A 144,179-nucleotide genomic window follows, 5' to 3' on the forward strand; every position below is an offset into this window, starting at 1 on the left:
TCTCTGACCTATTTATCTTTTCTCTGCCTTTCCTCCTTATTATGTTAGCAGAATTACCCTTCAGGACCTAGGAGTGGTATGTCTATGTGCTTCACCACAGTATGACTGGAAAACTTCACTCAGCAACTGAAACCAGAAGTTTTTTCTCGGAAACATGGAAGTTTAAGCCTGTGGTTTCCGAAACACTTGGGCTTTTAGTCTGAAAAGTTTCCTGCTCCTTTCCCTTATAGAGACAAAGCCCAACATATACAGGCCACTTTTTAAAAAAGGAAGAGGTTGTGCAGGGTGTATCTCCCACCGAGATACCACTTGGGAAGAACGAAACGGTGTGTCCCCGGCGCACAACCCGGTGCAGCTCACGAGGCGAGGGAGAGGTGTGACACAGCAGGCGGCGAGACCCGGCCCAACACGACGCGGCACAGGCAGTCAGACCTCTCCACCAGAAGCGGGGGGCCCAGGAACACCTGCCTGCTTTCCAGCTGTAGGAAAGAGCAAACGCGCCCCATTGCAGCACGAGAGGCAGAAAGCAAGAAAATGCTGGGCACTGGAAAAAGAATGCAGAGCCCAAGGGGGCATTTCAGCGCCTGGGGCACTGCCCGCCATCTCCCCTGCCCGTTCCCTTCCCGCGGCTCCCTCCCGAGCTTGGCGGCCCCTCGCCCTGGCGGGGCTCAGGGGAGAACCGCAGGGGCCCGCCCGGGGGGCGCGGAGGAGCTTGCCCTGAGGGGCAGCACCGAGGGGAGCCCCTCAGCCCTTCCCAGCCAGCCTCGCGGCTTCTCTGTGGAAAGACTGAGCCGTCTCTTGTCGGCAAGTAACACGGTCTTCTCGGTACGGGATTAGATCCCCATATAAAATCATATATACGTATATGTGCGTGTGTGTGTGTCTAAATATGTACTCTAGATAGGTATATACAATTAAACGTGTACAGCCACTCATACACACGACTAATAAGGTATACCACAGCCCCACACGGCTGCCGGGGTGCCGCAGCACCGGCTCCAACGGCCGCCGGCTGGGGCCGTGCGCGAGCCCCGCCCACCGCGCGGCTCTCGGCGGCGGGGGCGGGGCGCGCTCGGGGTGAGTTGTCCCTCGGAGGCCGCCGTCGCGGTCAGGTGAGCGGCGTCACATGACGGCGGTGGCTGTGGGGCCGCTGCGGAGGGCGGCGGAGCGCGGCGGCGGGGGCCTTCGGGTGCGCGGGCTCCCCGGGCCTGCCGAGGGGCGGCCGCAGCCTTCTCCCGCCCACGGCCCTCACCCGCCGGCGTGCCCGTGGGGTGAGTGAGAGCTGCCCTGGGCCCTGCCTGCCACGGGGCGGGCGGGCGGGGGGTCCCGGGGTGGGGGCGTGCCGCCGCACGGCCTCTCGGAGGGGCTCTGGCGGGCCCGGGGGCGGTGCGAAGGGCTCCGCCTGGCGCCGCGGCTCCCCCGGGGGTTTGGGCTCCCCCGGGCCCCTCAGGAGGCGGCCGTGTCTGCGAGCCTGTGCAGGGAGTGGCAGGATAGGGGCCAAGTGCCTCCCTCTGCCCCAGGCGCCTCTCGGCTTCTTCGGCTTGTCTCTGTAGCTTGCATACTCCTGAAGCCGCCGTTACCGACCCTGCCCTCCTCTGCGGCTCGAGGAATATTTAAATGGCTCTGGGTGGGTCATGTAAGAGCTAGGAAGCGTTCAGTGGTCGTTGAAGGACATAGTAAATGGTGCCGTCTTTGTGGGTGTCTGCTCACAGAAGTAGTTTCAAAGGGAGGACAGTTCCGCTGCTCCGTTTGTTCAGGGTAGTTCCTTTTTTTGCTTTTGTCAGAATCATATTTTCATTCAGTCGTACAAATGAGGTATGTTTGTTAGGGATGGGGCAGAGTGTGCCAATTTGCTCTTGCTTGCTTCTGTAAAGAGAGCCAGAAAAGTCCAGAAATAGGCTGCGTGGAGAGGCTTGATGCAGTTTAGGTTGTAAGGAATTCCTGCTCCGGCTGGGTCTCGAGCCTCTGCAAACACACTTCTTGTTTTGGCATCAAAGTCAGGTGGAGATTAAACCATAAAGGAAGGAGAAAGAATTGGTGAAGGTCACTGTCTGTGGTAATACAGTATGTCCTGATGAAGAGCTTCTGTTCATATTTATCTTTCAGTTTACTTTCTGTACAGTGTTGATATTCATTTTCTTAGTTTATGTAACATGGGTTTTAATCTATATAACTTGTGGGGGTTTTTTTGGAAGTCATAGTTCACGTGCTTCTAATGTCTAAATACTCTTAGACAAATGCCTGAACGAAATCAGTCCTAATGTGTGGGGGTGGCACTGAATTTTAACCCTGATTTGGAAGGAAGATGGCTTCTGTTATCTGTAGGGCTACTTGGGCATTGCAGAAGAGTAGTCTTTATTGAAATAACTTCATTTGATTGTTTAAGAATTTACAAGACTGGGAGTTACTCAGTAATGGTATGTATCTTTTATTTTAGCAAACTTGTGATTGGTTACAGTTTAGTGTGTAGGTATGCCTTTTTTTTTTGTTTTGGGGAAGTCACATTTTAGATGCTTTATAAAACTTTGATTTCTCAGGAAGTGCTGAGTATGGTTTTAGGGAATGGGACACCTGAAAACAGATTTTCCTTTTTATTTCTTTAAAACATTGGACGGATACTCTGCTCTTTAATACTTTAATAAGAGGTCTCAATTCTGACTTGCATTTCTAGGTACGTTTTAATTATCAATTAAGATGGATATCCGAGGTGCTGTAGATGCTGCTGTCCCAACAAACATCATTGCTGCCAAAGCTGCTGAAGTTCGAGCAAACAAAGTAAACTGGCAGTCATATCTCCAGTAAGTAAAAACTTTCCACAATTTTCTTTTTTTTTTTACCCTTCCTTCTTAAGTGTTAGACTTTTTGAGATTTTGGGTTACACTGGAACATTAGGTTACAGTGAGGAACATTCTGTCTTGGTCCCATGGAAGTAGTTGGAAAAAGTCTACATTAAATGGGAATGGTTGCGGAAAATTTTCTTATGACTTATTACCAGAAAGGGAACTCTACTTTTGTGAACTGAACGCTGTAAGAACAAATAATATAAGTTTGCACAAGTGTGTGGTGAAACTATCCTTTTTTTTTTTTCCTCATCATTCAAACACCATTCTCAATTTTAGCCTTATTGGATGAGTACTGAAGTAAGAAAAGTTTACAGTAAGAGTTGTCTTATACGTAGGTATGTTATCTCTATTGCTGAAGTGCCTTTTGTGTGAATGCAAATTGTACTAGCAAAACTGGACTGGTAGTCCAGGAAAATAAGCTGTACCTCAACTAAAGGAAGAATAGTGCTGGAGAGCAATTGAAACAAGTAAATCAGGGAGTAGGCTGAAACAAATACTTCAGTGCGGGGAGAGCTGTGCTGCCATTTCAGAAAAGCTGAGAGTTTACTTTGGAAGGTATATAATGGCACTGGGAGTAGCGAGAGAGATATTGTCTGGAGAGCATATAGGGACAAGCTGAGGAAAATAGATTTGTGCATGAGGTGGGGAACAGGGAGAAGGAACAGACTTTTACTAGTCCTCTGTACTCTGAAGTGACATGCAGGATTCTTGCATCCCTGCATTCCTTATGACAGGTACGTATGAATAACATTGGCAAAGTGTAAATTAGTATTATCTCTTGGGGGTCCACATATAATAGCAAATTACTTCAGTGTTCATTGCTTTGTAACTGAAGTGGGAGAAATCTTGATGATTCTAGAGGTACAAGCCGTGCTGATGATGCTTTGTGACTATCAATGTTAAACAACTTTGAAAGATAGGTTTTTTTCAGATAGCTGTGATACATAAAAATATGCTATATATTAAAATAAGGTTGCAAAACTGTACACGTGCAAGCTGAGAAATGTTAACGTGGTAGAATCTCATTAATGACTACCTGCTTTGCCCTGTGCTATGTAGCTCAGTCTTGCCTATTCCATTCATTCAGTTGTGTTATTTTTTTTCTCTTTGTGATTGTATATCTGCATGGTAAACTGGATTAAGGAACTGATCTGCTGAGGAAACTTCCTTTTTCTAGGTTATTTTTCAGATGTATCAGTTCCGTGTCGAGTTTGGAGTGTGATATTACAGTGGCTTTGCAGGCGAAAGAGCGAGGTTGGTGTGGTAACTTGACAGTGGCAGCTACCAAGTATTTGTCAAACAATCTAAATGGCTTTTGCTGTTACTGTGTGCCCTGTTATCTGTCTGATAGGAAGTGTGTCCTGGGGAAGCCTGGGCAGCTGTTTCTGTGCTGTCCTAGCGGCAAGTGAACAGCTAGTTTGCAGTTATTTGGGATGAAACTGGGGAGTACACTGTCAATCTAAGTGAATGTGGGATGATAGTCTTTTTCCTGCATCTCTAGTGGTTCAGACTATAAGGCTGGTGAGATTAATCTGTTGCTTTTGTTAGTATAGGGGATGGTTCTGTTTGGCAAGGAGTTGTATTTTTGAATACATACGTAGTATTAATTGCTTGACTGTGCTTTATGTGGTCTACCATTTATAATTTGCCTTCATTCTTGGGGTTCTCTCTCCCTGGTGCTGAATAAGGATGGGGGAGTATTGCTTATTTATCCGTCAGCAAATTTCTAAGTAACTTCTTCTGACCAGGAGGCAGGGTTGATGGTTCTTTTTCAGATTCTAGATGTAGAATTTGACTTTGTTTTGTTCTGGAATCCATGAAAGAAGAATGTACCAGTTATTTCTTCTCTTTGATGGGTTAGCCAGGTTTTAGAGGCTACTGTAGTGCATCTGGCAGGTGTTTGTGATCCTGTTGTGAGACTGTTCAATGCTTGGTGCCCTCAGTATGTCAATGACAGTGTGTCCTGTTTATTATTGCTCTGAAATAAATGTAATCTTTGTGTCTTGTATTTACTGATAACAGCCTGGCTGCCTGGCTAAGGTAGCTTCAAGGATGAACTTAAGTGGTGCCAGAGGGGTTGTGGAGCATCGTGAAGATAACTATAGTTCCTTGGCTGAGGAGTTTGCTTATCATTAGTTATTGGAAAAAATCAGCAGAACTTCTGGTGCTTCTAAAGAGGAAATAAAATTATATCCGGTTTTGGACATGTCCCTTTTACACCAGGCAGGTTTGGACGTGACAGTATCTTTGAGGCTGGTGCTTTAAGGGATTTATTGAAGAGTCAGTTAGTGCAGCTATATTGACTCATTTCTGGAATGAAGCACGTTATTAATGAGTGGAAACTGCTTGCTTCTGATGCACCTGTGAGAGGCAGGTCAGAGTGGTTTGTTCTGGTCCGTAGAGTAGAAAGGAGATGGAGTGCTGATGACTTTGAAGGACACTTCTCTTGCTTTCTTTTGAGCAGTTCTGGCAGCCTGTGCATTTAGTGCGGTAAGCTTGCATATAAATATATGGAGGCGTACTTCAGGTCTTCAGATGTTTTTACATTAGAGGAAAGATTTTTATGTTTGTTTTTCCCTAAGTTAACACATCAACTCAGGCGTGACATAATTTGTGTTCCTTAAACTATAGATAGTATTTATGTAGTTGGAGTCAAAGAACTTCACAAGAGATTCTGATGAAGTTTGTTGGGTTGTTTGTTTTTTTTTTTTTAAATCTGGCTGTGATCGTTGTATGTGTATAAAGATGCTTTAAAGATTGCATCAGTCGCAACAGCATTGGAGTCTGGGTCACATAGGAAGGCATTCGGAAGTTCTTTTCTGCTCTCTCTGTTCTTCAGTGCAAAAGTAAAATGGCTTGCTAATAGTTGGTCAGACTCTAGTAGCCTGACTTCTCTTGTAGAGTCAGTTCAAGCTAAAGATTAACTGGCATATTGTTTATTCCATCTCTGAAGGTTGTAACTGTAGACTAAATGTCAAACTATGCTTACACACAACTGCTGGCTTTTGATGTTTTCTGTGTGTATACTGTTGGCACAAAAGTGAAATATTTAGGTATGACAACTGTACAGATTTCTGGTTTGCCACTGTGTTCACTACTCACTTCAAAATTAGGCTGCGGAAAAAGATGTTTTGTTTTGTTTTTTAATGCTAAAATTTACACTTTCTTTGTGTTGAATTCCAGCTAGGGTCTGTGTATGAGGGAGAAGAAAGTAGCAAAACTTGGAACAGTGGAAGGTGATGTGTAGGTCTACCTACCTTCTGCAAACTAAATGTAGTTGAGGCCCTTAGTTCTGTACAGACTTTCCTGCCTTTGGATCTTGAGACTTGTAGCAGTTTAGAAGTGTCAGTGCCCTCTGCTAGTTGAAAAGATGGTGCGTCGCTGTTGTGTACTGTGTGGTTGCTTTCAGCATTTGTCTCAGGGTGTCAGAATGCCTTTGGAGGGTGTGCTAGCTTACTTGAAGCAAGTTTGGTTTTGCCTTCTAAGGGTAGTAAATGAGTTTTGTGGAAAAGTGAACTTGTTTCAGAGTTTAACTTGCATCTTACTGCACTGTAGGTTTTCTATGTATACAGCATTTGACAATACTTCATATTTAATCAGGTGAGATACCTGATGACTAATTTGTACTTGGCTTCCCATATGTCTTCAAGTACTTTACATATATGTTTGTGAATTCTGATGTTAAAATATCTATTTTAGTTTCCTGGGGGTGGGGGAACCTTCCAAAGCAGGTTAAATATCTTGGACTTTAAAAGAAAATCTTGTCTTAGAAGAAAGATAGAAGTTTCCTAAGTTGTAGTGTGTGTGTTTTGGGTTTTGTGTGTTTTTTGTGTGTGTTTTGGGTTTTAAATTTGGTCCAGTCTTGTAGGCATCCAGCCAGTTTTACTGTTTTAATTTTCTAATGTTAAAACTGTTGAGCAGTTGGATCCAATGAATGTCCTTTAGGTACATGCAAAGTACTGTAGACAACTGGATAAAAGAAATTATGCCTAGACATAATGGCTTTATATTTGCTGCAGACATAGTCAAAAGTTTTGTTTTTAAAAACAAAACAAAAACAGAAAAACAAACCCCCCAAAATTAAAAAACAAACACCACCCCGCCACCCCCAACCTCCAGAATGACTTTTGTTAAATCGTTCAAACAAAAAAAGGAACAAGAGCTGCTGGAGGAAGTGCATAATAAAAAGAACAAATCACAAGTTTCTGAATCATCTTGAGAAACCAAGATGTTTTAAACATGGTGGTCTTACAAATTCATGCTGTCTGAATCTTACACAGCTTCAGTTTACTATCCTGTAGCTAGTGCTCTCAAAGGCAGGCCTTAGTATCTCAAGCACAGAGCTTTGAAATGTGGTTACAGGACTCTTGGTCTAAGCGTGATATACCCAGACAGCTGAAGCTCAAAGTGGCTTTTATCTGTTGACAAAAGACTGTGTGGACACATCCTGGGAAAATAAGAAATTAAATGGCTGTTAGGAAGAGGGATGGAGGGAAGCTTTGGTTACTTGCATTGTTTGCTTAAAGGTGCTGGGAAATTCCTGTCTCTTTGAAGAGGGGATGAGGAAAGTGTGGTAATAGCATCATGGTAGCTGGTACCAACTGTCTGAGGCTGCTCTGCATTTTTCATGTTTTTTTTCTGCACTGGTTGCTAAGGTTTACTAAATAATCAGTTATTTCAATTTTGAAATGAGATTAATAGTTTTAGTAATCTCAAATGCATTCATTTCCATTAATCAGATGTATGAGATCCCTGATAAAATATTAGCAGCTTGTTTACAAAGCTGTCAAATCCCTTGAACTGTTTTGTATGGGTTGGAAAGTGTCTTTTTGAATGGCACTTACAAAGCAATAAAGAGTAAACCCTAACTTCTTTTCCTCTCAAGGCAACATCAATTCCCACACTTTTTTTTTCTACTTTTTTTTTTTCTTTTTTTCCTGTGGTCTAATGTAGGATGAAAGCAAAAGCTTGAAAGCTTTTTTCCTTGACAGTTGGCAGACTTCTTCTAATAGCCTGGCTATAAAGAAGCATCTCTTCCTGGGCTGAGGCTTTTTCAAGCATTAAAGCTAAAAATGAAGGCTTCACCTTATGTCATCTTTGAAGTGCTTCTGAAATGGCAATACAATATATTGAAATAAGCAAGCAGCTCATCTGGTTACTTTATATCAATATCATCCAGGAGTCCCTGTCTTGGCCAGCATTGATTTGGAACATAAGAGGCTTCTAGTTATGGGTCATTAAGTCCAGTATTTGTGGCAAATGAATTGTACTCGTCTTTCAACAACTACTCAAATCCATCCTTAATGGGCAAGAAAGAACACAAGTCAATCTAAAAGGCATGTGGTAGCAGCATGGTCATCATTGGCTAATTACTTTTTCGTCTATAATTAGTTAAGTTTTAGTAGAAACTAGTTGAGGACTACCACTGGCTTTATGAATCTTCCATCTACTAAGTCTTCATCGCCTTTCATCAGTGCATGTAAGGATATTTCTTCCAAAGCAGCTAGAATACAGGAATGGTGCGCATGGTACTGGACTACTTATGTTCTTTGCTTGAAAAGTAAATAGGTAAAAGATGGCTCTGTGATGAGGCCATCCTCAAGACATAACCATTTAAGTAAGAGGAAAGACAAGAACACATTGTAGGTCTTATTTATGTTTTTGTGTTTGAAGAATCTAGGTATCTAGGTGAGCCAATTAGAAAAAAAAAAAAAAAAAAAGCAAACATTTCCTGTAAGTTTACAAGGATTTTAATGGAACCTCTAGTCATGGAACATCTGGAAACTGACCCGGAACATGGAAAAGATTGATTAAAAGAATCCGTGCTACATAGCTTTGCAAAGTGGAAGAGCTGTTTGACTCAGTGGAATTGTAAGAGGAGATGAGTCTCGGAAAGAACTGAAACAGAGCAATGTCTAATACTTTCATCCCCTGTGATGTAAGTATCCCCATGTTATATCGATGATGTGAACAATTTTCTTCTTTCTTGAAGCACTCCTGGTATTAACTAGTAAAGGTAGTCACCTATTAAAGTCATGGATATTTTCAGGACTACTTGATTTAAAATTAGTTTTCTTACACGAAGAGTACCTGACTGTACTATTTTGACAAGTTTGTTATTTGTTGTGATGGTAAATTTTGTATTATAACAAAAACCCAACAGTGTTCTTCCAGCTATTCAGCTGAGTCAACAGCTTTCTGAAATAGCACTGATGATGGCAGTAACCCCTTGAAGTTAAAGAGAAGATCAGATAGACATCTGTTAGCTTATAGGTGTGCACAGCAGTTTACTATATCAAGCCCCCTTGCTATGTGTTTGGATGAGCTTCCATGTATATCAGTTTTTAAACTACCAGGAAAAGCTGAAATATCGTAATTAGTGAAAGCTAAAAATACATTAGGAACCAAGTTCTCTGTACTTCTTAAAATTCTCTTCAGTGCTTATGGCAAACTTAAAATAACAATTCATTTTATTTTTCAGCACTTATTTCAGGTTGGATTAGACTATTTTTCATGTTAGGTATTATAATTTTGGCATAATGTGCTAGCTGTGCATATTTCAGTTCTTACAACTATTTCCAATGATTTTTGCATTCAGCCTCTGGAAGTTTAAGAATTATTTAGAGAATGCTGTTGAGCAGAGGTGATGCATAGGGAAGGCTTTAGAGTGACTATTCTGTCATTAGTTTTAAATTCCTTGTACATGAGACCTTTTGCAGAAGGGAGCTCTTTACGTTCTACTGTGGGATATAGGACTGGTAAAGCAATACTGTTGAGATATCAAGTTGAAGAAAATAAGGTTTATTTGGTGGGTTGACCTTGGCTGGCTGCCAGGTGCCCACCAGGCTGCTCTATTACTCTTCCTCCATCAAAAGGACAGGGGAAGAAATATGACAAAAAGTTCTTGGGTCGAGATAAGGACAGGGAAATCACTCACCAATTACTATCGTGGGCAAAACAGACTCTGCTTGAGGAAATTAATTTAATTTATTGCCAATTAAACAGAGCAGGATAATGAGAAATATGAACAAATCTAAAAAACACTTTCCCCCCACCCCTGCCTTCTTCCCAGGCTCAACTTGACTACCAACTTCTCTACCTCCTCGCCCTGAGTGGTGCAGGGGGACAGGGAATGGGGGTTGGGGTCAGTTCACAATGCTTCGTTTCTGTTACTCCTTCCTTCTCATGCTCTTCCCCTGCTCCAGCACGGGGTCCCACCCACAGGTCACAGTCCTTCACAAACTGCAGCAGCATGGGTCCTTTCCCATGGGGTCACAGGTCCTGCAAGAAAACCTGCTTCAGCATGGGGTCACAGCTCCTGACAGGAGCCTGCTGTAGTGTGCGCTTTCCATGGGCTGCAGCTTCCTTTAGGGCATACCTACCTGCTCTGGCATGGGGTCTTCCATGGGCTGCAGGGTGGATGTCTGCTCCACTGTGGCCCTCCATGGGCTGCAGGGGGACAACCTGCGTCACCGTGGTCTTCACCACGGGCTGCAGGGGAATCTCTGCTCCGGTGCCTGGAGCACCTCCTCCCCTTCATTCATCACTGACCTTGGTGTCTGCGTAGTTGTTTCTCTCACATACTCTTACTCCTCTCTCCTGGCTGCTGTTGCGCAGCAGTTTTTACCCCTTCTTAAATATGTTATCACAGAGGTGCTACCACTGTTGTTGAGTGGCTCAGCCTTGGCCAGTGGCAGGTCTGTCCTGGAGCCTGCTGGAACTGGCTCTGTCCAACATGGGGGCCGCTTCTGCTGTCTTCTCATAGAAGCTGCCCCTGCAGCCCCCCTGCCACCCAAGTCTTGCCACATAAATGGTTTCTGTTGCTTATGGTTTCATATTTTGCTTTTCAGAGGGCAGATGATTTCAGGTGAAGACTGTGAATTTATTCAAAGATTTGAACAGAAAAGAAATCCAGAAGAAAAACAGGAGTTGTTGCAAACAGAAGGCAATCAAGTAACTTTCCTTTCTTTTAATAATCTAACTTTTGGGGAGGAGGGTGGAAGGAAATTTTCGTACCAACTGTTATTTTATTGTTGGCTGTATGCAGTTAAGATGTTATGGAAGAAGTATAAAACTTGCTATTATGATTCTTTTTTTTCTAGATGTAGGTTGGACATTCTTTTAAAAACCTATTAAATAATTACTAAATGTCATCTGACTTTGACTCTGTTGTGGGACAAGCTAGCTCAAGTCTTTCTTTGTCCCAGTTTACTTAATCATGCACACTTGTACTTGAGTCACTTTTTTTTTTTTGAGCTTTTTTCCTTATAGTTTATTGATGAGAGCTACTGCCAGTGAGATTTCTGCTTAGCTAGCTGAACAATTATAATGTAGTTCCAGCAATGGAGCCCACTGACTACTAAGGTGGATTCAGTTATTTAAACACAGGTGTCATTTTAGGCACTGTAAGATATGAGACATCTGCACTGGACAGAGCTGATAGAAGATTGATAGGTCACCCATGCCATTTGGTGTATGGAGTCTGGCAAGATGCCCAAAGACAATTTAATGATATTTCAAGCAGTAGCATCTCAGCCTTGAAGCCTGAGGTTCTAGCAGACGATGTCAGCCATCAAGAGGATTGGGTGAGGCAGGAGGGAAGAGTAGGAGATGCACTCAAGACACACAACTTTCCAGCCCTTTTTTTCTACTTTAATTTTAGGCTGTTCTGTTGCCCCTCCCCCCCCCCCCCCCGTTGTATTGTGTGACTGCTATGTAATGGACCATAATTTGCATAGTGACAAAAGCATATATTGTGAACATTATGTGCCACTGTATAATTACAGTGTAGCAGTTCAGAGTTCCATTTTTCTTTCAGTTTTAGTTGAATGTGGTGAAGTGGAAGGAGGAAGCGTAAAAAGTAGTGTTGTGACTGTTCCAGCCTATTATATCTGTTCCTGAAATTGTAGAGTAGAGTTGTTCAGGAGGCAGAAAACAGCTCAAATATGAACAAAGATTTGTCTACAATGTATAGGAAGTGAACAGGTAAGAGTGACCTGTCTTCCGTCCCTCCATTCAAGTTGCTGAAACTTCTGTATACCGTGTCTAAGTTTGTTGCTGTTTTGGCAATTTACTTGGTTCTTCTCCTCACTGCCATAAAAAAAGATGCTGATGGAGGTTTTTCTAATCAGTCTTTCAACAAAGCACCTTGCTGACTTTCACTAGTGAGTACTTGTTATTTCATTTAAAAGCCATAGAACAATTTGTAAAAGGTAACAATCAATGTGACAGAAAATTTTCTTTGTAATATAATGTCAAATGTATTCATCTCATTGCAATTGAATAAGATGTTGGGATACTCAGTGCTTATGTAAGACTTAACTGTGAATTAATGAGGTCCTGTTTTATATTATCAAAAGGAATGAAGATAATTGCTAATATTAATTTTAATGTCTCTCTTATTTTTCTAGTGTGCTAAAACATTTATAAACTTGATGACTCATATCTCCAAGGAACAGACGGTTCAGTACATTCTGACTATGGTTGATGACATGCTGCAAGTAGGTCAATAACCTGTCTTATTTTTAAGTCTTTAAATGCATGCTTGAATGTTTCCTTAGCCTAATTCAGGTCTCTTCAGGTGTTTGTCATACTGTATTAAAAATATTCTTTTAAATTTTCAGATCTTCAGAAGTTAAATGTTAGGACTAAAGTTGTATGGGTAACTTAGTCTTGTGTATATATATGTTCATATTCTGGAAATAAAACATACCTGTATGCTTGTCTGTTGGCTCTCAACCATGTTTGATGCAAAACTTGGATGTTAAGGGATGATTTGTGACCTCAGCCCTTTCCTGTTGTGTAGGTAGGATATGACTTCTAACTTGAAGTTGTTGAAGCTTTTCCTATGAAGGTGTTAATTTGGCCGCTCTCAGCAAGAAGGTGTCGTTTCTGCAGCTTCAGGTTTCCAACATAAGTTAGACTGTTTAGGACAACGTTCTGAAATTCTCCATGGTTTAATTATAAAACAGGAACTTCTGATTCAATGAAATATGTAGCTATGGGATGCAGTGACTTATAAGAGTAGGCTATTAAATTTGGTGTCAGGACTGCTCTGCTGACCTGGGCAAGTCAAGAGAAGACTTTACTCAATCAGATAATCCTGCTTTTGCATTTCTTCGCTCTCTAGTAGACTAAGAGAAAGTGGTTGGAGTGATGATGTAACAAGATGGGTTGAGTTATGCAAGGTTTTCTTCTGGTATTCACGTAGAATATCTGGCTGTTTGACAGTTTCTCTTCTGCTGTTTTATGTTATATTTAATACAAGGTTGCAGTGAAATGTGTCTAGTGATAACTTCACGGTTTAGGGCATTGCCCTAGGAGGTGAACCATGTGAGTTCTAATTCCAGCTCTGAGTATTCAGTATTGCCAACAGGCAAGTTGAAAAGTGTGAAGTTCTCCACAGTACGTATAACATGAGGATTATGGTGTTCTTTCAGATGCTTGTCTGCATGTTACAGCCCTGAGTGAGTGCCCTGAGTGCTAGAATAATAGCTGGTGGTGGTGGTGGCAGTTTATTCATGCCCATCTGCAGCTTTGTCACTCTCACCTTCTTCCTCTTTTCTTTAGATTTACTTTTTCTCAAGTGTGACGCAAACATCAAGAAGCAGAGAAGACAAAAGGGAGCCTCAGTGTCATTCCTTGATTAGGACACTGAGTTGGGAGTATCTTGTTTTGGTTTATGCATTTGATGACAAACTTTGTCTTAGTGTGTGAGGACTCTGTTTATTATGGCTAGTTTTGTGAGGAATGGGTCTCATTTTCTGTGTGAGACATGTTGGTGGCCACAGAAGTAATCATTTCATTTGCCCTTCTTTGGAACTTTTTGTGAGTGTCAGTCGGTCTTGTATTGCTTACGTGCTTTGACGTTAGCACATAGGCTATAGCTACAATATGCGATAGCCGATATCATCTGCTGTACTGTGGAATTAATACCCCACAGGTAAAGGCTTTCACTGGCTCACTCTCAAACAATTGCATTAGTTCTAGGCGGTCACAGAAAGTCGTTCTGAGTAATATCTTATTTGCCATCTTGGTTCTGTCATATGTGTCTAGATGAGCATGTTTTCTTGACTTTATGGTCATGTACTGACACTTCTGTATTCAGGGCCTTACCCTGCCACAGAAGTGGCATATGTGGAATTCTTAATGTTAAACATAATGACTTAAATTGTCCAGGCTTTATAGTGATACCGGAGAATAGAGATGTTGGTGCCCAGTATAGATTTGCTTTTGTTTGAAATTGGATGCCTTTTTCACTTTAGAAATTCTGCTTCAGTATCTGAAAGCCTGCACTGGCTTTTGCAATGCTCTGTGTGACTTCGTTATTCAGTGATATCTTGCTGCTGGCAAAGAGGGCTTGTGTGCAGGCGTCTGCATGGTATCATCCCATGGCCTCCTAACCCTCCATGCCTCCACTAGGCAAGGCTGAAACAGGACTTCTGTTTTCTTTTGATCATGTTCAGATGGTAGAACATGCTGTCAGTGGTGCCTTACGGACCCTTGGTTGCACGTTTTCAAGGTGTAAGATTCTTGTCAGAAAGCAGCATATTGGCCATTGATTCTGTGACTATGAGTTTAGTGCAGGGTCTCTGCAGACTGCATCGACAGAAGACTCCACAATAGTGGATATGAAGTCTCCTGTCTTTGCCCGAGTAGTCTTAATACAGTACATGCAAAGATTTTAAGCGAGAAATTGTTCAAGGACATGGCCTGTCATGGTGCCACCGACTCTTTCAGTAAAATTGTTTTGAGCAAGGATGTTCACTGTGGTTTCATGAGACGAACAAATAGTATTTGAAAGCTACCTTTCGATAGCTGAAATTTCTAGAAACTATCATAGGTAACAGTATCCAGCTTTTGTCTGTATTTATAATGACCGTCTGTGGTTCTTCTATTATCTTTCTATGCTTTTCTTGTGAGGTTGTAAAAATCAATCAACTCTGTTTTGAGCACACCAAAAGCCTACCTGGGTGTCTAGGATTGTTCCAGCAGTTCTGCTTATGGGTTTGATCGTCGTTCTAAGAAAGATTTCTTTTGGAGGCTGTCAGAAGTGAAATTAATGTGGTGATTGCCTTAAGAGTATCACCATTCTGCTTATTTCTGAAGGTGGAGAGTGTTAGCATACTGGAATCCCTGAGGAAACACTTCTTATTCTAATCATATGATAAATACTTGGAACAATTTCTCTGGATTAGTGACCCCATCACACTGCACAGTCTGTTACTTGTGAAATCTTTAAGAACCTGCACTGTAGTTAGTGCAGGTAGCAGTATTACCCAAGTGAGCTTCATTATGCTTCTTCAGAAATGACAGATGCTAAATTATTCAACTGTTGATGTGAGAGCTTCAGGATTTCCATTTTTATTTGTCTAGTCAGTAGCTGCCTAGGAAGGTGCAGCAGTACATATTTCAGGGCCGTAGGCAGTTCTCCACTCCTTCCCTCCTGTCTGTACTCCGCGCCTTAACAGCAAACCAGACTAGTCTTCTGATTGACAGCATGTTGAAGTTATTTCAGCTTTTCTGCTTCCAGACCTGTCTGTCTCCTCCTTAGTTATGTTGTAAACTGAACTTGCTGATCTAGTTATTTTTGATCTTTTTAGCTATACTCTGTGTAGCACAAGTGTAGGTGCTAACAGTGATTTATTTGATTGAACTGCCATTTTTCATCAAACTAGCCCTCACAGAGCAGAGGCTCTCACCAAGGCACTGTGTTCCTGAGATCTTACTTTTTTAAAATTTTTATATCATAGTTTGAACAACAAATTTTGAGAGGGTTTTTGAGTGCTTTTTGACACATGCCATATAGAACATTAATCATTGTAAGGGTTATGACTATCAGATAACTAGTGACACCTGACCTTCCCCAGTGACCTGACCAGTCAGTGATCAGGATAGCAATTCGCAGCACATGTGGTGCAGTAACTTTGATACTTTCAATGAAGGGTTGGTTGCAACTCTAATGCTTAGTGAGATGCCAGTGTTTGGATCATGGATACGCTCAGGTCATCTTGTGCTTAACGGATCGTATTCCAACAAGCAGGCTTGCCTGCTGATTCTTGGTCCACAGAGTTAATAATAAGGTGCTGAATTGATGAAGGAAGGCCCTTCAGCTAGGGGAGTTTGAAATTTAAATTTATTGGGTAGTGGAGACTGAGATACTGTTCTCATGAGAGTTCCCAATTACAGTGTTTCAATTACAGTGTTTCAAACAGTTTTGCTTTGCTTGATAGGAGTTGTATACTTTGTTGTAGTAGCTTGACTTCGGTGGGGAGACATCTCTTTAGAATGAAAGCTTACTATCCACCAGGCTAGAAAGTATATGAAAATGCTGGGGAAAAGCAAGAATCCAGGTATTTGATTTTCTGGAAGACTGTCTATATTCTAGGCTATTAGGAAATAGCAGAGCTCCTCTTTCTCCTTCAGGTTTGCATGGCCTCTTCTGTGGTCTGCTTTAAGGAGAACCATAATAGCTGCTTTTCGTGGTGGTTACTAGGTGAAATGCTTGAAGAAACTGTGCACGGTGCCCAGGTTCAGGTACTTGTGGTCTCTTGTGGTTCAGCCTAGAAGCCCTGGAGAACAGACTTCTGGTGACTATGTCCTCTCCTCGGTATGCAGGTTGCCTGAGATAACAGCTGAACCAGTTGCAGCCCCATCTGGGAGAGAAGAGCTTGCTTCCCATTGAGAGGAATGGAGAGGCAGGACTAGCTTACGACTCCGAAGTTTCACTTGTAGCACACGCAGCCAAGTTGAACAACAGGCTTTTGTGTGGAAGTAGCAATACGTGGAAAACTTTGTGTGGACTTCATTCTGGCATAATTGATTGGATGAAGAGTAGCGTTCCTCTGGAAAATGACAGTATTTAGCTAGTCTCTCATTTCTCTCATTCTGCTTGCTTGATCAAAAGGATGCATCCATTTTTACTCAAGTAGGTGTTGGAGTACTGAGATATAACTAGGGTTTCAAAGTTTGCTTCCCTCCGCCCCAAAGCTCTAACCTTAATGTTGGAATGCTGAAATGAACTGTATCCACAAGTAACTGTCAAACTGAAAAATTTCCATGGGCTCTTACAAGCCAGGATACACTCTGATAATGTATGCCAACATAATGAGGAGCAAATAACTGCTTTATATTGAAGGCTTTTCCAAGTCTCTCATCTTTTCCTCTCTCCCAATTTTTACAGGAAAATCATCAGCGTGTTTGTATCTTCTTTGATTATGCAAAACGTGGTAAAAACACTGCATGGTCCTATTTTCTGCCAATGTTGAATCGACAAGATCTTTTCACTGTGCATATGGTAAGTTTTAAATGAACCCATCTCTGAAGATGGTAGAGAAAAATGCTGGTTTTATTTTTCTTTAGGAGATTTATGGAGTTTGAAGCTAAACTACTGCCTGGACTGGAAAGTTTTCCTCTTGCAATCTAGATGAGTCATTCTTAATACAAGCTTTACTTGACCACATTTTAGAAAGAAAAGTTACATTGTTTATTGACATGGGTTTTTTTTCTGGGAGATTAGAGCAGGTTTTAAAGGCTCAGAAAAGCAAGGATTTTAGAATTAATTAAGCACGGTAAGACATAACTAGAAAAATAATTTTTGTCACAACTGCTAGTCAATGCTCCTCATGCTGTAAAAATATTAAAATTTAAGTTCTCATCCTGTGAAAGGGAAATATTTTTACTTTGAACCTTATCCTCTCATATGCTCAAATTACTATAATGCCGCTTGAAATCTGCTTAAAACGGTTTGTAAGCATAGTGGGGAAGAAATAACGTCTGCTGTTGTGGTGGGTTGATCCTGGCTGACAGGAAAGCTCCCACCCAGTTGCTTGCACAGTTCCCCCCAGAGGGACTGGGGAGAGAATCAGGAGGGCAGAAGTGAGAAAACTCATGGGTCAACATAAAGACAGTTTAATAAGTGAAGGGGAAAAAAGGGAGGGGGGGTGGAACCCAAAACAAATCCAACAAAAAGAAGCGATGCAAAAGCAATGACACAACACCAGCAGACTGATGCTCAGCCAGTATCTCTTTGGTCAGCTGTCCCGGCTGTGTCCCCTCCCAGACTCTTGGGCCCCCCCCTCCCCAGTCTACTCATTGGAAGTGTAGAGTGAGAAACAGAGAAGTCCTTGATGTTGTGCAAGCACTGCTCAGCAACAGCTAAAACACTGGTATGTTATCAACACTGTTTTGGTCACCAGTCTAAACCACAGCATCATATGGGCTGCTGTGAAGAAAATTAAGTCCATCCCAGCCAAGCCCAGTACAACCACGTGCATTGTACAGTATCTGCTGTGCATTGAGCCACTGGGTGCTGCTGGTGTATATGGAGTAACTTTTCTAGAATTTTTAATATTCTTCTGTTGTCTGTGGTGAGAACTGGCCATTTCATCTCAGCAGGTTTTTTCCCTGTGGGGGAAAATATGCTTGTATTACTGTAAATTCCTAATGGAGACCATAGTTTCCACAATAAAACTTGTATTATGGCTTAAAGAGGGAGTAAACTGCATGGGTATGAATTGTTCTTCACTGCATATGTTTACGCTGGCCTGGTATGGTAGAATCAAATCAGTGGCTCAGGCTACAAAACCACATACCTGGCCTGTGTTATGCTGTGGTGGCAGTACTGGTGCAAGGAATTCCAGGCAAGTCATGCTGTTTGCCCATAGATATGGCCAGTGCAACTGTGTTTGGGGCTGTGCTGCGACTTGAACAGTGAGCTGGCCTGTTTTCAATGAAAATGTCAGGCTTGATTTTTTTTTTTAATTAAAATTTTAATCTGACTGATTCAGTGCATGGCTGTGGAATCAGGTTACTTGGTGCAGCTGAAGGAGGAGGCTGTTGGAGTTTTATGGTTGTGTGGTGGGGTTGTTTTTTTTTTTTTGGGAGGGGGGGGCGGTATTGCTGCTGAAGATCCACCTTGTAAAACTGCAGTCTGGGCAAACTCAGATAATACTGACTTCTCAAGTGTGCAGGTAAAGTGTAATTTTTAGAGCCTTGCAGTGCAAACTAATTAGTCTCCCTAGAATGGTGGCTTTCAAATGTATAGTATAGAAATTTCTACGCCCAGTATTTCTCTGCTCACAGATGTTATTCAGATATTGTTTTCTTTAGGTACTGCAAAAATATACAAGTAACTTTACAAGTGTCATGGTTTAACCCCAGCTGGCAACTAAGCACCACACAGCTGCTGGCTCACTTCCCCCCGTGGTGGGAAGGGGGAGAGACTCGGAAGGGTAAAAGTGAGAAAACTCGTGGGTGGAGATAAAGACAGTTTAACAGGTAAAGCAAAAGCCGCGCACGCAAGCAAAGCAAAACAAGGAATTCATTCACTGCTTCCCATCGGCAGGCAGGTGTTCAGCCATCCCCAGAAAAGCAGGGCTCCATCACACGTAACGGTTACTTGGGAAGACAAACACCATCACTCCAAACGTCCCCCCCTTCCTCCTTCTTCCCCCAGCTTTATGTACTGAGCATGACGTCATATGGTGTGGAATATCCCTTTGGCCAGTTTGGGTCAGCTGTCCTGGCTGTGCCCCCTCCCAGCTTCTCGCTGGCAGGGCATGAGAAGCTGAAAAGTCCTTGACTAGTGTAAGCACTGCTTAGCAACAACTAAAACATTGGTGTGTTATCAACATTATTCTCATCCTAAATCCAAAACACAGCACTGTACCAGCTACCAGGAAGGAAATTAACTCTATCTCAGCCGAAACCAGGACAACAAGTCACAGACAACTTCACGTAATGTGAATCTACTTTAAAACACTAAGTTTGCGCCCTTATTGTGCCTTTTAGGACTCTCTGTGTATTTTCACATGAATGTTTTCAAAACAAAGTTTTAGGTTTGTGTTGTTTTTGTAGTTTGTTTTTTTTCCCCCTTCCTTACTATGCACACTGGAAGACTTTTGCTGCCACATCATTGTATTTGTGTAGACAGATAAAAATATTTGTTCTCTGTGTTCAGGCTCAAATTCTGCTAGGCATAAATGGGCTCTTATTCAGGGGTCAGGTAGCGGTTTTAACTCAGGAGCATGATAAGCTAGTGATCTAATATCTCATGTTTTAAAGCTGAAGGGATTTTATAGGGTTACGTGGCTGCGTTCAGAAGTGGATTTGATGCATTTCAGTGTAGAAATCGTTGTTCCAGACTCTCAGTCATAATCCCTCTAGAAGTCAGTGGTGGTGGTGCTGCACATCTGAATGCAGTATAGTGGAAAGGTGCCTGGAATAGTCTCCTCACTGCATCACAGAGCTGTAGGCAGGTAAACAAACCCCTACCTCAGTAGTTTCTTGGTTAGACTGCCTCTATATATAAGCCGGCTCAAATGTTTCTGTAAATAAACTGCAGGCTGCAATGTAGAGTTACTTCAAACATAATTTGGAAAGGCTGGCATAGAAATATACTTTTGTTATATGTATTCTTGTGCCATAGGCATCATGAAAATTCTTAGCCTGACTACATTTTTACTCCTCAACTTCATTCTTAAATTCTGTCTTCCCTTTTGGTTTTCTGCTCCTCTCTTTCTGGGCTTAAAACTTCTTCCTTCTTGAAGATGACTTGCTTCAGTTTAAGTACAGAAAACTTTAATACTTTGCAGTCGTTTGTATTGGCATATGCCGTAGTTGCTTAAAGTAAGCCCGCTCATGTATGTGTTAGACCGTTAAGTGTCTTACTGTTGATGGATTTCTGACTGTAATAGTGTCCTACAGCAGTAGCCCATTGATAGCTCCCCCCCTTCCGAGTTCTTTGTTGGTGCCTTGTGAACATCATCAGAGACAGGTATCCGATAACACTGTGAAAATATACCGGTTACTAGGAAGTAGAAGCAGAAGAAAGCTGAAGAAACAAAATTACTAGGCATGAAGGGTCCCCTACAAAGAAAACAGGTCGATTTCTGTAAGGGGTTGTCTTTTACCTAACCTTGGTTTCCAGAGCTTATATGACTTTTCACTGAATCCTGAAATTGCAGCGTTTGAAAAATCTGTTTATTGCATTCTCTTTCAGGCAGCAAGAATTATTGCCAAACTGGCTGCGTGGGGGAGGGAACTTATGGAAGGCAGTGACTTGAATTACTATTTCAACTGGATTAAAACTCAGCTCAGTTCACAGGTAAAAAGCTACTTCTGTTTAAATGTTACAGTGACTTTGGAAACTTTTTTTCAAGAATGTGAATATATAGATGAGCAATCAGGAGGGGTTTTTTCGTTTTCTTTTTTTAAAAATGAAATTTTACTTTGTTATTTTTAAAGCTAAATATCCCTTATTCAAGCACATACTTTTTAATTTAATATTGTATATTTTCTACTCCAATCCTTGAAATTTAAATTAAAAATAAAAAATAAGGCTTTTTGCCTTTTCTGTTGGTAAATGTTTATTTTCTTCTGGACACTGAGAAAACATATGATGAGGGGTTTTTGTCTCCCTGTATTGTTTTGTTTCTCAGAGCTTTATGCTAGGAAGAAGAATCACATGGCAGCAGGAAGTGAATATCAAAACTTTTTTACAGTTTACTGTAGTACAAAGTTTTTATTTTTAATCCTGTCACTTTAAAATAAATAAATCCTGACTTATTTGGACAGTATTTGTATGCCATTAGCTCAATATGAACTTCTTACTGCTGGCTTCTCCTTCAAAGATTAATTGTTCTCCTTTGTATTCATTTTTGGAGACTTCCCCTTATCAAAACCCAGTGACTTGTCATTCTGTTGTAGCAGAGGTAGATTCTGGAGAGCAGACAAACATTCAGTAGGTTTAGTAGGGGTATTTTTTTTTCATAGTTTTCCAGACTGGGCTTATTAAAAATGAGTTTTAATTTTACTCTGGAAGAAGAATCTTAAAGTTGGAATTTCCTTCAGAAAGATTCAAGAGAACAGTTTTCAAATTCTAAGATAAAGACGGATAAAAAAAAGTCTTGAGTAAATCCACACTTTAAAAAAAAAAAAAAAAAAAAAAAAGAAACAAGAAAAAAATTAAATCTTCATATACCAGGATCAGCTCCAAGCATATTCTTGAATGCATAGACATGATGGTGTGTGTGGGAAACGAATACAATATATTATCATAATATATTGAGCAGAAAAAGTATCTGATAGATTCTTACTCAAAGTGATGGGAGAATTGAAAGAAACTTGGTAACAACTGTTCCGTAAGGGTGAAGGACAGCTCTGATTTTAAACTTTTTATTTTTTTGCTAGAAACTACGTGGTACAGGGGGTTCTGTGGAAACAGGAGCAGTCTCCACAAGTGATGTGAGTATATCTTTGAATCTGTCAATTTGCTATTTTGGGCAGGTGATATCCACTCCTCAGATTAAGGTGCAGAGCTGTTCTGGTGTCAGTAATAGAAAGTACTTGGAATCAGAACTGTATGACAACAGAGTGCCAGGTGATGGCGCCAAGAAACAAAAGTATTCTTAAAACACTGGTTTAGCAGAAAATGCTGGCAGTCGAAGTATGTATTTTACAAGTTGGTTTCAGTTGTTAAAAATGTAGATGTATCTAGCATCCTCTTCGTTAAAACTTGAAAAAAAAATATGCAATTAATTTAATATTTGAGCAATACTGTCTGTTTAGTACTGAACTATCTGACTTCTAGAAGTAATGTGAGAGTAAGAAGCTTTTGGCTCTTGTAATGTGCAGAACTTAGAAAAGGCACATCAGATACTGACGCTAACATTGTCCCTCAAACCTCTGTAGCATGAAATTACAAGAGTGCTTTCAAAGTTGTAAGCTTTTCATATTTGGATAGCTTGAATTCAGGGAAAAATGGGTTGTCCTTTTCACATCAGTATTTATTTATACTGAATTTCATGCAGCTTTAATGGCTGTTGAGCTTGGAGATGCACTGCAGCAGTATAGCAAACACAAGTGATCATCATAACTGGATTTTCTATTCTGTTGTGGCACAACAAGGCAGTTTATCATAGCTTTTGAATGTGGAGTAGGATTCAGTTTGGTCTTTTCCTTTTGTAACCTGAAAGTGTTCACAGTTTTTCAGAAGACTTAAATATGAACCTGGAATTTGTTTCTCTTCTAAATGTAGTCATTGCTTTAAAGCGTTAGCTTCCTGTAGAGAAAAGCCTCTTAAATTACCACCTGATCAGGGTTTAAAATAGAAAAGATGAAAGACTGTTATGCATGACTGTGGATAGGGAGTAAAATTATGGCCTGAGCGTAGAAGTTGAAGTATTTCAGTATTTCATGTGCAGTTCTGTGTGCCATACTGTTAGATTTTGTTAGGCTGACAGCCCTCTGTCGTAGAGCCTTAAAACAGTAAGTAGTTCTACAGCACACACCACCACTTGTTATGGAGCTGTGAGCTCCTCTAACTTGCTTAGAAATCTGTATTCATTGTATTGTAGCACTGCATTGATGTACCATACTACTGCAGGGTCCCAAGGCAGCAGAACTGATAGTGCAAATATGTTGTAGGATAATTAAGTTGGATAAGTATTGCCTTGACTCCGTTAGTGTTCTGATTTCAGATCTAGCTTGTGCAGGATTTTCAAGCAGGTCCTGACTAATTTATTTCAGAGTGAATTAGAGATGCAGTTGTAACATTTTACACAGGAAATGAGGGCTGGGATCTCTTAACGAAATTTCAATTATAATAGTGTTGGAAGAAAATGCTTTTATGATAGACTCTTTAAACAGAAAACTCCAAGTTCAGTAGTACACAGGTTGGTGATGTAGATAAATTAATACATTGTTTGGGGCAGGAGGGCTGTATGTGTGTTTATAGCTGTTTTATTTGCATGGTGTGTGAGAGTGAATACCTACCCAGGGAAATGAATGTTCTGTGTGATGATTTGGGCCTAGATGTTCAGACTCAGTTTTTTACATAAAAGTCTTAATCTCTGGTGGGAGAGACAGAATGAATTCATCTTTATTTTAAATTCTGTTTATTGTCTCTTCTCTTCATATGGGATTGCCTAACTCCTTTACTCCATTAAATGTTTGAAAGGTTTGACCTTGTATTATGTGAGTGATCTACCATAAGACTTTCAAGACACTTAGTAAAGAAAAAGGCTTATAGGAAAAAAACACCAGCATTTTATCAGCAGCATATGTGAGTATTAGTGAAAATAATGCCAGAAGTTGAGCAAGAAGAGAAAAAAATGCCACTTCTGTTGTACCTTGGGATCTTTCTGTTGCTGTAGTGGGAGGGACAATGGGTTGACCAAAACCCATTTTTGAACTGCAGACCATCTTATCTGTTACTGCACAGAAAATACATGCTTTTAAAGATGAAAAGCTGTTTAATGATTCTGTCTTTGACTGTTCATATAGGAGTCTGAATGAAAATAGAATTCAGTGTGCATCTCTCACCGATTTCCTAATGGGAAAGTTTTAGTCTTATTCTTTTCTTAGCACAGTATACTGTGCTAAGCTTTTAATGAAAGGAAGAGAAAATTAAAATGCAAAGCTAAACTTTGAGGATGATTTTGCATACTCGTTTTTCTAATGGTATTTTTTTGTATAAATATACATCTCATTATGATAAGCGTGGTGCTTACTGTGTGGCACATGTGTAGGAAAATATACAATTGTAATGACACCACTGCTGTTTTGAGTTGGAGAATGAGAGTGGAAAGAACCTGGGCTCAAGAACCCTTTTTCTACAATGACCTCTAGCAAACTTCTTCAAGCTTGGTAACTAGTTTGCTCATTCATTTCCCAAAGTTTGCTCAATGGAATAATAATTGACTCTGTGGATGAAAGGGCTCTGGCAGTATAATCAAACAGAAGACAGCCTTCATTCATAGGTGCTGAAGGAAGGCATGTTCAAATGGGCTATAAAAATCTGTTGTGGTAGTGTAAAATGGTATCACTTGCATAACGCTTCTTTCCTATTCAAAACTCTACTCCGTTTATATTTTGCTTCCCACCTTTTCTTGTGAGATTTTTTTTTTTTTAAATAGGAGGATGTAAAGCATTATAAGGGTGAGCCTGTTTAACTCAGAAGTGTCACTGAAGAAATGTGTGTTGAAGTATGCCAGTAAAGCCTAGTTTGGAAAACTGAACTTCAGCACTTACTACCTAACTCTTCTTGTAAGAAGTGATATGTTCTTCTTTTCACCCAGAGTTCCCAGTATGTACAATGTGTTGCTGGATGTCTGCAGCTGATGCTCAGGGTCAATGAGTATCGCTTTGCGTGGGTAGAAGCAGATGGAGTAAATTGGTGAGCATTTATTTCAATTTATATGGATATACTTGCACTTACAATAGCGTGTTCCCCAGTGACCTCTTTATTCGAATAGAACTCTCTTGCAAAAGACAGCTGCTCTGTTTGAGTACAAAACCTATTTGTTTTCAAACATTAATACAGTCAAATAGACAAATGAAACTTGCAGATATAGGTACCAATGTTGAGGCTTTAATGCTACTTTACTCTTCATGAAGAACTGCTTAAATATCTGAAGGGGAATACAGCCATTTGTCTTCAGCTGAAGATGCTGTGTTTTTCTGTTTAATAGAACAAGGACTAACGGAATGAGTTTCTGCTAATCTTCCTTGTCTTTCAGTTTGGAGTTGTTCAGTCTGAAAATATTAGTGAAAGGAGAAAGATGTTCTAGAGCTAAGCTCAATTTTTTTTGCCACATACAGCTTCAAGTAGGTCATTCTTTTATCCAGATTCTCTTCATAAATAGCTCTGCATGAGGCTAGGATGTTGTCACTCATCTTATGTGAAAAAATGCTTGTCTATAAATAATTTTTCTGTCATGCGTGCCTCTATTGGGGATGGTGGCTATACGATTTGCACTTTAAGAAAAAAATACCCCTGTACTCTGAAATGGAGAAAAGTCAAAGTTGCCAGTGAAGTGAAAGTTCAAAAGATGTTCACGTGTGTCAAGATGACACTATTGAAACAAACTTTTTCACCAAGGAAGCTTTTTAATAAACTATTAAAGCATTACAATAAGCCCGCGTTTCAACAAGCTTGAATTTGTCTTAATTTTGATAGTAATGATCTTGAAAGTAAATAATTTTTTCTTTTTAAATTGGGTAAGCTTTTTTTGGAATGGATCTGTAAATGGCTTATTAAATCTTCAAAACTTCAGCTGAACAAAGCTTCTGCATGATTTCTTCTTGGAGATCTTGTGATATTATTTCTTCTATAGCAGTGCTTTGTATCTCTGTGATGTATTATATCTATAAGCTGTTTTCTGAGAACTCACTTGTTAAATAATGACTACTTCAGCTCATTTCAGACACTCCTGTGGAGAGATACAATTAAGGAAACAAGTTCAATTTGTGTAGACTTTGTTCTGTCTGTTTACTCCTTCTCTTTTTTAACTCTGAAGGAGTAGCTATGTGTTTCTCTGTTTCTCCTAGAATGACAAATAATGCTCTAAACATGCCAGTAGAAAAAAGGTCTCAGTGAACCTCAAGATGGATACAGTACCACACCAGTTCACATGGGAAAATGCAGCTTTATGGCTGTAAGGCTAAGGAGGAAATAACTATCTTTAAAAGATGGCTTTCTGAACAAGCTGCTTGTACAATGATAAATACTGGTGCAGGATACTGTGAAGCCTGGGTTGTATACTCATCCTCCGCAGCTTTTTCCAATAAGTTCCTGTTAACCACTTCTTTTAATGTTTCAGGGTGGAGCAATGCAATCTATGCAATCATTATTTAAAAATTAAATGTATACTATGTTAATTTTTCAGTATCATGGGGGTCTTGAGCAACAAATGCGGCTTCCAGCTCCAGTATCAGATGATTTTCTGTGTGTGGCTGCTGGCATTTAGCCCTCAAATGTGTGAATATCTCCGTCGGTATAATATTGTTCCAGTGCTGTCAGATATTCTTCAGGAATCTGTCAAAGAGAAAGTAACTAGAATCATCCTTGCAGCATTTCGGGTAAGCGTCTGTCAATCGCACTGCGCTTCTCTCTCAAATGAGTAGGTGTCAAATGTTGCTGATGCACAGCTGTTTCTGCTAGACTGTATCAGTAAACTGAATTGAAAGCTTAATTCTCCCTTTTTTTTTTGTGAACTGAGTTTTGCTACAGGTAATAGACATGCTATTACAAGTAATAGATGTCTGCTATTCAATGTCTTCTTCAGATAAGGTTGACTAAAAAAAATATGTTAACACAGGCACTAGTGACTTCCCTTCTTTAGTTCAAGATTCTTTTTTCTACTGGTACTAGTGTAAAACACTGTAGTTACTAATACCTGATAAAGTTTGCTTTATGAAGCTTTAATTTAAAAAAAATTATTTTAAACATGCATATGTTTGTCCAGCTGACTGACTTGGAAATTATTTTTATCTGCTAGTCCAAAAATCTTTTCCTGGTGGCTCTGTCAATACGAATGAGAATATACATGTAAGAGTGATTAGTTGACTTACTTGTCCATGTTACCTGAAAATCATTGGTCCTATTTAAGATAATCTGGAATAACTGAGCACCGAGGCTTGATGTTTTCATTGTGAGAGTACCAGTTTGTGTTCATGCATGCTAATTGTGCATGTGCACATAGCTTTATATGCATGCTTGTCAAGCGTCTTGTATGTAATACAGGAATGCTATAACAACTTGTAATCCTGCTTTAAAACAGGACTTGTATCCTGAGTAGGAGATGTAGATCTTGGAAACTCTTTTGCTGGGTGTTGGTTGTGTTCCAGTAGTAGGTGTTGCAAGCAAATTAGGATAGGGAGAGGGGAATTGTTACTTACTGACTTGCGGATCAGCAATAATGAGCTGTGTGAAGGTGCTTACTCTGTGACTTAATCTCTCTAGCCAAAAACATCTGCCACTTTGAAAAATTTCTGGATAAGGTAGGTCCTAAGAATATGCTATTTGTCCTGTTGAAGGAGGTCAGTGGTGTGAGGTATTCAGTAGGGGCTATTCTTACTGTGTAGACCTCTGTAGATGTTCTAGTGTTCTTTAGGATCTTAATGTTAGGATTAAGCAGGGTTGTATAGCAAGACAGCTTGGGAGAAAAAAAAAAAGGAAAAAGTTGAGGGGCTCAGCAGTTTATATTCAACTTCTTCCAATTCTGAGGTCATAAAAAGTAGGAGAAATAATTGCTAGTTCTTAGATTTACTGTGTTTTGCAAGAGGAGACAAAAATGAAGCCAAGTTCTTCTAATAAATACAGGCTGAGAAAGAATAAGATGGTTCTGTTACAGGCTTTGGGGAAATTAGCTTAGCTGTTTTCTTTCTCCAACTTTAAGACATGAACATGAGGTTATAAACTGGCAGCCAGGAAATAGTAGATTAGAAATTAAACATCAGAGCTGTGAGTTCTGAAGCAAAATTAAAATAGGTAGCAGGGGCAAAACGGCCCTTTTCCTGTGTGAGAGGCCACAGTATCAGTTTACGGGTGGGGGGGGGAAAATAGGTGACTTGCATAAAGGACTAGGCTTGATGATTCCCCAAATCATCCCTATGGCCTGTGCATTATTGAAGGTATGCCATGAGTCTTGACAACTTGCATATGTCTTCTCTACTACTCAAGTTTCTCCGAATTTGACCTGTTTCACCTGTTTGGGAAGTTAATTGCCTGATGTAATTGTAGTGTCATTTTCTTCTATAAAGCAACAGGTATTGGATACTTCTGTCTACTTTGAATCAATTACTTTTTCTCTTTACCTATTAAAGTGTTTTTTCCTCATTTTTCATACTTTTATTGTCTTTTATGTCTGTTTCCTACCTGTAACTCATTTTGTACCTTAAGATTTTTTTTATCACTGAGTAGTTTACTGATCCATTCTATTTAGTCATGTGTTCCTGTTTGTACTGTCCTAACATATCCTTTCTATTTCACTATAAAAAGCTTGAATATCTCACTATGGTATGAGATAGGTAATAATATTTGGAGTAGCTTCCACATCTGCCTATAATTCTCTTAACTAGGAGTTCTTTGGAAAGTTTATCTACCTGCTCCTTGAACTTGTTGAATTTTGTCTTTTAAGATTCATTATTTGTTCTCTTTCTTTCATTAGCACTTTTAACTCTAATTTAGCATTACTTAATGTAAATTACCTTTTATTTCTCAGTTCTCTTACTGAAATAGAAATGGGTTTTTTTTGCACATTAAAGCTAATTGTATGTGGCCATTAAAAGCAGTAATATGACTTATTTTCAGTATGCAAGTTTTAACACTTATTTGCAGTGTTCTGCCTTACTAACTAATATGATGTCTGATATATTAGAAACCTTAAGTGTAATGATTCTGTGGCATGAATGAGTGGTGCAGTCAAATTCCTTCTATATGGTCTCATTGCTTATTTCTGGCAGATGTTAAGGCTTATTTATATGAACACGTTCTGTTTCTTAAGGACTTTGTCTTTTATATGGAATTCATGTTTTCAGCTTTATCAAAAAGTGCAGGTGGCTAGCTCTGATTGAGCAACATAATTTGAAACTGATTAAATTGAGTAGAAATGTAACGAATAAATGACATTGGAACTCGACTATTACATTCTGTGCTTGTAATTCCAGTCTTACCAACAAGCTTCTGTTTGAATAAAAATGTCTAGTTGGAATATTCCCAAATTCGAAAGAAGCTGATCTAATCCAGATGGTAACTCTTGAGTTGGAAAGATGACTTCAGTTTTGGTTTTTTTTAAGGATTTCCTGCTTTATGCTCTTGCTGCACAGAAAGCTAAAACGATAAACCCAGATAAAAGTAGTTGTTTATGGCAGAGAGACTGGGATTTGGGATATAAGCCTGCCCTTTGAATAGTCTTTGTAGCCAGCCCGATTTGATGTGGAAAATGATCAAAGCAGGTGAATTAATACTTTTTAGTATTGAAGTTAGTATACCATCTAGGATGAAAAAGGTCTAAGTGACCTAAACTTGAATGCAGTGGTGGTTGTGCTTTTCAGCACATATGGTTGCATTACTTCTACCTTGCAAGACAGCCTTTTTTTTATTTTAAGTTCCTCTTCATCTGCTGTAGTGACAGGTATGAATACTCCTCCTGTATAGTAAGGTCAGTCCTAGGCAATTTATGCTACTAAATGTGGGTGTAAAGCAGCCGCTGTGTGGTAGACTCATACTTTGCTTCTTTGGAGAGATTATTTTGGGAAGTGGTCAATTCTGTCACTTACTGAATTAAAAAGCACCAATAAGAGTTTCTTAAAAGTACCACTTTGAAAAAAAGTAGTCTGTTACTAAAACAAACAAAATAAATAAATTTTTACTTCCCTAGAATTTGTTAGAGAAATCTACTGAGAGAGAAACTCGCCAAGAATATGCTCTTGCCATGATTCAGTGTAAAGTTTTAAAGCAGCTAGAGAATTTGGATCAGCAGAAATATGATGATGAAGACATAAGTGAAGATATCAAATTTCTACTGGACAAGCTTGGTGAGAGCGTGCAGGACCTTAGGTATGCTTTGCAATGTGAACTTTAAAAAAACCCGACCAATTATATGAACGCTGGTAAAACTTTCTTCACTTTTGGGTATGTCATCCTTGTAACTGATAAACTGTTGAAGGGCTTCAGAGGGATCTTACAGGAGTTCCAGTCTAAGCTGAAGACTACCTGATTAGAATATGTTTTGCTGTCCAGATTAACTCAAGCTTTTCCTGGTGTTTACCTAGTTCTTGCTCTTGTGCATAAATTGAACTGCATGTTGTAGTTCATGTCAAAGGTTTAACTGGATGAAAGGCAAGGACTGGGATCCTTGATGGGGGAAGTTAAAACCTAGAAAACAGGCAAAACAGCCAATTAAATTCCCAAATGCTGTAGTTGTGTGGCTTGAATTTTTCCTCTATATTTTTTTTTTCCCCTTCAGGAATTCTGTTTCGGGGTGGATGGAGGGGTATGTTTGAAAACAACTTTTTTTTTCCTTGCTTTTCATGCCTTTCCTTATTTTTAAAGTGTTGAACTCTGAGACAGGGAGCAGTTCTCATGCTCTGCAGAGAGCTGACTTCCAAGTGTGTCATAGCAAGTTGTGCTCCAGCTTTGTCTTGCTAGGGACAGGCTTGGGCACGCAGTTCAAACTCTGTTCCTAGAAGCTTAGCCAATATTTCATTTAGATCTTTTGTGTTGCAGCTCCTTCGATGAGTACAGTTCTGAGCTCAAGTCAGGAAGACTGGAGTGGAGTCCTGTACACAAGTCTGAGAAGTTTTGGCGGGAGAACGCTGTAAGACTGAATGAGAAGAATTATGAACTACTCAAGTAAGTTTTCAAGTTTTGAATCACATAATTCTTTAATATTTTCTGTGTTTAACTGAACCTGTATCCAATATAGGTTTTACATTTCAACACGAAGTAATGTCTGGAATGAAAGCAAGTCAGAACATATTGCTATTTTTAGAATGTATGGTTCTTACTCATGTATGGTTCATTTTGTTCAAAAGCAGAATTGTTTATTTGCTTTTACTGGTCAAAATGTATTGATCATGATGATAGAGGGAATACCTCTGGCTTAACTTGTGTGCAAATTTGTGCCGTTGACTCTTTTCATGCTTTCACTTGAAAAACAGCTATACTAACTGATGTAATTAAAAATGTTTTTACCATTCCTTAGTCTTAGTTTTGTGTTGTGTGTTATTGTTGATCTGAGTAATGAACTCCTGTCTTGAATACTTGGGGGCTGAAAGTAGTAGTACTGTTCCATGGAAAATCTGACTTGTTGCATTACGTTGCAGTCTGTCTGTTTTGTCTCGGGACTGTGTTTGGTGTATGTAGATTGTTAATGAAGCGAAGCTGAAGCTCACCTTTCCTTTTGGAGTCAAGGACTTATTTGCTGGCTTCTGAAAGTGTGTACTCAAAAGATGTTTAGGTCTTAAATAGCTTGTAGGAGCTCTTAGTTGTTTAACTGCGTTGTCATTAACTGATAATGCATGGTGTTCTTCCTGTTCAGTATTTGCTAATAAGTGCCAGACCTAACGGAAATCAGGAGGTCGAGTGGACCATGTGAGATGTTAGAAGGCATGGCAAGAGCAAGCTGATCTTGAGCTTTACGTGCATTTCAGTCTGCCCTGAAACCTCACAAAAACAAGTCTGATAAATTCCTCCCTGAGGACATATTGCTAAATATGTAGGATTATAGACTTCAAAAATTTTAGATGCTGCCAACTGCAACATGAAGTTGATGTTGAGGCTTAGCAAAACATTGCAATTGCTACAGGAAATACTGTATTCATCTCTCCTGGTTCTGGGACTGTTAGGTAAATTTATTGTGCTTGTGCTGCCACAAAGACAGTGGTCTACAACAGTTCCTTTAAACTCCCCCCCCCCCCCCCCCCCCCCCCCAAAAAAAAACCCCAAAATGAACAAACAAAAACCCAGAAAAAACCAAGCTCCCCCCTGCAATGTGGTGGGGAGATTCTTGCATCTCAGAACTTCTCTTTTGCGTTGTAAGGCATTTGACAGACAATCCTTTCTTTGCTTCAAGCCACATCATTTTATTTTCCCTTATCTGCCAGATTACTTGTTTTCCAACTGTAATATACGTAAGCTTACTGTTAAACTTACTTTTTTTCCTGCCTTCCACTATTATTGACTTCTTAAGTAAGTGATGCTGGACTTGTATTTTGTTCAACAATATTGTATGGATCTTCACCCTTCCTCGAGGGTAGGAAGGCTCTGCAGAGGGACCTGGACAGGCTGGGTCGATGTGCTGAGGCCAATTGTATGAGGTTCAACAAGGCCAAGTGCCGGGTCCTGCACTTCGTCCACAACAACCCCATGCAGCGCTACAGGCTTGGGGAAGAGTGGCTGGAAAGCTGCCTGTCGGAAAAGGACCTGGGGGTGCCGGTTGACAACCAGCTGAACATGAGCCGGCAGTGTGCCCAGGCGGCCAAGAAGGCCAATGGCATCCTGGCCTGTATCAGAAATCGTGTGGCCAGCAGGAGTAGGGAAGTGATCGTGCCCCTGTACTCGGCCCTGGTGAGGCCGCACCTCAAATACTGTGTTCAGTTTTGGGCCCCTCACTACAAGAAGGACGTCAAGGTGCTGGAGCGTGTCCAGAGAAGGGCAACGAGGCTGGTGAGGGGTCTGGAGAACAAGTCTTATGAGGAGCGGCTGAGGGAACTGGGACTGTTTAGCCTGGAGAAAAGGAGGCTGAGGGGAGACCTCATCGCTCTCTACAACTCCCTGAAAGGAGGTTGTAGGGAGGTGGGTGTCGGTCTCTTCTCCCAAGTAACAAGCGATAGCATGAGAGGAAATGGCCTCAAGTTGTGCCAGGGGAGGTTTAGATTGGACATGAGGAAAAATTTCTTTACTGAAAGAGTGGTTAAACATTGGACCAGGCTGCCCAGGGAAGTGGTTGAGTCAGCATCCCTGGAAGTATTTAGAAGACGTGTAGACGAGGCGCTTAGGGACATGGTTTAGTGGGCATGGTGGTGTTGGGTTGACGGTTGGACTTGGTGATCTTAGAGGTCTTTTCCAACCTTAATGATTCTATGATTCTATTCTATGATAATACCTGAACTGAGATCTATCCTGATCTGAGATTCTGTGATTCAGTGTCTTCTGATTAGCATTATGGTTCAAGTTTCTGCTCCTACTTCTGTCTGAATTAGGAGTTCTTTTAAAATAAAAAGTGCTTCATCTGTCACTTTCTGGCCTCTAGGGAGGCAGTGGCTGTGGTAATTTAATTTTACCAGGATGTTCTTTTTTTAATTCCAATTGAATTTTTAACCTACCTAACTATTTCAACTTATTAGTAACTTTCTGTGACTAGAACACGTTTGTCATCTCACTAAGTGTAGATGAATCTAATTTTCCAGTGATGTGTATGTTTAACCTTTTAAACTTATTATTAGTGCCTAACCTTCATATGTGTCATTTTTTTTTTTCCTCCCTCCTCATTACTGGCTAGAGAACAGTGTTACTGGTAGCTGTTTTCCACTAAAACTGATTAGACTACTTAACTAAAAAATCCAGACCATATGAAGAGTTGAGAAACTGTTTTCTGATTCTTACAGCTCTGTATTTCTGCTCATGCTAACAAAATAACTAATATATGAAATTGGAGTCAATTACAAGGTATAGCTTTCATTATCTCAGTCTGAGTTAGGACAGAACTGCTTTTTAGACCACAACAGTTGACTGAACGACTGATGTTTCTGAGGTAAAGGTGATGGTCTTGAACCAAGAGAAGTTCCCAGTTGCACAGACCAAAGACCTTGGTGTGCTGCTTTGTTCTCAACTGCTAGAATGCCTTTTAATTTTTAAATGACTCTGTATAACAGCGTTCTGCATAAAATTCTGCCCTTTTCATCCTTCTAGCCTGCATTGAGCAAGGCTACTGTTGTAAGGTGAGGGGAGGAACAGAGTTGGGGAAAGGCTGATGGACAGCAGGCTTGTCATATCCCCCTTGCTGTGTTACGAGCAATGTGGCCTTATCGCTTTCTGAATCCATAGTGCAGGATCCTGAGTGCAGTAACTGGGAACAGCATGCAAGCATGACTGGGGTCTATTGTATAATAGAAGCAGCAGCACCTGTTGGCCTTGAGTAGGCTTTGTGTTTGTGTCCCACCCCTGTCCCAGTCTATAAATATCTATACATTTGGTTAGTACAGCTTATCTTGAACTCAAAACTGTTGGTCTTGAAGCCAATGTATAAAAAAAGGAGATATTTTGTAAACCTTGGTTATAGGGTATTTGTAGATGTGACTCACTAAACTCTAGTGAATACTTTTAATAATTCTGTTAATGAGGGCAGGATCTCCATTGTTTTAAGTGCAACTGCACGTTTAGAAAAAGTTCTGTTCTAGCGTTGCTGTTTGGATGACTTGTAAAGCATTTTTATGGTTACAGGCTTTGTTATTTTAAGTTATGAGTGATTTAAAGAAAAAAAAAAAAAAGAAAACCCAAAACAAAAACCCCAAACCAAAACCTGGGACTTGATTGTTTCAAATCCTTTCCTAGAATCCTGACAAAACTTCTGGAGGTTTCTGATGACCCGCAAGTGCTGGCTGTAGCTGCTCATGATGTGGGAGAATATGTACGACACTATCCCCGTGGGAAACGGTAAGAAAAATGCCAATATGTTGTTACTCAAGAGACTAGCTAGAGTATATACCTTGCCTGTGGCTTTTTTGCTTATTTATATTAAAATATGCTACATAGGGATTGAGGGTTATGCTTAAGCTTAATTCACTGGGAAGGTGAGAAAACGCAAACTAGATCAGATGAGAAAATACAAACTAGATCTTTGACTTAATATATTTCAGTGTCTCTTAACAGTGAAGGGAACCTATGTCTAAAGAAGTCTTGAATAAGTTATTTAGACTAAAGCAGAAGACATGCACTGGAAGGAATTAGAAGAGCTACCAAGAATTTAATCAACTTATCATTTTTACCTTCTATTATGATTATTGGACTTACAGTAGGGATGGACTATTTCAACAATGAATAAGTATTTTGTGACTTAAGACTACTGAGACAAGATTTTTCTCACAAATAATTGCTATTGTAATTTCAGTGATGTTAGCACAGATTCAGTTATCACTCTTCTATTTTAGCATGTTTTCTTTTAGCTACATAAATACACATTTAGGTGAAAGTGTTTGTTTATTGTAAACCTGAATTTCTGTCAAAATATACGGACAGACATTGCTGTATTTTCTTGCTTTGTTTTGTTTTAAAAACCTGTGAGCAAAGATGTTTGCTGAATAATTGCATCTCTAAGGTAAAGAGACCACTGAAGCAGAAAGGGGCCTTTGGTTTTTGCAAGAATCATGCTCATCAGTCACCCAAAGGGACATGTGACTTAATTTTTGTAGCAAAGAAGTGGACTGTTTCTGGTTTCTGCATAGGGTTTAATGGGGAAGACGAGAACGGTCTTCTAGGCTTGTTGGGAATTTCATGAACGCTTCTTGTTCGTGATTCTACTACTGTCAAGATAACAGTCTGCACAACAAACTGAAACTTCATGCGATATATACGCTACAAAGATTTGTTCACTCTAGAAAGAGTCGCAGCCATTGTAGTCTTGTAAGCAACTTGAACTGAAAATTTTTTTAGATTATTGGAACAAATTAACTGTTTTCTAGGTCCTCTAAGAAAGGTAAGAGGTGTTCAGTGCGTACCACTTGTACTGAGCAGTGCTGTGTATTTGCTAATTAGCTCCTGTGTCTTCCAAAAGAGATTTATGACAACTGGTATTTGGAGGGGAGGCAAGATATCCTCCAATAAGGTGGAAACTCATACTGCTGCCTGCAAGTGGCAAAGCTGAAGGACTAATACTGGTTGCTCCTGCTTTGAGCTGCCCTTTGTCTGAAACCATTTTATTAGGCATTTGCTATAATCTTTAAACAGCTTGCACACATCTACTCAAATGTGGCATAATGCTTGGGCCAGTATGGCCATACAGTTGCTGGACCAAAGCTATGAAGCCGGATGAGTAGATAAACAGGACCTGTATCTCTCTAGCTGGGAAAATGTACTGCTGGTGGGACCACAGTTCCGCTCAGCTCCCAGGCTCTTAAACCTATTCAGAAGTGCGTCAACCTTCAAAAGGAGTGGTCATCAGCAAATAAGAAATATCCTAGATACTATTGTAACCCACATTCTTATATCAAATTCTAATACTTTAGCTGCTTTCTGCTTGTGGACTTGGCTTATGTGGCTTTCTGTTCTGATGGACAAACTAAAATGCCTCAATCTTTCTTTTAAAGAATTTCCTTTGGAATCCAGTGTATTCTCACTAAGTATAACTTCAGCAGTTTTAGGACTAAAAGCTTAAAATATCTAAGGACTGTGTGTCAGTTCCCATGTAATAATCCATTTCTTACCATGATGTTTTTTGATACGTAGTCGTTTACTGCTCCCACGCCTGGTTGGCATTTCACACTCTCATTGCATGACTCACTTTGAGAATGGATGCTATTCATTGGTTTAGAAGAATAAGAGAATTCAAATGTCTTAAATACTTTTGTTTCCTTTAAGTGTTTATCCTCAACTCTTTACTGGATCGTCCTTCAGCCTTCGAAGGTTGTAGAGGTGAATTAGAACCTAAAACTTCTTGAGTTTACCTGCCGCACACAGTGGAGACCTAGAGTTACAGGCTAACCTTTCCCTTTGACAAAAGAAAATGTTTGTTTAACTAAATACTACATTTTTGCTTGGCTGTTCTCTAATGTTGTCAGCTTAAATAATTTTAACTTGCCTTTAAAATTGCATATTGTGGACCAAGTTCTCAAGGCAGTAGCACCGTGGGCTTCTAATGAGGCTTACCAACATGCGTTTTCTGACAGCGTAAAAGCAGAAATAAAGTACGGCATTGGTGTTTCCTGTCACTGAAAATAAACGCAGGCTAAACATCAGCCTCCAGTACAACTTCCATGTGGCCCATGTAAGATCAGCACTTTCAATCACCTGAATGCTGTGAACATGGGTTTTATGTTTTGCATGTACAAGAGATTGACACCTAAAGCCATGCCCTTCTTTAGCTCATGATTCAAAACCAGCTTAATTGCATTCCCTTTTTCACCTTGGTCTGCTTTTAGATATGTAGTGTGGATTTTATATTAATATATCTTCTGCTGTAAGGGTCTAAGCTGTTCTCATTTGTCTTCATCTGTTTCCTCTTTCTCCCTTTAAATGGGTCTTGTTAAAATCTGGCTCTTCAGCATCCAGGAACTTGTTTGAATTACCGCTGTTTTGGCTTAGTGCACTGTTGTTGTGGGGAACAGTGCCTGCAGAAGATGCACATGTACCATAACAGGTCCCCTGGGCTCTATTACTGCTGTAAAGTAAGCAGAAGTTGAGGAGAGGGAAAACAGAACTAAAAGTAGTGTTTTGAGCAGGTTTGGAACTTGAAGGAACAGGTTTCATTGTGAACCTTCCTCACAATTGCTTACCTTTCGGTCTAAAAGATATAGCTGGGAAGTGATTTGTACCAGTAGGCAGTGTTATGCAAGAACAGTAATGCTGTTCTTTGAATTTATGGCTGAGAACATGAAGAGTCAGTGATGTACTGTCATCTGAAATACTCTATTTCCATTTGTGATTATAGGATTTTAACTTCTCACTTTGTTTCTTGAGTCGTCCTAGCATGAGGAAGCTTTTGAGTTTAATGCCTTTTTTTTAACCTCCTTTCAATTCCTGAAAATTCAGTATTTAAGTCAGTCCTGTAACGAGGAGAAAAATTCTTGTTTGTGTTTCATAGTCTTGTCTTTGTTTGCAGTGGTTTTATATTTAACTCATGATTAAAAATGTGAGGTGGCCTAAGGCAGGCATAAAGATTTTTTTGAATCTGTTACATTACTAATAACTTCTTGAGTTCTTGGTGAGGATTTTCCAGCTTAAAAGAATTGCACTTTTCTGAATGCATTCCTGTTGTATGAAACATCCTTATATGTTTTAATACTGTTGAGAAACAATATTCCCTGTGGTCTCCAGGATGGTTTTGACTGAGTTATAAAATGAAATGGGAAACACTTTTTTTTTTTCATCTCCACGCTATGTCTTTATACTGTTCGGTAGTTTACAAAAACATGTTGTGTTGTGCAGCAGTAATGCATTAATTTGGCCATGAAAAGAACGGTAATAAAAGCAGACAGCTAATGAAAGCTTAGAAAGGCAGGATAGCGTCAGGTTAAGAGTAATGCAAATGGTAGCCTCTTCACAGGATATTATGTTTAACTACTTAGTGACCTGTGAGAGGACTGATGTAAGAAAACATATGCAAGTCAGTGAGTAATCAGTTTATATATTCCTTGCAAATTCTCTCCAAACTTTCTTTATGACAGACAAAAATGCTGCATGTAGAGAATCATCTGGATGGTGATACTTTCTCAGGTTTTAAGTGTGTTGCCTTCCAGGTTTTTTTAAGAAATGGTATATCATGACATGTAATACAAGGTTTCATCAGTATTTTGTGTGGGATTTGATATAGCTATTAAAAAGGTAACTATGGTGAAGTTGGTAGTGAAAGATGCAGCTCGAACGTAGCGTTTCTGGAAATGGTAACTTAGCAGCCAGTTCTGCATCTTGTGCAAGAATAGCTATGGCTCTAGTACAGTTTAAATGGCAAAAAACACTATGAGGAGTACCAAGTGGCTGGTTTAATAGGTGGTGGTGTGATTACAAGCACTTTTTCTGGATTAGGTAGTGCTGGACTGGATTGGGGCTTTATTCTTGCAAAAAATGGAGTGACCTGGTTATCATCAATTTATGGAGGGGAGGGCACTACCTCCTCCTAAATAATAATCAGTAGTGTTGTACCCTGCCAACCCTCTCAAGCCAATATTGAGTTCTTTAGCAAGCTGGGTAAAGTAAATAACCCTCTCTGAAAAGGGCTCCTTCCTTGATTGTTGTTTATTTCAAAATTTATGGAAGTAGGTAGTGGGTAGCAAACAGAGGAGTCTAGTGCAAACACTTTCTGATGTTTGTTTTTTTTAAGAATTCACAACAAGAAAAAAAAATTCAGTAAGTAGTATGAGAGATCCACATTTGTAACATGTCAAATAAGATGTATATGTTAGGAAATAAATACTTAAACTTAACCTCTTAATGCCTTGATCATGAAGTGGTTGGATAGGATAGCTACCCGGAAGCTGAAGTAATGTAAAAAAACCTGCTCCCCTCCTCTCTTTCAGAGTGATTGAACAACTTGGTGGTAAACAGCTGGTAATGAACCACATGCATCATGAAGACCAACAAGTTCGTTACAATGCACTACTGGCTGTGCAGAAGCTGATGGTTCACAACTGGTATGTGAAGATTATTTAACTTACTACTAACAGTAAAAAATATTGGGCTGTGGAGAGAGGATTCAAGACAGTAGATTTCTTCAAGGGGGGAATAACATTTTAATGTGGTTAAGACTGCAGTTCTTAAATGATAGAGCAATATGATGCTGATGTGTAAGATCTTAGCTAGTTTTTCTGTATATTTTTGTTGCAGTTGAGTCGAGTAGCTTGACCTTGCATGATTGAATGTCACATGAGTAATTAACTCGAACAATATATTTTAACTTATTTGAACTGCTTAATATTTCATACGAGCTGTAATTTAGACTTGCAAAACTACAGTCTTCAAAATGTTAAGGATGTAAGTATTTCAGCAAGCTTACTTAATCTCAGCTGAAGGAATCAGTAGCTTGATCTAGTTGCAAGAGTTGATGCTTCAAGTACTTGATTGGCAGTTGCTTTGCAAAGTGCATGCCTGACCATTCTTTTGCATTGTTCTTTGCTCTAGTCCTTTCCTCCACTCTACACTGTTATTTTTCTGTTGCCATTTTAAGGGGTGCGAGTGCAATTTTTCTTGAGCTGCTGGAGTAGCAGAAGCTTATGGGCTGGTTGGTTAGATGAAGTTGAAAATTACTCATTGGTATTTCTTTCATCAGTTGCTGACAACAGCATTTGAAGTGAGGTTTTTCTTTCATTGCTTGTTGACTAGTTCTCTGACTAGTTCTTTAATAAAGCTCCAAAAACCCCGAAGTCCTGGCGTGTTCTGCCACAAAATTTGCTGGTAGTGATGCTGCCTTTCCAACAGAGTACAGGACCTTTATAACGAAGCATTGAAGGGCTGAAATTCTGAAAAAACTTCAGTGTTCACGTAGCAACTTTGTATAACTTGCCAAACTAGTTAGGCATGCTAAGCATAAAGCATGGAGAGTTAAAAGTACTAATTAGGAATTCTTAATCTGATTATTAATTATGATTTCACCAAAGCTCATATTTCCAATTTGGCATTGCTTTAGGGAAAGATAAAATGCAACAGTACATCTAAGTATTGGAACATAGATGTTGAGATACAAACAACTAATTTAATTTCGAACTTAAACAATCTTTTATTTATGAAAAGCTTGGTGCTTGGAAGTACCTATAACTTCTGTCAGTTTTTTAACTTCTGAGACAATGTGATCTTTTAAAAGGCTGAGTAGTGATGATGCTAACAGTGTGAAAGTGTAGGAAACACGTAGGGGAACAAGGTTTATCAAGCACATTCTGACAGGTTCTTTAAGTCACCTACTTGCTGTAGAAGACAGGCTAGCAAGGCTGAAAAAGCTCCTGTCCCCTTTCTCTGCAGTGTATCTTCTGTAAAACAAAGCTAGTTTTCCCCCTCTTCTTCTGAAGAATATGAGTTTTAACTCTCGTGTGTGTTATAATATCAATTTTATCCTGCTTCCTCCCTCTCTCATACTGTGGGAACCTTCTATAGTGGAGAAACGCACATTTAAATAACCTACTATAACAAATCCAGAGTTAACCTTCTCTACCTGTAAGGAGTGCTTTGGTAAATAACACTGAATTTCTGAGTGTGTGGACATGGAGACTAAATGTGTGGTCACGTGCAACCTAATTTTGGGGCAGTATTATATATTGTGCTCCACCCTGCCTCTCAGTTTGGTGATGTGTTGCTTTTCTCACTATGCTGTTCTGATATATTTGAAACATTGAGTATTATAAACCGGCTGTAGCTAAATAGAGATTACAGTGTGGAAGGCTTAGTTACTGAATTTACCTTCTGCAGGGGGGACAGGTTTTATTTCATGTGTGTTCTGATGTCTTGAAAATCTGGTAATAAAAATAGAAACCCCTGGTCTTTCTCAGCACAAACCTCACTGGCAGTAAAAGTTTTCCTGGATGCCTAACCTGGCTTTTTGTAATTTTCAACTTAAGCATACTAATTTTAAAAATACCACATCTGGTCTTCTAGATTTTTCTTCGTTTTTTAATGGCATGAACATCTCTGTACCTGCTTTTCACAGTTTGTGAACCTTTAGATTTGAGACTGAGAGAGCGATTGCAATTGCATCTAGTTTCAGATCTTCAGAGGTGTCAATAAAAAGAATCTGTTTAAGTTAGTGCCATTTTCAGATTCGTATTGTCATCTCTGTAGGGAATACATTCTTGTTTTAATTCTTACTGGAACAAGCCTCTGGGACACATTGTCCTTGGCTCGTGTTTTTCAGGGTAGTGTTCCCCCTGGAATGGACATCAGATAGCTTGAGCTAGGGAAATGACACATCATTTATATGTGGGAAGCTAGATCTGTCTTTGTATAGATCTGGCTTTTGATGTGTGTCAGGAGCTCTTCTGTTTCATAGCTTGTGTGGGGAGAAGAGAGAGCAGATTCCCCTGACTGCTGCACAGTGCAGTTCAAGTGCCTACTTACTTAGATTTGCTTTGCCATAAGATGGATTACTCAGCAACTTCAAGGTTTTGCTTACCTTGCTCTTCAGAGCTGGGGAAACAATAATAATTTTTCCCCTTGCTTCCGTGTGCTTTGGAATTCCAGTTATTTCACTCAGAGCAATTGGTTTTTTTCCTTGAATTTAATTGGCATGGAACAACTCTGCGTTACTATCTGTGACACATGCATGACAGAGGTAGTCAGGCTCTTCCTAGATCTGGAGGCTAACAGAGAGAAGGATGAGAAAATAAGGGCTTGCTGGGCCAGGTTGAGGCTTGGTGCAAGTGCTGTGCCTGAAGCAGCAGAGTAAGGAAAACTTCTGGTACCTGAACTGAGGGAGTGTCATGGGGCAGCTGAAGTGGTGTTCTGCTTAAAACGCAGCTGTATCGTTAGACTGCTAATAACTCAACTTGGAGACAATTAACTCCTAAGTAATTTGAATAGTTCATTACAGGCTGCTCAAATGGCTTTTCCTTAGGGACTTTTAAGTCAGGGATAAATGGGGGGAAATCAGACTGTCAGGCATTCTGTTTAATGGTGAAACTAGGCTGGCAAAAGCAGTAACTGCTGTCAGCTTTTCAGATGAGGTAAGTTCAGGTGAAATATTCCAGTCACATTTGCATGTTAAATAATCATGTGCTTGATGAAGCAGGGAGCGAAGGTATCTTTTTAGCATCACTTAATGTCTTCAAATGGTAATTTATCCTGTGTTTTAATCTCAGTTGAACTAACTGTATTAGTCGCAGCACCCCATGCTGATGGTAAAAACCTGTTATTGGCAGATGGGGGAGTTCGGCATGGCAACCATGGTGCAGATTTTTTTTTTTGTCCTGTTTAATTTGTGCTTTAACTATGTATGAGAAACATCATATTATTCCTTGTCTTTGCTGGTGTTCAGAGGCAATACCCAACTTGACCATTTTAGTATTAGGAACTGATTTTGGTAACCTAATGCTGGTTGGAGCAATGTTTTTAATGATACAGACTTTAAAAGAATCAAATCATTAAGTTCTAAACTGACAGCACTTACATATATCACTTTAAAGAAACACAGTATGTTAATCTCTACAGATGAAACATGTGCCTTTCATGTGCTTCACGACACATTTTACTGAACTTCAGGGATGGGATGTTGTGACTCAAAGCACCTACAGTTAGAAGCCCAAGTTCCTTCTATGAACAATGGAGAGAAGCAGGTTGTTTTTTACGGCACTGCAGAGCAGCTTCAGTGCCTGAATTTGAGCAGTAGGAATAATCTTCTGTTTTTAAGATTTGTGAACCTATAGTCTCCTGGCTTCATTCTAAAGGGGTTAATTCCAACCTTCTATTACTTCACTAAAATAAGAGCTAGATGAAGAGCTAGGTGAATTCTAGATGTTCTGCATTTAATGTGTAATTTATTTATGACTTTACTGGTCATCTAGAACATAGTGCATTAGTTTCTACCTTGCTTGTCTTCTAGCCGGGTTAGGCTCAAGGAAGTTTGCTCATGACTTATGTAGTAAGTGCAGCATATTGTAGAATCATAGAATCACAGAATAGTTTGGGTTGGAAGGGACCTCTAAAGGTCATCTAGTCCAACCCCCATGCCATGGGCAGGGACATCTTCAACTAGATTGGGTTGCTCAGAGCCCCGTCCAACCTGACCTTAAATGTTTCCAGGGCTGGGACATCCACCACCTCTCTGGGCAACCTGTGCCAGTGTTTCACCACCCTCAGTGTATTATTACAGCAGTGTATATTACTTTTTTCTTGCTCTGTCAGCAGCAGTGCTGTTGGGAGTTGGGGACCAGAGGTCAGAAATAAGAGACGTTACAACATCTAGTCTAGCTGAGATGTGCAGAGATGGATCATATGTGCTCTTTGTTCATGCAAATATAAAGTAAAATGCAGTGGTTTAACCTCTATAGGTCAAAAGTTCTTCAGTATTCATACAAGTGCTACTGAAACCATGGTGGATCTGACTGCAAACTCACTTAGTTTTCCTCTGGCTTAGTCAGGGTAATGGCAGAACTTGTAGCATCTTTTGGCATTTGCTGCCATTGACTAAACTACTGGACTGCGTTGCCCCACCTTTCTGCTTATGCCTTAGTAGTGAGCTGCTGTTAGTGAGGGATTGCATCTCTTACCTCTGGGTTCAGGTATGATGCCTCATCTCCCGAGTCCTTTCACCTGTGCAGGCTCTGAGCTATAAACCTCCTTCAAACAGGCAGACTTTTAGAATAAACTGCTGTTTAATGAATTGATACCAACATGGAGAGTATGAGTATGTTGGAGGATGCTAAACAATGGGAGTTCGGATGCGTCATTGGTGCACGGTCAAGTATGGTACTGGAAGTAAAATTAATAAACAGCATACTGAATGAAGCACCAAATTCAGATAAGCTTTGAGTATGCAACAGATTCATATGTGATTTTCAGAGTGCACATCCCAGACAAAATTACTTGCTTTCCGCCTTTTAAAATAACTAGTTATGCAGACAGACATTAAAAAATCTGAAACTGCCTAGGATTTGCAGTATGCTATATTTAGAAGCTGCTGTTCTATAGAGTTAGTGTGGAATATTCAGCATTTGTCACTATTCTTCTTTAGTATAAACTTTGTTCTCCAAAGCCCGTGTATCTCCTAAGATAGCTTCTGTACTTTGCTTGCTTTTGGTAGTGAGAAGTGCAAGGTGTAATGATAGTTAACTGGCAGCCATGAAGTTTGCCCATGTCCGTCCCACTGCCCCCCTTCCCCTCCCCCCCCCTTTTTTTTTCCCCATCCCAACACTCAGACGTGTAATGCTTAATAGAGTAGGCTTAAACCTAGGAAACAATGCCTACATGATAATGCAATCCACTGTATTTATTTATCCTGTTTCTTAGCCTTCATCATCAATATAATTCCTTTTTAGTAGTTAACGGAAGTTAACCAACTGAAAAGTTTGAGAAGATAGATTGTGTCCCTGATAAAAATATTAATTTTTAAGAGGACAGCTAGAATGAGACAAGTTAGGCAAAAATCCAATTCGTTATAGGCACACTTGATATCTAGTATGAGCGCTCCATCTTTTTATTTGAACATAAATATGTATTCTTGTAAAGCTTCATTCCATACAGGTAGGCACTGAAGCTTCATTCCATACAGGTGGTTTTTATTGTGCATAAACTCTCCAGGATTTCACACTGTGATCATGTTTTCTGTCATGAGATCTGCACTGTTTGTAAAACAGAGTTTAATATTTCTAGAGCTTCTGTTAATGTGGAGCAAATATTTTGCAAATATTGAACATCCTGCTCAGTTTGCATTTTATTTTTTCAAAGAAATTGTTCATTTTCATGTGCTATGCTGAAAAAGCATGTCACAAATTGTTCATTTTCATGTGCTATGCTGAAAAAGCATGTCACCAAAGAAGTAAGTTTTTAATAGTTTCACTTCTGATTAGTGTTACTTTAAAGTGATTTGATTTCCTGATAGGAAAATTCAGTTAAACATGATCTATGTCAGTCATTCTGAAATATTCTGTGCAAACTTAAAGCTCTTAAGTGTTGAAAGCATTTTGCTTACTGTTCATTGTGGCAACTAAATCTTCTGATTAAACATAAAACCACTTTCAAACCAAGTTGCATGGTTTAGTCAAGTTCGTTCTTTTTAATTCACAGAATGGTTCTGTGTGTTAGCTCATAGCACATCTTATAAGTGAAAAATGACTTATATCTTGTCTCTCTAATAGAAGGGTGTATATTGAATTGAATTTCATAAGTTTTTCTTTTAAAATCTAATAAAATGTTTGAGTAATAGCCTTGTAATAGGAGCTCATTGATCTGCTGCTGCTTTATAGCTTGTATGTAAAGTTGTGAACTGGAAGTCTAGAATTACTCTTCCAAAAAATGGACAAAACCTCTCTGAAGGGAAACGGCTGAGTGAAAAGGAGGTTCTTGCAGTGTCTCAGTCTGAAGACACACATTAATTTTGCATTTCACATCATAAGGAGGGCTATAAACTGTACTATGAATGATGTTTTCAGTAATCAGGAGATAATCTGTAGACTGTCTAATAATATTATTGAATTCAGCTGAAGACAGGCTCCATTTGAAAAAAAAATAACTTTCACATAGTGTTTATAATACCTCTGCTCAACCATTCAGGCTGTTTAGTTTTAGTGTGCACATCAGAATGTTGAATGTCTCTTTACTGTGAATAATTAAGGTGAAAAAATGTCCCAGGTGCTGTTCATCTTAATAGTTTGTTTTTGTTCTACCTGTTTGCGTTAAGTGGAATCTTCTATACTAAATATTCAGGGTTGCAGAGATTTTTGCAATACCTCCTCTCTCTTGAGATCTAAGGCCACATGTATAGGTCGAGGAGGTACATAGTGAAAACCACCATGGTTCCACTAAAAATAAGGTAATTTATAAAAACTTCAATTTGATGACGTGGTGGAGGCCCAAACTGTTTGGTCAAAGTAGCTTTGATTCTGTTGTGTACACTTGTTTCTTCTTTGTTTTTGTTGTTTGTTTGTGCTGGCTTACCTTCAGCACTACTTATGGTCTGCATTGATGTAAGAGACAAATATTTTATAATCTTTAACACCTTTTATTTTTTCCCTTGAAATACTTCGTATTGCATTAATCCACTGAGTCAAGGAAGAAAATTGTATTCAGCAAAGAAACGACAGAAGAGAACTGCAGTTGTCCTGTGTTGTAGCACTCCAGCTTGGGCAGTCTTCCCAGCCCAGCTCTCTAGGAAGATGTGTGTCTCTCTTTTCTAGTTTACTACTTTCATAGCTGTACTTGTTTCTGTTTACTTCTGTGAAGAGCAGTGCATGGAATGTATAAAATATATATTGTGTATTAAAAATATATAATATCTAGTATATATTTTATATATAAAATAATATATAAAAATATGCAGTGGTATAATTTCTGATCCAGCAGTATGACATGTTAATATTATATTTCAGGAACCACATATTAACATAGCTCCAGGTTTGATTTGAGCCTGGCTTCTTTATTTTCTTTACTGAATACCGTGGCAAGGCAATTGCATTTCTGGTGGCCCCTCTTCAGCTCCACCTGCCTTTCTCCTGGCCACCACTAGTGTTAATGTGACACTGCAGTAACCAGGTTCAAGGGAGCTTATTAGCCGAAAACAGTTCACTCAGGAGTTAATTGAACAAAAAATACTGTCTCGCCAGAATGCCTGGATGAGTGCCCCATGAGAAAGGCAGGCGTACACGGCTGGAATGGGTTCAAGGGTGGCCGTGTCAGCTTTGTCCCCTGCTGGATTAGATGGGGACTTGAGAGACGGTTGCAACCTACTCCTGGTGTTGCCACTTCATGTCTACTGCTCAAAAGGTTCCAGGGATTGTCACATCTAGGGATTGTCACATCTGTGGAGTTGTTTTTGCAGCAGTGTAACGCTTAGAAGACCAATGCTTTCAAGGGACAGTTTAGCCTGCTGTCGTGGTTTAACCCCAGCTGGCAACTAAGCACCACGCAGCCGCTCGCTCACTCCCCGGCAGTGGGATGGAGGAGAGAATTGGAAGGGTAAAAGTGAGAAAGCTCATGGGTTGAGATAAAGACAGGTTAATAGGCAAAGCAAAAGCCGCACACGCATGAAAAGCAAAACAAGGAATTCATTCACTGCTTCCCATGGGCAGGCAGGTGTTCAGCCATCTCCAGGAAAGCAGGGCTCCATCACGTGTAACTCTTACTTGGGAAGACAAATGCCAGCACTCCTAAATGTCCCCCCCCTTCCTCCTTCTTCCCCCCGCTTTATATGCTGAGCATGACGTCATATGGTATGGAATATCCCTTTGGTCAGTTGGGGTCAGCTTCCCAGCTGTGTCCCCTCCCAAATTCTTGTGCACCCCCAGCCTCCTCGCTGGTGGTGTGGGGTGAGGAGCAGAAAAGGCCTTGACTCTGTGTAAGCGCTGCTCAGCAATAACGAAAACATCTCTGCATTATCAACACTGTTTCCAGCACAAATCCAAAACGTAGCCCCATACTAGCTACTAGGAAGAAAATTAACTCTACCCCAGCCAAAACCAGCATACCTGCTTAGAGCTGGGAATACATCAGTTGTGTAGCTTGAATACCTATTTGTGAGACAAGTTTTAGTCATTTATTGTGGCTTATCTTTCTTGACAAATCCAGGTTATTAGACCCATTGTAGAAATGCAATATAAAGATGGCAATTCTGTTCTGTCTGTTCAAACTCTTCCATCTGCTGCCTGTCCTTTGAACTTGTTTGTTTAACTCTGTGTCATATCTTCATGATTTGTCTGTAACAGCGTATGTTGGCAATGTCTTTAGAGTTGCTTGAGCCATGTGGCAGACTTTTTATTGTAGCTTTATTACACTTCTGTACTCTTTCATAAGGGGAAGAATTTCTTTAGAACTAGCTTTTCATTTTCACTTTCAAAAGCATGGGACTCTAGGTTTATGTTTAGATAGAGAAAAATAAAATCAATATTTTTATATTGTTCTTTGTCAAAGGAAAGCATTCTGCCTCTTAAGAACCTCAGTCTGCTAAAACAAGCTAGAAATTACAGATGTTCAAGACTAAAATATTTTTTGGATAACATAGTTCTTAAATTTTGCTTAAATTCAATTTATTAAAAATAAATGTTGTTAGAAAAGACAGAATAGGAAAATTTCACCCTTCCTTTCATCTATGCTTCATCTACTTTTCTTCCCTTGCCTGCCAAAAAGAAGAATTTTCAGCTTTCCTTAAAGGACAGGTAAATCTAACTGCACTGGAATTTGGAGTGTAACACTAAAAGTAGTAGTTCTTAAACTGCAAGGCTTGTTCCTTTTAGCACGTGACCTCTAGAAATCTGTTGTATGTACCTTAAAACTTTCCCGTCTATCATAGACTGTTTGTTGTTGACAATGATCCTTTGCTCAATCTGAAAAGTAGTATAGAATTTTCAGGTAGGGTCTTGTGCCAGTTTGCAATTATCTCCTTACTGCATACTCACTGAATTGGGTGTCTTACGTGTTGGATCAGTTCCTTGTGCCTTTTCCTAAATGACCTTTAAGCATTTGTTGCAATTACCATAACACTTAAGTATATCTCGGCTTGAGGATGTCAGTGTCTTTCATATGCCAACAAACCCAATTAAATTAAACTGAATGAAGCAACAAATTGGAATAAGGATTTGAGATGCAACAAATTCATGTATTCACCTCTAAGTTTCCTTTTCTTCTTGGAAAAAGCACTTTGGATACCTCAGAAAATGTGTTTAAAGATTAGGCCTGTAAAAGAGGAAATTGCTAGGGTGGAAGGAATCTCACTTAGTTATTCTAATATGAATGAAAATATTAATTTTCAAATGGAAATTACTTATGCCTTGCCGTCAGACCTCTGAATAACCAAGGAAGTAAGAGAATGGGACGTTTCAAGTTTTGTTGATCTGAGCTTTAGTTGAGAAATGGAGGACTTTAGAGAGTAACTACAAAGTCATGTACTACGCTTGCATGTTTTGATGCTTTTCTGCAGTGCAGAGGTAATGTTTTGTGCTCTTGTAAATTTATACTGAATCAATTGTTTCACATTTGAATGCAGTTAACTGTAAATGCAAGCTTGTCTGGACCAGCTTCATCTGCTTTTATAATAAGGATGGTTTTATGTAGAAGGAAGTCAGAAGGGGGCTAAAACTGACCTTTATAAAGGCCTTTCTGTTCCAGTGGGAGGAAAATGGTCAAAGTGGAAATTTTGTTCCAAAGAGCTAAACTTGCAAATTTGAACTTCCAAGGTACTTTGCCTCTTGATTATTAATGCTGGAGGACAAATTGTCTGCTTGTTCTGTATTGCATGGTTTCTAGTGCTGATTCCAAGTTAGTGCTACTAGGAACTGTTGCAAGCTACCTTAAAAATATCCATGGAGTTCACCTCTACGATCCCAGCATGGGGAGTATACCAAAATGTTGTGCTTAATTGTAAGTCTGTCCATGTGGGACAGCACAGACTTTTCCAGATGCTTATTGACTTGAGGGAGCACCATTAAGCATGTGGTAACTTTCCTTCCCTTTCTGGAAAGCAGTTAAAGAATAAAGCGTTATATGTAAGCATGCTTAATATTACTGGACTACTGGTACATAGAACTTCATTTCCCTTCATCCCCTTAAATGATTTAAAAGAAAAATAGGCCTTATATAATGGCTGGACAGCTGGTGTATTTATAATGAGAAAATGCTTACTACTTCTGACTGGCTTCTGAATATACAATAATACAATATCTACTCAAGGTAAAAGGCAGCTTTCTAGTGGGAGAATTGGTGACTGAATTTGTTGTTGGCCAGGACAGTATTCTGCTCTTTTTCCACAACTTTGTACTTGAATTTTGTACATCTTGTAGAACACGTATTGAGTGACACCCTGCAGATCTGCTTGGCCTGGTTAGAAGGGAAAAATGATATTGCTTATAAGATTGTGTATTGAAAGGCAATGGGTATGTAGGCCCCAAAGCTCACTATGTCAAATGCTAGCAGGATATGTTTTGTCTTAGTCTATAATATGAGCTGATCGGGTGCGCATGAATCTGTGCCAGTAGTGGCCACAGTCGTATGTTGTATACTTTTGCTTCTGAGTTTAACTGTCTTAGAAACTTGGTGTGCTTGCCAAAGACCAACCACAATGCCTTTGTTATAGTAAAGGTGGTCTTTTTCTGCGGTTATGAAGGAAGGACTAACAAAATAAGTTTAAAATAGGGAGAAGTGGTCCAATTAATGGGTTTATAGCTTGTAATTTTGAAAATCAAGTCTAATACCTTATTACTTTCCATTGTAGCCTGCATCTCTAATTTGTCAGATGCTGTTTTGAATATTTTGTGAAGTGATTTGTTATCTTGGTGACAAGATCTGTCCTTCTTCTTTCATCATACATGCTCTTATAGTGCAATGTGTTGAATGCTTGCATTCTTAAAGGGAATTTTAATTTTGTGAGGTAAACAGCAATTCTAAAATCCCAGTTTTTCTCTGAAGACTTAGCTAAGTAACAGTGCAGGATAAATAAAAAAATCTTAGGCACTTGATTTGTAGTAGCATAGTGATGGAGACCTGTGTCCAATTTATGTGTGAAGACTGAAGCTTACAGTGCTACTTAACCTCCTGATGTGATGAAATACCAATATGTTAAAAATACACTTGAATCTTCTTGTCCTTTTAGTATCTGTTTTAACAGAGGGAGAACAGGGGCCTACTTTAGCTGCTCTCGGTAGCTTGAGTTTTAGTGGAAGACGGGAGGGAGAAGTGACCAAAGGCCTGGCAGAATAACCTATCAGTCTGCTCTCCTAAGGCTGCACATGAAAGCTTCATGTTGAGAAGCTGTCTAAATCCCTCCTATCGGTCTCTTACCAGTCCCTCTCATCGTCCGGCATAGATCGTGCAAGAACTTGTCCTAGGTTAACCAATGACACTCAGTTGGAAATGATAACCAAATAGCTAATTAACTGGTACTTGTAACAGCAAGTGGGACAAGCTTTTTGCATTTCAGCAGCCCTTGGTGGTGGCTAAAGAAGTGATGGGGTAGGAACAGTATGTGGTTTTCATCTGGGTTTTGTAGCCTGGCAATGTAGAGCAGTAACTGCAGATACTCATTCTGTATGGGGAAACGGGATAAGAGCTTTTCCTCGTCCCTGGACTTAAACCTCACACCTGCAAATGAATGACTGAAAAGGGTTTGTAGGGAAGATACTGTACTATCTACTATATGTCCTTAGAAGTTGAATGTGTCTGTTAAGACACTCAGTACCTACAAAATATGCTACTGCTCTGCCTTCTCAGAGATTTTTGCTGAATACACTGCACTATGGTTGGATTTTAGTAAGTCTTGAGCATGCATCTGAACCAATGTGAGCTATGCAATAGTTGTATTGTTATGGATTGTTAGCTTGATTGATTTTTCCTACTTCTAAATAATTACGTAGGAATTTCACGTTCGAAATGGTTCATGCATGCTTTAAGAATAAATAACTTCTGCAGGCTTGTGATGCTGTGAGCAGAGCCATGTATGCAGCAAGCGTCAGTTGCTTTCAAGGCTGGATGTCAGAGAAGAAATACTAGAATCAGTACATGCATATAGGCATGAAACAAATTAAAAAACCACTGAGGGAGCAGAAGGAGGTTTGGTGAGTTTGGGAGCCCTTCCATAGTTGCTGGCTGTGGTTTTGGATGGCTGTCAAATTTTCTTTATTTTGGTGGTACAGTTTTGAGTCCTGCAAAACCACAAGAGAGCGGCTCACTTCCTTCTTTGCCATCAGGAGTCTCTACTTTGAGGGTGGTAACCTACCTATTATGATCAAGAGTCATATCTATTGAGTGCAGCCCAAGCATTAAAATACGGTGATCCTGCAGCAACGCCTGATAAAGCTGTGAAGGAAGGTGCTAAATCATAACGTATGGCTCAGCATACAAATTATGTGTTATTTTCTTTGCTAGTGGAGTTTGAAGTTAACATTATACTTTATAGGAATTTTGCTTTTCTAGATACTTAACTTTGAAACTGAGAAAAGTGCTGTTGGGTGGTACAGTTTTGATGCTAAACTTCATTGTGCGATAGGAATTGTAATGCACAGGGAATAGCTGTTCAACAGGACACTAAACTGAAAGCTATTTTTGAAATGTGCAATAACTGATTTTTTTTTTTTAAAGTAAAGCAAAAGTGCATACTCCTAGCTTTTTTTTTAAAAAAAGCTTCATTCGGAACATCATTTCTCTGAACTGCTTCTAATGTTTAACCTGTGTAGGTTGAAATACCTGTGTAGTGAGAAAAACTGTGGTGCTAAGTGTACGATCAGCAATAGAACGCCTACGTTTCACAGGTCCTGAAACCTCTCTTTCAGCTGATAAAGTGGTACAATTACTGAAGATTATTTTTTGTAACAAGCAACAACCCAGATATTACTAAAGACCTCTTTCAGCTTCTTTGTGGTTCTGTGAAGAGTTGAGCTGCTTTCACAGGAGACAGTGAAAGATGGGAACGTTCAGAAGAATTGTGCAGTATTTTTCCATAGAATTTAGACATTGTTGCTCAAGGCAAATGCTAAGAATTTGGGGGGTGTTCCAGTGTTGAGAGGACAGGTATAAAATAACTGACATAATGCACTTCAAAATACAGGTGAGAAAAACACTTTAAAGAAAGTGTTGGTGTACAGTGGGCCTGGCTTGAATATCTTTTCTTTCTTCCAACTTGAACGTACAGTTCTTCAGTCAGTGTCTATTTTGCTAGCCTATAGGTTAAATTGTGAGTATGTCCATCGGTATTGTTCTCATGTAGCTGCCTTATGGGAAGAGATCCTACTTTGCCACAGCTTCTAATATGTATATTCAGCAAGCAAAATCTGTGGGCTTCATAGGTGTTCTGTAACAGTTGCCAGGACTTCTAAATATTACCACTGGGCTTTTTCTTTTTCCAGACAGTTTTGTTGATGCTCGGTTTGTACCTTATTTTCAGAGGGGTAGATGATGGATACCTAAAGCTTAGGTACTCTTATAGTAGTTCCAGTTGACAGTAGACATTATTTGAAGGAATAATTCTAAACTTAACTCTTTCCTCTTTCTCTAATTCATACTTCCCACCTCTATCCTACTCCCCACTCTCCAGAATGTTTCTCAGTCTAATTTTTGTGTTGTATTTCAGGGAATACCTTGGAAAGCAGCTGCAGTCAGAACAACCTCAAACGGCCACCGCACGGAGCTAAACAATTCCGTCAGTTCATGCTTATAACTACAGTATGTTTGTCTTTAAATTAATATCAAGGAAACACTGAAATCACATGTTCTTTGCCTGCTGCTAGTGCATAAACTTTTCAGCTTTCCTCTAGTGTTGTTGGCTTAGTAAAAATTTGTTTGTTCAACTAGTTCTGATGATTATGCCTATTAGCTTCTTACTATATTCTGAATGTACATGAGGAAATGTGTCTAATATATTGCATTTGTTTTATGTATTTATTCTCATAATAAAGAATGTTATTAAAGGATATTCATTCCATGTTATAATTAGCCTAGAAAAATTGTTCCCTTCTTTGTGAAGTGACAATCAGTGTTGTCACTTTCCAAGAAAAGCAAGTAGTCCCTATATATCTCCAGACAAATTAATAAAGCTTTGACTTGGTGTTCTGTAGGAAATGCAATAGCCTGAGAAACGTTGATTATCAGTACTAAAATATATATCAAGTCTCAAAACAGTGTTAAAATTGTATATAAAAGCAAATATATGGTTTTTTTTGGTGTAGTCTCTTGTTAGACTACATTAAAAAATCTGGACGTGAGAAGAAGAAAAGAAAACGAATACTCCTCTAGTGAAAACAGATATACAGCTTGCCTAATAATCTTAAGTGTAACATCAGTGTTAAGGCTGTAGATCAGAGATCAAGTTGTGTGGTTTGTGTGGTGGTTTTTTTTTTAATAACAAATGTGCAGTAACTGATGAACTTGGAATTTCATGGAGTGTTTTTGTTATTGAAAATACTTGTAAATATTAGGGTTCTGGTGTCATTCTAAAATCTATTGTATTTCCTTTATATGAAGCCAAATAATTTGGCTATCAATCTTTTCTGTGTTTTGTAGCTCCTGATAGTAGAAAAGATGTAAGCATCAATAAATCAAAGATGATACTGGATTGGCATTTGAAAACAGTCTTGTTGCATATATAGGAGCTTGGCTCCAGGCACTTGCAACACTAAGCAGTTAATATTCTTGCGATTCATTTTTACAGTGGGGAAAAAAAAAAGATGAGAGAACATGACTTAATCTTATCGGTAGTCTTGTGTGGTGCAAGTCTCTCAGGAAGCTTAGGGTACTTTTGTCATCAAGTAAAAAAACAAATTGGGAAAACTTTTCTTACCCAGTCTGGATTTTCGTCATATGTAACTAAAATTTGACCAGTGTTGCAATGGAGAGAGAAGATATTCAGGGGACGACAGTTTGATTTCTTGGCCTGCTTAATTAAAATTGGATTGTGTCAATTAATGACTATTGCTTACTTCTGCATATAGGAGGCATAGGCTTTGATATTGAAGTTAATATCACGAGGATAGATGCTGAAGCCTGAAAAGAATTAAACTGACTGTTGTTGGAGCGAGGGTTATTGGAATGGATCTTATCTCAGCGCTGCATGTTCCCATATGGGAACAGTTATCCCTCCAGTGATGGTGTGGGAAGCTGTTGGGAGAACAAAGGTGCACCTACACTGCCATTTTTATCTTGGCAGTTGAATTTTTATCTTATTGTTGAATGCTCTTGAAATAAATCTCGAGTCTTCACTGCTTTTCACACTTCAGTTTGCATCACATGATGGTGTCAGTGCACAAATGGGGTTCTTCTCTGATAAAGCTAAACTACAGGACGTATATCATGTGTGTCTTGGCTACTTGGCAAGCGGTCAGTCCACCGGACCAGGTAAGATTTTGTTTGAAGTACGGCCCTTTGAAATGCATGCAGAGTAAAAGCTAAATTCTTAGCGCCAAATGTCTTGCTCTACAAGTCAGATTCTCATGTCACGCTCCTTGCTGATGTAAGCATAGCCTAAGACTTATCTTGAAGATGCTGTAAAAGGTTGGTCCTATGGTTACAGCTGTAATATTTGGCACAAGAACCACGACAGGGCATTAATGGGGAAGGAATATACCACCATCTTCAAAATCAGAAATTTGTGTTGTTTCCTTGTCTGAAGGGAACACTGAAGCACTGCTTGGTTAAGGGGATTTAGGTTTGACTTGTATGAGTAAAGACAATGAATGCTACTGATAGCAACCCCTCCTAGTTTTTGGGAGCTAGAAGCAACCAAGCTATTCATAACATGAAACAAAATTGCTTACAGGGCTTGTCCTGAAACATTTAAATGTTGTGTTCATGTATTATACACATAAATTCTCCTCTCTGTTGCTTTGCTAGTATTACTCTGTGCATAGTTTAATTCTTCATTATGTGGTCTGTTTCCAAGCTATGTGATATCTGGCATTCTCCTCCCTTTAGTTAGAAATCTGTTGGAGACAGAAGGTGGTATTTAAAGAAACGATTGTGATGTTTCACTTACATCAGTGTGCAGTATTGATACTGTGGTGCCTGTGAAACCTGAAAGCCATGAGATTTCCAGCACCTGATGGCAACGTTCAGGTGGCTCAAGGGTTGTCATCTCAGGGTAGAGTAGAGTAAGAAGTAGAGTAGAGTAAGAAGCCTGGGAACTTGGGGGTGTGGGGGGTATGTGTTATGGAGGACCTTTCTGTGCAGCCAGTAATTTGGACTGTGAAGTTGCCAGAGCTGAGATTTCTGCAGGAGTTGGAGTGCTTACCGTGTCCTAGAGGTCCTGGGGAATCTTGGCATAGCAGGGAGCTGCAGGCAGGTTTCCAGCTGTAGGTTGTCCATCTCCCATCCCATGGCAGGCCTAGGCCTGTACCTGTAGGTGCTGGAAGGCCTTGAATCCGTGGTCCCAAGAGAGGAAATGGGGCAGAGCTGTCCTGGAGCTCTTAACCTTTGAAATCGGGAAACTCGACCAAAAGCTTTTGTTGAATTTCAACTAATTCATAAAACTTTCTACTGCATCTGGTTTTTGTCCAACAAGTTATAATTAGCTTTAGCGCTTACTACTGAGCACTCTTTTTACTATTCATCTGTTTTGTTGGCTCACTTATCTTGCTCAGCCTCATTCTCCCAAAATCTGGCATGGGGCAGGTAGGCAGATGCCATGGTGGCAGATTGAACGCCCCAGGGCCGTGTGATGACAGCATGGGTAGAGCTCAGTGTTAGGAAGAGAAATGTGTGCCAGCAGCTTCCTTCCTTCCCTCTGGTGACATGAAGATTTAGAGATGACTGGAGATTAGCTGCCATGGACCAGATGACTAACTTGCTTCTAAAGTGAGGAGATAGTTACCTTCCTCCAAATTACGGTAATCAATCTTCTCTTTATATAATTTTTCTTCATTTTCCAAATTTTTGTTATCACTTATGTTGCATCCAAGAACAAATGGAGTTTAATTTTCCTATAATGAAAGTAACTGAGTCTTTGAAATCGTTATAAGCTGACTTTAAAGTTTTGCATTTGAGGTTTCTTTTGCTTTTCATGGTACATCTGCTTAAACAATTAAACTTTGGTCTTGGTCTGAAATCTAAATGGGAAATAAATTTAAGGAAGTTTGCAAGATGCAGCAACTGTGAAAAGAATTTAAACCTGTCACAATTCAATGCAGCAGAGATGGAGGGGAAACATGATGAAGAACAGTTCTCACACCTGGAACTAAGGCAGGAAAATGCTTTAATTGTATGCTTAGTGCATGTCTATATAATTTCCACAAGCCATTTGAGACTTTAAGGCCTGCAGCTGGATGAAGAGGAGGCCAGATCTTGGTCTTGGCCAGTGTGAGCCACTCTGCTAGAAACAAACCAGGGCTGAGCAGGAGACAGGCTGCCTGGGCCCTGGATGTGCCACGCTGCATCGAACCTCTCTTCAGTATCCCGTCAGAACGGCAAAAATGTCTTTGTGCACCTGTATGAACAAATGAAGATTGTCAACAATTCCTAATACTCAGATCTGCTGGGTCAGTATTTTTTTCTTCATGAATATGACACGCTAGTTTTAGCCCAGTAAGTGACAAAGGGTCAGAAGGAATCCTGTTGACTCATCTCTGTCCAAAAGCTTTTGCTTTTCCCTTTGGCAGCTTCTGCAGAGTAGTTCTGAGTTGTCTCTTTAGAACTATGTGCTGTGTCAGAATTGAGAACAGAGCTAGTGCTCTCACGATGACCAGGTATGTAACTAACTTGATTCTATTCACATTCTTTTAGACTCCAAAATGATTATTCAAAAAATCTGAACTCCTATTGAAATTTTCAAATGGCCAAGGGTATCATCATTCAAATACCACAGAAAGCAGCAGCCTTGCTTGCAAATGTTAGGTGCAGCAATTTGGGAGTTACCTGGGAACTCTTCTTACCTTGGGGTATGCCTATTTCATCAGTACAGCCAGTTCTGAGATGCATCAGAGGTTGCTGAACACAAATGATGTGCTAAAAACTGTTAATATCCTTTATTTAAGAAAATTTTTCATGACCTGCCCCCCCTTGGCCTTACTGCTGCTTGTAAGCTAAGTTACTGTACACTAAGGAGCCTAATAAAAACCAAAAATGGAATAATGGCTGACTGTTATGCAGAGTGTCTTGTTTTTGTTACTTGGTTGTATCCAAGAACATTCTGTGCTATGGGAATTTGATTTTTCTTTGGGGGAAAACTTAAAAAGGAAAAAAAAAATCCCTCTTCATATAAGAGTGGGCAGTGGGACAATAAATTTTTTTTTAACCTGGTAATCTCTCAGATTTTCCCAGAAGTACACAATTTGTCCCTCTGCGTGAAAACTAAATCTGCAGAAGGGAAAAATTAGGTTTTTCATGAGTCATCTTTGGTGCTGTTATGTGCATATTCAGGATATAATTTTGTCAAGACTCTTCAGTTAGTTTGCCTTGTCTGGATTCTGTGTAGAGACAAAACTGTCCAGCTGAAAATTTAAGTAACTTTTTCAGTGCGGTCATAAACTATTTTAAAAAGGCTGCACGCATCCAGCTCTGCCAAAAAATGGCCAAAGAAACTGGGTAGCTGATTGTGGCAATGACAGTTAAAAACTATTGATTTGGAAATCACGGAACTGCTACAGTATCAGATTATTCTGTAGCAAGAAAACATGATAAATTGCAGACTTAAAGGTCATCGTTCTCTAGATAACTTCCGTGAAAAGGAAGTGTGCTGCAAAACAAGCCTATTCTGTGTCAGGTTCAGGTGGCTAAAATACAGCTTCAGATTATGAGTCTGCCAGTGTGGGGATCACAGCTAATGGTTTGGTTGTGGATGCATGCAAGCACAGGGCAAGATACCTTGGTCATCAATTAAAAAGATGAAATAATTTTGACATAAAATACTGGGTAGAAAAATAACCTTTATAAATGTTCTTTTTTTTTTTTTTTTTGCTTTCAAGATTTTTCAGTGTTGCAAATTTTTTTTTTGCTTAGAAGATCAGAGGATATTTTAATCTCAAAGCATTTCCAAAGAATCACTTTGTATCTGGCTTCCCCAGCTAGCGCATTTGAACTGAGCTGGTCCTTTCCTATCCAAATGCATGGGCATGAGACCGCTGGTGAGATACTGAAATCCATCTTGGATGTCTTCGACTGGTGAAGTCCTCATAGGAGAAATTCTTAGTGCGAAGTGCACAGATTGTACCTTCTTTTGTATTTGGGTGTCACTCCTCTTTTAGTATTCCAGTTCTTAGTGCCATCTAGTTCTTTCCATATTATATTCTAATCCCGTTTAGAATTAGTACTTCCCAATTTAGCTAAATACATCATGGTACTATGTTAAGCAGATGATGGATCAAACCTAGAATAAGGGAAATGTTTTAGAAAAAATAAGTTATCCTTCTCTGGTAAGAAAGGGCTATTTATGCCTCTTCTGTCTTGTTGCATTTTACCTGTCTTCCTTATATGTTCTAGTTCAAATTCTGTCAAATACTATTTCTAAAGGAAGAGTCAAGGTTTTAATCCTATTGCTCTTAATCCAGCAAATCTTAAATCCAGCTCACTTTTTTTTTTACTTAGACATTTAATTTCCTAAATTTTATTATCCCTGATTTAATATGCATTGTACTGATTTATTATCCCTGATTTAATATGCATTGTACTGATTTTTTTTTCCTAAGAAATCTGGAATGAGATGAAACCTTCCCTTAAAGAGAATGCATTAAGCTCCCCAGATTTTGTTTCTATGGAAGTTTCCATTTCCTTACCTTAATTTTATTAGTCCACCTGAACAGCCTTTAGCCTGGGGCTAAGCTGAGCCTATTCTTCATGGTTTTGACTGTCCTGCAAGGTCTAGGCACTGTAACTTCTTTACAACAGCCTGTTTGTCCTGTCATGCCTCTTTGCCCTTTCTGGAGATGAAAGGGATTCTGTTGAAGATTGCTGGAATCTTCCTTTTTTTGTCCTTTGTTTCCTAATTCAGTATAGTAATTGATAATTTTGATGAGAATCTTGTCCTCCACACTGAGTTGCATCACAAGTAGTGGATTATTCCATCGAACCACTGAGATCTTTTTCATCCTCTGTTCTCTATCCTGTGGCCCCGCTCTCGACAGGCAGTCTGAATTTCCTGTTAGCTGATTCACTACATGAGAAAAAAGTCCTCAGTCATGTACGATTGCATCTCTTGCACTGGGATGAACCTCTGGTCTTCTCTGGCTTTCCTTCCTATTACATAATCTTTGGTGCTTCCCCCCCCTTCTTTTCTTTCTGCCTCTTTCTTCCTTGTTCTGAAGTGTTGCAAGGCTGTGGGGTTTTTTTTCTCCTTCACCTGATGCATCTTTGGTTGCATAATTAAAGACCGTTTTCCAGGTGTTTTTATTTAACCTGTAGATGCTGAACTAACTGTTCTCCATTTTCTCAAAATTGCATATGAACTCCATTGCCAGATCCAATTTCAGTCTCCAGCTACTTAACGCTTTTGAGTGCTTGTTCGAAACTATTAAGCAGACCTCTCTCTATAGTCATCTTTATTGGGTCTTTTTCAGTGCTGCCTCGGTTGCCATCACTATCCATCCTCTCTTTTTTTTTTTTTAGGAGTAAAGACCATTCATTCCTTGTTTTGTAAAGTCACTGGCAAATTTTTATGTTGTTTGTTTATGCAAATATAGGTTTCTAAGATGCAAACACGTCTGTCTCACTGGCTGTGAGATTATAGCTTCATGTTAGCGTAGTTTAAACTTTTGTTGTAGGCAGATATGGCAAATCACAATTTGGGTTAAAAAACCCAATTCATACTATGGAGTAATCCTAGATCACCAGACACAATAAATGTAAGACTTGAAATCAATGGATTTTTAATATATTCCTCTCTACCTCCTGCCCCGAGATGGCTTGAGAAACGGATGTTGGAAAACGATGATTCTGAAGAGCATATTCTTGAAGACCTTTTTGATGTAGTGCTTGTAATAGCAGTATTTTGTATTCACTCTGGTCATATCTCACAAGATCCAGGCTCTGCAGTATCAGCAGCATGATACTTGAAAATTAATTTGTGTGCCTTGGACTCCATAGCCTGACAGGGTTAGGTAATGTATTCTCAATTTAAAATAAAATTCTGAAATAAAGTAATTAAAAAAAAAAAAAAAATAACCAAAGGTAACTCTTTCCTCATCAGTTCCCTTTTTACCATAAATCAGTAACAGTGAAGTGTAAACCACTTCGGGAGAAACACTCTGAAATGAACTCCGTTGCAGCTTGTGTAGGTGATGCTAATGACTTATGCAAAAGCCAGTTAAATCTTAGTCTTTGTCAAAATAGACTGCTCTGTGCCATCTACTCTTCCTTCTGCTCAGTGTCTCAAGCTGTATTTCATTTGAAATGCCTGTGGTGCAACATCTCTAGCTGTTTGCTTCTCCCTTGTGCCCAATCTGGATTCCACAGGAGTAATTGAATTTGGGACGTCCGTCAGGTAAATGGATTCCAAAAGAGATCAGTAAATGGAGGATGATTTCTCAAGCTGCGCTTCAGCTGTCAACAGCTTGTATGGCCTTGCAAGAGTTGTAAAAGAATTGATATTGATGGCTTTTTTCCCCCTTTCTGTAGACGGACAGCTACCACCTTGCTTACCGTAGAAGAAACCAACAAACAAAACCCCTTAAGAATATATGCTGAGGCTTCAGCGTAGTGCACATGTAGTAGTTGTTTCGCTCTTCTCCTGAATGCGGCTAACACTACTTCCATGCTGTGTCTTGATGCAAATGCTGACTCCTAGGGCAGTGAAGAATTTCTTGCTGTTCCCACTTAACCTTTTGGCTTTCTGGGAGGCCAGCAAAGCAGCAGAAGGGTTTGCGTGGCTTGTGTTGAATATATTTCATTGCTGCCAGCTTGTTTCCTTATGTAAGCAGACCTACAGCTTCATTTTTCTGTCTTCCACCGTGACTGCAGGAAAACCTGCTCTCCCCAAGACATAAACACCAAGCAAGCCAGAAGAGGTAATATTTCCTCCTGGTGTAGTTATGGCTGAAGAGCTCCATGCAGCTTTTCCAGGGGTGAAGGTTGTTTGTACTTCCTTTAAAGCTACTTTTTAAAAAAATCTCGATTATATTTTTTTTTCTATTATGTGAAGCTGTTAAAAATTGCAGATAAAACTTGTCATTTTATGAAGTGGTTGGCAAGCTATTTCCTACCTGAAGTGCCTGGGGAGCGAGTGAAATGGAGCCAGACCTGATCAAATGACGCTTCTGAGACTTACTCAAGGGACTGATAATAGTCTCGTGGCTTTCTACCTTTAGGCTGACGCGCATGCCATGCCTGAGAGGACATAATTCACCTATATGGGGGCAGGAGGAGCTGGCTGGGTTCTGTAGGCAAAGATGCCTGGCAGCAAAGAATCTGTGCAACTAAAGGGTGCTGCCGTGTTTCCGTAGCCCGGCCGGGGACTTGCGGCAGGGAGACACGCGGCTGAAGGGGCCTGAGGAATAACCCGGGTCCACGCGATGCTGAGGTTTGGGCACTGGGAGGTGGTACTGGGGGAAATGCGCAGCTGTCTCTAACTTCTGCCTGGATTCCCGTTTCAGTAAGTCCAGCTTTCCTAAGCTCTAACATCCTGATTGAATTCCTGGTATCAGTCTTTGACTAGTTAAACTGATGCCTTATATACCTGAAGCAGTATGTATTAATAATTTCTGGTTTACTTTCAGAGGTGCTCCCCGCTGATAGCCAAAGGTTAAACCTTTAACGTTTTCATTGACTTTTCTGAGCTTTTAGAAACTCTGCTGCCAGACCAGGTAGCAACCTATCTGTCCATTTAAAGTATCTTTTGGCTGTAGTATTTTGAATACAATAATTGCCACGAAAGGCCTTTACGATGGGGTCTGCATAAAGCTTCTCTAAATATTTGGGAATTTGCTTATAGTAAACATTACTTTGGCAAAAATGCACGCCTTTCCCTTAGCATCTTTGAAATCACGGAATGAAAATGAGTGTCTGGTAAATACTAAGGGGGTGACCAAAGTAGAAGACAGATGGTACTTTTCTCAGCACAACTTGCAGTAAAGGAGTTAAAAATAAAGGTTGCAATATTATCAGGAGCTCCTGTCTAGCATACGTAACTTAGTGACACTGCTTAATTAAACCAGTGCTTGGGAATGTTATTTAATCACTGCTGTTGTAGCACAGGATTTGTAATAAGCCAAAGAGGCCAAACAAAAGCAATCTGTGTTCTGATGCAATTTGTTATGAAAATAGTTGGTTATATGCCATGTGGACAGAGCAGGCTCCACACCTAACTTGCCGTGTAGCCTCCCTTCTGAGGTATGAGATCAAGAGATAACTGCTTCATATTAAACAAGAAGGTTTTCATGAGAAGGGCCTAGCTTTTTTAGCAGATGCCGTGAGCAGTCCGGGGCATTGCTCGGTAACCCCATGCTCCCCAGACCACTACGCCAGCGCGAGGGACCCGCTGTGTTTAGCTGCACTAGTGGATTGCCTGCAGCATAAAAGTTATTGTGCTGGTTTTGGCTGGGGTAGAGTTAATTTTCTTCACAGTAGCTAGTATGGGGCTATGATTTGGATTTGTGCTGACAACAGTGTTGGTAATACAGGGATGTTTTCATTATTGCTGAGCAGCGCTTACACAGAGTCAAGGCCTTTTCTGCTCCTCACCCCACACCACCAGCGAGGAGGCTGGGGGTGCACAAGAAGCTGGGAGGGGACACAGCTGGGACAGCTGACCCCAACTGACCGAAGGGATATTCCACACCATATGACGTCATGCTCAGCATATAAAGCTGGGGGAAGGAGGAGGAAGGGGGGGGACGTTCGGGGTGATGGTGTTTGTCTTCCCAAGTAACCATTACGCGTGATGGAAGCCTGCTTTCCTGGAGATGGCTGAACACCTGCCTGCCGATGGGAAGCAGTGAATGAATTCTTTGTTTTGCTTTTCATGCGTGCGCGGCTTTTGCTTTACCTATTAAACTGTCTTTGTCTCAACCCACAAGTTTTCTCACTTTTACCCTTCCGATTCTCTCCCCCATCCCACTGCCGGGGAGTGAGCGAGCGGCTGTGTGGTGCTTAGTTGCTGGCTGGGGTTAAACTGCAAGTTATTTTTGATTTAATCCGTAATTCAGTGACCTGTTTTCCCTGAGCAGGTCTTTGCAGAGGCCTCTCCTAACTGGAGAATTCAGACTAGTGGAAGTGTCTGTGCACAAGGTGATGTTGCAGCAGGGAATGGAGGTTTGCGCTGGGAGAAGGGAGGGCTCTGAAGCAAAGCCACTCCCCCGTTTCCCATAAACTTTTCCTAGGTATAATTGGCATCCCTGAAGGGCTGTGAATCCTTGAATTTTTGGAAGCAAAGCATTGTCTTGTGATTATAGCAAAGGTTCAGGAAAGATCAGCAAAGATCTGGCTTCTTGGTTCTGGGCCCCCATTCTCAGAGGCTGCAATATTAATTACCTTTGTCTTAGCATTAGTTGTGTTTCTTGCTCCTACTCTTCCTGTTGGGAGATTGTACCAGAAACCTACTCTCTGATGGCTTTAAACCTTCTTGCTTCCAGATTCACTGAAGCGCTATGGTAAGGATACTGTAACTTATTCTTGTGCTGATATTTTCCTATAGCTACTTAATCTTTGGTGGCAGTAACTCTCCCCCAGACACCTCCTGAAGTCATTTAGAGAGAAATCGCTTAGAAACACTGCTACCTCTGTCTCCAGTGTGTCCTGATAGTATTGCAAAGTCTGCTTTCTTCCTCGAGTCAGAAATTAAGAGCACCACAGGCTGGATGTATTAGAGGTGTTAGAAAGTCCTGACACAAACCTCGCATCTGTGTTAGAGGGAACTGGTTTATGAGACACGGGCTGTATATGTGTTATCTGTGATGGAGCTGATACATGCTCACACAAACAAAAATCTTAAGCGTGAGGACCACAGGCAGAACTAATGAGCTGGTGTATTAAGCTGGTGTATAACTGGAGCCTTAATTACAGAACTGATATGCTGTGTTTCTATTGTCTTTGCTGGGTCAGACTCATGGCTTTCTGGGGAAGACTGCAGTATTATATCTAAATTAAAAAATGCCTTAATTAAGCTGTTTATGCACACAACTATTTTTTGTTTGCTTTTGTAGGGGAGCAAAACAGCTTTTGTAAATGTGATATTTCATAATTATCTTGTGACTGAGTCTGCTGGTTTGACTTGTTTTTCCATACAGAATGAACCACTCTGTGATATGACAATACACTTCTTGTGTGTTGTTACCTGAATTTTTTTTTTCTCTTGCATCCGAAGAACTATGTGGTCAAATATGTCAATCTTCACTTCCCCCTTAACCATCCTAAGTCACTCAGGTATTATTTACTATTGCATTACTCCATTCCCATGTGTTGTGGTTTAACCTCAGTCGGCAACTGAGTACCACACAGCTGCTCGCTCCCCGCCCCCCCGGTAGGATGGAGGAGAGAATTGGAAGAGTAGAAGTGAGAAAAAACTCGTGGGCTGAGATAAAGACAGTTTAACAATTGAAATAAAATAGCAATAATAATAATAATGTAATAATAATAATAGTAATACACAAAGCAAGTGATGCACAGTGCAATTGCTCACCACCCGCTGACCGATGCCCAGCCAGTCCCCGAGCAGCGGCCCCCCCGGCCAGCTTTCCCCAGTTTATGTACTGAGCATGACGTCACATGGTATGGAATGTCCCTTTGGCCAGTTTGGCTGTGCCCCCTCCCAGCTTCTTGTGCACCTCCAGCCTTCTCAGTCGGTAGAGCATGGGAAACTGAAAAGTCCTTGACTAGTGTAAGCACTGCTTAGCAACAACTGAAACATCGGTGTGTTATCAACTTTGTTCTCCTCCTAAATCCAAAACACAGCACTGTACCAGCTACTAGGAAGGAAATTAAATCTATCCCTGCTGAAACCAGGACACCATGATAATGTTCTCTTGAAGATAATAGGGAAAGTCACTTTGTTGTCTCAAAATCTTTTTCCCCAAAGCTGTTTTCCTTCTTTGAATAGTTTCTTTCTGATGTAAGTGCTATGATGTTCCGTTAACATCACACAGGTATTCTTGTTTCATCAGTGTCTTTACAGTGGCCTCATAATTTATTTGGTGCATAGCAAGATGAAGATATGAGGGGAAGATATGTAGCATTAAGTAGGCGTTCAATCAGGGATAAATCTGTGCTATGTTACTTATTAATCAGGTGGTCCTTGATGGCAGTGTCACTGCCTTTCCTACGCTGACCCACTTCAGGTCAGTATGAAAGCTGTGCAACAGTACTTGGGTTCTACCTGTCCTCCCCTATTTCGGTCGTTCGTTCTGTTTGGCCTTTGCTGGCTGGTATCTCAAAACACAGGGCAATGTAACCTAATTCTTGACTGCAGCAAATGAGCACCATCTGTGTTCCTGGTGAGGATAACTAGTATAATCCTATAAAAGCTTGTAAGGCTTTGGAAGATTATTGAATGTAAGGGTAGAATTTTTTTTTTAATGTGTTCCTAATTTTGTTAGCAGAGAGGATGAAGCTTTTCTGCTTTCTCTAGTTCTGGAGCTAAGAAGAGGTTAAATCCTGCTTCTGCTTGCAAGACTTAAAAGTCTTCTAACATGTTTTCCTGAAATGCAGGACTGTTTTTGCACGCGTGTAGTTACATAACAAGCTCTAATTAAGAGGATTTGCAGTTGTCTTCCTGAGCTGAATTGCTCTGAAATATTTCCAAAGTTTAATGGGCTGATTGTTCACGCAGCATGATTTTTTTTTTTTTTTTTTTGGTATTTTTACAAAACTTGTTTAGGTGATGAGCTGTTAGTGATTTGTTTACCTTAACTAAATTGCTTAGGTATTATGGTATTGGTAACTACTCTGAGCATGATATCAATTCTCCTGTACGCTTAACTTAAAAGGAGATAATTAATAGCTGTTGCACTAACGATGCAAACGTGAGGCGCTCCAAGAGAATGAACTGGGGGCTGGAGGGTGCCCAGTCTGAAATCGTAGTCAGCATCTTTGGATGGTTCTAGTTTGTTTCCAGCTCCAAGAGGACAGTGGAGCTGATGCTGGAAACAGATTCTCTTTTGATGCATTACTCTCTACCTTACGTAGAAAGATAAATATTGGGCCAGAGAATGGGACAAAGTAGTCTGAGCACTTGTTGTAGACACAGAAGACAGAGGTTATATCTATCTCAGTGAATCAGCTATACAGAATGGAGCTGCTCCAGCAAAGCAGATGGAGAAACTTCCCAAGAACGCTAGGATGGTGGTCACAACACCCGTCTGGAGAGAGAGACCTGTTTCAAATTGATATTTCAAATTAGGCAGATGAGGTATTTGAACATGAATATTCGCAACCAGCATGAGTAGTCAAACCATTATTTTGAGGCTTGCAGATTTTTCCATTTAGACTTAAGTTCCTAAATAGCTTAAGTGCTTTTCAGAGTTAATGGGAAATCTCCATAAACAGAATGGAAATTAAATCCAGCCAGGCAAACTTGATTTCATCTTATCATAGAATCATTGAGGTTGGAAAAGACCTCTAAGATCATCGAGTCCAACCGTCGACCCAATACCACCATGCCCACTAAACCATGTCCCTAAGTGCCTCATCTACACGTCTTTTAAATACCTCCAGGGATGGGGACTCCACCACTTCCCTGGGCAGCCTGGTCCAATGTTTCACCACTCTTTCAGTAAAGACATTTTTCCTTACATCCAACTTATATGGCAATGTAAGTTAATCCACTTAACACCTGGGTAGGAGATGGCTCTCATGCACACAAAAGAGCTGATATAATATTGTCTTGATTGTTAATGTAGCAGTTTATTGTTTCTCTCTAAAATTCACTGTAAAATTTTATCCACTTGGATAGAAGCAGTATTGAGTGGATAACTACAGAATTTATTGGATTTATTGAGATGAGGTTTGCTCATAAAATGCCTACGAGCAGGTTGTGATTCCATCAGGGTTATTTGTTCTTTAATTTATTTGACTTAATTTTCTGTTTAGAACTGGCTTTTCTTCCTCTCTGTTATTGTTGGCAGCAGTTATGTGGTTAACTGATGCCATCAGTTCGAGCTACATGAGCTGCTATAATTACATAAGTCACAATCTATCACTTATATATCTTGACTGGAGGAAAACAGCTTTGAAAAAATGGAGGCCATGGGATGGGGAGAAGGATTTGAATCTTGGGGAGCAACAGTAAATGAAGAGGATCAGGAAACTTTTCTTGACCTAAGTGGTTTCTAAAATGTCAATCCCAGACAGAACAGCCTATTTTTATATCTGTTCTGAGTTCAGATGTGAAATGAAATCTTCTTTTGCAAATTATTTATATTACAGTAGTTTCTCCCTGCCCTGATGGGGGCTGTTGCCCTTTTTGGTAGGCATTGTGCACACTAACAGCATCTCGCTTGTTTGCCTAAAATAGAGCTCATCATCCCATATGTGCTGTATTAGCTGCAGAGCCTTGGTGGTTTAAATGTTGGGCACTGTTATTTATAATTATAACTTGAGTATGTGCAGTGGGTTGTTTTCTCGTTCTGGGAAACAGGTCTAAAAGAAATGTGATCACATTCAAGAAAGTCATTTACTACTCAGCCTCCTTCTTTAGGTGTATAAAATACAGCACAGGATGAATTACCAGAAGTTATGGACAGTGACAAATGTTAATTTGTTGAATTAGTTTGGTAGGGGGACAGATCTCAGTATCAGGAGGGAAAAATACCTGTTCTGATAATTTTTGGTTGTTGCACGCTTTCCCCTGTGAGTAGCTGTCTGGCTCTTTGTGGGAAGAGCCGTCAGCTCTGCAGCCGTTGTGGTTACAAGATTACAATAATCCGTAAGCAGAAATCCTTAATGTGCTTTCTTGCAAATCTGCAAGCTGTTTCACATTTTAGGTTATGAAACAGCAGCTTCTCCCTTATTCTGTGGTCTCTGACTGAATGTGATTCGAGTTCTAACAGATGGACTTGGATGCTCAGCTCCTGAGTTTTGCTGTGAATCTTCATGAGCTGAGCAAAGCCAACAGAGGGAATCATAGAATGGTTTGGGTTGGAAGGGACCTTTAAAGATCATCTAGTCCGACCCCCCTGCCATGGGTGGCAGGGACATCTGTCACTAGATCAGGTTGCTCAAAGCCCTGTCCAACCTGACCTTGAACACTTCCAGAGACGGGGCATCCACAACTTCTCTGGGAAACGTCATGCTCAGGTCCCACGCTATCCAATACATCCTCATTAACCACCACCCCCCCTCCCATCCTTTGATATAATACAGTTATCATTCCCTTAGGTTATGGAACACCCCTGTAAAATGTCTGTAAAATGTCCACAAAATATCCATTGACAATAAGGTCTCCCTGGAGCCTTTTGCATTTTTGATTCCAGAATTTCTATGGTATTTTATGACCTGAATTGTACAGATAGGGGAATAAGGGTTTTTGCCAGTATTCTGCAGGCTTTGCTGTGCCTGGTTTATCCTGTCCTTCTGGGGGTATATCTGCACTTGGCTTTGGAAAGGGAATAAGCTCTGGCTGCCTGGGAAAATGGGTGTCTGCAGCATCCTAAATCCTTATATTCTCTGAAAGAGCTGTTGGAGCTGAGCTCCTGTTCGGCTGCAGAAAGATTAACATCTATGGAAACAGCAGGTGTTTTTCACTGGCTGAGGAACAACTATTTGAAACAAGGCAGGCAATTGGCATGTAAGAGCTAAGGTCAAAAGGAGAATTGAATCCTCTGCACGTATCTTTAGTGGTGGCTTCATTTGCATCTGTACAGTGAGCTGTATAACCTGCTTGTTACTGGGGGATTGTGGTTTTTTTTTTCTTTTTTTTAAGGCTGAAGCCATATTCGCTCTGAATGTCTCTTCAGTGATATAGAAAATCACTAGTAACAAAGGTGAAATGAATGATTGTCCATGGTGTCTGAACAATATAATTTTTATTTAGTCTCCAATACCCATCCCTTTTTTCCTGTTCTGGAAAGTTCTGGTTCTTCAGTTTACTCATTTGCCTATTAAAACCTAGATGCTAATCATGAAAAATACCCAAGTTCCCTATAGCTCTTCACAGAATTGTTTTTCCTTATGCCCTATATCATGGGGAGCCCAGTGTTACAGAGCAATATTTATTTAAAGCTATTTGTGATTTGTTGGGTCTCCAGTGCTTTTGAAACAAGTGCATTTATGCATTTTTTTTCTTGTTTTAGGTTATTTGTTATTACAAATGAGTGCTATAAAGCTTAAACTTTGTTCTCTGAAGGCTGACTGAAGTGAGAGAAGAAAGTAGATAAATTATTAGTAAGAACAGCAATCCATTCTAATGTAAGAGACTATAATTTTCTTGCATTAAATTTTATGTTCCTCTTAAGCCTTTTTTTCTTGTGGAATTAGTTAAAATAAAAATTAGTAACTGATAGTCGGCCTAAAGCGTTTAGATCTCAAGGATACTCTGGAAATAATTGCTGGGTGGCAGAGGTTTGATGAACCACTACCACGTTGTTACTCATTTTCAAATACAGACAGAAAAGGGATGCTGGAACATGCTTTTTACCTGTCAGCTCCCAAGTATTCTGTTGAGTGAAATGAGAGAATAAGAATAAAAAGTATTTTTTTTTCTTAAATTAATCGTGTTGAAGATACAGGGACAATAATGAATAAACAGTCTGAGAATTTGGAAGAATAAGTTTATCCAAACAAGTTACTACTTTTTTTTTTCCTTCTCTATTTAGAGGTTAAAAAAGAAGAGAGAAAAAGACAAAGAACTGTTTAATGAAAAATTTAAATATATATCCACCATGTAAATTTTGAAAGATAATTTACGATCTGAATTTCAGAATGAAGTAGGCTAGCATGTGAAGACCACCATGGACTTCAAACTGCACAGAAGGATCACGTTATCTCTGTAAATATTATTTGGCAAAAACCCTTTATTTGCTCTCCATTTTGTGCAGTACTTTGCCAACGTGATTTAAAGCTTATTTAACGCCAAAGCAAGGGTTATCGCTCCTTTGCTATGTTTTCATTTCTGTCTTCAAACTTGCCTTCAAAATGCAGTTCCCCCCAAAATAGTTCTCTAATGTTCCCTTAGTATAGTTTCTCCACTGCAAATACCTGAGAGAAGATATTCTTCAGTTTCTAGCTATCACTGCTGTGTACAAAAGGGTCATGTGTTCTTGATGTGCAGAGTCAGCCGCAATTTAGCACTGTGCAAAACCCCATGGAGACTGGAGTCAACAAAATTATTTTGTTGATATAAAACCAATTAAATGAGACATCAATATAAAGGCTGTAATAATGAAGGCGTAGCAAAAATCCAGGAATACAGAACTCCAAAAGAGGAGAGACAAGATACTCTAGGAAGCTGTAACCTTTTTGTATTGTTGTGGCAGAAACGCCTAGAAGATGCTCTTTACACAGTATGAGCTTTTTCTGTGCAAGCATAGAAAGTTGTGGCTGGAAGTGTGGCAGGGCTTTAGACCTTGAGCCATGGCCAAGGGTGAGCCTGCTGGGAACGTGTGGATATGGACTTGATGACTGTGAACTGGTGACTGAAGGTGACAAAAACATTTGCAGAGCACATCCCCACCTGTTTGAGCAACGGCTCTTCAAAGTGGAATAGGAGGATGTGGTACCTCTCCAGGAGATGCACCTGACAGTTGTGTGCGCACCGGTCTGGCGTTAGATGCACGATGTGGATGGGTTTGCAACGTATTTCATGCCACATCAACTATTCATGTCACTTTTTGCTTCTGCACCTAACCCAATGCTTGTTATCTGTTTGTTAAGAGGGAGGCTGTGGCAAAGGAGTGGTGGAGGGGAGTGGAGAACTGTTTTCTGTCAACTGAAGCAAAGTAGATTGCCGGGGCCAGGCAACGGCATACGAGTTAGTTCTGTGCTGCCTGTGCCTGCCTGTTGCTCTGGGTCAGTGTCTCTGTGTGGATAAAATAGGGTTGCCTTAGGGCGTGTGCAGACATTGGCTTTTCTCTGCGTGGAGGCTGAGCTCCAGGGTCCCCAGAGCGCTGTGAACAAGCAGAAGCAGCAGGGAACTGATGTCACAGGTGGGACGACAATCTAAACCCGTGTTTTTTTCAAATTTACAGAGGCATAATTTCTCATTTCCTTGCTTTACATGGACTCTAAATTACGTGGAAATGAGAGAGTGAAAAGTGTATCACCTCTTTCATAAGGTCAGGTTAGAAGAAACGTCCATGACATCAGAACAACAGTACTTCAAAGGAGAGGTTTAACGAACGCCTGCTGGGCCGCTTTTCATATATGTGGGAGGAGAGAGTTAGCATAATGAGACCTGTGGGCTTTTTAAATGATGAAAGGTATGTTTGTGATTGAGCAACCACCAATTATTTCAGAAATGAAAAGAAGGCATATTAATAAAACTGAAATAAAAAAAAAAAGCACAGGGAAATTGGGATTTAAAGAGATTTTGGCTTTCTCTGTTCAATAGTGCATCAGTGGTTGTAATCCTTTGTAAGGTAAAATAAATACAGTAACAACAGGATCACGATTCTTTTGCTTAATAAGTGGACAGCAAGCAAAGCATCTTCAGGGCCTTTTTGTGGATAACAGCACCAAAATGATGTGTATGATGAACTGAACCTAAAATGATAGCAATTTATTTGGCCAATTTAGTTACAGTCTGTTTGGAATAATTTAAAAATCCTATCCCTATGGCACTTAGAGCTGATAAGCATTACGTTAAACGTACATGGACAAAACCTCAGGGAATGTAAACCATCAGATTTAGATAATAGCTTTGTAAGCATGCACTGTGCAGAGGGGGTCTGCCAGGGTGCAATGAACAGTGAGTTTGTGAAAGCGAGTCAGTGAACATGTAATCGCTTCAAAGGAAGTTTTTCGGCTGTCTGTTCACTTTGGGCCTGGTTTTAAATGGGGAAAGAGACACCGCCATTAAGAGCTCTTCTTTAAGTCTGGTTTTTATCAAGTACAGCGTGTGTTTATGAAACTAGCTCTCACTGTCTCCTGTTACGGGGATGTCTGGCACTGAACAAAGCTGGAGTTAATAAGATGAATTATATGGGAAATCATCTGGTGGCATGGCTGGATTGTACCTCTCCCTGTAATGGTTGCTTCTGTCACATAAAAATATGTACATACACAGTTTACAGGAAGAATAATAGTTATAAATATTTAGTTGGGTTAGGGTGAATAGGGTGCTCCGTTCTTAGCACTACCCTGGGGGAAAAGCAGGTCCGTCAGGAAGGCACCAGCCATGCTCACCACATTTGTAGCAGACCGGAGGGTAAAATCAATCCCTGCGCAAAAGGCCCATGTACAGGTCTCTGTGGTACTGATAGCCATGGGGGAAAGAGAATAGCAATAAACTAGCTTGGCAGAAATCCTTTACTTTTCTGGCAGGACTTAAGAGGGGGATATGTGCCTTCACGCTAGATAACAGGCTGAACACTTGAGTCTGTTGGAAGGTTAAATCAATAAATATTTGTAACTTACTGCCAAAGCACTGAATAGCTCTGTGGATATTTCAAGCCCATTCTTTGGACAAATAGCTGTGGGAAGATGACTGTGCCACAAACGACTTGGGATGTTATTTATCTGGGGGCTCCTGGCAGTAGGAATTGGAAAAATATGTTGTGAGAGTTGTTGTTTGGGGTTTTCTGGGAAACAAAGCTTTATGTCAGTGAAGTTTGATCTGTTGTAGGACTGGCCTGCTGTAAGAAGTTATGGTGTAATAACTAAAATGTGATTTTTATGGCTCCCTCAGTGACTTGTTTTATTCCCATCATGCTGTTGCTGTACCAGGGCAGCATTCCCAGCGCATTGCCAGCTGGCTGGAGGAGCAGTGCAGGGAGGAAGAGCATGGGACCATGAGGAAGGCTGCACTCGCTGAGGCCTGAAGTCTGTTTGGCACAGGAAGAGCAGGGAGCAGGGGAAGGGCAGGGTAACCTTGATAATGTCCTGAAGTGCTTTACCAGCATCCTGTAAAGTTCAGGGACTTCTGGAGGGGGTTTATTTCCATTTGCACCAAAATCTCTCTTTAATTATCTTCAGGTTTAATTTGTTTTGCATGAATTTGTCCAGCACCCTTTTGAACCCAACTCTTTATAGTGACAGCATCCTATGACAGAGTCCTGCAGTATAACCACCTCTCGGGTGAAGAAATTATCTGGGTGGGTGGTTTGTTTTTTTTTTTTTTTTTGTCCCCCAGAATTGTTAGTGCTCTGTACGTTCAGACCTTTAGCTTCCCTCCTGGAGCCATCTCTATGTCAGTGTTACTGTATCTTGGAGAGATGCTGACAGAAAGCCTCCACACAAGCCAATGAAGCATGGCATGGGGACAAAATTATTCCTGAGAACAAAAAACGCTATAGGCATTCAAACCAGTTTTCCAGAGAACAATTTTTGCTGTTTTACCTTTGATCTGTTAGCATTTAGTTGGAAAGCAATTGCACACTTGCTCTTGCTGCCCTTCTGTGAGAATAAAAGCAGAAACTCAAAGATTTTTTTTTTTCTTTTCTTTCTTTCTAGCTGTGAAAGCTTCTTCCTGGAATAAGTAAAAACATTAGTAGCTGCGTTGGTCACTGAGTCAATCCTTGTGAAGGACCGTGAAAATGTTCTTTAAAAACAAATATGTTCATTACTTTGTAGGTCTTTAGAGATAGCAGTAATTCAAATCCGTCCTCAATAAAGGTAGAGTTTCATATATTGAAGTCAAGGAAAGCTTTCTCGGACCCTTCAACGAAACCTGGTCTTGAACCATCTGTCCTCTTAGCAGGATAGAGGAGCATGAGTCCAAGGATGAGTTGGATTCTTGGTCTCATTTTCCTCGTACACTGTGGTGTTGCTCCTGAATTCTCCAAAATACATTTTCGAAAGGGAATTGAGCTGAATAATTTGATGAATAATTCAATGAATAATTTCCAGTATACTTGCCAATATTTATTATTATATTATTTATTTTTTCCTGAAGCTCACTTTTAGCTGCAAATGTCTACAAGTATAAACAGAGTATCAGTAAGGTTGGCCGCTATAAAAGTGAAATCCAATACAGTCGTGATAAAACTTCCCCCCACACAAGTAATATTTTGAAGGGGTTTTGTTTTACTGATTTTTAAAATATTTAGCCTGAGTACCACTGTCTGTGACAGAATGTTTAAATAATGCAACAGCAGAAAAAGATAAACATCATCCATAAAAACAGCAGTTGCCCAGCTGGAGAGATGAAAGCAGTATTATGCCACTAAACCTAGGAAAAAGAAACAACCCACCTAGCTTTTTATCTCAAAAGCTGAGATAAACAGGAGGGGTCTCATGGTCTTTCAATAATTTATTTTAGGTAAAGGGAAAAAAACAAAGCCCCAAACTGATAATATTTTGTAGAGACTGTTCTGTTCATAGCGTTGCTTTTCTAATTGAAGAGGCCTCAGTTCAGATACTGCTAGTGACAGACCGAAAGTCCAAGAGGAAATTGTTCCTTCTGGGTCTGCCTGAGACCTTGAGCTATCTGAACTCATCCCAATACTGGCAGCACCAAAGATACAGAAGCAGCCGTCCAAGGCACTGATATGTCCAGTGTTGGCATACTCCATGCTGCTTTTTTCTAACTGAAGAGATCTCAGTTCAGGTATTATCATAGAATAGAATCATAGAATCATTAAGGTTGGAAAAGACCTCTAAGATCATCGAGTCCAACCATCGACCCAACACCACCATGCCCACTAAACCATGTCCCTAAGTGCCTCATCTACTCGTCTTTTAAATATTTCCAGGGATGGTGACTCAACCACTTCCCTGGGCAGCCTCTTCCAATGTTTCACCACTCTTTCAGTAAAGACATTTTTCCTCATGTCCAATCTAAACCTCCCCTGGTGCAACTTGAGGCCATTTCCTCTCGTCCTATCGCTTGTTACTTGGGAGAAGAGACCGACACCCACCTCGCTACAACCTCCTTTCAGGGAGTTGTAGAGAGTGATGAGGTCTCCCCTGAACCTCCTTTTCTCCAGGCTAAACAGTCCCAGTTCCCTCAGCTGCTCCTCATAAGACTTGCAGGTCTTAGTGCAACTTGATATGCCCTAGAGATTATCAGTCATACTAGCCAGCTGTGCCGGTGGGTAGGATTCCTTGAGGCATCTCAGGTGGTGCCAGATGCTGATGCTCAGGTGACTGAGTCAAGCTGTAGATCAGCGCATGGGAGATGCTTGCTAAGCAACAGTAAAGGAAGCCAAAACACCTGCAAGACATGTGCAGATGAACAGCAGACACTTCTGCTGAAGGGAGTGTGATCTGCCTTTGGGGTCATGCAATGCCTAAACACATCAGTAAAACAAAGGAACTGGAGTGTGGTCCCTAAGTAGGCCAGGGGATGGTGGTGATGTTACCTCTCCTGTATTCTGCTGTCTTCACATACGCTCCTCATGAAAGGTCTGTCCTTTCTACAAAATCTCCGATTCTGCTCTGCAACATAGTTGCAGGAAAATGCCTAACAGAAGCGAGAAGGATTTAATCCGATGAAATAGTCCATTGAAGTAGTGGAAGGTTTCCTGGTGATTTGTGTGAACTTTGAACCAAGCTGCTTGAGCCAAGCATGCTGGTCTGGAGGCGGGGATGATCAGAAGTGTGTGGTGTCAGACTCTGTATGAGAAAACGTGCTGGTTTCAGGTTATTCTACACCTGGAAAGAACGTACAGCTATTTTTTTTTTCCTGTTACAGTCTTTTAGCTCCTTCTTTCATCTATGCAAACAGTTTTGTGAACTTTGAAAATGGCCCTCTGTGCATTAAAATGTATTTGCTGTTGAAATGTTAAATCAAACAGCAGCTTGAATATTTCTAAAGGTCATAGTCACTGAAGCAAAACACACATTGCATACACCTTTTTGAACTGTTTTTCTTTTTTTTTTTTTTTTTTTAACATGGAATCCTGCAGTATATAGACAATGGTGCAACTAAAATGTGTAGAGTGAAATCTGATTTTGTCTTACAGGAATTAACAAGCATGACGATGTTTCCATCTTCTATTTATCTTTCATAGATGATTAAGAAGAAAAATACCAGAAAATGTTAATGGTGTTTTTTTAGAAATAGCCCAGGGCTGTTAGTAATTCACCTTTCCAGTATTTTCTCCATCACTGTGAGGCTCCAGGAGTGAGTCTAGGGCAAGTGCATCAGTGGCTTAAATGAAAGCTGAAGTCTGGGAATGCAGCTCTGCAACCAGAGCCGAATGATGCAGCAAATTCCATGGCTGTGGGATTGCAGCTCTGCGAGGCTCTAAAGGAATGCTCTAACTGCTACAGCAATAAAGCGTATTAAACATACCACGCTAGATAAGCAGGCATGCTTTGCAAACATGCATTATTATCTCATATTGGAATGATTCTGGTTTTGGTTATATCTGGTCATCTGGCTACAGCTGATGTGTTAAATCTCATCTTAATTTGTCTCTTCTGGCTGTCAACTATATGTAGATATAAGCATTTATAATATTTACAATAGTCCTAAGTGCACATCTATTTAAAACAGTAAACCAGTAGAATTGCATGGAATTTGACACTGGTGCTTTTGGATGTACTGTGTTCTTACTGTACATTCAAGATAAAGAATTGCACACTCAAATGGGAAAACTGATTCAGTAATAACATCAGAGATGCAGTTGCCCTAAGTATCACTGCTCCAAGTGACAGACATGAAGCCTGAGAGAGGATCAGAGAATTTAAAAGCTTTTGCTCAGGGTCAGGTCTTAGACACGTAGACAGGCGTTTAGCCTTTCAGCATGGGGGCACTGACGGCTGCAGGGCTGGCATTGCTTCTCCCTACTGGAGTTCAGTTGTCTTTGGAGTTTTGGTTCATAGATCTGCCATCATCATGTAAGAAATGGGGGATTATTTGTTCTTCTATTTAATGACTGTTAGCTCCTAGCTCATTAATTTTAAGACCAATCCATCCATCCATCCTGTGCATGTTACATCACATAGTTTTTTTTTTTTCTTCTTCCTTTCCCTTATTTGTTAATATAAAACAGAGGTGATGATGCAATTATTTCCTTCAAGGTAATTAATTTGAAGTTTAATTTAATAAAAAGCACTTATTAGATTTTTCTACTATAGCTGATGAAATTAAAAATCTAATCTTTCCTGCACTCAGAAGGGAGAGGATTCTTACAATTTGCATAAGTTTACATTGGAAAAAAAAAAAAAAAGAAAAAAATTGCAGAATTTAATGTAGATTAGGATTTGAAAAGCATTAATTTTATTTCTCACAAGGATGAACTTGGCCTGCCATGGTATACAATCATTCACTGTCAGCAGAGGTTATTCTAGTTGCTGCTGTGAGTTTAGCAGAAGCTATCCAGCAGAGTTTAGCCCTGCAAGGTGCTGGATGTCTTCCAGCTCTCTTTCACTCCCATTGCAAGAAGTGCTCAGCACCTTATGGACCTCGATCAAACTGCTTGTAATTAGAGACTTGGGTCTGTGTCCCCCAAATCATTTAATTATTTGTCTCATATTCCTTTATTTTGGTTATTTCTACTTCAAGCAGACACATGAAAGAGCAAATGCTTGCCCCCTGCCTAAAAGAAGCTGCATTCTTTGTATTAGCCCCTGAATGCGTTATAAATATCTGCCCATAAGTCTTTTTCTGAAGTAGTATTACTTTTTGTGTCTATGAGGAAGTCATTAACATCCTTACGCTCTGAATCAAAATCATTAAAAAAAACCAAACCCAAAACCACAACGGGGCTTTGTGGTGCCATAAATGACTGAGTTATAATTTATTAATTTGACAGACTATCATCTAGTCAGTGTCCAACTCTGTAATTAGAAGTTCTGCAGTGTAAGCATCTGATAACACCAGAATATCAATATGCATATGGCTGTACGTGCAGGGTGTTTCAGTAATTCAGAAAAAATGGTGTGTAAGTTATCTGTGAGGATGCTGGTGGAGGCACTCAGGAGGAAAACCACCATTTGTTTCTGCAGCTGTGGGGTTGTTCATTCATCAGCATGTTTTCATGCTCTGAAAATACAGAAATGATGCATTCAAATCTGAGTACCTCCTTGACTCTTAAAAGAGTGTTTTGCACAATCTGGTGCTATGGATGATGTATGGATGTATAAAGAATGATGTGATTTGCATGTTTTAGGCGTGATTGTGAATGGCAGGACCAGTTAACAGAAATTAACTGCATGTGTTTTTAAATAGACAGCTGAAATATTGGGAAAGCTTTCTCAAAATACTCATATGCTTCACATGCAAAATTTTTTTCCTGAAATTTAATTGAAATTTTAATGATTTAAAATAATTTCACTGAAAGGAGAATACTGTACAGACTACTTAGAAACAAAAATCATTTGTCACCATGCTAAAATTCATTAACTTGATGGAGTGCTACAATCTGGGCAACATCAAATTATTGTAATTAGCGCTTCTGTGATGCAAGTACCCAGGAACAACTGAGCCTCTTGTGTTTTGCCTGTTTCTCTTCATTTTTATTAATTCCTTCTGCTGGATGAGATCCTCCAGCTCCTATGAATGTCCACTGTAGCTCAACCCCCCCAAAATGTGATTATGCAATAATTTATAAAGTCAAAATGAGTGCCCAAACTGCTGCAATTCTACACCAAAATTTGAGTAGCCTCTTGTCGTTAACAGCTCTCATGTCTGATGGAGCAGCAAAATGAGTCTTGTGAAATGCCTTTCCCCCCTCCCCTGGGTTCCGCACAATTTGTGCTGCTTATGTCTGCTGACAGTAAAAGGGGGAGGTCATCAGAAAACCAGACCTTGCGGTGCGTTACTGTGGATTAGCAGCTTTCCTCTGGGTATCGTAAAGGAACTAAAACCATCAGTGCTGTTCAGCATGGGGCCTTGACTCTTCATATGCCCAGTGGCCAGATAGCACAATCCCAGGGTAACGAATAGACATTTTAAACCCACTCACTATAAAAACACATGGGGTGAGTTGCAATGCAGAAGGCAAAATATTTCAATTCCAGTTAGCCCTGGATTAAGATTTGTGTGTGTCATCAGAGAGTTGCTGAGAGCACATGACTTCCATCCGAGGCAGGGGGGCAGCTCTCCTTTTACTCATTTACATGCATTTGTCAAATGAGGAAGAGATCTCTTCCCCTTTTTTTCAGAGTGGGTTTTGCTGAGCTGAACTGTCCTGAAAGGCTGAACAGTACAATCCGCAGCTGCTGTGGCTGAAGCCGAAGCAGCTCATTTAGGCAGGAAGCACAGGATGCTTTAGAAAACTGAGGGCTTCTTGTAGTGTTTTATTCATGATTAAGAGCTAGCTTGGAGAGGAGGGGAGAGTAAATGGGGTGGTGCTGGTGGGGAAATAGGGAATAATGCGACTGCAGAATCGTTAGCAGACAATTTAGAGACCGTTATGAAGGCTGTGGTCCCCTCTCCTTCTCAGGAGATATGTACACCTGTGCCACAGCCTTGATTAGCCTTGGTGATATTTTGCCTCCTTGGCATCATGCCTTAAAGAGGAACGAAGGCTGTCACCTGGGTGGGCTGAGACAGTGGGAGGGGGTTGGAGATGTACCCTAGCCCCTTGTGACCCATCGCTGTTTGAGCAAGGTGTGCACGGTGCCCATCAGCACAGCAGGGTCTGGGTGTGCTGTGCCCACCCACGTGTACTGTTCCACATGTTTCTGCACCCCAGCAGGCTGTTGAGGCGTCGGCGTGGGTTAGGGACCTCAGCCTGATTACTGCCTCCTGCTCAGAGACCCCAGGGCAAGGCAAGGAGAAGCAGGGGTCAGCCCCTCATGGGAGAGCTTGCTGTCCACCTCCTTAACAACCCCTCCCCAAAGTCACAGGTGTGACATGGAGAAGTCTTCACCTGAAACGCACCCAAACCCCACAGGTGCACAGAGCACACCCCTCAAACCTCCTCTCATGGAGGAGGATAAATAGATATATAGGGGGATAAACAGAGGGGAAAGGATTTTGCTGATCTTTAAAAACATCTCAGTGTTCTTGGAGCTGCATGTGTTGTCAGACTTATCAAAATATTTAGCAGAGGAATGGGTAGGCAGTAAGATTAGGGTATTCACAAGTTTCCCAGCAGCTTCTGTCAAAATAAACATTATTTTGTTAACAGAACAAGCAGTAATGCCTATGATTGTATAGAAACATGACTATATTTCCCCTGCATATTTCAACAACTTTGGGATAAGAAAAGAGCGTAATTGTTTAATCACATATGTGTTAGTTATAATAAATAGGTTATGTTTTCAAAAAAGCCTAAGTGATTTAGGGATCTAGATTTACTTCTGTAACAGCTTAGGTATTAGAAATGTGAGTTTCTTTGGAAATCAGTGGTACTTAGGCTCTAAAGCTACTTATATGCTTTTAAAATTATATTTAATGATCTGAAAGATAAGTGATTTACGGGCAAACTATTAATTCTGAATTAAACAGGATTCCAGGCTAATTTTAAGATTATTCTGAAGTGCCCCTAAATCTAATAAGCTAGATTTTATGTTTATAGCTACACCCATGAAATACGCAAAAATCTTTCTTAATGATGAATGTTACTTAGCTTGACATATTTCTAGGAAATGTTTTGCGATATATATTTTCAAGCAATGCACTGGAGAATCTCCAGCCAATGTCTGTAGCAGTTGCTGTTACCTCAGCATTGCCTGCAAGCCCTACATCACTTCTAACGTATTCAAACACACTGCACAGGGGAGACTCCTCTCCTCAGAGGATCCTTCCAGGGAATGAGGAAACAGTCAAAAGGCAACAGGAGCACAATTTATGTGGCAGCTCCCTGCTAACCAGCTCAGACTGCTGGTTTGCTAGGCTTGGACCCCACTTGTTATGTTATTTTGTTATCCGCAGAAATTACTTGGGGAGCCACACGGAGCTTCTGTGCACAGAACTGAGAAGTTTTGTACTTGCTTTTACAGCACTGACGCATTCCCCCCCCTCTTTCCCCCGCCATCTTCACCACATTAGTGAATACTGTTGAAGTCCAAGAGGGGTCTTATGGATGGAACTATAATAGCAGGGGCCAATGGCCAATGTTCAGACACTGCTGTTGCATTTGTGTTATGCCTGTTGAGCAGGCCACAGCTGGGTGGCAGCCAGTATGACTGTTAAACCAGGTCTACTTTGCTTGCGGAGCCCAGTCTGGTGTAAAAGTGAACATTCTTTTCCACTTATAAAAAGTGATGCTAGAACATACTTTTTGGGACTGCAAGACTGTATGCACACGTCCATTAGATCCCCCAAACCAGTGGATAAGGTGCTTCTTGGGCTGGAGGGAAATCTTTTTCCATTCTGCTTGATTTTGAGCAAGGAACTGATTTCAGATCTGCATCCTAGGGAAAAATGCCAACTACAAAACTCCTGAATACTCTGCAATGAGCGTCTCAGTCTCTTCTACAACTGTCCCACTCGCTGCAACAAGTATGTGAACATAAATTTGCCATTTCCAAGGTGAGTGCTTCAAGTGAAAAGGCTTTTGAGAGGATCATTTTCATCCTGGAAATGTTTCATGGCAATACAGAAAGAGATGCTGTAATTTATAAGACAAGGTACTATTTCATACAAAACATGTCTGTCTTTCATCACTTTAAAATTAAAATGAGAATAATGAATATTACAACAATATCACATCTGAATATTCCAGTAATAGCTCTGTATGTTCTGGATTATTATCAACTTTCATGAAATACTGCAAAGGTAGTATTTTTATAGATGAAGAAATATAATTTAAAATGAAATACTAAACAACACTGCAGGGTTCTAAGTTAAAGGAAGCCGAACTCAATGGCTTTCCAGATCTTTATTTTGAAACAGAACAGAAGAAACTTCTAAATCTTTTTCACACCAACTGGAACACCCAGGGTTCAGCCAGTCCAATGACCACAGGGAGTTACACTTGTGATTGTCTCTTACGTATGCATGAATATCTTGTGAGGAAATTTGACATTAATTAATATTTCGGTAGGCTTTTATCCTGTTTTTTGTTAGCATTCTGAGAGGAATTAGAAATAGAATTAATTTTGCTGTTCTGCTGCAGGGTTAGTTAATCAGAATTAAATGATTGGAGAGCTACCCAGCTCTCTGAAGCCAGCCAACCGTTCTCATTAGGGCTTGTTTCTCCCCTTTTTAACAGACAGTTCTACTTGACATCTGGCTGTCGTTTTTAGCTGCCTATCTAGAAAGCTGGCTTGCAAACAGTTTCTTTTGACAGCGTGCTAGCCAGTCTTAGGAAGGTTTCTTAAAAAACTGCTAGCACAGAGTTTAAAATGGGTTCAGACTGCTGGATAGACATTCAAGTGTGGGGGAAGAGTGGGTGAGGGATGGTTTTAAAGGTGATTGGCAATGGGGAACACCAGAGTGATCGACTCCTGCTTTACTGTACAACAGCTCAGATCTGTCTTGGGTATCGACGAGTAATTTTTATGCTATTTATGATATAAAGGAAGATAGGTGCAAGAGAAAAGATCTCGTCACAAATCATGTGTGTGTTTTTATTACCGTAGAAGTCAAGAACTAGAAACTCTGCTAGTTACACATACAGAAGCTTCCTTACACAAGCACTTACTGCAGATTTTAAACTCCAGTGTAACTAACAATTAGATGATAATTTTCAAACTGCAGATAAACTTAACTTTATGGGAGGGGAATACAATAAAACAAACTTACAGGTTCTGAACAATGTTATTAGAGAAGAGTCCTTGAGGGAAATGTAAGCTTGAGTTTGAGATTACAGTATCACAGTACTTCAGTCCCTGAACAAAATGAGGAAAAAGGAAGGGGAAACAAACATGTTTAAAACTGTGATTAAATAGCCTGCTCAAGTAGGAAGAGATTATATGATCTCAGCAAGTGTCTTGCCAAAAATGGTAAGACCAACCCACTGAAACCAAGGCATGTTAATAGTGCTTTGTTGGAATTCAAAAAGGAGAGCAAAGGGGAAAAATTGAAGAGCATGAGGCCAGAGAGAAACAAAAATAACCAGGTGTGTTTTGTAGTGACTGGACTGCAAAAGCCTGCTGGAAAATGGTACCACCACGGAGTAAGTGCCATCAGTTATGTGAGATGATTTCTTCACATCAGTTTTTTTTACCAAAGAGATTGATGACACCTGTTCAGACCTGATTTTCAGTAAAGGAGGAGAATGGACCAGACTGTGACATGACTAACCTAAACCAAGCACTTTTTAAAGGAGAAATATGCAGCTGTGTTTCTTCTAAATGGCAATGTATATCTGTAGGATCCATTTTAAGCTTGGAAAGCTAAGAGACAGGAACAATTTAGCTATACATACAGAATAAGTTGCTGTGAGCATTTGCAACTGCTGGAGAAAAAAAAGCATCGCTAATACACCGAAGAACAGAAGAATTATATATTGAATGTCTGTGGTAGTTTAAAACTCTTACATTTTCCACATCATGGATGAATCAAGAGGATTCTTCTAGATATCTGCTACATTTACTGTGGTCCCAAAAGAGTGGGAGATCGCTGCGAGGGTATAGCAGGACATTTCTGCTGTGTATGTACTGTACTGTCTGGGCAGGCATGAAAGCAGCCAGATGCATGGTGCGTTCCACAAATCACAGTTTCATGTATTAGCAGTAAGTCTGTTCAGGTCTTTCCCTTTTTTCCCCCCTGGTATGTCCAGTTTTTCCTGAAGACGTATCAGTTTTAAAGTGTAGTTCTTAACTAAATTTTACCATCAGTCTTGGACTTGCATTCTGTTGAATAATTGAAAGCTGGCTGACGTAGCTGACGTTCACAGGAGCTTCACAGAAGTGGTATGTTTCCCAGGCCTGGTCTCATCTCATGTTGTCCTTAAAGATATATGGAATACAAACTTGCATCCTAAAACTGTCATCACCACTTCCCTGCATACTGTGGTAGAACCGATGCTCTGGAGCAACTACTATAGTCCAAAGGTCCCAGTGCTGACAGCTAAGCCCTATGTTGCTGAACGAACCTGTGTTTCAGCCATTATCAGCAGGACAATCTTTGGCACGAGTTGGATCACTTCTGGTAATGTTTATCCTGAGGTGAATGAGCAACGAATGTGGATTCTTAAAATAAATGTGGCTCATTGAAATATATGTTCCCATCCTAGTAAATTCCTGACATTAAATCAAGTGGTTCCTGTTGCGCCTTTCAGTTTCTTCAGTCAAAAAGATTTCTGATGGGAAATTTTCAGCTGCGCTCTGGGACACGAATAAATGACAACGTACCTTGTTAAATAGCTGGTTTATAATAATTAATTATAATAAGCTTTCTCTACTGATCGATGAGCACAAGATAAATTCCCTCCCTTCTTGATCTCTGTTCACTGTGTTCCAGGCTGTTAGACAAACAGCGTGATGCATTTCACAGAAGATGTTTTCATTATCACCTATAACCTCCATTATACAAATTGCATAAACTTTGCTAAAAATAGAGAAAAAAAATTAAATGCCATTTCCAAAATGTATGTGTAAAATGTCTTTGTCATATTTCCAGGGGGGCATAACTACCAGATCCTCTTCCCTGCAACCTGCTGTCCCCTTCATTGTAGGTACGTTGGTATGATGTGGTGAAGGGCTCTGGGTGAAACCTTGGCAACTCCTGACCTTGTGTTTAGCACTCTGGGGGCTTGTCCAAGGCTGGGATTCCTGAGAGCTATTTGCCAACCCCAAACTAGTCTCAACTCCAGACAAGCTTTAAGGTAAGAATAGAGTGTAAAGTTTAAGAAATCTGCTCCTTCATTCAAAGACAGGTGCAGAGCAATGAAACGATAAATGACGACACCTCTAATTCTCATGCTGGTTTGACTTCAAGGAGGTTTCTACATTACAGCCATCCAAGCAGGTTCTCAAGTCAAACTGTTACAGGGCTGGAGCCGAGTCCCCTAGCCAAACCTGCAAAAGGTGAAGTTTTTTTCTTACGTTGCCCTTTCTCAGCTGAGCTTCTGTGGAATGAAACCCCATGTGCTGTTGCAAGGTTTTGCAACTCTTCATCCTGGCAAATGATTCGGTCTGGGGGGTAGCTGACGGCTCAGTTCGTATCTCCTAGTCAATGCACAACTTCCATCTTGTTGTGCCTCAGCCTTTATGGGAAGACCATGATAATGTTTTTCTAGCAGAAGTTGTTTACTTGTCTGCAACTACTTAATTTTTCTACTAGTGTGATTTTGAAAAGCTGGTACGTACAAAGTCTGACTGAGGCAAGACTAACAGGCCAAACATATAAAGTCAGATGAGCTTCTGAGGCTTTTGCTTGCTCAGCACTCTACCAGTGGTACCTGCAAAATTGTACCCTTGTTGTTCAAAACATTAGATTCATAAAAACTTGCAGAAGTTTGCTGATGAGTGGTTGCCTCGAGATTGTGAGGTCAGGCTCCATAGCGAAGTTAATGGGCTTTTGGCTTGTACATGAGGCTAACTCATGTACAAGCAAGAGTCTGCGCCTTGTTCTGATCCACAGGACTCAAGACTGTGCCCGACAATCATGTCCCCTACTGGGAAAGGCTTAGGGGTGGTTAAGGTCTTACATGTATCTTTTTGGGTCTCCCTGGCTCTGACTCTTCATAGTAGGGCTCTGTGGGCTCCAGCTGGCTGATGGACAGCCTGGTCCTAAGGCTGGCAGATGGTGCTCACCAGGAGCCATAGCCTGTGCAAGGATTTGGTAAGGATGGCCACAGGAAAAAATCGCTGCTTGGATTCTGATATTTCTAGGTGTTAGTCAGGCGAATTACATATGAAAATAACGATTTCAAGATGCTGCTGTTCAAAAACAGTGTTATCCTTCCTATTCAAAGGCAGCTGGAATTAGCCTTTATTTATTTTAACTAATAAAATTTCATGAAAAATGGACTTGCCCTCTCTCCAGGGAAATTTAGAAGTAACAGAAAAATCCCACTCCTCTTTTTCTTCTTTTTAGGTTCTTTTTTTTTTTTTTTAAACCTGTAATTAAATATGCTTTTTAACAAATGCTTTTTAACAGACTTTTGACTGGATATAGGTCTGGTAAGTTAATTTTTGGTAGTTATTGTCAGTTACACTGAGTAGTTGTATCAACTCATAAATCAAATGGGATTCTTGTATGTAGATGGTATTTTGCTTTAGTCAAATGAGGTTGGTCTTTTTTTATTTTTTGAGATAATTTCTGAAACTGTTCCCCAAAGAAATGTCATGTGTGTTTTTAGTGAGAAACATCCTAATTACAAATTGAAACACAGATATGTCTTCAGAAAAGGAAACTTTAACCCCACCTTTATCTCACCACGCAGTAAGCCTTCCTTTCAAATACAAACGTAAATGCATCAGTTACAAACTAGCTGTTATCTCACAATTTATGAGGTAAATAAAAATGAAATTAAAGTGTGTAGTTTGTCTAAGTTATTGTCAGTAGCGTCTTTAATGACTAACTTACACAGATGAGAGATGCATTTTATAAATCATAGATGCTGTTCCATTATAGTGCTCCCAAACTTTTTTTTCCTGATCCTCCAAAGGCAAAAACTTCAGTCCAAAAAAGGTAGAAGTGGAATTGTTCTGCCACAGAAGACACAGGAACAAATTACAGATCTGCTGCTTCCTGAGTGAATTTCCTGGGTTTCCCCTGCCAGGTCTGGCTGATGCTGCAGTGGTCCTGTGCAGGTTCTGCTGCAGGGCGGCTGCCTCTCCCTTGGGAACCCACCACTTGTCTGCGTTACAGAGACCAAACAGGGATAGGACGTTGGGTGGACTGGAACTAAAAGGCTTTGAACATGTGGTCATGTGAGATTTGAGGGGAGGTATCCCTTGGCTACTCTGCAAACAGAACCAGAGTAGCTCTCTGACAAATCCCATGTCATAGTTTCCCCCCATGCAACCATAAAAAGGGATTTTGAGTTTTAATTCAAGCATACACATGAAACAGCAAGTGAAATTCTGCTCCATCAAGGATGATAGGAAAACTCTGGCAGTGAGAAATGACAGCAAAAAGGACTATTTTCTGAGGGAGTGAGACATTGCCCCAAGGTAACTCCATAGGATTGCTTCGGTGGTCTTGCAGGGTTTTCTGGTAAATATATTCCCTTCTGAGAGTCACTGCTGATGCAGAACAGAGGCCATGGTGTAAATATATATTTTTTTTTTTTTTTTCTTCCCATCGAGACTGGATGTTGGATTTCCTATACTGATAGTGCCTTTTCGCCAGTTTTAGCTTCGACTATAAGGTGAAACTGTTTTGCATTTTTGCATTGGGCTGGATACGAATCAGCCAATTTTGTATTTCAAGAAAAGCTTGCTTGGTATCACCTGCTAGTGTTTTAGTCCAGAAGTTATATGTTCACTTTCTGATGCTTCCTAAGCTTGGAAAACTCCCTTATGTACATTGTCTGTGTCTCCATGGCATCTAAAAAGCTCACAAGCTTTCCTCACAAGTCTGTTTCTTACTCATGCCAGCAGGTCCATTAGTATCAGTGGGATGAGATGTGTAAGGTAGTCACAGAATTTCACCCTGGCTGATGCAAACTCACCCACATATAAGACAAAAGAGTTGAGAAAAATCTGTAGATTCGACAAAATTTCCTTTGTCTTGCAGCTGTAATACTTTGCTGTAGGTGATGCCTGGTCTACATATTTAGTGTGAGCATGCTTCCCACCCTGTCACTGTTAAACCCCATTGATGACCTCTTGGATCCCCTTCGTTTGGGTGTTGTCATACGAAAGCTAGATCTTCCGGATGGGTTTTGACCTCTTTCTCTGGGCGACGTAGCTGGACACAGAGCTTTGGGCTCAGGAGGTAACTAGCAGCTGGAGAGAGGGCATCGGACCCCCAGCACCCCAATCCTCCAGCTGCAAATTGCCATCTCCCAGCTGACCTGGTATCTGACTGTGTTTAACACGTTCCCCCCCAGGCATCAGAGCTTTAACCCTGGTGCTGGAGTCTGGGTTAGCGTAGTAGGATGCCTCTCATTTTGACACTTTGAAATCAATCTTGCTACTCGTTTGGGTTCACGAGACCTTTCCCTTACCTGACCTAATGTGCCTGCAGTCCTGTGCACCAAGTGGTTTGTCTTAAAATAAATTCATTCATACCAAAGGTGCTGAGACCTTTCAAATGTGGCAGAGAGCAGCCAGGCATGCACAAGGGCAAGCGGTGTCTGTCTGTAAGGAAAACCTTCCACAGACACACTTATCATTTCTTTGGAGAACAAGGTTTCACTTTCAAGGATGGAAAAGGCTACTTGAATATTTTAAGGATGAATCAGTTTCACAAAGGCATTCAGAGAGGTGCAGGTCTGGACCTTATCATCTTAATTAACTATATCACCAGTAAGAGGTGGAGAAAGTTTTCTATGCATGAAACAGGGCAGGGGCTCCGCTGCCTCACTATCCTTACTGCTTCCAGTAAGTGCGTTATGAGCTTCTGGTAAGCTTATTGCAATATTAATAATGGCATTTGTTTAAAAATATCCTGGCATAGCTCTTTGTGCTGATTAATTTTGATCTCCAGTGTTGCTGGGGAAGATCATCTCCAAGTCGCCCACTTGATCTGACTAAGGAAAGGCTGAGTGAGACAAGGCTACACTTATGAGCTTGAGAAGGATAGTTTTTTCAAGTGGAGATTATTTGGAAACAAAAACAAGAGAAAAAGAGGAAAACCATGTTTTCTCCCCCTTTTTTAACTACAACAGAAGAATTGGGGTAAGAATTGAGTCCCTAGGAAATGCTGAGAATTAAGGAAATAAAATACCGTGGCTGTGATCAGAGAGTCTGGCCTGACACAGCCAAACTCTTCCTTTGACTGCACACAAACTGGTACAGTGCTGGATTTAAATGTGAATGACATCTTAGATGTCTAAAAGGATAACCCCATGGCATTCAAAAGGACAGAGAAAATGGGACTTTCAATGCAAGAGATAGAATGAAGAATACTCTGTAGCTGTCTGTACTTGTTTCAGACAGGACATCCCATAAAGAAGGTGATGCCACATGAAGGTTTCACTACACTGAATCTCCTTTTTGCCTGAAAAACTAATTTTGTTTGAAATTTACCTGAAAAGTGGGTTTATGACTTCTCCTTGATGTCTTCGTTTCCTTGCATGAACTGGATTACACTGGAAGCTGTTACACGGAATTCTTTGTGTTGACGTATTAGGGGTGCTTATTGCAGATGCCTTGTGTTTATCTTGCATGAAGAGTGGGCAGCTTCTGGGGTACTTTTGCTGAATTCTTTTCATGCAAATGCTAGAACTGTTGATAGTATTTTGTGCCTGGAAGGAATTCGATAAAATACTTTAGTAAGTCTGCAGCTCTTGTAGTTCTAAATTACTGCTGAGTTTACAGGTTCTACAATCATTCAGAAAAGATGGAAAGGACAAAAAAACCCCTCTACTAATTTATTATCTGTGAGTAAATGGCTTCTGAATTCAGTGTCGTGAGGGAACAAATGCTAGCAGGCACAGCGAACTTGCATCTTGCTGTGACCAGTGATTTCCTCTTTTAGCTGATGAATCTGTTTTTCTCCATCTGTGAACAGATTAAGTCAGAAGAGGGTGACTGGGAATCCAGAGACTGTTTGCAATACTTCTTGCCACCTTTTTCTTTCTCTCAATCATGACTTTTACCTCCTAAATAGTTTTCTAAAGGTGCCGTCAGCTGGTTGGCCTCTGAATCATGCAGGCACCAGTGGAAGAATGCAAGAATCTGTTACAAACTTTAAGGTTTGATGTGGCAAAAGGCTGCAACTTTTTAAATGGTTGCTGTTCCAGAGCAGTAAGGCTATAGAGAAATATAATTTTAAATTTCTTGGGTATTGTATAGATTCATAAAATTTCATGAAAGCTATGCCTAAATTTTAGCTATTCACCATACATTTTTGTCACATCTGAATACTTAAAGATGATGAATTTAATACAAAAGTATTTGTGTTAAAATACTGTACAACATGCTTCATGAATTTATAGTGCTTTTAAATATGCAATAAATATCGCTATCTTAAATGGGATTGTTTTATAAAGGCTTAATGCTTTTGGCTGTGATTTTCTTTGGCCAGTGCTTCCTTCTTAGCAGCCATCTCAAATAGAAGATCCACGTGCAACTTTTCAGGTTATATTTCCATTGAGTTTGCAATAAACTGGAGCCTTCTGCAAAATCCTCAGAGTAAGAGTGGCGCAGCCTTATTGTTTTAAGTCTTCCCTCTAATGTATCATCTAACATTCACATACTATAATGCTCTCTGCTCTAATGTCACGCTTAAAGCAAAGGCACAAAGTTAATGTTATCACAACTTTTAGGGACTAACCTAATGCTTGGGGAAAGGTGGATTAGTCCTGGGGAGGAAAAATTGCAGAGACATTTTTCATGGCTTCTTCACAAAGAACGTGCACATTAGCTTGCAATCCTAATGGTAGGCAGGCATTTGCCTTGCTCATACTTCCAAGCTTGTTTAAAGCTAACATGCTGCCCCACAGCGATTCCCTTACGGTTTCTACTCTATACCATGCTGCCATTAGGGCTTTTTTTAAACCTCCTTTAACTTTTCCAGCCTGAGAAGTAGCCAGCCTGACAATCAGACTTCGATGGCACTGTGGAAAACTTGATTGCTTTCTCTCTATCTTCCTCTCCCAGGCTTTTCCACAGAATTTTTCCGTTTTAGGTGTGTCGTGGTTTAACCTCAGTCGGCAACTGAGCACCACACAGCTGCTCGCTCATGTCCCCCCCCCCCGGTGGGATGGGGGAGAGAATTGGAAGAGCACAAGTGAGAAAAACTCGTGGGTTGAGATAAAAACAGTTTAATAATTGAAATAAAATAACAATAATAATGTAGTAGTAGTAGTAGTAGTAATAATAATAATAATAATAATAATAATAATACACAAAGCAAGTGATGCACAGTGCAATTGCTCACCACCCGCCGACCGATGCCCAGCCAGCCCCCGAGCAGTGGCCCCCCCAGCCAGCTTTCCCCAGTTTATGTACTGAGCATGACGTCACATGGTATGGAATGCCCCTTTGGCCAGTTTGGCTGTGCCCCCTCCCAGCTTCTTGTGCACCTCCAGCCTTCTCAGTCGGTAGAGCATGGGAAGCTGAAAAGTCCTTGGCTAGTGTAAGCATTACCTAGCAACAACTAAAACATCGGTGTGTTATCAACTTTGTTCTCATCCTAAATCCAAAACACAGCACTGTACCAGCTACTAGGAAGGAAATTAACTCTATCCCTGCCAAAACAAGGACAAGGTGGAATAACGCATATTGCTTGACTTCATATGAAGTGCTTCATTTTGCAGGCCTTGCTCTACATGCTGGTTTTCTTAGGTCCACTTCTGCGGTACTGAACTCTCCACCAAGAACTGTACATGGAGTCAAAATATTTTTCTCACAGTATACGATTTTGCTCTGGGATGTCCAGAACTTGGTGAAACATTCAACATTGTGCCTGAGCTATTTTTCTGCACTGCTAACCCCTTTCCTCAAGGGATTGTGCCCAACAGGTGTGTCACGGCCAAGGAAAGCTCAAGACTGTACAGGATCCAGGTGGTGGGAGCCAAACACCAGGGTATGAGCGTTTAACTGAGAAGCTCTCACAGCAGTCTTGCTTCTGAAAAACGAACATATTGCTTGCATATATGCACATACCAAAATGACTTGACTCCACTTCTAGCAGTGATAGCTCTATTGCTTGAAAACTCTAAGTTTTCATTACTGTGAAACCAAAAATGTTTTCTTAGAGCAGCGTGAATTGCCATCCTCTTGCATTTCTCAGTTTATTCTTTCTTCTGAAAGTTGTTCAAACATTCACTTGACTACATAATTAAAGCAAGCACTATAGTATTGAAAATAAACATTTCAATTGCCTTTAGATTTTAAACTGGAAAACAAATGAACATGGAACAAGATTAACCTTTGCAAAGCTAAAGCTCTGGTAACTTTCCAAAGGAATAATAAATTATAAGGATTTTTTGACAGGCAAAGAAATCTGATTTCTTCATGTCAGTGGGTAACTGTTCCCTGCATCCTTGGTTTGTTCAGTTCCATTTTTCATCTACTTCTGCCATGCTGTTTGATGCAAAAAGCATTCTTTTATCTGAGAAACACCCTTAAACAGCTCTATGGACCTACCAGTGAGCATTAAAAGCATGCTGGGAGAATCCTCCTTTTTGTAGAGGTTCAGTGTGTTTTTCTGTGGCATGTACTTTGCAAAGCTTTTCAGGCTTAAGATCAAAGATCTACAACCTTCTGCCAAAGTACTTGCAATCTATTTTAGTCTGGATTGCATAAGGAGTTGGTAGCTTGAGCACGGCTTTCCGCTCAGGACCTTTTAGCCTGAGTGAATTTTAGAGCAGTGATATTCTTATAGCCTGAGGGTTATTTCTGGTCTAGGAGACTTCAGAAAGTCCTCTGAAAAGACTACAAAACTGTTTAAAAAAAATACTCCACCCAAAAAAACCAAACCAACCTTATATTCCCATGTAGGTATGCATGAGTAGGGCAAACAGGAAGAAAATATAGGTTCATAATACAATAATATAAGGTTCATCTCAATGACCATAAAAATTCATTGTAGTTTCCACTTGTAAATGAAAATCACTATGGCATCAGAGCATGGGATGGCAGCTGGATTATCTTTTAGAGCAGACAGGTAGTTCTTCACTTTCAAGAACTGTGAGAAATACTGTTGCTGGGCACTCTTTTTACATGTCCCTCTTGATGAGGGTTGGAAGGCAGAAACTTTGCCAGATGTGCTAGGCTGTGCATTATTGCAGGATTTCCTCCTGTAAGACATCGTCTACTTGCTATGGAAGGATGTGACTGCATGGGAATGGTCTGCAATAGTTATTCTTCAATAACCTTTTGGTAAGTTGACTTTCTTCAATGAAACCGAACAAAGGGGCCATTAGTGTGTGTCGTGGTTTAACCCCAGTTGGCAACCAAGCACCACACAGCCGCTTGCTCACTCTCCCCTCTCCTGGTGGGATGGGGGAGAGAATCAGAAGAGCAAAAGTAAGAAAACTCGTGGGTTGAGATAAGAACAGTTTAATAATTGAAATAAAAAATAGTAGTGATAATAATAATAAAAAAATTGTAATGAAAAGGAAAACAAAAAGAGAGAAAAAGAGGAACGAAACCCAGGAAAAATAACTAATACAACTGCTCACCACCTGCCGACCAACACCCAGTCCCCAAGCAGCAATCACTGCCCCTGGCCAACTCCCCCCAGTTTATATACTGAGCATGACGTCATATGGTATGGAACATCCCTTTGGCCAGGTTGGGTCAGCTGTCCTGGCTGTGCCCCCTCCCAGCTTCTTGTGCACCTGGCAGAGCATGGGAAGCTGAAAAGTCTTTGACTTAGTGTAAGCACTGCTTAGCAACAACTAAAACCTCAGTGTGTTATCAACATTATTCTCATCCTAAATCCAAAACACAGCACTGTACCAGCTACTGGGAAGAAAATTAACTCTATCCCAGCTGAAACCAGGACAGTATCCACCCCTTATTCTATACCATCTACGTCATGCCCAGGTCCCACACTTTCCAATACATTCCAATTAATCACCACCACTTTTCCTGTCTTTTGATGTATACACACAGATATCATTCCCTTAGTCTATGGGCCATCCCTATAAAATGTCTGTTTAGTTCATTTAGTCCATGACTTTGGACTCTTATCTGTCATTACAGTCCTTCAGGGCAGGAGAGGTGGTGTGTGGAGTTGGATTCTTGTATGCTGAAGCCAGTTCTGGTTCCCTTATCACTATGCTTTGCTCAGTTTTCGTCACTGTCCATTCTTCATTAATCTGGGTGATTCTTACTGTAATACCATTGATATGGCATATAGCAACCATAGAAGTGATGACATACAGCATTATATAGCAATTAACATAATACAATTCAAATAATTGGCTATTATCACCCAAAATCAAATCCCCTTCAGGTACACATTGGAATTCCTTATCCTTCTGCATCACCCACCAAGTGCACCCAGGTCCTTGAGCAAAAGCAATCCCACGGATGGGTTTGCCTTTGCCCGAGGAAGGAATAACCCAGACTGTCTTCCCCAGCATATTTCTTATGTGCACTACAGGGACTTCATTCCCATCTACAGTACGTAGAAGTTTTGACTGGGCAGGGCCAGCCTGATTGGCAGATCCCCTAGTGTTGACTAACCAGGTGCCTTTGCTAAATATGTGTCCCAATGTTTGAACATCCCAGCACCCATTGCTCTCAGCGTAGTCTTTAACAGTCCATTGTATCATTCGATTTTCCCAGAGGCTGGTGCATGATAGGGGATGTGATACACCCACTCAATGCCGTGCTCTTTGGCCCAGGTGTCTATGAGGTTGTTTCGGAAATGAGTCCCATTGTCTGACTCAATTCTTTCTGGGGTGCCATGTTGCCATAGGACTTGCTTTTCAAGGCCCAGGATAGTGTTCCGGGTGGTGGCATGGGGCATGGGATATGTTTGCAGCCATCTGGTGGTTGCTTCCACCATTGTAAGCACGTGGCGCTTGCCTTGGCGGGTTTGTGGGAGTGTGATATAATCGATCTGCCAGGCCTCCCCATATTTATGTTTCAACCATCGTCCTCCATACCAGAGAGGCTTTAACCGCTTGGATTGCTTGATCGCAGTGCATGTTTCACATTCATGGATAACCTGTGCAATAGTGTCCATGGTCAAGTCCACCCCTCGATCACGAGCCCATCTGTATGTTGCATCTCTTCCTTGGTGACCTGAGGTGTCATGGGCCCACCGAGCTAGAAATAATTCACCCTTATGTTGCCAGTCCAGATCCACCTGAGCCACTTCAATCTTAGCCTGATCCACCTGCTGGTTGTTTTGATGTTCTTCAGTAGCCCGACTCTTGGGTATGTGAGCATCTACGTGATGGACTTTTACAACCAGCTTCTCTACCTGGGCAGCAAAATCTTGCCACAATGCGGCAGCCCAGATGGGTTTGCCTCTGCGCTGCCAGTTGCTCTGCTTCCATTGCTGCAACCACCCCCACAGGGCATTTGCCACCATCCATGAGTCAATATAGAGATAGAGCACTGGCCATTTTTCTTGGTCAGCAATGTCTAAAGCCAGCTGGATGGCCTTTACTTCTGCAAAGTGGCTCAATTCACCTTCTCTTTCAGCAGTTCCTACAACTTGTCGCATAGGACTCCATACAGCAGCTTTCCACCTCCAATGCTTTCCTACAAGATGACAGGACCCATCAGTGAACAGGGCATATTGCTTCTCATTTTCTGATAGTTTATTATACAGTGGGGCTTCCTCAGCACGTGTCACCTCTGGCGATATTCCAAAATCTTTGCCCTCTGGCCAATCCATGATCACTTCCAAGATTCCTGAGCAACTGGGGTTTCCTATTCGAGCCCGTTGTGTGATCAGTGTGACCCACTTACTTCATGTAGCATCAGTTGTATGATGTGTACAGGGAATCCTCCCTTTGAACATCCAGCCCAGCACTGGCAGTCGGGGTGCCAGGAGGAGCTGTGCTTCAGTGCCAATCACTTCCAAAGCAGCTCGAACCCCTTCATATGCTGCCAAGATCACTTTTAGTTGGAGTATAGCAGGCCTCGGATCCTCTGTATCCCTGACTCCAAAACCCTAGGGGTCGACCTCGAGTCTCCCCTGGTGTTTTCTGCCAGAGGCTCCAGGTAGGGCCATTCTCCCTGGCTGCGGTGTAGAGCACAGTTTTTACATCTTGTCCTGCCTGGACTGGCCCCAGGGCTACTGCATGAACTATCTCCTCTTTAATTTGTTCAAAAGCTTGTCGTTGCTCAGGGCCCCATTTGAAGTCATTCTTCTTTCAGGTCACTTGATAGAGAGGGTTTACGATCAGACTGTAATTTGGAATATGCATTCTCCAAAAACCCACAACACCTAAGAAAGCTTGTGTTTCCTTTTTGCTAGTTGGTGGAGACATGGCTGTTATTTTGTTGATCACATCCATTGGGATCTGACGACGTCCATCTTGCCATTTTATTCCTAAAAATTGGATCTCCTGTGCAGGTCCCTTGACTTTACTTTGTTTTATGGCAAAACTGGCTTTCAGAAGGATTTGGACTATTTTTTTGCCTTTCTCAAAAAATTCTTCTGCTGTGTTGCCCCACACAACAATGCCATCAATGTAGTGCAGGTGTTCTGGAGCTCCACCCTGTGCCAGTGCAGTCTGGATCAGTCCATGGCAAATGGTGGGGCTGTGTTTCCACCCCTGGGGCAGTCGGTTCCAGGTGTACTGGATGCCCCTCCAAGGGAAAGCAAACTGTGGCCTGCACTCCGCTGCCAAAGGGATTGAGAAAAATGCATTAGTGATATCAGTTGTGGCATACCACTTGGCTGCCTTTGACTCCAGTTCGTACTGAAGTTCTAGCATGTCCGGCACAGCAGCACTCAGTGGCGACGTGACTTCATTCAGGCCACGATAGTCTACTGTTAGTCTCCACTCTCCATTAGACTTCCGCACTGGCCATATGGGACTGTTAAACGGTGAGCGAGTCTTGCTGATCACTCCTTGGCTCTCCAGTCGACGAATCAGCTTATGGATGGGAATCAGGGAGTCTTGGTTGGTGCGATATTGCCGCCGGTGCACCGTTGTGGTAGCGATCAGCACCTGTTGTTCTTCAACCCTCAGCAACCCCACAACAGAAGGGTCCTTTGAGAGACCAGGCAAGGTGGACAGCTGTTTAATTTCCTCCGCCTCCAAGGCAGCTATACCAAAAGCCCACCGGTACCCTTTTGGGTCCTTGAAATGCCCTCTCCTGAGGGTAGTCTATGCCAAGGATGCACGGAGCCTCTGGGCCAGTCACAATGGGGTGCTTCTGCCACTCATTCCCAGTTAGGCTCACTTCAGCCTCCAATACAGTTAGCTGTTGGGATCCCCCCGTCACCCCAGAAATACAGATGGGTTCTGCCCCTTTATAGCTTGATGGCATTAGGGTACACTGTGCACCGGTGGCTACTAGAGCCTTATACTTCTGTGGGTCTGATGTGCCAGGCCATCAAATCCACACAGTCCAGTAAACCCGGTTGTCCCTTTCCTCCCCCTGGCTGGAGGCAGGGCCCCTCTAGTCCTGGTCGTAGCATTCGTTACTCACTTCTTGTAGATATGAGTCAGGAGTCCCTTCATTAAGATCAGAAGTAAGATCAGCCCTTCTACCCTGTCTGGGAACTGCCCACTGGAAACTGGAGCAGCAATTTTCCTGGAAGAACCCCCTTTTGTGATTGTTTTTCCTTGCAACTCAGGTACCCGTGCCTCTAGGGTCAAGGTAGATTTTTCCATCCCACTTCCTCATGTCGTCTCTGTTGTCACGCAGGTAAAACCACAGGGTGGCCCGTGGTGTATATCCACTATATCCACTCTCTTGAGCAGAGGCATGCTTACTCCTAATAGCTGAGATACTGGTCCATATGGGTGGGGATTAGGACATATCCTTTTCGAGTCACTGGACCTTCCAGGACAGTTCTCCACAGCCGAGATGAGGGAGGAAGAGAGATTTTCTTCGTATTGCTGGAGTTGGCCAGCCAATTCATCCACTGTTTGTTCCTCTCCATCTTTCCAGGTCAGTATTGCCAATGAATTGGCATATGACACTAGTGTGCTCCATACCAACTTCTGCCACATGAGTTGTGTGCACCAGACTTCATCTGGATCTTTGGATAATGGCTTGTTGTCTAGGTCATCATAAATCACCTCCAGCATGGCTAATTCCCTCAGGTACTGGATACCTCTCTCCGTGGTCCACTTGCCTGGGTGACGTATAACCTCTTCTTTGAAGGGATACCTTTCCTTCATGCCTGACAGGAGTCGCCCCCTGAGGCGACTTGTGCCCCTTTTCCAATTGCTTTGTCAATGCCCCCTTCCCTGGAAAGGGGTCCCAGCTGCTTGGCTTCCCTACCTTCTACTTCCAGGCTACTGGCCCTGTTATCCCAGCATTGGAGCAGCCAGGTGACAACATGCTCACCTGGATGACGACTGAAATCTTTTCGCATATCTTGCAGCTCACTCAGGGATAGGGATCGCGTGGTTACCATCTCATTTATGGGTTCTGCCTCTTCCTCCTCCCGTTCTCATGATGGCCCTGCTTTTTCATCATCCCTTACTAAATGAGCTGACTTTTGCTTCCAAGATTTATCCTTGTGTGTAAGGGTGACTGATACTGGCACGGGTTAGTTCTCTGGTTCAGCTGCAGTACCTGTTGCGGGGGTTGGAGTAGCCGCAGTGCCTGTCATCTGCTGTTTTGTCATCAGATCCAGAGACCTTCTCTTCCCCTTGAGGGTCCTGAATGGTGTTGAACAGGGGTAGGCATGGGCCAGGCCCCAGCCCGTTGCAGTGATCTGTGTCTCCCTGGAATTGCCAGGGCGACAGCATACTTTTTCCAAATACTTTACCAGTTTTTCAAGATTCTGCACTTGTTCAGGGGTGAAGTTCCAAAACACTGGGGGTGCCCACTGGCCTAGGTACTTGCCCATACTAGCCCCCACACCCTGCCACTCATAACTATCCAGCCTCGGGGCAGTTCTCTGGATGATATTCTTAAATAGCTGTTTAACCCTAAACACACCAGAAACACATCCAAGAGACATAGCAATAGGCACATGCTGGCTTGAATATCCCAAGTATATTCAAAATTCTCGAGAGCTGTTGTAACTAGCCTGAAGGTGAAAGGGAAGGTGAAAGAACGGAGAAAAGCAGCCCCCTCTGTCTTCCCCATAGATTGGTTCTCCGAGAAAAGGTGAAGGGTGTCATTATTAATAATTTTCGAGAGATGGCGCCAGAGCTACGGAGATGACGGCAGTACCAACTAAAAATACCAAATTAGTCTTTTTATCCGTAATGTTATCGTATCATAAACCGATGTTACACAGTACAGTAAAATGATAATCCTGGCCCATCTCCCAGAGGTGATCAACAGCACCGCAGGGAATACGTACTGCAAGTAAGGATTCACATAATGCAACCATGTGAACAAATAAAACAACATTGTGACCGGCAACTATTAAACTAATATAATAAGTGCTTATAACAAATTTGTTTTATCACACTCTGGTCAGATCTATCATTATCTCAACCCTTTGTGCCCCGCGTTGGGTGCCAAAAAGGACGGTCGTGGTTTAACCCCAGCTGGCAACTAAGCACCACACAACTGCTTGCTCACTCCCCCCCACCCCCGATGGGATGGGGGAGAGAATCAGAAGGGTAAAAGTGAGAAAACTCATGGGTTGAGATAAAGACAGCTTAATAATTGAAATATAACAACAACAGCAGCAACAACAACAACAACAACAATAATAATAAATTGTAATGAAAAACAAAACAACAAAAGAGAGAAAAAGAGGAACAAAACCCAGGAAAAATAAGTGATGCAACAGCTCACCAGCTAGTCCCTGAGCAGCGGTCACTGCCCCCTGGCCAACTGCCCCCAGTTTATGTACTGAGCATGACGTCACATGGTATGGAATATCCCTTTGGCCAGTTTGGGTCAGCTGTCCTGGTGGTGCCCCCTCCCAGCTTCTTGTGCACCTGGCAGAGCATGGGAAGCTGAAAAGTCTTTGACTTAGTGTAAGCACTGCTTAGCAACAACTAAAACCTCAGTGTGTTATCAACATTATTCTCATCCTAAATCCAAAACACAGCACTGTACCAGCTACTGGGAAGAAAATTAACTCTATCCCAGCTGAAACCAGGACAGTGTGTCAAATCAGAGTGGTGGCATGGGCAGGGGGGCTTGGTACTGATTACTTAATGCACTTTTATTTGACACCTGAGGGTTTTTTTTTCTCTTTAACAATGGCTTTCCTGTGTAGGCAAGCCCTCATTCACTGCCTTGATGATGGCTGGCCTGAGCATCTTTAAGAGGTCTGGTCTCATCTCACTGATGAGAACTGGGGATGGAAATTGAAAGGGGACACTTCAGTATGGGTGTTGAATAGCTGTCTCTGAAAAGCCTTTTCTGTACTGGGTACTTCAGTTTGTGCCTGGAAACTTTACCCCTTCCCAGCCCTCCCCGCTTCCCCAGGACTCTGGCATAATATCAAAAACCCTCAACAAACCCTCTGTCCTCAGCCTGCTACGGGAGCTCTCACATCCTTTCATCTTATTGGATTTTTTTATTTTTTGGGGGGTGAAGAATGCTTGTGTTTAACTTCAAGTAGGTGAGACTTTGTACATTTGTCTGTTCATTGTCAGAAGAACTTCTGCCTTGCCTTGTGACTGCTGTATCTTATCCTAATGGATATCACGGTGTTGTGTATTGCCTGAAGCTCTTCTATCTTGGTCATCATCAGCATCATTATAGTCCCTTTCTTTTGTAACTATTTTATTTTGCTGAAAAATGAAGATGCATGACAGTGGCTGAAAAGCCAGTTGCATTCAGATCTCCTGATGAGTACGTGTCTTCAATTTTGTGACCTAAAAAGGAAGAGTTGTTGCAGTCTTGTAGCAAACAGAGCTTCCACGAATTGCACTGTGATCATCTTAACAGAGGAGCATAGTCCGTATTCTCGGTACAGTCACAAACTCCTTTTACAAGGGCCAGAAAGCAGAAGATAGCTTGTTTTTAAATTCTTTGAGATGCAGGACAATGAGGCAATTGATGAATAAAGTTCTGGTTTGCCTCTCTGAGAACCTCTGTCCTCACAACAAAAAAACCCACTTGTTCTCTAAAATGAATCTGGAACAAAAGATGGAAATGATCTTTTATCTCAAAATTGCAAAGGGGTTTTAAAAGCTTGCATTAAAGTCCCTGTTGTGTCTCTGACTTACCAGGCTGTAAAGGCAGCTCTCCAGCCTCCTAATTCAAAGTCTGAAAAAAAAAAAATCATAAAGCCATGCATCCAAATAATTGTTCAAACACACTAAGGGAGTCAATCCTAACATTTCATCAGTACACTCTTGTACTGATGTACAGATCCTGACATGACTGGCTGTTTAAAGTTAACAAAAGGTTACTAAGGTTCTAAGTTTTAGAGTAACCTGAACTGGTCAAAATCTTTTGAACTTTTTTTTTTCCCCAGTTTAGTCAGAAAATGTCTTCCAAAGGGTTTGTGTCTCTGTCTTTGTAGAATAGTTTTGATTAAACTTGCCTGTAAAGGCCTCTACAGTTCAACCTGGAAATCATGGTCAGGTTTGGAAGAAGATTTACTTACCCCAGAATAGCAAATAGGTCAGTGGGTTGGTCCATCGGTTTTACCTGCAGCCAACGCCTTGGGCTTTTGGGGCAGAAGAGAGGGCTGGGTGTGGATATTTTGTTTTCAACATGGATATTTTGTTTTTGACTTGCTATGTTGATGGAGGCAACGTTGTTTAGATTCTGTCTTAGATTGGGCTGTCCCCTTGGGCTGATGATGTCTGTCTGGTCTGGCAGGGAGTACATGGACCCACCCTGCACTGATTTGGGGTAATGTTTTCAGCACTTCATAATACAGGTAAGTGACTCTTGGTCACTTTTGGTTTCCTACCTGAATGTCTGCTGTGGGCCTGCCTGCTGTGGAACCTCCACAGCAGTGTGGTGGTTCCCCTGCTTACCTGTTCCTTTAGTCACTTTCTGAACAAAATCTCCTTTTGACAATATTTTCTTAAGGTATAGTGAGCTTTCATCTCTCCCTACAGTGTAGAGTCAAGGGTTTCTCTAGGCTTTAGATATATTTAGAGACATAATGTTGGCTCCATGACAACACCAAGTATTTACAGTCGCAGAGGAACTGATCAACCTGAGATCAGTAATGCATCAACCTGAGAAGGTAGCTGCAGCATTGCAGCAGGAGAAAACACCCAGGCATGCAGCCTGGTCTGTCCCCGCAGCTGTAAAGTGAGACATGCCAGCAGCCTGCGCACACTGCAGAGGTCAGAGCTTCCCACGGGTATGTTCCTGCTGTTTGCATGCCAGTTGCAAGCCCGCAAATAAGGCCCCCAGGATCTATAGAGCTTCCCTAAGTATTTCAGTGTGCAGCTCCTTGATGTGAATGAAACCATTTCCATTTTGGCAAACTTCTCTCTGGTCATCTCCTTCACACCCTCAGTAAACAGCTTCACATTCAAGTGTCTCCTTAGATGTTTCACTGCCTAATATATTTTCTTTTTCCTCCAGCAGTAGAAAATTAACAGACCGATGCTGGAACGGTGCTGGTTTCTGCCATGTACTGATGGGTGATCACAGGGAAGAATCTGTTCCAGTGGGGGACAGATGCTGCCTGCAGGCGTATTCTCGTGGAAAAGGGGCTGGAGGGGAGTGCAGCAGGAATGCGGCCCTGCTTCTGCTGCATCCTCACAAATGAGGCACTGAAGTCCCCCTGATGCCGAGCAGGCACTCTCTATGCTGTGATGCTGTTTTCTATGCTGAACTGAGAGCAGCAAAGTATGTTAATGTATAGCTCAAAGTGTTGATGAATCTTCCTGGATTGGAGCAAAAGATGTCTCTTGTTTCTGCTTTCTTTTTTCCTTTATTTTTCTTTTCATAGAATCATAGAATAGTTTGGGATGGAAGGGACCTCTAAAGGTCATCTAGTCCAACCCCCCTGCTGTGGGCAGGGACGTCTTCAACTAGATCAGGTCGCTCAGAGCCCCGTCCAGCCTGACCTGGAATGTTTCCAGGGATGGGGCATCCACCACCTCTCTGGGCAACCTGGGCCAGTGTTTCACCACCCTCAGCGTAAAACATTTCTTCCTTCTATCTGGTCTAAATCTACCCCCCTTTAGTTTAAAGCCATTCCCCCTTGTCCTGTCACAACAGGCCCTGCTCAAAAGTCTGTCCCCATCTTTTTTATAAGCCCCCTTTAAGTACTGACAGGCTGCAATAAAGTCTCCCCAAAGCCTTCTCTCCTCCAGGCTGAACAATCCCAACTCTCTCAGCCTTTCTTCATAGGAGAGGTGTTCCATCCCCCTGATCATTTTTGTGGCCCTCTTCTGGACCCACTCCAACAGGTCCATGCCTTTCTTCTGCTGAGGGCTCCAGAGCTGGACGCAGTACTCCAGGTGGGGTCTCACCAGAGCAGAGTAGAGGGGCAGAATCCCCTCCCTCGACCTGCTGGCCACGCTTCTTTGGATGCAGCCCAGGATACAATTGGCCTTCTGGGCTGTGAGAGCACACTGTTGGCTCATGTCCAGCTTTTCATCCACCAGTACCCCCAGGTCCTTCTTGGCAGGGCTGCTCTCAATCCCTTCATCCCTCATTTTCAGTTTGTCTTGAATGCCATGGGTTTAAAGATCTGTTGGTTAGGACTGGCATGTGCAGTTTTTTCATATTGGTTTATCATTTTTCTTTCTTTGAAGAAAGGTGACAGAAAACCCATGTAAAGAATGAGGTTTTCATAAAGCCAAAATTGAATGTTGTTACACTTTTGGAAGCTTTAAGTACACAGAATTGCAATACTGAAATGCTGCAAGCCTGTGTAAGATTTACTGTTGACTCACCACCCGCTCTCTTATGACACACAGACAAAGCCTCACAGACCAAATATCACTGAAATGGTATCCTTGGATAACTTTGCTGTTTATATAAGCACGTTTTTAAAGACATGCTCGAGACAGTAATGAGAATTTACAGTGCGTCTCAGAGGACAGGATAATTCTATTTTAATTGCAGAGGGTAGTTCTTCATTACTGAATGCTCAGAGAAAAGTGCAAAAGAAATCTGATTTTCAGGCTGTTATAATTAAAGGGAATATAAAATTAAAAAAAATCCCAAATAATCACAAGTTTGAATTAATAGCAAGGGAAATATTTTATTTATTAAAAAATAGAAAAGATTGAAATACCAGAAATGAAACAATGGCGTCCTTTAAAGAATTAATTTGTGAGGAGGCAATATGATTGGATGTCCCTAGTTTCATTTCTGTGTGTCTGTTTTTCCTGTACATCCTGCTTTTCCCTTTCCTTTTCATGTATTCATTATATGACCTGTCTCCTTGTAGTCAAAAGGATCTGGGGTTAAATTGCTTCAACAGCAAAGTCATAAATTCCACTTAAGCTCCTGGGTAGTAGGAGGCAGCTTGCAGAACCGACGTCTAATTTTTGTTCACTGCCTTTAGAATGTGAAAGGGACAGTTTATGCAAATAGTGCTTTTAGTTGGTTGAAATATTGCTTTTACTAATGTGCTTTCCTGTTTTCTGCAGATAAAACATCCGCTGTCCATGTGCTAAGTGCACCACCATGTCTGAATGTTCTACTTTTAGAAACAAAAATATTAATGCTACAGATTGTAAAGTACAAATTTCTGTTGAAGTATTTCTTAAACTGAATTTATTTTTACTCTGTTAATTAGATCTTATTCTCCTTCAGGTTTTAGTAAAAGTTTTTCAGTCACTCATAAGAACAATACTGACCTAGATATGGTTCTGATCGCTGATTGGTATAATTGTACATAGGCATACAGGAATATTGACAAGACCAAATAATTTATTTTTAGCTTAAAGCAAGTGAGCTAAACTTCTGGCATGAAAAATGACATTGCTCTGTCTGCCAGGTTGTTTTCTGCTATTCCTTTTTCTAAAAACATTTGTAGGAACTTATAACCAATTGTGGAGTTGGGTGTTCAGTTTGTCTGGTCTTGAATATGTTGTCTCAGAAGAAAATCAGCTCTCTGTCTGGAAGTTAAATTAGACTGTCTATATAGCACTTGTGTCTGACTTTGCTTATTTTAAAGATAAATAAAACCTTTCCCACACAGACCTTGCACAGCAGACCTTGTGGTAGAAATACCATCTATGCGAAAATATATCAGCAGTGTAGTTCCAGCCAGTCAAACTTCTGCAGCACACTTGCTGCCCCCCCAAAATTTCTTCATTCTGTTCATCGAATAAAGCAGGCATCCTGAGGAGAATTCAATTATATTACTTAAACACATGAATATGGTACCCAGGAGGCCTGCCTGGAGACTATGTAGATCATCCCAGTTTCGGCATTTTTGATGTTGAATGATTGGATCTGGAAAAATAAATAATTTTGTCTGAATTACTTTGTATGGAATTATTATTACTATTGTTGTTTTTATTATCTTTAATTTGTCATTGAGGAAAAGACTCCCCAAGGTTGGCTTCTCCCTCTGTTCCACCAAATAACTCTGACACTCGGGTAAGTGCCAAAATGTGGTGGGGATGACAAACGGACTAGTGGTACTTTACATTTTTCAGGGCTTTCTAGGAGGGGTAGGCTGACAAAGTTTCTTCCCCGTGTGATATCCCCAGCTGAGGACACTGGGTACAGGTGCAGGATTTGGTTTCCATCCCTTTTCTCCAGCGGTATGAACATTATATACACAGAAGATGACTCCTGTTTTAGGTATATCATAGCTATAGCTGTGCTGGTGCTTGGCATACTGGAAGATCTTCATGGTTCAAGTTGCCTGAAATTGATGACTTTCAGGTTCCTCAAGAAAGCCACACATTTGCTCCTACTGTTCCTTAGATGATAATGGAAATTATTTTGGAGAAAAATCCAATCTTTTTCCAGCACTCATTTTATGGGGGAAAGCTTTCTTTCAAAATTCTTGGGAAACCTTGGGCACTTTAATTAAAAACAAACCAACCCAAAGCAAAAGCAGATGTTAGTTTAATTTTCAAATGTGTTTTCTCTACAGCTGATGAAGAACAGGCTTCCCTGTTGAAGAACTCAGAGTGGCTAAGTTACCCTTTTGCTCTGAACTGGCCTTTTTCTTCCTGGTAGAAAAAGGCAAGGAAGGTGAGTTAATCTAGGCCAAAATCAGTGTTTAGGTTTCTTCCAGGCTAACTGTTTTAATTCAAAATGTTGAAAAAGTTTTTGAAAGAAGTCATCAGACTTGATCTGTTTGTGTAACAAATGTAACCCACTTGACAAAACTTCTCTATTTTGGGAGGCAGAACAATCTTTGACCTTCTTCCAGGAACGTATGGGAAGTAGGGAAGAAGGAAGAGTTTTTCTCTTCCTCTAAATACCAACTGTGTGAATTATTAGTAATGTGAAAGATCAGTCTGCATGTCTGGTACCCATATTACTTCTAAGTGTTCCTGTATGGCAAATAATTTATTAATTGATTTACTGATGCTTTGTGCTTTGGGATCTGTATTTTGAGTAGCGGAGAAAATAAATCTGTTGGTAGCACGCTGCCAAGTTGATCTATTTTGTTACCTTAACCTAAAGAGCTACTTTAAATGAGCTTCCTGCTATTGCAGACAAGTATCCAGCCACAGCTGGGTGCTTTTTGGGTCGAAAAGAAAGAGCTCCTGCAGGCAGTGAAGGACTCCAGACTGTGCCCTTGACACCTGTGGTGAGCTGATGTTGTTGACTTGAGTAGCTCTAAAGCCTCCAAGCTAAAACTCACTTGAGAGCTGAGCTGTTTGCACCAGGGAAGACCCGAGCAGGGGAACCATCAGATCAATATGGTACAAGGGCAAGATAAACTTCATTGGCTTGTGGCTTTATAATGGAAGAAGCCTCTGCCCTTTGTGTGATATGGAGCTTATTCCAAGCAAATTGCCTTGAATTAAAACAAACAGCAAAGGATTTACCTGCTGTCTCCTGCATATGCCTTCTCTCTTATACTGCTATAATGTGATATACGGCCATATTCCCTGGCAGCTGGGGCCCTGTTCAAGCAAAACGTGTAAAACCATCAGGGCTGCGTTAGAGCATCTTGCGTTTGGTGAATCTGATCTATCAGCATGACTTACCTTGATTTTTAGAGCAAAAAATTTGAAATCAAAGATGGCTTATTGATTCCCTGTTGCTTTCTTGGCCAGGTTAATTCTGATACGCACCAGAACTCTCCCCCAGGGCTGATTTTAATCTGGGTCAGAGTACCTACAACTGCAGGATAACATTGCGGTGTCTATGCAGTAGACAGGGATAAGGCAAATCTGGCAATGTCTCAGTACACCCCAAGCTGCTGGCTTGGTACAGAAGTGGTATACAAAATTAACTTTGCACCATCCAGGGAATTTTCCTAGGACTTAGTCTTCCAGAATGATAGCTCATCTTAATGAGAGAAACCAATATAAATGAGTATAGCATGGAATCAAATCTGACAAACCCTGGCTTGAACAGCTGCTCCAGGTAACAGGCAATGAAGGATTACACCAGGAGACTTCTGAATTTCATCTCCCCTCTTTGCTCTGCCTACCCCAACTTGCACGTCTGATTCTCCATGAATTACGGCAGTTGATTTCTAGTGGCCTGGGACAGGCATGGCAGAAAAAGCTGCTGTTTGTTGAAATCCACAGTCCTTCCAGCTGCAGAACTGCTGTTCTCCTGACAATTCTGAATGTGAAAAGACAGATAGGTTCTGCTATAAAAATCTCGGGGTTGCAAATTCTCAGCACTTTGGAAACAGAGGTTAACTGTCTGTAAGGTTGCCATGCCCAGCTTCCCTTTGAACTGGCAAGCGTGAGTGGAAAAGTTAATAAACCCTTTGAATCCTGACCAGAATTACATATTTTTACAGGTATCAATATGAATAATAGCTTTCTGTATTTGAGAATGATGAGATTTAAAAATATCTGCTTAGAATGAACTGTAAAATAAACCAGCCACATTTCTTGGGTCCTCTCCAGGTTTCTGAGGTGCACATTCCTCTGCCCAGTCTGGAAACTCACTTATACAAATAACCAACATTTCAAAATTGATGGTGGGTTTTCTGAAAAATATTTTTGTGAATTTTCTCTGAAGTTTTGCGAGTCAGTTACTCATTTTATTCATCACACTGGTATAACTACTTCTCCAAAATACAAGCGCATGCCCCTGACAAGTGCGTACCCCTGACGTATTTATTGTCACATGTGAAATGTGCCCTGCCTGGCCCTTGACAGCTGCAGTCCTGCTTCTGGTTCATTCCCAACTGCAATGCTGTGCAGATGGTTGCTGTGGCTATGGGCCACTGTGCTGAAAGGACTTGGCCCCAAGGACAAGTGGCATGGCACAGGTATACTGTCTTTTCAGTAATCTATGCAAAGTACTAACAGTTGATTGATTGATTGGTTGATTGATTGATTGATTTTTAAATCTTAAAAGGGTTAATAGTACCCTCGAGATCTGTAGCATCAATATAATTCATAGTATTAACCCTAACTTAAACAGAGATTTTTCATTGTGCTTAAAGCATCTGAGTTTCAAAGGGATTTAAGTACCAAACTCCCTTTGAAAATCCTGAAGTTATCTGACAGAATTTTATCTGGACTTGTTTTTTGGATGTTAAACTTAGGCATGGCTTAGGATGTTAACAGTAAGATCTGTCCTCTGTCACACATAACCCTATAGCAAGAGATTTCATGCATTGCATCGGTTTTCATTTATGTCTTGAAAAGTTTACCAGCTTATTAATTACTGGGATGTGCTGGTTTTGGCTGGGGTAGCGTTAATTTTCTTCATAGTAGCTAGTATGGGGCTATGATTTGGATTTGTGATAAAAACAGTGTTGATAACGCAGGGATGTTTTTGTTACTGCTGAGCAGCGCTTACACAGAGTCAAGGCCCTTTCTGCTCCTCACCCCACACCACCAGCGAGGAGGCTGGGGGTGCACAAGAAGCTGGGAGGGGACACAGCCGGGACAGCTGACCCCAACTGACCAAAGGGATATTCCATACCATATGACGTCATGCTCAGCATATAAAGCGGGGGGAAGAAGAAGGAAGGGGGGGGACATTCGGGGTGATGGTGTTTGTCTTCCCAAGTAACCGTTAGGCATGATGGAGCCCTGCTTTCCTGGAGATGACGGAACAGCTGCCTGCCGATGGGAAGCAGTGAATGAATTCCTTGTTTTGCTTTGCTTGCGTGCGTGGCTTTTGCTTTACCTGTTAAACTGTCTTTATCTCAACCCACGAGTTTTCTCACTTTTGCCCTTTCAATTCTCTCCCCCATCCCACTGTGGGGATTGAGCGAGCAGCTGTGTGGTGCTTCGTTGCCGGCTGGGGTTAAACCACGACATGGGATTTGGGATGATTTGCATTAATGAGATTGACAGCAGTCAGGAGATGGATATGATATGTGCAATACTTTTGGTTAGTAGGCAGGGTAGGGCTCTGATTAAAGGCTCAGGCTAGAGGGATGTGATTTACCAAGAATTTAATGTCTTACTGTAAATATGGTGGTATTAAAACTTCTCCTTTTTATTTGAAAGACATGGAGATAATTCTTTGTAGGAATATTGCATCCTGATGAAAAGTCAGACTTGTTCAAGTTTTCTCTTATCTGTCTGTCAAAGTTTCTGGATTCTCTTTGTACACACAGGTTTCCCTTAACTGAAACTCTTTTTTTCCTGTACAAATCATGCCCTTGTAACTTTTAGTAATGATCATATGACTGAAGGAGTTACTTTACCATTAGCTTGGTGAAGAAAATAATCTGGCTTTAATGTTAAGATTACATGAGGATTAACTGGGTGAAGGAAAATTACATAGTACCACAATAATAAAGGAAGTTCTTACATCCCTGCAACTGCACACTGCTGAACAGGGGTGCAGCTGTGAGAAGGAATTGTACTTGGACAGGAACTGCAAAGCTTATAATCAGCAACTGAATTGTGACCTTCCTACACAGGATATTTTGGGATGGAGAGGAAACTGTAAATTGAGACATGAATATTGACTTCTGACAATACTCACTCCAAGAGGAGACAGTGGAGGTAGTCAGGGACATAAAAATCGGAAATAAGATTTTGTGTTTGGAAAAGGGGGGCCTTTATACCCACCAAAAAGAAACATGAGTGAGAGCTGGGTGTTTCAAATCCCACTTCTGTCTATAACCTAAATCTGGAAGACACCCTGCCTTATGTTTCCAAGTGGAAAGGTTACCACCACTAGCCCGTCCCCACCAGCTCTCTGCCTAGCATTCAAGCAGGGGGAGCTCAGCCTGGGAAGCACTGGGAGCTTGGCTCTGCGGCATACGGCTCTGGGTATAGTATGTACAGGAGTGGCATGCCTTACATTTTGGTCCCGCCATGTTCAAAATCCTGATCGTGGACAAAGAGGAAGCACATCTACATAAAAGTAAGCCAAGATTTTTTTTTTTTTAAGTATAATTGGAATCTTGAGTCTAATTGTTAGTCCAGATCTAGTTGTTACAGACAGAGAAATAATTATAATGCAGTTAAAATTGTATCACACACACACACAAACACACACTTAGTTTCTACCCCTTTTCCTGGGGTTATGCTCACCTTTCCCCTGCTCCGCTGGGTCACAAGGTCAGTGGCTTCACTCTGGGGTTTGGTGTGTGGAGAGGTGTTACTGCACGTCGCCAGCATCTGGACTCCTTTGCTGGGAGGAGTATGGTGTTAACGTTGCTGATTTCCTCTGCCACGGGCCACTTGGGGTCATTTGTATATGTAAAACACTCTTTTACACCTCACTCCACTGGTCTCCGGCTTCATGTTACTTTCGAATTTACTATACATGGTAACTGTCATGCATCTTAGATACTATTTGTTCTTTTTCAGCCCCAACACCACCAGTGTTGCCTGGCTCCAGGTCTGCATTTTTTTTAACTGACCATTCGGGAGCTGCGCACTGCTGTGAGACCTGCAGTACCAAGCGCCGGCCTCATCTCCTACCATCCCATGCCTGTACTCTACGCCGCCTCCTGCGTCCCCACTTCTCAGGGTCTCTGCTCTCGCACCAGACCTGTATTTCTCTGCACTACAGCATTGTATTAAAGCCATCAATATCTCATTCTAATTTTCCCTGAACAGACTGACCAGCTGAGTCTTATCTCACTAAGACTTTTTAAATTATTGCCTATTTTGCATATCTGTTTCAAACTGTTAATCTGACAAGGAGGTTGCTGCCCCAGTTTGTCTGCTGGGCGGGAGGAGATCCTGCCTACCAGATTCACAAACAGGTATGGGAGAGGGATGGGTCAGTCAGACAGTTGCCATATTTCACATCTGGCTTATTAACACCAGCTTCAGCTGGTGGGGCTTGAATTTGACAGCTAGGGAAACACCCTGCAGCTGTACACCAGCTGCAGGAGCCACTCAGCTGCCTGCGCTGCAGCTGCACAGGACTGGTGAGGAGCTAAATAAGGAGCTAAACTCCCAAATTGCTGATGCTTATCTGGAGGCATCCCCATTCCAAAACCCTCCCTCCTTGAGCAAAGCAAAGTCTGAGAGCGCTGTCTTCAAGTTGCAGGTTTTTATTTAGGTGTTATTTTCCGGATTGCCTGTGTGACTCTCAATTATGCATATATATATATGTATGTATGTATACATGCACACACACGCATATATATATGTAAAAGCTCTCTTATTTGCTTAATGTTAAGTGAACATCAAACTGGAAAACAGAGACTTTCACCAAATGTTATACTGGAAATCACTAAATTTTCAAAGACACTCAGGGTGCCTAAGAATAATACTGGAAAGCACCAAAACAGGGCTGGTGCTTTCATCCTGCAGATGTTGATAGGGGTTGAATATCTTGTCTATGCACATGCCTTTTAAAGAGTATGAATAAACACCAGAGTTTCTGAATCCTTGTTGCAGTTGGGTGATTCCCACTGGCCACCATGGGTCATGCAGGCTTTGGCTGTGCTTCTCTGTTTGCTGTCTTTATGGACAGTGGTCGTGGCCTGGGGGATTTTGTCATTAACAGTGTTCAAATTAGTTTTCTCTTGTACGTGCTAAAGGTAACTGAAATGTTGGGAGATCTCACTGTGATCTGAAATCCCAAGCAAGTTATTTGTAAGGGCTGCAGCGCACACAGTGCGAACAAACTATTGGGTAGAGGCTCTAAAACTGCTTTTAGAAACCATTAAAATTCAAAATTCTCCAGACAATTTTTATTAAGTGGTATTTCAAGGGGGTTATAATCGTAGTTCTGACATCTGTTGCCGAGTAATGTTTCTTTCCTGTTTTCTGTATGACATACTAGTATGGTCCTCATAAAGTCAGTGTCACTGCAGGAATATCAAGTACTTAGAAATTATTTGAACTCTAGGAGTAACTGAAGTATTTAATGGTAATCTATGTATTTGTTAAATTTACAAGTGAGGTGGCACAGTATAAATAATTAATCTGGGGAGAGAAAAATGTTTATCAAAGTTTCCCTTCCCTACTTACAAACCCACATTTTCCTCAGGAGAATACAACTCTGTTGGCAAGAGGCACACCGGATACTAAACTCACTTGTGAAGACAGTCCCTATTCTCCAGGTTCAACTGTAGTGGATGTTTAAGCAGAAATAATTCATTTTGACTAGTTGCTGAAGTCTTCGTCTTCTGATTCTGTAGCTTGCTCATATCAGAAATGTATCAAGAACTATTCAAAAAATCCTTTTACCATCAATATGTCTTTGTTGTCACACATTTAAAAACCTTTCTGTGAGACCTTAAATTTCAGGATAAAACTGTGTCAGAGTAACCCTCTTCTTCCTTTTTTTTCCCCTCAACTCTGTCTGCAGTCCTCTAAAAAGGTTATTGAAATATATTTTTAAAATCTGTGATCATGCTCCTCCAACAGTGTAATGACAAAGGCTGATTAGAGAGAGCAACTCTCCACAACCAGGTATGTTTTCTCACAGCTCTTGTTTACTGGAGGAAATTATTTTGCAGTTAGCAAGCGTGTAATAATTTACAGTAAGCTAGTTGCTCTGGTCTAATTTCCCCGATGATCACTCTGACCATGCACTAGCTATGAGACAGTTTTCCCCTTTTTCAAAGGAGAGCAAAATCCCTCACACGATGATGCTCTTGGGGCTCAGGTGCACAGTCAAGCTAACCTGTTTTAACACACTTTTTTTGTCATTTGAAACTCAGGTGTCTAATGAAAGTTGGATGCCCAGCCTCTCTTGGTAGCTAATGGAAAGATTCCTCTACCTGTTATTTTAGGGGGACATAATTCTTGACTCATCAAAGCATAAGGAAATAATATTGTGATGTTTTAAGGGAAAGGTTATAGTTGTCCTTCTGAAAAAATGCAAATATGAAAAGAAACCAAGTATGTGCATACATGCGTGACTGAATTGGAATGCAAGATCTAATTTAATTTCAGATACCAACAACACTAACAACTTGCTGTTAATTACGGCTTTTCTGTATTTAAAGCTTATGGTAGCATATGCTACTGATACACCCTTTTAAATACAGCAGAGTCTGTTGGGAAACCTCTACTTTTGGGATGTCCAAAGTGTTCAAGTCGTAGGAGACAAATCAGTCCTTGCAATGACCAGATGAAATTATTATTGTTGTTATTATTATCATCATCACACAGTAATTGTGTGAGGGCTCCTGTTTCAACCAACACTTTTCATCGGTTCAGTTCCTGAACACTTCACAGAAAGGCCTGTATCACAGTCCCATCTATAAACCTGGGAAACAAGCAAAGTGTGGGGGAAGTGAATTGTGCAAGGCCACTAAGCTGGCAATTAAAATGAGGATTCATACAAACAATAGCTGCATCAGATAAGTGTGATTGCCTTGAGTCCTGTTCTGATGCACAAAGCTATTCAGGGTAGTGATGAATAGCTGTGAATATGAGCTGCCAGCCAGTGTCTGGATAGCATGGTAATGCACCGTATTGTCTCCTCTGTCTAGTATCTCATCAACCTTGCAGGTGGTTTTTTAAAATATACATTTTCTGATGTTTATCAGTAAATTTGAGAGGATCAGCAAAAGATATCTTAAATACACTTGAGGATTAAACTGTCTCTTCAGTTAAATTCAAAGCACTACATAGTGCAATAAATGTTTGGGACTGTGAAAGCAGTGATGCACAGCAGTTGCTTTTCCTCTGAGCAGGAAACTACTGTTTCATTGCCCCTGCAAACCTAGGGCAAATCATCCTGGTTGCTCCTGGGGAGCTTGGCCCCTGCTTTCTGCCCACCCATCTGCTGGTAGAGGTAAGTGTCTGGGCAGACCCCGCCTAACTCTGTGGGTTGAGACCAAGACTTATCCTAAAGACAAAAACCTCTCACTGCCTGTAGTGTAAATGGGGCAGACATGCAGCTCCTGCCTTTCCTAGGCAGGTGAAGAAGAGCTCTTCACCCTACAGCCATTTTAAGGCAGTAGTGAAGGCACGATCCTGAGACTGATGTTGTCCCTACACAGTTAATCCCTCGTCCCTTGCGCAGAGGGAGCGGGTGTGCAACGTGGGTGTCTCAGCAGGAGCAGCAGCGTGCGGCAGTGTCAGAGCGGCTGGCTGGCCACGGTGGCGTTTTTGGGTCTTCCTCCTACCCTGCCCTCTTTGCTCAGCCTTGCTGCCTGCCCAGGCTCTCCCAGCCTGGGAGGACTCTATTAGTTCAGAAGTTACTCATCACACAAATAACTGAGGTCTGTGAGCATGACAATATAATATTTTCATCATTAAAAATATGCTTTCTAACAAGATTCAAGATTCTTCATTATGGAGTCTGTTTCTTCAGTTTTCCTTTTCTTTGTTCCCCCCCTCCTCCCCCCCCAATTATATTATGTTTAGATAATTCTCTTACAGGACAGAAAGAAGAATAGACTTTCCATTTCTTCAAATGAAAATGTAAACTTTCCTTTGTAATGTAGATTTTGCAGCAGTCTTCCATGAACATTCATGCTTACACAGACACTGACAGTTACCTCTGTGTGTTTGCATCCTTACAGCAAAGGCGGTAACAGCTCCATGGAAATGGGTGATACTTAACATTAGAGGGGAGTCTCCCTTCAGCTCTTCCTCTTAGACCAATCTCCTAGAGTCATTTAAATGACACCAATGAGTCCATGCTTTTTAGCTGATCAAACGTGCGACATGGAGGATGCTTCTGTGAAACTGTTGAAGTAAGACTAGATAATAGCTTGTCTGTTTATAGTGTCAGATAAGTAGCTGTGAGGAACAGTTGTTTTATATTCTGTTTTATATATATTTATTAGAAATAAATATTCCATATACAGGAAAAAGAAATAAAACCCATTGAACAATTATTTGCTTAATTATACTTAATACGTCATTAACGTGCTTTCTGGGCCAAAGATTTAGCCAGTTCTTCTGCCCATCTTTATTTATTCTATTTAGTTTACAAGCAAAGGTTGTACAAAAGGAAAATGTCCTAATGCTCAGTGCAGTGGGCTGCTTGTTCCACGCACAGCAGTGACCAGGTGACAGAAAGGGAATATGCTATTTCTGAAACAAAGCAGCAGCAGAATTATCTGCAGGATGTTAATATTGAATAGGTAGATCATCAAATCCTTCCTAATAGACGCAGAATCCTTCCCAGTGAGAGGAGGCTTCAGGAAGATCTAGGTGCAAACAGTCTCGCTGGAGCTTAATCATTCAACAGGTCAAAGAAGATTAAAGCAGATGCTGAATATAAAAAGGAAAATAATCTCCCTTCCTCTGTGCAACATCTGCTCCTTTTTGCCAGAAGCGGCTACTCTGCTGCTTCCCACAGCTAATAAAATTAGCTAAATCAATTGAAAAAGCTCACTGCTATTTTTTCAAATATAAGTATTTTATAAAATTAAAACTCTATGTGAGTGACATGCTGAGCATAAATTTCTGAGTACATATTTATCTGGAGGCTCAAATTTAAAAATTCCTGTATAAAACCTTGTTTGCAAAGACGAATGAGGGGGATCAGCAGAAAAGCAGGTGGATAAGGAGAGGAACAGATAATATATAACTGTTTAAAAGAAAAATGCTTGATGAAGTAAGCTCACTGAATTAACTGTTTGTAGTGAGGAGTCCATAAAATAGCGGTGTTGCCCTTCCTTCCATATTTATACTCATTTGGGTATAAATACTGTTTTCCTCACTTTTTACAGGACTGTATGTAGAAATGTGTCTTTATGCATCTCTTTCAACATCAGAATTGATTAAAATTGCCAAATGGTTTCCCTAGTTATTACAAAGGACTGACCCAACGCAAGGCTCAGGAATGTGTTTCTAAGAAACTCAGTCTTTCCCTGGCCAGGAAATCTTCACCAATTCCAGGTTACAAAACCTGGAGAGGGTTCGTACATTCATAATACCAAAGATTTAGCACTTTTACAGTGTTTCTAAATTGGAGACCTCTAGAAAAAGCTTTCGATGGGAGGTCACTATAGTTTTCCTTATTCATAGCACTGGAAGTGAAGGAAAGTGAAGGAATGGGTTGAACCGGGACAACCGGGAATTCAGTCACAGGACACTGGATTACAGTGAAACTCTTTGAAATATACAGCAACTCTAAATGCTGATCCCACACATCTTTCTATAAAAAAGTTTTTAGATATATCTATATACAAATATATATAAAAACCCCCTTAAAGATATATAATAAACATTGATTAATAATTATTAATATCTTATGTAAATATATATTATGTATATTATATCAAAATTACCTCCCACTCTGCATGTGTATATACATATGTATTTTTATAGAAATATATAAAAGTGTAATTGAGGAATAAACCCCCCAATTTGTACAGACTGAAGACATTTGGGAGGTAAAGGAGGAAAACTAATAATATTCTTTCTGGCAGAGAAACATGAGACTCAATAAAAGCAAGGACATAAGCTAATAGCAAAAATACTTCTGTTTATTGCTCACTAACCTCCTGGGTTTATTGCACTCGGAGATGATATAATATTTCTAGAGAAACAGCAGCATTTTCCAGTTCAACTCCAGGCAAGGAAAGGGTCAGCTTTCTGTCCCAACACGCTACAACACTGACCCTTTCCTTGCCTTTTTTTTTTTTCCCTCTCCCAAAACATGGTAACTGTATTAAAATAACATTAAACAGAGCTATAGCTATATTTGTCCCCTAAAGTATCAGTTTTATTCATGGGAAATGCATCCCTTCCTCCAGAAAGGTTCCTCTGAAAACCATGGACCACTTTGGGGCTAAAGTATTGATTCACTATATTTGATCCCATCAGAGAAAGAAAAGTCTGTTTTGCGAAAATGGCTGTCCTTGTTCATGAAGTCCTGTTACACAATTCCTTCCTTTATGGCTTTTAATTTCTTTCCCAGCAATTTGCAGTTCTCAGTGAGATAGGATAATAGGATGGCTAGACACTGGCCACTCTCTTTTTGAAGGGTGTAATAACTGATCTGTGGAGAGACTGACCTTTTCACATTTTTTTTTCCTTTTGTGACTAATAATGAAATGTCTTACTGGTTTTTGTTATTAACCTGAAAATAGAGAGGTGCATGTACAGCTGGCCAGACTGTGAATTAATCCGTGGTTAGCAACATCCCTCTGAGTGCCACTTTCCATTGCATGTGGCCTTTGTATACTCTTGCTCAAGATAGGAAGGGACAGATTTGCACTAAAATGTGGAAAAAAATGCAAATCTTGCGCTTCCTCCAGAAGATGATTGCTGTTTGAGAAGCTGGCCTGTGTGGAGGAGTCTACACAGCCTTCGCTTGAAACCCTGAGCCTGCCAGACAGCTACAAGACTAACTGATGAACTGTAAGGAATCGATACAACTCAAAAGGAAACTGTTGACCTTAAATGCAATTTTTCCAAACTAACAGTAGATGGACACAAGGTCTGCTGGAGACCAATGATGACTAGATAAAATCATGGCAAGGTGACTGAGAAAATATCCAACTGGATGCCAGACCAGTGATCACCTAGAAAAGCACAAGTCATAGTGGGTCAAGGTTGGGACCGTTCCTTCAGACACCCTTTGTGGCATGCCCAAGGAAGAGAAACAGCAGGCACAGACCCTGGTCAGGTAAGTTATAGAATCATAGAATCATAGAATAGTTTGGGTTGGAAGGGACCTCTAAAGGTCATCTAGTCCAACCCCCCTGCCGTGGGCAGGGACGTCTTCAACTAGATGAGGTCGCTCAGAGCCCCGTCCAACCTGACCTGGAACATTTCCAGGGATGGGGCATCCACCACCGCTCTGGGAAACCTCTTCCAGTGTTTCACCACCCTCAGCGTAAAACATTTCTTCCTTCTAGCTAGTCTAAATCTACCCCCCTTTAGTTTAAAGCCATTCCCCCTTGTCCTGTCGCAACAGGCCCTGCAAAAAAGTCTGCTGCCATCTTTTTTATAAGCCCCCTTTAAGTACTGATAGGCTGCAATAAGGTGTCCCCAAAGCCTTCTCCTCTCCAGGCTGGACAACCCCAATTCTCTCAGCCTTTCTTCATAGGAGAGGTGTTCCATCCCCCTGATCATTTTCGTGTCCCTCTTGTGGACCCGCTCCAACACGTCCGTGTCTTTCTGATGCTGAGGGCTCCAGAGCTGGACGCAGTACTCCAGGTGGGGTCTCACCAGAGCAGAGTAGAGGGGCAGAATCATTCCCCTCGACCTGCTGGCCACGCTTCTTTTGATGCAGCCCAGGATATGATTGGCCTTCTGGGCTGCGAGCGCACACATTGCTGACTCATGTCCAGCTTTTCATCCACCAAGTTGGCCTGGGTCAGAGTTAGTCGCCCACCATCACTGGCACGGGTACCTTCTGCAGCCACCACCAGGGTCGTGAGCCCAAGCAGGACTTCCCAGGTGCTGCCTTGTGGAGCTGGTGATGGCAGGAAAGGTGGTGGCTATGTGCCAACAGGCAGGTTAGTGTATGCATTTGGCATTTGGATGGTTGCATGTACCATCATTGCATTAGGTCACAGAATTGTTCAGGTTGGAAGCGATCTCCCGGTCATCTACTCCAACCTCCCCCGCTCAGCCTGTCTCTTCATAAGCAGGAGTCTGAAAAATGTGCATGTGGAAAGAACAGTGCATTTATGAAGGGAAATTTGGGTGGCATTTTGTGCTTTCCCACAGTTTAAAATGGGGTACTCTTCATCGACAATAAAAGGGGACAAGCTCACTGATATCTACTAGTTGCATACCAGGCTTTTGTGTTTGATTTGGGCTGCTAATGCCCAGCATGTCTAAAAGCTGGGTCCTACAGTGTGGTAAATGGTGATTGCGATCCCCGTGCTTTTAGTGTTGCTTCTTCAATGTTGCCCCAGTGCACCTTAGAGAAAACCCCTGCAGTGCAGAATGACTTGGAGCTGGGCATAGAATAGGAGGACACCTGCTCCATGCACTGTCACTTCAGAGGAGCTACCTACACTATAGCTTCACTTGCCTTCAAATGAGCAACTTCAATTTATGCTAGCTCTAGAACTGGCCTAGGAAGTTAGCAATTCTCAGTGATATTAAGGTAAATTTGCTTGATAGTTGTGCATGCTCTTTTAAGCGAGAAGAAAGATCTTAATTACCCCATCTCCTCCCTTTCAGCGCTATTCTGGCCAGAAGCAAGCAGAAATAGCTCTGCAGAAGTAATAGACCTGCGGCTAAAATTGAATGCCGTTTTCAGTAATACTAAAGGTGAAAGCAATGAAGTCACTAGTGAATTAATCCTGCTCTGTGTGGGTGGGTGTGGAGCTTTTGAAGGAAACCCTGAGAAACAGACAAAAACCATTTTTGCTGGCGTCTGCCTCTTGGGAATTTACAGGCCAATATATTTAGCGTTTGGAAGGTAGTTCATCTAACATCACTTCAGCTTTATCCACCAAAGTGCTGGGTTAAAAAAGAAAGGTGCTTTAGATGAAACTGCTATGTGATAAGGGAAACTTAGACTCGATATTTACCTCTGCAGCTCTATTCCAGTTTTGGGATATCAGGACCTCTAAAAGGTTATTTAAGTCAGCACATAGTTTTTAGCTGCTCAGACAAAAGCCTTTCTTGTTGAGCCTTTCTCTTGCACCTCTGGTGCTTATCACCTATTATGAACAGCCATCTCCGAGCTTCCCCAGAAATGCTGGTTTTACGCAGCATGGAGGTGAACGATTTTTAAACATTTCATTGGCAAGAACCACTTCTATGCGACCTCCTTATCACTCAAAGGACTCAAATTTGGCTCTCCCTGTGGCCTGAGAAACCTGGGCTGAACATCTAGACACACACACTCCCACACACAAATATACATACACACACACACACACACAGAGTTATATATATGTATGTATATCTTGGTTATGTAACTTCTTGAAGCTGTATGTGTGGGTGAGGAATAAATAATCAACTTGCCACAAATAAACAACACCTTATAAAATATTCATAATGAATTCTAAGTAACACACTATGCCTAACAGGATGAGAACATTTAATTTACATCGACAGAGCTAATAACTAGCAGTAATGGAGATACTTGTCCAACAGGGAATTAACTTCATCTTTCCTCATCTTCCTGAAGCCTATTTGAACAGTCACAGCCCAAAAAAGTACCCCGATACCCTGTGATCAGGTTGTTCAGGGGGGCGTTCGTTGAGAGCTAACTTAAAGAAGGTGCAGGAAAAAGGCAGCCAAGCTTCCTTTTTTTTTTTTTTTTTTTTGTATGCGTATCTCGCTCTCTCTCCAAAAACTTAGCTCAGAGCTGGAACATACAGATCTTTTGGAAATACCCTAACAAAATGAGTATGTTCACAACACATCCACAGGGGTAACAGTATGCAAAAGCCATTCAGATCAAAAGAATAACTCAGTGCTACCTAGGCAGATTAGAGTTGGAGACAAAACACTAAAATCACATTCAAATTGAAAAAATGCAGATGGGGGTGGAAGGGAGGTTGGAAAGTTCCAGACAAGGCACAAACCTTGAAAAATATCATGTCAAAAAACCTCAGGGTGACAGTGGGCAGCAGATTAGCTATAGATGGTGATATTCTTAACCCTTTGTAATCCTGTGACAATTGGTTGTGACAAAACATACAAATACAGAGGAAAACCAGGCAGGTTTCTGCTGGTCTGCAGGTACAGAAAAATACTATCAAGGGATATAGATGTTTTCACCACTTACCAGATCTGGAAACGCAGTATGCTTGACTGTACAAAAAAATATTTTTAGAAAACAGGAAGGAAGAAAGGACTAATTTGCAAGTACAAGCCATCTTCATTACTACATGTTCAGCTAAATTTGTTCTTAAACTTTGTGGTAGCTTTATTTCAATTAAAATTGGATGGGTTTTTCTGAAGGTAAAAATGCAAATGCCGTCTGTGGTTTGACCGCTTATGCACTGCATTATCTGTAATAGAGTTTGATTATTTCAATTTAGGCTACAGCATGTTTTTAGCTTTCAGTGAATCTCAGATGCTTGTGATGGCAGCACAGATATACAATCGGAGATATAAAATGCCTGCTTCAGAGAGATCATCTTCTAAACTTTATGGAGGTTTTTTCCTGGGTCTTAGCGACCTGGGGTGCCTGGGCAAAGAGCAGTTAACTCGTATTGTGGCTCCAGGGAAGCAACATTTCCAGGGCACAGGAATGGGGCCAGAGATACTGTGCTCATTAATTTGACCCTTGGGATGTCTTGAGCTGGAGAGCAGGTTCTGTGGCAGGAAACCTCTCTGAGCACCAAGGCAAGCTATGGAGTAGTTCTAAGACCTAAAACCATTGGTTTCACTATTATATGTAGGTGCAAATAAGAGCAGTAGGTTGTTTCCCACTAAAAGAAAAAATGTATCCTGGATCTCAAAAGAGCTGCATATGGTGGAAATTGCACTGTTCAGGCTTCTAAAATCAGAGCAGGGAAATATTCCAGAGAACTATCCTGCATCAAGAACTGTGTTGGGTGGATAGACTACTGCTTGATTAATTTTGCAAATAACGGGGTGGTTGTTCAGATTAAATGCAGGTACTACACTAAAAAGAAAAACCTGAGTGGAAGAGTACTGAAATAAATCAGTACAAATCAGGAGCTTCAGAGTTTTGTTATCATGATGATAGCAACACAACAGGTCATTTGAGGGGTTTGGATGTACAAGTTATTTAGCAAGAGTAACACTGAGTGATGGGATATGCTATTCTTTTCCAAGGAAGTCATCAAGCTTATACCACCATGATACCAGTTCACTCTTGCAGCTGAAAGACTGTAAAAATGAGTTCTGGTGTCACACAGCAGGGCTGAAAAAATGTCTTGGGATTGGGAATTTGGAATGAGACCTCAACTTTACACAAAACTTTGCCAAATACAAATACTTTATAAGCCCCAAATTGGGCATTGTTAGTTTAGCAGGAACTGATGCTATGTGTGGGTGTGGATGTTCGTTTTTCTGCTTCAGTCCAGTATCCAGGTATGGACTTGGGCAGGATTCTTCTCCCCAGGTAAGGCTGACAGGGAACTTTAAAGGGGGGTGCACTCTCTTTTGCAGCTTGGGGACTGGTAAGATCATGGAACTACATGCTTTTTTGAAGGAAAGGCCTGGACACTGGCAGCAGTATGCTCTCTAGCTGTGGTAGGTGTTATTTTGGAGGACTGGAATATTTGGTGATACCTAATAACCACTAACATACAGAAACTTAGATTATCCAAGTTATGTTTATAAAGTTTATACAAATTTATAGAACGTATAAAAACATGTGTATACACTATCACAGAGGCATGCATATCATCACTATATAGTACTTTCAAAATGTATTGTGAGCAGAAAGCTAGCTACTGCCCTGCTGTGAAATCAGGAGGCATCCACGCGTTTCAACAGTAATTGACCTCTTTGAAACAGTCATTGACCTCTTTAACTAGTCATCTGGTGTTCCCTGTGATGAATTCCTTTCGGCCAAGCGTAACTGCTATTCTTCCAGTGCTGTTGTTGATCTGGCTCTCATGCTTTATAGACAGCTGCAGATGCAACCATAGCTATTTTCTTTTCCTTTTTCTTTTAATTTGCTGTGCCAATCTGGACAAGCCTAAAAGACCAGCAGTAGAAATTGCCCAACTATTCTATAGAATTCAGACTATTATTTCTTTCTATTCTGTTTCTTAGTGGTGTTTTATAACTGTTGATTCCCTATACTGGTCTCACATGGATTATTGGTCACTATTGTCTCTTTTTTTGTCTGAATGTGTGTTTTATTGTTTTAGAGCCAGGAACAATAATATGGCCTGGCACAATGTAAATAGTCTCATATGAAAAAACAAGACTGTTTAATTTGAGTTTTGCTGTGAAGAGATTAACTGCAAAGTGCAGTTAATTAACTGCAAGGCAAGAAACCCTAGTTAGGAAAAATCTTTCCATCAGATTGGGAGAGCCAAAGGCCCAGCACGGTCAACAGAGGTGTGCTGATTTGTTGTTTGTCAGACATTTGTTTCCCTGGCACTGCCAAGCCTGGGAAACTGGTTGGATGATTTGGCTCAGGGGGTGGTGGCTATCGGGTCATACTCTAACTGGAGGCTGGTGAGAAGCAGAGCACCACAGGGGTCTATCCTGGGACCTGTCTTGCTTTATATCTTTATCAATAACCTGGAGGAAGCGACACTGCAGACTCATCAGATGAGCAGATGACACCAAACTGGGGGGACCAGTCAACATGCTCAAAGGCAGGGCTGCCATCCAGAGGGATCTGGACAGGCTGGAAGAACAGGCCAACAGTAAACTTATGAAATTCAGTAAGGACAACTGCAAAGTCCTACCCCTCGGAAGGAAGAATGGCTGGCAGCGATGCAGGATGGGGACAGACTGGTGGGGGAGCAGCTCTGCTGAAGAGATCCTGGGGGCCATAGCAGACAGTGAGTGGCACATGAGGTGAGCGTGCCCTGTCGGAAAGAAGACCAATGGCATCCTGGGTGGTATCAACAGCAGCATGGCCTGTAGGTTGAGGGAAATGATGATCCCCCTTTACTCAATGCTCATTAAGCCACATCGAGCTTCTGCATTCAGTTTTGGGTGGCCTGACAAAAAAACAAGATTTTTTTTTCAACTGGAGCAAGTTCAGCAGAAGGCTGTTCAGATGGTCAGATACTGGAGCACTTGAGGAGAGGATGGGGAATGGGATCTTGTTTGGCCTGGAGAGACAACTTTGGGGGCACCTAACAGCAGACCCCCAGTATCTATGGGGAGGTCATTGAGAAGAGGGAGCCAGGCTCTTCACAACAGTGCATGGTGGGAGGAGAAGATACAACAGGCATGAACTGAATCAAGAGAGGTTCAGACTGCATATAAGGGAAAACTTTTCTCCACAAGGACAGTCAGACAGTAGCACAGGCCTGTGCCGTTTCCTTCCTTGGGGCTTTCCAAGACCTGACTGGATGAAGCCCTGAGCAATTTGGGCTGACCTCATGGCTCAGCCTAGTTTGAGCAGGTGGTTGGACCCCTGCAGATACTTCTAACCTGAATTTTCCTGTGGTCCTCTGGAGAGATGGTGGCCATCACACAGCAACTTTCAATCTAAATTGAGACCAAAGATGACCACAGGGGAACACAAGAGATGAAAAAAAAAAAAAACAACCAAACATTCTTGATCAGGTGGGAAACAGTAGTTTTGCCATGCAGTGGTTTTACTGTTTTGAAAATTTCGATTAAATGTGAAGTGTGGAAATGTCGAAAATTGTGTTAACTGTGACTGTGACCCATAAAGACTGTGCATGGCCTTTTCTTGACAAAACTCTGTCAAACCAGTCCTGTCTGAAGGAGTGTTGACTATAAACACTGGTGCCTCCAATGTATTCCAGTATAGGGATGACTTCCTATCTGGAAGAGGTCAATGAAAAAATGAGTCACAGCTGCTTTCTTGGGAGCTTGCTGCTTTCAGAGACCAAGAGAAAAACCCAACATGGAATATATATATTTTTCAGTTCACCTTTTTCCTGATTTTTCTTTTTGGTTATGCAGATCAAGCTGGGCTGCTTAGCATAATGCTTAGAAATCTGCATTACTCTCTGTGTCTGGATTTTTTATTCCTATATCTGGGTTTTCTAGTCCTGTGGATTGTGATTTAGGGGCTCTGTTTAAAATTACACTTTCTAGATTAGTAATGACTGGATTTAGATTGGATATTAGGAAAAATTTCTTCACCAAAAGGGTTGTCAAGCATTGGAACAGGCTGCCCAGGGAAGTGGTTGAGTCACCATCCCTGGAGATACGTAAAAGATGTGTAGATGTGGTGCTTAGGGACATGGTTTAGTGGTGGACTTGGCAGCGTTAGGTTTACGGTTGGACTCGATGATTTTAAAGGTCTTTTCCAACCTAAATGATTCTATGATTCTATGACTGCATACAGACTACATAGTGAATCTGACTTCTGTAAGCCCTTTATATATCAAAAAAGGAAAATTATTTATTTGTATATGTGTTATTCATGTACACAGTCAGAAAGGTTTTGTCTATTTAGGAGGATTAAAAATTACACTTTTTCTTTATATTACAACTCTCTCAGTCAACATTTCCCTTTAAAATCGCAATGTACAAAATTTCACATTGCTTATTATCTCATTTCTTGTCAACTGCCTCTCTCCAAGCATATTTTGCACTTCCTCAAGCAGAAAGTGCAAAAGGTGCCCAAATCTGTTAACAGAAAACATACAAATCTCTTTTGCCTTTGTGAAATGTATTCACTGTCATAAAGATCAACTGGTATGTTTAATTCATACCACAAGTTTTTAATCTGCTCATTTGACCTTTTTGATATACTGTCAATAACACTGGTGCTTGAATAATGAATTTTATCTGTTCTAAGCACTAGACTGATTTACTGCCTTCACAGTAGGTTTTGAAAACCGTCACGTCATTCAAGTGGTACTAAAAGTGAACGATGCAGTGTTATGGAGCAAAATGGTAAATATTGCCTTTAGCAAATGTTGGAGATATTGGAGCAAATACTTTGCAAGAAGATTCATGAATTATTTATCTCTTTCCTATAAAGTATAAAGATAATTCTTCAGCACCTTTTTGCAAGGACTCCACACCTTTTTATGAATTCTCAGTTTCTTTTCTCATAGTTTCTCATGTACACACTGGAGTCTGAGGTGCCCCAAAGTTTTGATGTGTTCATACCAATGGCCTAGTGTGAACGAGTATTCAAACAGAGTTGAAAAGATGCAAGAAAGCCTGTGAGACCGTATTTATGGGGCAAGGTTTTGGTATGGGGGGAGGCTGCAGGGATGGCCTCTTTGAGAAGAGATCAGGAGCTGTGCCCATGTTGGATAGAGCCAGTTCCAGGTGGCTCCAACATGGACCCACCGCTTCCCAAAGCTGCGCCCATGAGCTGGTGGTGCCTCTGCAAAAGATATTGAAGAAAGGGTAAAAAATGCTGTGCAACAGCTGTGAGAGAGGAGTGAGAAAATGCGAGAGAAACAGCCCTGCAGACAGCAAGGTCAGTGAAGAAGGAAGGGGAGGAGGTGCTCCAGGCAGTGGAGCAGAGATTCCCCTGCAGCCTATGGTTGTAGACCATAGTGAAGCAGGTTGTCCCCCTGCAGACCATGGAGGACCACACCAGAGCAGATAGCCACACTGCAGTCTGTGGAGGATCTCACACCACAGCAGGTGGATGTGCCCCCTGCAGCCCCCTGGAGAGACAATGCAGGGGCAGGCTCCTGGCAGGAGCTGCGGCCTGTGGAGAGGAGCCCACACAGGAGCAGGTTTTCTGGCAGGAACTGCAGCCCTTCGTAAGCGATCTCCCTGTCCTTACCTCAACCCACGAGCTTTTCCATCTCATTTTCTCCCCCTGTGCTGCTGAGGATGGGGAGTGAGAGAGCAGCTGGGTGGGCACCTGGCAGTCAGCCAAGGTCAACCCACCACAGAGACACATGGCATATAGACACCATTTAAGAACCAGATGGGGGTAGGGGAGAACAGATGAAAATTTAGAAAATAAACCTAATTTCAGCCTGGTTCTGAACTGAGGGATTTCTGATCTGAGCAAGGTCAGAAGCGAGTGGACGTTGAATGGATGATGAATGTATGTATGATTCGTTCACCTTTCTTCCTAACCATGGGGACAGGTAGTTGTGATAGTTGGTAAATTAAAGAGTCTGTGATGAGAGGCACAGGTTTTATACATTTATATGTACCCCAAGCTCAGTGTGGAGAGACGTGTTGCCACACAGCCCATACAACTTCTTATTTTCACCCAGCATTGAATTAAGACTTTATTTTGTTTTACAATTTTTCAGTTGTAAGCACATGTTTGCTTGTAGTAAGATGCTATTTAATTCAACCTTAACCTGTCGTTGTAAGGTTGAGGAATATTGCTGCCTTTCCCTTAACAAATGTGATACCCAGCAGGACTTGTTCAAGATGACAAAGAAATTCAGGGCTGAGATTAAACTGGAACCTGAACTCCCGCAGGATCCCACAGCTTCAACGATGGCGTTGAGGTGATCTTGGTGCCAGCTTGCGCTAATCATAATGAATAAAGCTGTACTGATCTTTTCACTACATCTCTCTGCTGAATGTGTTCCCTGCATGAAGCAGAAATCCTGAAGGTAACAAAACAGTTCATCTCCTTTAAAATCTCCATAGTAATGCATATGCACAGGAGGGAGAGTTGTGCAGATGAAACCAAGTCAAAGCCAAGCATACTTCCCTCTACCTTTTTTGCCTCTTCCATGCCCAGCCTGGGGAGCTTCCCGCATTGAAAATGTTGCACTTAAATAAGTAAATTTCAACCATGGTAATTCAAGATAAATATTATTTCCTCAGTAATCTGAAAAGTGCAATTGGACATAAACACAGCACAAAATAGCTTTAAAAATTTAAATAATCTGTTATAGTTGTACATCTGCATATTTATGTTTATACTTATGTTTACATATAAACATACACACATGCACACGTGTATATATATACACATAGACAATATTATGTATTTTCAGAAGTTATGTGAGATTGTCTCAGATCAAAAATACTTTATCAGAAGTTTGTCCATTAATATGTTCTAAAAATAGTGTCTGTTTACCGATAACATTTAAAAGAACATTTTGATACTGGAATCAAGATTAAAAATGCTATTGAAAGAAACTTTTTTAAAGCTTAGATCAGAATTAAGGATCAAGGATCTTTGAGATGAAATGTATTTTTTTGTGTTAATTACAAATATGTATGGACAAGATACACAATATCCTTCATGTTCTACTACTTTGTTTTTTGGTGTTTGGATTGAGTAAATGATGTGATAAGGTTCTGTGACAAATGTTTATTCAGGCATTTGTTCCAACTGAAATTGTTTTGTATAAGACACAAACTGGAAATTTGTATACATTTTAAGGACAAGTTAGTCTTCAGTCTGGACTTGATTTTTGAGTTCCAGTGAGATTTCAGGAATAAACCAAATGGCAGAAAATGGGTTGGCTAGCTTTGGAAGCATTTGTATAATGATAATAGCACTGACATAAATACATATTGTCCTACTGGACCAATGGCTTATCTGTTTTATGCCAAGAAGTTGTGGTTGATAGGAATTCTGGTTTTTAATGTAAACTGGAAGACGATAGCTGGCATTATTGGTGGTAAATTTTAAAAGCATTGAAAAAAACCCCTCTTAGAACTCTTGTGCTCACTCTCCGGATTTTTTTTTTTGGTTTTTTTTTGATACCTGGCAAGCTTTGCAGCATTGGTGATTTTTATAACTTGATCTCTGTGGCACATGGAAGTAAATGTCACTCTTCTGTTCCCTGAAGTAGCACAGGGCTAAGGCAGTGCATGGTCCTGGTCTGTGCTGGCAGGGGTCTAGCTGACCACAGCGAGGGAAAACATGCTCCAGACCATGAAGGCTTCAGCACACTAACAGCAAGGGAATGAATACTCCTGCTGGTATTACAGACACAGTAAAGTGGTCAAGACTGTACAGCCCCTGTGTGCCTAAACCCATCCATCAATTTTTTTTTCAATGTAGGCGCAAACCATTTTCATTTCAAGTCCTAGCGTACAACCAGCTGGATGCTAAAGAGCAGCATGAGGTTTGTTGGTGTTACAGACATCTTGTTTACAAGGTTAAAAAGCATAGCTAGGCTATATCAGAGGGAAAACATTTATATAGTCTCACCAGAGAACATTCCCCTGAAATTCTTGTAGCTGCTTGAAAAACTGCAGCCTGGTTTCCTCACACCCTTCCGTTCTTAATAGGCTGAGACAGTGGCAGAAGTGACAGGCTGTGGCTGGCAATTTTGGATATAATCAGACTGGATTTACTGAGGCCAGGATTTCAACCTCAGATCTTCTTACAAGGAAGAAAACATCTGTTAATTAAAACATTTTATTAAAGCATATTAAAAACTGCCTTGCCCTTGCCCTAGATAATGGCAGTTGTATGGAAACAAATTAGCTGTTTATAATTACCTGTTTTATCGTCCTGAGAAATTCACCATGTTAGAAAACCCAGGGACTTCTAGGGTAAACCTTGATCAGATGAAATAACCTTTTGATCATGTTTGAAAGCATGACTGTTACTCAAGCAAAGCCACAGTTAGTGTCACACCGAAGAAATATTAGCTGGTATGATACGCACCCTCTGCCGCAGGAGGTGATGAGCTGATGAATCTCACTGTACAAGGTGTGATAGTGTTACAGCTCTCTTCAGAAGCAGGTGATAAAGACACTGGAATTACTGAAATATAAGCAAGGGTAAGATTTGGTCTACAGAATGTTTATTCCTGGTCATAATGGAAAAGACATAAAATCCTCCTAGTCTTCTAGTTTGTGCTGAGTCTCCCAACGCGCAGATGTTTAGATGCCTGTATTGAGACACAGTAACCATGAAAATCAATGATGCGACTATTGCAGTACCCTGTGAACTGGAGGAGTACTCCAAATACAATGAAAGGAAGTAACTGTGGAGATATTTTATATTTTTTATCTCCTAGGGAAAAAACCAGTTTTAATTTAAAACTTTATTATTTGTTACAGTCAAGTGTAAATATGTACTGACACAATGGAGAAGTAAAACGTTACAGCAATTTCAAAGTAAATTTTGTATCTAAAGATTAATTTTCAGGGAAAATAAACAGAAACAAGAAAGAAAAGGTCCATGCAGTTAAGTAAGTATACTAAGAGTGGAATTTAACACAGTAATCACAGTCAACTTTAGAAGGTCAGGAGACCTTCCTTCATTCTCTCCAGACAGAATATAATCCAGCCAGAGAAGGGAAAAAAATAGCTGTCTGTGAAACTCCAATAAATTTTTCATATCCCTGTAGGACTGTAATCTCCTTAGAGCAGCGAAGATGTTCTGAACTTTTTGTATGTAACGCTGGAGTCTAACATGTACTGAATCCATGTGGATTTCTCGGGGGGGGGGAGGGGGGGAGATTTCAGTTCTTAAAAATTTTCCTTCTGTATTTAAGAATAACTTGAATATCATGCTAGAGAATAACACTAGGAGAGTTTGTAGGCATGAAGTACTTGTCTAATCAAACGGCACAAACCATTTTAACTATGCGGTTGTTAAAACTGACTATTAACATTTTAAAGGAAGCAAGGAATAAAGCCTGCTTACAGTGACTATAGACTAATTTATTCATCAAGACCTAATAGCAATCCCAAAACTTATGAAGCATTTTATTGACCTCCTAGCTACAGAAGCGTGGTTAAGTCAAGCATTCTTTGGAGAACACTTTAGTGGACATTTGGGCTTAGCAACAATACTTTCTTTTAGAAGAGTTAGTGTGAGTTATTCTGTTTATAGCCATGAGTATGATTCGGGCTTTTCTTCAAACTGATTTAATACTCGGACTGAATTCCCCGCCGAAGCACACCCTCGAAGTGAACTACATGATTTGAGATACTCATAGTTTGTTGGTTTAGATTTAAGAGAAATAATCTGTGACCTCCTGATCTAGTGGCCATCCTCAGCACGAGGTCAGCCCAGCCTCGTTGGTGCCCACACCAGGCGTGGTGAGTCTCTCTCACTGACTGTAGAGGAAACTGGGAGGACTAACTTTGAGCAGACAGCAAATGCTCAGCGCGCTGAAGGGGAGCCCCAGCCCTGCAGGTGGGCCGCCTGGACTTTTTGGTGTATAAGCAATTTGCAGCAGACAGAGTGTCGGAGTTTCCGACAACAGAGCCTAGCACTCTCTATGTATAGGAAGCTCGTTACAGGGGATCTTAATTTGGGGTTGTGCTAAGCATGCTGCTAACAAGCACTGATGCTACGATGGGTATGGAATAGGAACCTGGCGATGTTCAAAATGGTCCTGTGAATGCGACCGGTCAAGCACTTTTCAGTGCAGTGGTTGTCTTGGCTGTGGGTACTGAAACCAGGTATGGCCGTGAGTCGCTACCTGCCCTGAGTCTCCTATGGCACTCCTGTCTTACAGGAGACAGGCCTCAGCATTTATATCTCATTTGGAACTAAAATTTGGGATTTAATTCCTCTGTGGTGGGGAGACGGTGACTCAGTGACTTTGTGACTCTGTGCTGTACAGAAGTAGCATATGCTAAGAGGAGATAACGAGTTTCCTTGCTATCTGTGTAATGGCAGCAGTGTGGATTATTATGGATATTAAATACTTCTCATTGCATTTCTCTTTTAATTGAAAATTTACAATATGGAAGACAGGTTAGCACAAAGTAATTTTGGAAGTTCCTGGCATATAAATGTCAGAGTAGAGATCTAAAATATCAGAGAGACCTTGATTAAAAAAAAAAAGGCAAAAAAACCCACTGTGATAAGTTTGTACTAGGTGGAAATAATATAGCGGATAGCTGGGTTAGGCAGAAGGAATGCTCCCATCATTTATCCAGTTGGCTCTAATGTGCCTCTTACCACCAAGAGCAGCAAAAGTAGTTTGTGGGTAGGGATGGGTATTCTTCATTTTCTCCTGTTAGCTTCCGATCCAGTAATTAGGGCCATGACGTAGCAGATTCCAAGCATGAAGGCATCTAAACATAAGGTCACTAGAAGGTTTGTTCTACCCACTTTAGGGCAGCACTATTTCCCATGTCAGAACTATCTGCCAGCTGTTGTGCCTGGCTAAACCTTTCCCCTGCCAGGATTAGAAGTCTCCCGAGTTAATTTTAGCAGTTTCCTTTTTGAAGGAATTTGCTTTACCTCACAGCTTATGTTAAGGACCAGGATCTCTCATTATAATTTACTTTCCAGAATATTTTATAGTATATATTTTATCTGTTTTCTTTTCCATACATTACCCTTTACAAAGAAAAATTTCAGTGCAAGTCTGACATCATTCTTGAGGATTACTCCCTTTCCCCTGTGATTTAAGAATGTCCCGAGATTTCTGCCTGCTTTTGAAATGTGTTTTTGTAAAAAACCTTCCGTCTATATTCATTTCCATAACTAGAAAAATCCTCTAACTAATCTATTCTGTTACTGATTACAGTTTTATCAATGCTGGACAAAGAAAAAACAGTAATCTACTTTTGCCAAAATTATTTCTCTGTTTCAAATCTTTGTTTCCTGTTTCCTACTGATCTTGAAACTTAATTTTCCAGACAAAGTAAGTATTTATTATTTTTTGTGCAGTATCTTTTGCAAGCCTCTCAGAGATTTAATAAAAATAATGTATGATAAATGTAACTAAAATAAAAAGTAGATTGTAAGCTTAGTCCAAGTACTACCAATCCTGTCAACTGTAGAAACATAAAGGATGCAAAACTAATTAAGCAGGAAAGAAAAAAACATCAATGTTAACTTATATTTAAAAAAAAATAACATGATGTTGATTACTTAGAGTTTAAACAAGGAGGCAGGTATAAAATAATTATTGAACTGAAAGCAATCAACACCATCCTGTTTTTTGAAGATATGACTAAGATATGACCTTTCCTTAGAACAGGTAACATTTCCAAGTTGTTTGCTCCTCTTTTTCAATTTTAGTTTCAAATCGAGGCAAAGCCAATGGTCTGATAATAGCATCGTTTTTCATGTTGTCAAAATGGCATTTTAAATGGTCAGTGGCTGACATACTAACAAAATGGGTGCAAATGCAAATGGTCACTGTATGCAAAGTGGGTGCCAAGGACATGTCGTACCTTTCTTATGACGTTTAGTTCCTTCCATGGCAGCAGAATGGCCACCAGCTTCGGCACTCCCTTGTCAGCCTTTACTTAGGATGAAGCAGCTTTCCGTTCTGTGGGGTTTCAGTGCAACAGCACAGCCCTCCATCACTGGTGGTAAAAAGCTTATGAAAAAATGAATCAACACTTCTCTCAGTCGTGGCTTTTCTTCCCCGAGGCAGTATCATACCAGCTGATTCAGAAAGGGAGCAATAAGGTAATGAAGGTGCAGGAACCTTTTGCTCTTTTTGTTGGGCCGAGCGCGCGTGTGACAGAATTGCAGAAAATTTGCACTCCCAAAGGCAGTAGGTCCAGGTGAAGAGCAGGAGATACCTCCTGACTCTCTGCCCCAAAACTGGACCTTGTTGGCTCATTAATGGAAAACCGTGTTCTCTCCTCCAACAATAAATGGAGCAGTGGGCATTTCACATGTTTGGGCTCTCCGTGAGCTGTTATGTGTCACAAACGGTGAGCGTACCCTGGGGTCTGTCCAGTGGCAAAGAGGCCACCCACAACTCATTTCTCCAGGCTTTGTCCGTGTGGCTCATTTTAATCTGCAGCCAAAATAAAAAGTTGTAACCTACCTCCTTGATTTCCACACGCAGCTTTTATGCAAACCACCAACTTTGTAGGTGCTAATCCAGCCAGTAGATAACTAATAATATAACACACCTTTCAAGGTATGACAATCTTTGCAAATTCAGCTTCTCTCATTGGTAGCTTAAATGGTAGTCCAAGTAAGAGACTGATGGAGAAATGAATTGATATCTGCTTAAGGAGATATACACTCCAGTGGCTTACTTTTACTTAAAATAAATGAAAATTCTGGCCTCACAAACATCTGTGTGGTAGTCAGGGTCTTGTTCTGTTTTTAAAATGGTGGAAAGGCTCCTCATTCTGCTTTCTCATCTATTTCAAATCATTCAGCTATGTGTCATAGACTATCGCTTATTTCTCAACTGCAGAGACCAAAAGTATTCTCATTATTGCACTTCGTGCTCCTATTAACCAATCTTCTTCCAGAAAAAAATAATGCATTTGTTTCTAAAACCCTGGTCTTTTCCATACTTAATGTTTATTTTCTACCTAATTTTGACCTTTTCACTATGAGCTAGCATCTCTGTTCCTTCACTAAATGGGCATTGGCTGTCCTTCAATGTTCTTGTCTCATTTCAATGTAGCTGCAATATCTGAGGAAAGGATCTCTTTCTTTAGTAACCACAAATGAGGTTTGGGTGCAGAAACTCCCTTCTTCCTGACAAATACTTAAATTTTTATGAACAATGCTTGTGTTTTTCTTCCTTTCTTATGGAAACTGATTTTTCTAAATAGGTTGTTGTTCATATTGATCTTCATTGATCACAGGTAGCATGTTTTAATCTCATAAACCTTGGATAATATATTTGATTTATATTGAACAAGCAGGTTTCATTATTAAACTAGACTTGGATGGGATAAAAATTATAGAATCATAGAATCATAGAATAGTTTGGGTTGGAAGGGACCTCTAAAGGTCATCCAGTCCAACCCCCCTGCAATGAGCAGGGACATCTTCTACTAGATCAGGTTGCTCAAAGCCCCATCCAATCTGATCTTGAATGCTTCCAATGATAGAGCATCCACAGCTCCTCTGGGCAGCCTGTTCCAGTGTCTCACCACACTCATTATAAAGAATTTCTTCCTTATGTCCAATCTAAACCTACTCTCTTTCAGTTTAAAACTGTTGCCCCTTGTCCTGTCACTACAGGCCCTGGTGAAAAGCCTTTCTCCATCTTTCTTATAAGCCTCCTTTAAGTACGGAAAGGCCACAATAAGGTCTCCCCAGAGCCTTCTCTTCTCTAGGCTGAACAACCCCAATTCTCCCACCCTTTCTTCATAGGAGAGGTGTTCCATCCCTCTGATCATTTTCGTGGCTCTCTTCTGGACCTTCTCTAACAGGTCCATGTCTTTCTTGTAAAAAACTCCTGTTACGGATTTGTTGTCACATATAGTTATTTTTTTGTTGACTTCTTTCTTGTAACGGAGCTCATCTTCAAAGCCTATATTCATTCTATGTTTTTTTCTTTTCCTCAGTGACTCTCCTTTTCCATTTTTCTTGTTCAGACATTCTCCATCTTTTGTGGCAGCTAATGTCATCTTCCTCTTCTGGCAGGTGGAAGCAGTGGATCAGAATTCATGTTGCAGTCTCTGTCCTTACTTTGTACCTATCAAGAAAATAGATTAGACGGTCATTGGAGGAAGACAGTTCTTTCCATCTGCTGTTGCTACAATCCAGATCTCCAGTGCATTCCACTATAGGGACTCATTTTTCTGCATCACATTTATCTTGAAACAGGAGAAATTTCTATTAATCTTTAACTTCCCTGAGCCCAGTTCTTAGTTACAAATTCTCAACTCCATTGGAACTGGAGGGTAGGACAACACTGTTTTCAGAATACTACCTTCTTTTAATCTCCAATCATATGAAATTGGTTAATTTTGAACGTATAACATAACTGGCAGTGCCATAGTCTTATTGTGCTACATACAGAATGCCTACAATTCAGAAGGTATCAAATTGCATTATTTGTTTTTAGGTAAAAAGAACAAAACTAAATGTCACGTATTTTTCTGCCTGTCTCTCCTAATGGCTTTTAAAGCCGTTGACCAATTTTAACCCAGCTTGTCAAAAGATTTTTAAAAAAGCCAGGATATGCAGTTAGGAAGAATTCAGTGTAGAAAATTTCCACCTTTCATGTACTAAAGATTTCCTTTTCTATGTTTTCTAAAACCCATAAATACTGGAAATTACAGGTACAGTCATGATAGTGAAGCAGTCAATGGGTGTTTTTCCGTTGGCTGGAAAATGGTCAGGATTTTCCCTCTATTTTTACTCTAGCTTTTATTACATCAGTTTTATTACTCCTATTGGCTACTGGAAGTACCTAGCTGGTTTGTGAAGTGGTGTCTGCTTTTTTTTTCCAAATACATTCTTGGACCAAAGACTACAGGGTTTTGAGGGGAGAAAACTGGAAGGGAAAGACAGAGGAAGGGGAAATAAGCCTTCAACCCAGGGTAGATTTTCTGTTGTTTTGAGCAAATCTTTGTTTTGCTAATGCCAAAAAAGAAGTTAATTTCACAGTGGTGGAGCTGAAGGCATTCATGAGCAACAAATGTTTATCAAACTGATGGTCCTGCCTGAGGCAGTGTACTCTCATGGCTGTAGAAGGTTATCCATATCAGACTATAGAAAGGCAGGTAACAAACGGGGGTAATAAATGGGGTAACAAAATGACCCCACCAGATAACAAGGATAAGTACCAGTTGCACTGCTGAGTACCTGCAGACATCAGGGCAGCGAAATCACTGAGAAGCATAGGACTTCAGAGGATCCTTTTTTTCAAGATTAATTTCAATTTATTTGGGTGATTTACTTCAAAGCATCTCTTTTTATAAACTTATTAAATATGATTGTAAAAGAGGTTAATTTTCTCATCCACCTTTCAATGAGGTGGAAAATAAGTAATTTTATGGTATTTCCTATGGAGTCCTGAATTAAAAAGGCAACATGGGAAAGCACGAACATAATTATTGAATGTTTTTCCTTGGGAATTGTCCTGCTAGACATTGCTTGTAGAAGAAAAGGAACAGCAGTAAGATAGACCGTTAAATTGTAGTAGTAGTAACTCCCCATAGTAGTAATTCCCTGTAGTCTGACTTGGAGAGCCTTGAGACTTGGGTTTGCTCCAGGCTAGATGAACCAAAGCTTCTGAAAGTTACTGCCCTGTGGTTGGATTTTGGAAAATCTTGGGGACATATTGTTCAAATCTTTGCATTTGAGGGTAGGAAGGCTCTGCAGAGGGACCTGGACAGGCTGGATCGATGGGCCCAGGCCAACTGTATGAGGTTCAACAAGGCCAAGTGCCGGGTCCTGCACTTGGGCCACAACAACCCCATGCAGCGCCACAGGCTTGGGGAAGAGTGGCTGGAAAGCTGCCTGTCGGAAAAGGACCTGGGGGTGCTGGTTGACAGCCGGCTGAACATGAGCCGGCAGTGTGCCCAGGCGGCCAAGAAGGCCAATGGCATCCTGGCCTGTATCAGAAATAGTGTGGCCAGCAGGGGTAGGGAAGTGATCATGCCCCTGTACTCAGCACTGGTGAGGCCACACCTCGAATACTGTGTTCAGTTTTGGGCCCCTCACTACAAGAAGGACGTTGAGGTGTTAGAGCGTGTCCAGAGAAGGGCAACGAGGCTGGTGAGGGGTCTGGAGAACAAGTCTTCTGAGGAGCAGCTGAGGGAACTGGGCTTGTTTAGCCTGGAGAAAAGGAGGCTGAGGGGAGACCTCATCGCTCTCTACAACTACCTGAAAGGAGGTTGTAGCGAGGTGGGTGTCGGTCTCTTCTCCCAAGTAACAAGCGATAGGACGAGAGGAAATGGCCTCAAGTTGTGCCAGGGGAGGTTTAGATTGGACATGAGGAAAAATGTCTTTTCTGAAAGAGTGGTTAAACATTGGAAGAGGCTGCCCAGGGCAGTGGTTGCGTCCCCATCCCTGGAAGTATTTAAAAGGCGTGTAGATGAGGTGCTTAGGGACATGGTTTAGTGGGCATGGTGGTGTTGGGTCAACGGTTGGACTCGATGATCTTAGAGGTCTTTTCCAACCTCAATGATTCTATGATTTTTCTCCAGGGATTGCTGCTGATGCCTTTTTGTTGGCTGCTGTGGGGCAAGGCGGGTGGGGCCACAGACTTTTGCTTATTTTGCTGAACTTGGTGATTCAGCAAAATGTCTTAATCCTGCCAACTAATTGTAGCCATCAAAGTCACTGGGAACATTTTTCAATGGAAGCATAGTTTTTCAATGTTTATTCTGGTCTTCCAGTTTTCAGTGGAAGCATATTTAGGCCAGGGTAAGTTAAATATGCTTTTAAAATATTCATTCTGGAAGTGTTCTCCTTGTTAGCCAGGCATTACCTGACTTTTGTGAGTTTGATGATTTTTAACTGACAATTTGACTTTACATGAAAAGGGGAATGATAGTGTTGGTAATACTGTATAAAACTCTCAGAATATAATTAATGTCACCCGATTTTTTTTTTTAATACAACTGTATTTATGCTGCATAAATGAAATACTTGACGGGTGTAGAAGATAAATTTTTTTATTGAGGAAGAGTTGCTAAGCTCATCAGGTTAGGGCAAATTTGATACTCCAGAAGGTAAAAAAATCCAAATTTGAACCAGGGAAGCTATTATCCTACCTTATCTCATATTGCGTGTTCTACATGGCTATGTCTGTATCTCAAAAGGCAAATAGGTATATAGTGGAAATTAAGTTTGGATCTCGTGGTGAAAAGATTAGTAGTTATATGTTCAGAATTTAGTTGCAGCAGAATTGATTGAAAAGGAAATATTTCTTTTCTGCTGAGTGTAAAATGAAGAAAGACAAAAGAAAAAACTTTCTTAAAAATAAGAATGGGAAAGGTTTAATAGCAGTGCAGTCTGGGGAGATTATCATAGGAAGAAGGATATGTCCACCTATAGTATTTTAGAAGCAAAAATATGTGCATCTTCTGTTGTAGAAGGAGAGCTATGGAGCCAACTATTTAACAGTGAATAAATTACTTTGGAGCCATTTTTCAATTCTGTTTTAATATCTGATAGAATTTTAAAGCCCCCAAATTTGAATCCTCCCCAAGAGGGGTAAATCATAATTTGGCAGTTGTATTTCATATCTATGGTGGTTGAGCCTTATAGATAAATCTGTGTCATCCTTTCTTATTTTCTGGTTTTCTTAGTTCTTGGTTGCACTGAAAAGGTCATAAAGCTAAACCACTTTAAAGATTTGCTCTCTTTCATGTATCAATTCATACTTCCTAAGAGATCTTTTTCAAACCTCAAAGATGTACAAAGTCTTGCCAAAATGTAGATTTGATAAGATCATGTGCAATATAAAAAAGATGGCAGCAAACTATTTAGCAGGGCCTGTTGTGACAGGACAAGGGGGAATGGCTTTAAACTAAAGGGGGGTAGATTTAGACTAGATAGAAGGAAGAAATGTTTTATGCTGAGGTGGTGAAACACTGGCACAGGTTGCCCAGAGAGGTGGTGGATGCCCCATCCCTGGAAACATTCGAGGTCAGGTTGGACGGGGCTCTGAGCGACCTCATCTAGTTGAAGATGTCCCTGCCCATGGCAGGGGGTTGGACTAGATGACCTTTAGAGGTCCCTTCCAACCCAAACTATTCTATGATTCTATGATTCTATAATTCATTTACCTTCTGGGAAGTAAAACAAAAACTAGAAAGGCAAATGGCATATTTTGGTTTTTTATAGTTGTAATTGATTGTTGCTTTTATCTTTCAAAGGAAAGTAGCAATGCAAGTGCTAATTATCAATTATATATGTATTGAGTATATATTTTTGTGGAAACAGGTTTTTTTTAAGAGTGGTGGCTGAGGCATTAGTTAGCTGCTTGTACTGCTGTTGCTCCGTTTCTGAATTTAGTCTTGTGCACACTAATTAATAATTTTTTCTGTCATAAAGTTACAGCACCAATAGGATATGGATTTTATACCAGTAAAATTCCTGTTGGTCTAGAGTTGAATGGCTCACATAATCCTTTCCTTCTCCTGCATGGTAAAGAGCTGTGTTCAACCTATGAAAGTGACTAATTTCCTGAATATGCAGGTGATGTGAAATACTAAGGATAGATGTTTCCACAGGGCATGGTGTTAGGTGTGCTTTTATTTTCTATCCTTCTTATTGATCTGGAATCAGAGAAAAATAATCCACTATTTTAAAAGGCCTGTCCTGTAGGGCCTTACTAACAGGGCTAATTGGACCAAGTCCTGCCAGCCTCTAGTGGATAGCTTTTGATAGAGATCGACTGTTTGACTCGCAGAGGGTTCACAGGTCTGATGCATAATTAGCCAGAGTTATTAACACAGGGAAAAGGTTTAGGAAGAGGAATGACAGGAAAGCTTACAGAAAGGCCAGACACGTGATCTGGTAAAGGAGAGAATAAGTAGAGGAAAAAAGAAGGGACTTTTGAGTCTGCTTCTGGCCCTCTTATTGACTCCTTCTGTATGTCTGGAAGCGCAGTACAACCTTTACGTGTTTTCTCCGTCTTACAGATGGTGAGCCTTTTTACTGTATTTGCCTCACAGCAGCATTGTGGCGCTTAAGCAGTTTATAAAACACTATGTTAGAATTAATCAGAATGCACAAAATGCAGAAAGTTCCCATCAGCAATGGCATTTCCCTTCTTCCTCCACGCAGGGCTGGTTCAGACAATTTTGCTGGCAGAATTTATTTAATTGTGTCCAGTTATGCACAAAACAAGCCCGCAGGGAAATAAAAGAGGAGTTGGGGGATTTAAAAATCCTCCACCTACCTGGACACACAATTATGATGAAAATTGTTTTAGTGGAGTGTACCTCCAAAATCCATTTAATGCATGGCTATACAGCAATGTGGGGCAATCACAGAGGCAAAGCAGTAGCTGTGTGTATATACAGTACATAGGTTCAAAGCTGTTGAACCTGGATCCTCTCCAGGAGGAATTATTAATCTGGAAATGGTAAAGCCTTAGTTATCCTTTCAAGTGACAAAATCTGCAAAAGAACAATATTCATGAACATAGTCTGCAAAATACTAAATAAAACTGGCCTTCAACCTGTTGAAATAAGTTGCTGCAGAAATGGTGTCTGTAGAAAGCTCACATTATATAGATAAGATTACTATTTGTTGTGGTTTAACTCGGCAGGCAGCTGAACACCACACAGCCGTTTGCTCACTCCCCCCTAGTGGGATGGGGGAGAGAATCAGGAAAAAAAAAGTAAAATTTGTGGGTTGAGATAAAGACAGTTTAATAGGACAGAAAAGGAAGGGAAAATAATAATAGCAGCAATAATAATAAAAAATAATTATAATAATATAATATATAAAATAATAATACATAATATGTAACAATAATTTATAATATATAGAAATAATATATAATATAATATATATTATATAATATATAATAATAATTAATAATGATAAAAGAATATACAAAATAAGTGATGCACAATGCAATTGCTCACCACCCGCTGACCGATGCCCAGCCAGTTCCTGAGCAGCGGTCGCCAGCCCCTGGCTGACTCCCCTCAGTTTATGTACTGAGCATGACGTCACATGGTATGGAATGTCCCTTTGGCCAGTTTGGGTCAGCTGCCCTGGCTGTGCCCCCTCCCAGCTTCTTGTGCACCTCCAGCCTTCTCAGTCGGTAGAGCATGAGAAGCTGAAAGTCCTTGACTAGTGTAAACACTACCTAGCAACAACTAAAACATCGGTGTGTTATCAACATTATTCTCATCCTAAATCCAAAACACAGCACTGTACCAGCTACCAAGAAGAAAATTAACTCTATCCCAGCCAAAACCAGGACACTATTTCATCTGATTATCACTATCTTATTACCTTAGATTTGCAGAAATGGTTGAGTTACAACAGATTATTGTTAAATATTTCTTGTATTTTTTAATGATTTTTTCCTTAATGTACAGTTGTTTGGTATAATGTACTAACCCATAGGGGTAAACTAGCAGCTATGGAGTAGGAATTACAGCGAGAACTCATGACCAGGAAAACCAGCAGTTTGAATGGAGGGCTAACAAGTCAAGGCAAACTACAACCCCATAATACTAGTGTCAGCTGAATCACGCCACAGGTCTTCAGATTAATCACAGTGCCGAGGGACTGTAGGCTTTTTGAGCCAAACCACCAGCTGGTAATTGCACAGTAAAAGCTTATCAGAGCTGAGTTACTAAGAAGCTTCCATAGCAACCTCCGTGAAAGAAGACCTTCACCTAAAACCCGGTATGCCTGCATGAAGCACTTCCAGGGGTGGTGGGACTGATCTTGTCTGCGGGGCTGGGCTGAACAGCAGGGATGACCATGAACCCTGAAGATCCCTGGTTATTTTGCTGCCATAGACATGCAAAAGAAGAGAAAATCTAATTATAAGAACAGCTTATCTGCTTTTTTTTCCCCAAGACACTTACAGAAACCCAGGAATGTAACTCTTCGTGGCAGCCCTGGGCTCATTCAATTTTTTTTTCCCAAGGCAACAAAGGTTGCAGAGGCCTCTGTTTGATTCTGCCTACTTGCAGTGTTCATTCTTGTATTGTCCAGACTATATATAAAATTTAGAGCGTCACCTCTCCTGTAGAAGAATAGCTCTTCTCTCTTCTTTCATCCCGTTCGGTTCATAAAAGCTGGTCCTGTGTCTTTGGTATTTCTAATAATAGAGGGAAAGTTAGTGACAAGAGGTCTCCTGCATTGTTCTGAAAAGCATAAAGAAGAGCATCTCATCATGATCCTTTACACTCAGTAGACCTGTCTATAAAACCCAGACCCTCATTTCCTTGGAACCAGGATTCATCCCTGCGATCGTCTAAGACGACCTCTGAAACTCTCTTCTGAGATGACGTGTACATTGTGATTTCTGAAACAATACTGTGTGGGTCACTGCCACGCAGCATGAGAAGGATACAGATTTTGCAATGTTGCAATAAATATTTTAATCCTGTTACACTCGCCTGACTATTCCAGAACAGTAGGACATAATTTATCTTGAAGAAGTTTTTCTTTATAACTTTTAGCCTCTTCTATATCAATTTTAACATCATAAATCTCACAGAGGTGATCAGCTCCGGTGCAGGCATGTCCCGCAGCGGAGCGGTGGATCATGGTGTACAGGGCGGTTTCCTGAGCTGGGGAAACCCCAGTGGAGCGCAGGGACCCACCGGGAGCCAGCAGCTCTCACGAGGGCGGCTGACAAGGCATGGACGAGGCCAGGAGTAATGGCAGCCACCCTCCACTCCCAGAAAAGGCAGCTCCAGGGAGTGCTCGCCACCAGGATGGGCAAAGAGGGTGTGGCACATCAGCTAGGGCGTGGCACGTCACTTTGCACAGGAGAGTGCGCAGGGAGGGTGCCTCTTCGAAGGAGGGGCATTCCATGGGCCAGGTGGGAGACTTGGAGTACACATAACTTAGCAACCACGCACCGTTCTGCGATCATCGGCAAAAGTCAAGGGCACTCATCCTACCTGACCCTCAAGGCAGAATGGTGGGCCTCTCTCATCTGAGAACAAAGGCCGTGGCTCCAGCTGGGGGCTCTGCACCATCTACCCCAGCGGTGGCCGATGCCTCCACCCAGACGGAACTGCTGAAGGGAGAGGCTGCAGTGCAGAGCTCAGGCTGCAGGAAGTGCAGATCTCTCTCCTGGGGTGGGGACAGGCGACAGACCTGCCTGCCAAAGGTGTGCCCAGGTCGAGGACCTCCTGCAGCAGGTGGCTGAGCTGCAGGAGGCGGTGAGAAGGCTGCGTAACATCAGGGAGGCAGAGAAGGAGTTAGATAGCTGGTTCCAAATGCAGTCTGCAGTGGACCTACAACCCACGGCCAAACAGCCAAAAACTCCCCCACTGGCACACACAGAAGGGGGGGGGGGGGCAATAATGCAGAAGAATGGATGGTTGCAAAGCAAGGACCAGCAGGAGGAAGAGACTTCCCCCGAAGCCTGAGGTGCCCTTGCAGAACCGCTTCACCGCTCTGCAGGCTGAAGAGGAAAGTCCTGTCACACCAGGAGAAGTGCTGGAGCTGAGTAATGCAGCCCGATCTGCCCCCCGTATAACAACCAGCGCCACTAAGAAAAGGCGATGGGCGATAGTAGTAGGCGACTCTCTTCTGAGAGGTACGGAGGCACCCATTTGGTGACC

At 40.9% G+C, this 144,179-nt stretch overlaps 1 protein-coding gene across 1 annotated transcript; it reads left to right on the forward strand.

Annotated features, from left to right (window-relative positions):
• Positions 1–1,146: 1,146 nt before the first annotated feature.
• ATP6V1H (ATPase H+ transporting V1 subunit H) lies at positions 1,147–54,511 on the forward strand. Its single transcript, XM_076329713.1, has 14 exons — positions 1,147–1,271; positions 2,672–2,798; positions 10,694–10,796; positions 12,254–12,343; positions 17,026–17,139; positions 20,845–20,949; positions 22,035–22,088; positions 24,923–25,020; positions 26,513–26,705; positions 30,008–30,186; positions 30,856–30,981; positions 34,684–34,785; positions 39,360–39,473; positions 53,531–54,511. The coding sequence occupies exons 2-14, from the start codon at positions 2,695–2,697 to the stop codon at positions 53,589–53,591; spliced, it is 1,443 nt and encodes a 480-aa protein (XP_076185828.1). The 5' UTR covers positions 1,147–1,271; positions 2,672–2,694; the 3' UTR covers positions 53,592–54,511.
• Positions 54,512–144,179: the final 89,668 nt, after the last annotated feature.

The sequence above is a fragment of the Aptenodytes patagonicus genome, chromosome 2 (genome assembly GCF_965638725.1).
Source record: "Aptenodytes patagonicus chromosome 2, bAptPat1.pri.cur, whole genome shotgun sequence".
NCBI classification, from domain to species: domain Eukaryota; kingdom Metazoa; phylum Chordata; class Aves; order Sphenisciformes; family Spheniscidae; genus Aptenodytes; species Aptenodytes patagonicus.

Excerpts from the sequence above, each read along its gene's own strand:
- ATP6V1H (XM_076329713.1), top strand. The coding sequence starts at position 2,695 with ATGGATATCCGAGGTGCTGTAGATGCTGCTGTCCCAACAAACATCATT. Across the intron at positions 10,797-12,253 it reads TGCAAACAGAAGGCAATCAA|TGTGCTAAAACATTTATAAA; the intron begins GTAACTTTCCTT and ends TTATTTTTCTAG. Across the intron at positions 17,140-20,844 it reads ATCTTTTCACTGTGCATATG|GCAGCAAGAATTATTGCCAA; the intron begins GTAAGTTTTAAA and ends ATTCTCTTTCAG.